At 44.7% G+C, this 126,391-nt stretch overlaps 5 protein-coding genes and 2 long non-coding RNA genes across 22 annotated transcripts in view; 2 read left to right on the forward strand and 5 right to left on the reverse strand.

Moving 5' to 3' along the window:
- The window catches only part of LOC118320586 (interleukin-1 receptor type 1), a 12,151-nt gene extending 5,237 nt beyond the window's left edge, over positions 1 to 6,914 (reverse strand). The window contains exons 1-7 of one of the 2 annotated variants that reach the window (XM_035651527.2): positions 6,665 to 6,914; positions 5,364 to 5,447; positions 3,321 to 3,531; positions 2,208 to 2,376; positions 699 to 861; positions 401 to 472; positions 146 to 272 (exon numbers count right to left, since the gene is read on the reverse strand). In XM_035651527.2, coding sequence (XP_035507420.1) covers positions 146 to 272; positions 401 to 472; positions 699 to 861; positions 2,208 to 2,376; positions 3,321 to 3,531; positions 5,364 to 5,439 — 818 coding nt within the window. In that variant the 5' untranslated portion in view covers positions 5,440 to 5,447; positions 6,665 to 6,914. Of the gene's footprint in view, positions 1 to 145; positions 273 to 400; positions 473 to 698; positions 862 to 2,207; positions 2,377 to 3,320; positions 3,532 to 5,363; positions 5,597 to 6,664 lie in introns of those variants that run through there. The other variant, XM_035651526.2, reaches the window with a different exon arrangement.
- LOC118320589 lies at positions 3,599 to 21,616 on the forward strand. 2 transcript variants are annotated; one of them, XR_004796359.1, is made up of 4 exons: positions 3,599 to 3,982; positions 4,085 to 4,146; positions 14,675 to 14,853; positions 21,483 to 21,616. It is a non-coding gene; the product is annotated as an uncharacterized LOC118320589 (long non-coding RNA). The 2 variants fall into 2 exon arrangements; XR_004796360.1 differs by having other exon boundaries at positions 14,675 to 14,793; positions 21,483 to 21,604.
- On the reverse strand, positions 7,731 to 21,614 carry LOC118320585 (interleukin-1 receptor type 1). Of its 2 annotated transcripts, none has more exons than XM_035651523.2 (12): positions 21,476 to 21,614; positions 14,343 to 14,420; positions 13,571 to 13,823; positions 12,978 to 13,164; positions 12,432 to 12,603; positions 11,872 to 11,934; positions 11,581 to 11,716; positions 11,254 to 11,408; positions 10,942 to 11,085; positions 9,627 to 9,794; positions 8,843 to 9,111; positions 7,731 to 8,423 (listed from the first exon to the last, which is right to left on the reverse strand). In XM_035651523.2, exons 2-12 carry the CDS (start codon positions 14,416 to 14,418, stop codon positions 8,121 to 8,123), a joined length of 1,926 nt encoding a protein of 641 aa, XP_035507416.1. In that variant the 5' UTR covers positions 14,419 to 14,420; positions 21,476 to 21,614; the 3' UTR covers positions 7,731 to 8,120. The 2 variants fall into 2 exon arrangements, with proteins under 2 accessions (XP_035507416.1, XP_035507417.1); XM_035651524.2 differs by lacking the exon at positions 21,476 to 21,614 and adding an exon at positions 14,611 to 14,765.
- A 2,532-nt stretch (positions 21,617 to 24,148) lies between the features above and the next one.
- On the reverse strand, positions 24,149 to 33,860 carry LOC118320587 (interleukin-1 receptor type 2). 5 transcript variants are annotated; one of them, XM_035651530.2, is made up of 11 exons: positions 32,485 to 33,860; positions 31,875 to 32,078; positions 29,783 to 29,889; positions 29,295 to 29,553; positions 28,671 to 28,845; positions 27,491 to 27,668; positions 26,741 to 26,836; positions 26,582 to 26,647; positions 26,354 to 26,489; positions 25,758 to 25,903; positions 24,149 to 25,173 (listed from the first exon to the last, which is right to left on the reverse strand). In XM_035651530.2, the coding sequence occupies exons 3-11, from the start codon at positions 29,865 to 29,867 to the stop codon at positions 25,028 to 25,030; spliced, it is 1,287 nt and encodes a 428-aa protein (XP_035507423.2). In that variant the 5' UTR covers positions 29,868 to 29,889; positions 31,875 to 32,078; positions 32,485 to 33,860; the 3' UTR covers positions 24,149 to 25,027. The 5 variants fall into 5 exon arrangements, with proteins under 5 accessions (XP_035507423.2, XP_035507422.2, XP_047193091.1 ...); XM_035651529.2 differs by having other exon boundaries at positions 31,875 to 32,082; XM_047337135.1 differs by lacking the exon at positions 32,485 to 33,860 and having other exon boundaries at positions 31,875 to 32,456.
- A 4,394-nt stretch (positions 33,861 to 38,254) lies between these two features.
- Positions 38,255 to 109,136, reverse strand: LOC118320415 (mitogen-activated protein kinase kinase kinase kinase 4-like). 9 transcript variants are annotated; one of them, XM_035651194.2, is made up of 32 exons: positions 108,870 to 109,134; positions 108,533 to 108,598; positions 74,549 to 74,605; positions 65,716 to 65,841; positions 64,409 to 64,519; positions 64,035 to 64,125; positions 62,348 to 62,478; positions 62,136 to 62,190; positions 61,965 to 62,043; positions 61,698 to 61,873; positions 61,524 to 61,596; positions 61,223 to 61,433; positions 58,623 to 58,784; positions 58,412 to 58,498; positions 56,289 to 56,633; positions 54,531 to 54,689; positions 51,556 to 51,867; positions 49,620 to 49,729; positions 48,215 to 48,378; positions 47,934 to 48,031; positions 47,090 to 47,268; positions 46,852 to 46,969; positions 45,992 to 46,357; positions 45,063 to 45,177; positions 44,169 to 44,336; positions 43,340 to 43,483; positions 41,796 to 41,930; positions 40,699 to 40,799; positions 40,380 to 40,529; positions 40,121 to 40,280; positions 39,408 to 39,547; positions 38,255 to 38,474 (listed from the first exon to the last, which is right to left on the reverse strand). In XM_035651194.2, the coding sequence occupies exons 1-32, from the start codon at positions 108,924 to 108,926 to the stop codon at positions 38,391 to 38,393; spliced, it is 4,530 nt and encodes a 1,509-aa protein (XP_035507087.2). In that variant the 5' UTR covers positions 108,927 to 109,134; the 3' UTR covers positions 38,255 to 38,390. The 9 variants fall into 9 exon arrangements, with proteins under 9 accessions (XP_035507087.2, XP_047193273.1, XP_035507088.2 ...); XM_047337317.1 differs by having other exon boundaries at positions 40,121 to 40,529; positions 108,870 to 109,136; XM_035651195.2 differs by lacking the exon at positions 51,556 to 51,867.
- Positions 109,137 to 109,242: 106 nt separating this feature from the next.
- On the forward strand, positions 109,243 to 111,659 carry LOC118320417. The gene is made up of 3 exons (XR_004796311.2): positions 109,243 to 109,610; positions 109,840 to 109,901; positions 110,157 to 111,659. It is a non-coding gene; the product is annotated as an uncharacterized LOC118320417 (long non-coding RNA).
- Position 111,660: 1 nt separating this feature from the next.
- On the reverse strand, positions 111,661 to 120,395 carry lonrf2 (LON peptidase N-terminal domain and ring finger 2). Its single transcript, XM_035651199.2, has 12 exons — positions 118,679 to 120,395; positions 117,202 to 117,320; positions 116,939 to 117,061; positions 116,668 to 116,826; positions 115,872 to 116,097; positions 115,648 to 115,747; positions 115,416 to 115,530; positions 114,891 to 115,012; positions 114,600 to 114,786; positions 114,348 to 114,482; positions 114,056 to 114,205; positions 111,661 to 113,906 (listed from the first exon to the last, which is right to left on the reverse strand). Exons 1-12 carry the CDS (start codon positions 119,397 to 119,399, stop codon positions 113,748 to 113,750), a joined length of 2,316 nt encoding a protein of 771 aa, XP_035507092.1. The 5' UTR covers positions 119,400 to 120,395; the 3' UTR covers positions 111,661 to 113,747.
- Between the last annotated feature and the right edge of the window lie 5,996 nt (positions 120,396 to 126,391).

The raw sequence follows: 126,391 nt of genomic DNA on the forward strand, positions 1-126,391 counted from the left end.
ATGTGCATAATAATTTTTAGTGCAGTAAAAAACTAAACAAAAAAAGCAGGACACAGACATGCAATGATGAACATAAACAACAACAATATCAAAATAAAAGAGCTGTACAGTTGCTTTGAAGGTTGTGCAGGGAGCGGGAACTCACTATTTCCAGGACTCCACAAGTCCCTCGTACTCCTCGACGAATTTCCCGTCAACGGTCCAGTACATGACAATGTCAGGGTCCTCGCCGAAGCCTATGTAGGCCAAACATTTGAGCTCTGCTGCCTTGCCTGGAAAGAAATAGTAGGCATTGCGGAAAAAACCAGCAGTCAAACTCAAAAACCTGAAAGACATAACACTGTGTGCACATCACTATCACAGGGATAGTGTGACAATCTATGACACGAGAGCTACTTACCCACTTCTACCACGACCACTTGCCGTCGAGGGAACATCACCTCCGGCTTTGCAAGGACTGCATCTGTGAGGTCTTAAGGTGCATGTCGGCGTAAGAGAAAATAATACAGTATAAAACACTCTACTGAAACTGAGCCAACAGGGAAAAAGCCAAATAAACTAAGAGGAACTCTGAGAGGAAGTTACTGTGGCCGTGACAAAAACAATGTCTGACTGGGCACAGCAGAGAAACTTTCACATGACACAGTCTATGTCATATGATATGAATAGTTTCCACAATAATACAGTACAGTGCGCACCTCTCTTAATGGTCAGCTGGATGCTACGCGCAGCCGTGTACTTCCTGCCATCCAGGCTAATGTCCACCAGGCAGGTGTATTTCCCACCATCCTCCTCTGAGGCCACCGGCAGCCTCAGGTAGCCGCTCTCATCCACAGAGATGGGCTCCACTGGGCGGCAGTCCTGCACACAAAAAACACACACTATACTGAACATTGCATTACGAAGCCTCATACAGGGCAACATTCAATTGAAATGGAAATCAAACGTGGTCAAACGAAGGCCAGTGAGAAATAAATGCATTTCAGAAATTTGGACTCAAGTAAAAAATAAATGAGAAACTGTTTTAAAATCAGGGTAAACAGGAAACACTTTTAAAGTCCACCTAGCGATGACGATGGTGATGAAGAATAGAGTTGTAACCAGCTATAATTGATCACCCCATAGGTAGATGTTCATGTATAAACAGATCACGAAACACTGAAACGCAGCTGCATGTCATAAAGTTGATAATGCGACTGCTAGCACATCCTGTAAATCTCATTTACAGGATGTCATGTATTACTCAGTCTAGTTAAGTTTCTTTTCCATGTGTATGTGTATTGTCTGTCTCTATGTATTTTGTTAAGTTTAAAAAAAACTGTTTTGTCATTAGCATTTTGTTTTTTTGCAAGATTCTGCTCTACAGATGAACTTGAGCTGAGAGTAAAATGAGTCGGAGGGACTTTCCTGAAGAATGTGGATGACTAATTATTGTAGGTGATCTAAGCTGTGTTGTTATTGCTTCATGGCAACAAGGTGTAAAAACACTTGGAAAAATAAATAAATAAATAAGTAAAAATATATATAAATATATATGTGTGTGTGAAATATATAATATAATACATTTGATGTCATATGTTCATAGTTTGCACTGTTTGCTATAACTATAGCAACAGTGCAAACCTCAAATGGGCCAGATGATTTGCTCCGACTGTTGATGTCAGATCATTTGCACATGTTCCGGAGTTGTAGGCAATAGTGTCACATTTATCAAACCAGAATGTAAACTGTACAGGACATAATGCAGAAATCAAATGATGATGTGGAATAGTAAGAATCCAGGGTTAATGCAATTTCTGTTCTTGCCTTTTGCTAAAAAAAAAATTGGCAATGATTTCTAAGATGTCGTTATCAAACCCTCATGACAAAGAACTGTAACTGAGGCTTCATATTTTTTACAGTTCTCAAATACAATCAAATAACTAGGACTTGAGTTAGGGAAATAAACAAATAATTTTGAATGTAAATTATAAACATAAATGCACATCTTTCCTGCATACAGTAGTTTACTCTGTATGTATTTCATTCTGGCGCATAAAGGAAAAAATACAACGCTGACACCTGTGCGAAGGGCTCATATCGGCTGATTTTCATCAGGCAAGCAATAAATCGGTAGGGCTCTAATTTCTTTTCCCCTCAGCTGGATTTATACACACCTGGTGCAGGAGCTACATAAAGCAAGAAAAACATACGTTTGATGTTCATACCTTCATCCATCGTATGCTCCTTGTTTTATTCAGTCTGAAGATCTCCTTCTGTTTGCAGGGGAGACCTCCCCTGACTCCCTGCGGGACGGATATGTTCTCAGGTGGATCTGGACACTGTCCAGTGGACACCGACACCCCAAAGTTCAACTTCAACGATCGAGTCTCGTCCCTGAAGAGAAGGACGAAGACGAAGACTGAGGAGGCAGCACCAACAAAAGGTCAACCCTGACCTGCACTGACATTTAATGTTTTCGTCTGGGAGAAATGATTGTTTAGCTTATACCTTTTTCTTCTCATATTAGAGCTCTTTGGAACGACACGGTTATCAATATCTTTAAGTAGCCAGTGTACACGCCAGGTTGATATGAAAAGGTTCCCTGCTGTTGTGACAGGCTTCGACATTATTGGCAAATCGTTCATCTAACAATTACTTCATTTCTTAATTACATTGTCAAGGGTTCAGAAAAAAGTTTCGCAGGAAATTCCATGGGCCTTACTGGGACTTATGTGGAACTACAATTACTAATATCAGACACCTGTTGCAACATTACGTACTCCTCAACTATGCGATGTAAACTTTAACCAATTGGAAATGTAATACCAGACTCAGTGTATCCTTGAACTCTCAGCTTTTCTGTGGTTGAAACTTTTTACTACATATTCATACCCATTTACATATCTTTACATTTACTCTCTATATTTTTGCAATTATTGTATATTTTTTTACATTTGTTTGTGTATATATTGTATATATTTTGTGTGCTGTGTGATACGTGCTGCTGTTACACCGGAATTTTCCAGCTTGGGATAAATAAAGTAACTATCTATCTATCTTTAAAAAAATGTGAATGCTTAACCTACTTGATGAATTTTATCAATGTCATAATTGTATATGGTAAATATTATTTTCATATTTGAATGTTGGCTAATAGATGTCGCTTTTTATTGGCTAGATGTGGACATTTGAGCTGGGCCCACAGTCACTCAAGATTTAAAATACTTCACACAGCTGCTATCTTTATTATTATTATTATTATTATTATTATTATTATTGTTGTTGTTGTTAGAGATGCATTCAAACCCACGAGGTTAAAACTGGTGTTGTCTCTATACCTTATCTCACACGTGTAGGTTCCGTTGTGAGAAGCCTGCACGGGGAGAAACCACAGCAGCCTGTCCCGGACCTCCGCTCCTCCGGGCAGCTCGAGCCTCCCCGCTCGACTCCAGGTCACATTGGCGCCGTGAGCGGCGACGAGCAAGTGGCACGTCAGCAGTAAGAGGTGTCCCGCGCTGACATGGTGGGTCTCTGTCTCCACACTGTGGTCTGGATGGGACGGTGCAAAGGGGGAGAGCAGTACAGTTGTCATTCAATTATGCCAGGGGGTGAAAGCCCTTGACAACAAGACACCGGTATAAACTCAGGTGGGCGCCGCCATCTTGTCTGGGCGACATCCGGTATCTTGGTTTTTTAATTAGTTAATCTACGCCACCACCTCGCGAGCACTCCCTAATACAACCCGGAAGTTGTGAGAGTGGACGTTCAGCGTATATACCAAAGCCTCAGTGTGTAATTGTTTGTAATTTCCTGGCCGCATCTGGTGGTAAAGTTGCAAACCGCATCCGACCGAGCAACCGACGGGGGACACTTTATGGTGGCGCGCCGCTGATTCCATTTCCGGTTTCCGGCAGGCAGCGCTGAAAACAAAAATTCAACGCGAACGCGAAGTAGCAAACATGGCGACCTACACGGAAGTGGAGTCCACCTCATGTACCAGGTGATTATACATATATGAACACATGGTTATGGACAACATATTCACTTTCTATGGATACGTTTGTCTAAATATTACACACTGTTGTTATTGCTTTATTAAAAGTTGTCTCTATGCAAACCTGTGGGGTTTTGCTCAGCGGTGCAGAAGAAAACAACACACACAAGGTAAGACCACCTCACTCCAAACTTGTTTGTCTGTTTGTTTGTTTGTTTGTCTGATTGTTTGTTTGTTTATCTGATTGTTTGTTTGTTTGTCTGCCTCAGTGTGTCACGTACTTCATGCAAGGCAGGTTGCAAGTCACGCAATTCACCTGTCATGCGTGTTGTGTAGTTGGCTTGTTATGTAATTTATCGCATGTGCACAGTTTTACTCCTTTGAAGAGTCGATTTCGAGCATGTGATTTCACACAGCCCGTATATGTAATGTTGCTTTTGTTGTGTTTTTCTCCAATATCCTGGCATTATAAATTATTATTGGTTATGCTTTTTTTTTTCTTTGAGGAGTAAAAGACTTGTAGTTGGTTTGATTCAGGTTTGGTGGAGGACGTGTCAGACTGCTGGATGTGGACAGTGGAGGCAGATGATCAGTGTGGTGATGTTTCCCTGCTGCATTCAATTAAATGTTCTTTTAATAGGAGTAAATCCTGTATTGACACACATACAGGTGCTTGTCAATGAAGCCTGATTGATGATTATGATTCATACAAGCAAACATGATTTTAACATCTGTCTTTCATCATACAGTCTTATGATGAAATTTTATGTACAGTAAATATATTTAAAAAAATGTATCCGAATTTGAGCATATTATAACGTTAACGTTCCTCGCTGCGCAAACCAGAGCTTTTATCATGAGCCTGTGTGTGTGCCTGTCAAATCACAGTTTGATTAGCTGCATGAGAGCGACAGAGACTTTGAGTTGGGTTTTCTTCAAAAAAGAAGCGATATCTGTGTATTTGTGTTGTTCATGGGCTACTCTGTGTTTTATGTCACAAACTGCTTATGTTATTGTCTTGTATGGAAGTCATATGCCAGGCGGTATTTGCTGCGTATCATTCTTACCCGAGCAGGTTTCTCAAGTGCCTGTCTAACAGGTTACAAACAGGAACTGTCAGAAAATACATTGCGACACAGGCCATATGTGGTTACTTTCAGTTCATAATTTAACCAACACGGCGTAGACAATGCCCCTGTCTTATCAACTCTGTGTCTCAAATTACATTTCAGTAGCTAAAAGCAGTTCATGGGTTGAAGCTTCATTTTCATATACTTCATACATTCTTTTAACCAACAGGGATTCATAAGTGTCCCAACCCATGTTGTAATTCTTTGACTGGAATGATTATGACATTTAAAAACAAAAACACTTGGTCGGTACTCACTGTGTGCCACCGCAAACGTTAGAGACGACAGTGCCGCCAACATGCAGACCCAGCCTGCCAGTGCCATGGTTCTCATCTGTGGGACTGGACAGGTTACATTTCGTCAAGTTCCTCTGTGATTTCTCGGACATGGCTCATGTCCTCAGGCGCCGTCCGGCTTTCTGCAATAACTTGGGTTTCTTGACACATTTAACTAACGAGTCTCTGACTCAAACTCCAGTAAAGGGAACTGGGAGATTCCCCTTCCTGCACTAAGAAGGCAGGGCTGAAACACTCCCAGGATATCCCAGGAAGTTCCAACGATTGGGTGTTTGTTTGGAAAAGGTCAAAACTTTTAAAGAGGATCTCTCTCTCTCTCTATTTTGACCTTTATTCATCTGTTTCACTATCTCCCTCTCGGGCGGCACGGTGCAGGCGTTGGCACCTCACAGCAAAAGGGTTTAGGGTTCAAACGTGGGTTTTCTCTGGGTTCTCCGACTTCCTCTCACTTGGGGTCGGTTAAATTTGGTGACCTCAAATTTGCCGGTGTGAACGGTGTTTTGTGTAGAATAGTCTGTTTTGCTTAGGGAGGTTTCTATTATCTGAGCCAAACGAGAGCTGGGGAAAGGACCTTCAGTGCTTCCTATATTGGCTCCTTCAGCGAAGGAAACACTGGACCATCCTTTACGAAAGGGTCCCACGTTTCCCTGCGTTTGCGACACAACATTGTAGTTGCATTTCTTCTTTTGTCATATTTGTCCAGTCAGGAGATTCACATTGAATTTCTAGTTGATAACTAATAATACATCAATCCTCCAAATCTGGCATCTTGCTCTATTCCTTTTTTAAATTTACATTTATTGACTTAACTTTCTCTACTTGTATATTCCTTTGTCATTGATCGTAGTGCTTTTGTTGTAAATTAAAGTATGGTATTACGAGTCACGACAATACCCCCCTCGAGTTTTACTCAGATATTAGTGTTATATCCTGGAGAAAATGACTATGCCCTATATATACAACAGGAGTGCATTGTCAGCAATGTCCTTACACAGATCTGTAGCCATAAGGGGTTAAATATATAAAAACTTTAACATTTTTAAATTAAAAAATACAATGCATTTTATAAATATACAACTCACACAAATTCAAATTACTATAAACATAATTACATAAAGCACTTGGGTCTGTGACCTGGATTAAAAATGATTGACTTATATGGTTTGTAAATTGGAAAATTAGTAAACCAATACTGAATTTCACTGACACTGAGTAGAAAAACTGCATCATACAGAATAATAACAGACGCAATGTAAACTCACCATGTGTTAAAAATACAGTAGTGAATTTCAGATACACGAGAGAAGACTCCAGGTGAAATGTCGATGATTAGGTCGAGACCTGGTGAGGCTTGAGGAAGGCTGCTTGTCACTTGCCTCAACATTTCTGCGAAGCGGCTGGGTTTCCCCTCCTCCTGTGTTCACAGAAGATGCTGTTCCACTAACCCCTGCGTGAAATTTCCAATCCAACAGAAGAAAAAAAGTACCACTTGCTTTGCAGCACAGTTGTGCACCCCCAGCTTTTTGGATTGTCATGCAGAATATAGGTCAACAGACCTCGATCGCTTCAGATATGACAGTGACTGCTGTCTATTGTCACGATGCAATAAAGACATATACCTATTTGAGAGAGAGAAAAACAAGCCCCCCCCCACACAACATTTAGCATTATTTGACTTTAAGACTCTTAAAGATGAGCTTCTTCCTGAAAACAAAATCTTTTTTTATACAACCTTGCTTAGTGCGACTTTACACACCATGACATTGGTTATCAGTCTCCTGATCTAACCAAACACTCTCGCTAATGAAATTCAACTTTCACTACTACTACAATTACTATTCTAAAAATTGACGGCGCATTCAAAGATGCTCTGATATCCAAGATTTCAGTAACAGCTGCCACGCTTAAATGGAAACTCTCTTTTTCTTTCTTCATCCATATTTGCTGTTTTATGAAAAACCTTTCAGCAGCCAACCAGATCACACCTCAGATTGATCTATAAAGGCACCTCTTTGCAACTATGACATGCTGGAACTACTGTTTACTGTACTCTAATACTGTATACTATAAAACTTCCCATGTAGTGATAAATTATCTTTCATACATATACCCTCATCGGGAAGTTAATCTTCTTCTCAAATCTGAATATACAGTATGTGGTTGTCGATAGGTTAAATGCGAATAATAATTACAATGACAATCGTCTGCATTATGTTTTGGTGTTTGTTTTTGGGGTTTTTCTCCACATTCTTACCAAGAACTTTGTGATGCATGAAAACAAATTGATGGCAGAGCATTTAATATAAAATTCACAGTTTGCCGCTTGACTCCTTGTGGTACTTTTTTAATTTTACATATGTACATTTCACTTATTATACACATCATTCTTCAGTCTCCACTTGCCAGGGAATGTGAGCAGTTCATAAACCGATGCAGGCAAATTCAAGTTAGTCCACACCGCGGGATCATCCGCACACCAAGTGTGAGCTGCCGTCATCGAGGCTTCGGGCAAAAAGCGTCTTCCACCTTTTTCTCGATCAGTATTTACATTATGCAACTTGAAAAGTTACACAAGCTACAGGAAAGTACCTCGTGTGTGTTTGCTCCTGTACTGTAGCCTCGACTCCACCTCGCAGCTTCTGCTGAGCACACCGTCTTTCTGAATTGTCTGTGACGATGTGATGTGGTTTCCTGGTTCAAATAGTTGACACGAGCACATCACAAGTTCAACAGGGCCGTTTTCTCGGGGTAGACCGCCATCTTGCCCCTCACCGGCATATAATACCTAATCTCCTTCCAAAATCTGGTGGAAGGTGAGAGGGACGGCGACAACTTTGTGTCCTCCCGTCCACCGTTCTCTTTGTCCTCCTCGCTCCTCGTCGTACACGTCCTCCTCCTTTGCCTCGTCCTCTGCTCCTTCCACCAACACACTGCACCCTGCTTCTTCCTCAGGTGTCGCACCGACTCCGGGAAGAGAGCAAGCTGAGCCGGGGTAATCTTTTCCAACTCCACCAGAACCACCTGTAAAGAAACGCTCAAATCTTTTCCTTTTGTATGTTACCACGAACTCGTACTACCTAAAATAGACCTTACAAAATTGATTAACAAGTTGATCAAAACCGTCACTCAATGATCCCGAATAGTTTTCTCGTCTTTGAAAAGTCACAATTCGATGCAACAAGTAAACAGGAAGCAGATTGTCTCCTCAGTAGCCGGACGATAACTGGGTCATCGGCGTTTCCAAAACTCCGTAGTGTGGACGGCAGGCGTCAACGTAGCAACAGTGATATAAAGTATGGAGCTATGATTAAGGTTAGGTTGGACGTGACCTGGTTTCGTTAAACCACTGAGTATTTGTACCTACTCAGCAGATCTTCCTCCATGAAAGTATTTTGTGGAGGTAATATTCCAATCTGCTGTCAACACGTGTGCTTTCTCACCTTGAGCGATCCCTCAATCAGCGCTCTGTGCATAGCTGCCAGACACTCCAGCTGCTGCCTCGCGTCTGGATAGACCTCGTCGAAACCCACGCCGCCGCCGCCGGTCGTGCTCTCGCTGTTGTTGTTCTTGGAGAGGTTGTTGTTGTTGCTACTGCTGCTCGTGCTGCTGGTGCTGCTGGTGTGTCTTTTGCTGGCGAAAGTGGAGGCGGTGTAGAGCAGAAGGAGGCGCCGGCTGGCTTGTATGTTCTCTACCACTGAATCCACTATGGCTGCAGGGGGGAAATGAGAGGATGAAGAGTGCACGGACAGTGCGCTAACATTGGAAAATAACAGGAGCTTCACTTGACTGGCGCACAGTAGAGCACATACCTACATGAAAGTATCGAACTGCACCAAATATCACACACTCATGAATAAATATCAGCTCCCAAAAGATTGGGGATTTTTCTTAAATCTGCCTATCTGGCAATGTTAAAGGAAGAGAAAATATATTCCGGGATCCACCCCTTTTTGTTCAGATCCTCTCCAAAATTTTTATTGATTCTATCTTGGCCCATGTCCCTTCCTTCCACCAGGAAAATGGAAAATTCTTAAAGTAAGTTTTTGCATAATCCTCCTCCTGACAAACTAACAAACCAACAGACAGGGGCGAAAAACACAACCTCCCTTATGCATAAAGGATCAGCCCCAACGGGGTTAAACACATATAGTAATTGAAACTAGTGGCTCTTAACCTCTGTGGCTCTGGGCCCCACATACTATCTCCACCAGGTAGATGACTTACCCTCCCCGGGCATGCAGTCACGACCTGCTATGAAGAGTTTGTAGCCACAGGCCTTTTCCAACACATGAGGCAGCGCGTGTAGGGCAAACGTCTCCACTTCCACGCTGAACCCGATGGCACAGGACTGCGGGTACGCCACGTAGGCATCATACAGCTTCCCATCCGAATCTTAACACAGGAGAAACCAAAAGCTTATTAAGAACATGTGGGATAGGTCCTTCAAGTGTGAAGTCACTCAAGAAAAGTCAAGCCCCAAGCCTGCACACTGCTTCATTGTTATAATCAAGTTGTAAATACTGGTGCGACAACAGTAATGAACTATCATAATTCTGAGGACCTTTGGTGAGAGAGTCGAACATTATTTGTAAAACGCACCGTCAGTACAAGAACTGAGTAGAGAACAACCATCCAGTTTGGACGGAGATGGAGCAGAAATGTCTACGTCTGTTCTGGGTTTGTTTTTTTCCCTACTATAACGTTACCCAGCAGGTTGAACAGACAGAACTAAAGAATTGACACACTATTCCAACAAATCCAGTTCATTTCTCCTCTCGGGAAACAAATAATGCATTGTCAAAAAAAAAAAAGATAAGAAAAAGCAAGCGAGAGTGCAGTGATGAGTGTGCAGATCCTTGTGCAGTCTGTCCGGCTCAGATTTAGCCAGAAGCAACCACCTTGAGGTGGGCAGAGTCACGGACAGTCCTGTAAACCTGCGTGATTAATCACTTCAAGGTTTATGTGGACTACTCTGACTCGAGGCAAATGTCGAAATACAGCCTTGAATGTTAAACGTTCAAGTGACATTTCCTCTGCTTTGTCGCACTGTTGACACATGCAGTCAGGAAAGAGGTAGAGCTTACGTTTGTGCGAGTTGCGATGTGGGGCGACTGTGTGAACTCTTGTTATTTTTGTGTTTTCGTTGCAACTAGGTCAAAGCATCATTGGGTGTTTCTTCCCCATCTTTGAGAATACTGAGTGTAGTGTAATAGTGAGTTCACAACAAACATGATAAAAACTTTTTCCGTGTCGTGAGATCACATACTGAGTCAATGCAAAGACGGAGATGGAAAATTCGTGCCATTCGCTTCACGTGCTGGAGTTGAAATATTTGTACTCGGGCGAAATATTTGCGCGACGCGATGTCGCAAATTTTGGCAAGCCAACTAGCGTTGGCATTCTCCAGACGTCACCGACGTCCGCGTCTGACAGAGAACAGATAGATATTTGAAATATAAATGTATGTCGGCCAAACTCATGCATCAGTGTATGCAATAAAGACTATGTGACTCATTGCACACTTTCTACGAAATCTTACCTTTACTTCTATAGAGGACTGGAAACATCTTCCTGAACCAGAGCACAATGTCGACTTTGAAAAGGTAGAAGACGATGACACTGGTGATGAAGAGAACCATCACACAGCCAAACACGGATCCGATGGGAAGCATGACGTTTGGATCTGTAGAGAGGAAAATCATGCGTTTTTTATCAGTCTTCTATGATGGTAAACTGATAAAAACAAGCTCTATGGTGAGTCAACTTCTGGTCTCTGGAAAACAGACCAGAAGAACTATCATCAGACAGAATGTAATATTTTTTCGTTTGAGGTACATTCTGTGTTTCCCACCTGCTGCTAGCAGAGTAAAATATGCTTGAGGATGGCCACGGCCACTCTGCGCTTGACACGTGTAGTTGACATCGAAATCTTCCTCCCTCAGCTGGGAGAACGCCAGCAGAAGCTCCATATATACGCCTTTTTTAGAACCATCTTGGAACCGGAACCTGTTGAGAACAGACAGATGGGGCTTAGGGTTAAGTGAGGTAATGCAACTGGATGTGATGCCTGGCTGTGCTTGATTAGTGCAGGAGTTTCAACGTGAACTCTGTTTATTTCACACTTGTTTTTGAGACCAAACGCAGCGGACAAATACAAGGAAAAGGCAGAAGAACTGACGGTTGTGCTATTGTGTAGACGCGCTCAGAGGGATGGGTGGCATCAATTATCTTGTTTCCCATGGACCAAATGACGTCAACGAAGGGCAACCCAACACCCGGCACAAAGACACTGCACAGTTGGCTGAAATTGGTCCCTGAAACGCATACAAAGACAAAAACAGATTAACTATTACATTTAACCATTAAATTTGAAGTTTATAAATGTTTTCGGACACTGTAAACATTTTTAGTCAATGTTTTGACGGTCCTGAGATTTAATAAGCTACTGTAGTTCGTGTTAAGGACTCACCTATCTCTGCTCTGATTGTTCTGTTGGTTGGTTCATGCACTTGTGGAACCATAGAGTACTCATCTGAAAAGACAAGAACAGGTTTCTGCTAACCATAGAAATATACAACATATGGAACGACAGGAAAGAGTTTCCGAGCTCTCTGACGGCATCTCCCACTGTGTTGTTTGTGATCAGTTTGGGGTCATGGGAATAGTTTCCACCACTTCTTTCGATCTTTGCTGTAATGTGGCTTTGCTGCTCACTAGTTGGGAGTGCTATTTGATTCCACACATTTATGTGTGTTGGATGGAAACGTCGTGGATGTTGATTGGCGTCTATAGTAGCCATTAGCTCTTAATGTGCATCATGCAGCTCATCATTGAAAGTCATGAGAGCTCAAATTTAGTAAGCTGTCCTGAGTGCAGGATGAGTCATCAAACAGTTGAAACCATTTTCCAGGGAGAGCAAAGACAATTAATGAACAATTGACACCAATTAGGCTGAGAACTGGTGAAACGTATTCTCCATTTCGTGGGACCTTATTTCTTGCACGCTCGAGCGCTCATCTCCGTTCTTACCTCTGACCCACGCATCGATTGTCTCCGACACGGATCCCGCGACGCCTCCGAGGGTGAAGTTCAGAGAACACGTGTAGTCGTAGTTGTTTTGAGCGCCCACCTCTTTAATCAGCAGCGTGGTCCTATCCCTGTAGACATACTGGCCTACCCTGTCCACTATGCGCTCGCAACCCTAGATGAAGAAATGTAAAAGTTAGGCCTTTTCTTATTAACAAAATGTTACTCTCCAAGAGTAGCCTGTAGAGCAGAGTCAGGGGGGTTATATAGCTCACTGGATCCCTCTACTACTACTACTACTAATAGTAATAATCCATAAATTCATGTAAATGAATGACGAAGGAAGAACTTGGTGTTACATGAGTGGTGATGGATAGATACCATGTTTAACAGACAACGGAAAGATCATCACCGACAGAAGGTTAAACGTAAAGGTCGCTTTGTGGCAGTAGATTGTGAAGTGACAGCTACTTTACAGCAACTTACAAAACCCTAATGCATTGATGAATCTTTCACGCGGGCACTCAACGAGACTTTCCCATAACTCACTCTGTACCACGTGAGGGTGGAGCTGATGTTGTAGCTGTCCAGTTTCCTGGTGTAGTCCTTCAGAGGGCAGGGCAGGGTGTCGGTGACGCCTTTTGTAAGTCTTTGATTGCACTTTCTTGGCCTGCCACACTTTTCAGGCTGATCAACCACCAGCTTGGTGACCTGCCTGTAGCACCGGAAAGGAGTTCTGTCGGGAAACGGAGGAGGAAATTAGCTTCTATTCTTTCTTTTTGTAACAGTAAATGAGCACTGAGCTAAGGACAACAAAGCCCCCGGTCAACCTTCGCTCAATATATTTAAAAACGGCGTAGACTTTCATGAAATCATAAATTGCACATAGCTCCTGCTCAGCTCTAGAGACCTTACATCCGTGAATCCATCTCTATCTGTATTGAGGCTCATTCAAGAAAGTTGATCACACTTCTTTTGCGTCTTCCACCGTTTTGCTTTATTAACTTTGCCAACTGATTGATCAGATGGGAAAAGCAGTAGGTCAAGCTGGCAGTGCCCTCTGCTGGAACATGAGGCAAACTACTACGCCAAATTTTCTGTTGCTTCTCTTGCCATTTCTGTTTCTGCCCAAGCTCTTGTACCTCAGTATGGTCACGTAGTCCCCACTGTCGTTCTCCGTTATCTTGAGAAACCACAGAGTCTCTCCCTGCACCACGATACGACCGGTCTGGTTGCTGATTTCATCGCCCGTCTCCGAGTCGTACCAGGTGATGTTGTACGGGACCGTCTGGAAGTCGAAGACATCCGGAGACACCAAGGTGCTGTTCAGCATGGCCATGTCTCCAGGGACGGAGAAAACTCTCTCGAACTGGAGACTGTAGTTGGTACAGTTCTCTGCAACAAACATCAGAGAAGAGGAGAATGGATTTGTCGTTCATTCAGTTATTCAATAGACAAAATTGTCAATGTTAAATCTGGTTGTCAAGAGTTGTCCAGCAAGAAATAATTGTTTGGCAGACAAGGCGAGTCAATTTTAATTATTATTACACAATTACACAAATATTGTTCTGCAAAAGCTTTCTGAGACAGCTTGCAGCATTCTGTAGTGTGACACGTTGTTGGCTGGTCCAACCCTATAGCTCATCTACAGTGGCATTCAACATGCTGCATCACGGCGTGCAGAGAGCAACGCCTGACATCAGTGTGAGACGTCTGAAGAGATCACGTGACATGTTACACAAGTCGCTGCGGTTGCAGCAGTTGCCACAAGATGGTGATAGAATGCTTTTGTACAGACCGAGGGGAGATGATAGAGTTAGTCCAATGCGGAAAAACATGAAATATAATCCTTACAAAAGTTAAAAATGTTTGTATATCCAGTGTGAATGTGCGAGAGGGAGAAACTCGGCTCACCTTGTAGAAATCCTGTACAGATCCCGTGTAACCCCAAGAAAAACAGAAGGCTTGCAAATGTTGGAGTCAGGCCCATGTCTGAAAAACACAAGTAACCATAAGACATGAACATGTGCTACAGTACACAACATGTTGAAAATGCTGTGGTAGGAAGAAAAAACCACAAACGCCTGGAAAAAACAGCTGACAACTTTCTGGAACACCTCTGTCACCGCCAGGTCATGAGAGGCTTTTTGAAAACAGCAGCAAGGCAGATTTAATATTTTACCTTTCTCTTTTCCCCTCTCTGCTTGTCCCGTTCCCTCTCTTCCCTCTATCTCTATAACCCTCAGATATAGACGGCAAACGCTCTGGTGTTTTAAGAAACCTCTTGACGGAGCGTGGTACGCAGCACGTCATGCTTCAGAACTGGAAAGAAGCCCAGCATTCCTGAACACTGCTCTTCTCCCAAGTAAACACTCCTACTGAGCCCTGCCTATAAATCTATGATGGAGCGTCATGTGTTTCCAAGGTATTGTCCTAGTGTGTGTGTGTGTGTGTGTGTGTGTGTGTGTGTGTGTGTGTGTGTGTGTGTGTGTGTGTGTGTGTGTGTGTGTGTGTGTGTGTGTGTGTGTGTGTGTGTGTGTGTGTGTGTGTGTGTGTGTGTGTGTGTGTGTGTGTGTGTGTGTGTGTGTGTGTGTGTGTGTGTGTGTGTGTGTGTGCGTGCGTGCGTGCGTGCGTGCGTGCGTGCGTGCGTGCGTGCGTGCGTGCGTGCGTGCGTGCGTGCGTGCGTGCGTGCGTGCGTGCGTGCGTGCGTGCGTGGGACACACAAGACAGGATGTGGGATAAGTCTGCAGAAAATAATTGTATTGCCCTGAAAACATTACCACAGGAGCTTAGAGCACTGTACCTCTTTGGAAACAAACAAAGTGTTGTGGTGAGCTTTCCAGAGAAAAGTACATCTAGACTGGGAATTGTTCATCACTAAGTGGTGGGTGACTATTGGTCATTTGAATGATAAACCAGCACCAGTCAGCTCAGTGCTGGGTGTCTACTGTAGTCATCTGGGTGGATTGTAATAAACATATGTGACTATGACGGCAGACAAGAGTGCAGTTGGTTGTGGGCTGACTCGGTTAAATAGAACTCTTGGGTTTTCAGGATGGATCTGAAACCCCAAAAGGGAAAGCTCCAAAAACATGTATGTAAATGTATAAAGGCATGTAGCTCCCCAGTAATAGTTTTTGGAACCAGATTTGATATTTTTTAAGAGACCTGATCCAAGAAGCTCAGGATCTGAATGAACCTGAGGATAACTGGACCTGATCCAAAATGGGGCTGACATGGTCAGACCTTGACAAGGAGGAAACGCAAACCTCTCCAGCTACCAGTTAATGTGCATCTGCACTTGAATAGAGTAACAAGCGCGTTTGCTTTTTCTACAACTCGGCAATTCACACTCTTTTGGCTCCGAGTCGAAGACAAGTCTTCGCCGATCCATTTGGGACTATAGTAGACTGCGACTATCATTATCTGATATGAGATATGTACATGAAGTCTACAAGATGGTGTCAGATGGAGCCTAAGATTCTGTTCCGCAGCGTCTCGGGGAATCTAAAAAGCAGCGTTCACAACATACAATTTAATGCACATGGTTGAATTGGTTGCGAAAGCAGAAGTGGCAGTTTTGGATATGAGCTTGGTGTCAGACCGAAATCAGATAAGAAAGCCTTCTGCAGATAGCAACTGATCTGATCTAACCACATCTTCCGCCACGTGCATTTCACAATTCTGAATAAAACAACCAATCATAATCATAGTTTTGCCACTTCTTAGCACAGGTCTGTATTTTGAAGAAAGCTCAAAACATTAAGTTGGAGGTCTTTTATGTTTGCGGATATTACATCATGCATAGTTCCGAGATATCTCCACAGCCTAAAGGACAAAAGACTTAAAGTTTACATGGATTAAAATATAATTTAGGATCATTTGATAGGAATGACGTTGTGACATCACTAGAGCCCGATATTACCGATATTATCCTAAACATATCGGTATCGGACGATAATAGCGGCCAACTGATATGAGCCTTTAAATGTGCATTTATGTTTAAATGTTTTCCATTAAATAAATGTTGATTTCATCAATTCAGTTTCTATTTATTAAGTTGTATTGTAATTTTTTTTTCAATTTGTAGTTATTTATTTAAACTAAAATATCAAGCCTCAGTTACATTTCTTTGTCATAAAAGTTTGATAACAACATCTTAGGAATCTAAGAAAAAACATATCAGACGATGTATTTGTATCGGGAATCTTGAACTCCTTAATATCGATATAAAATCCATATTGCTTCGGGCTCTAATTTTTACATTATAAAAATGTTAGCATTGCCTGATTAGTAACTGTACAGCGCTTGCAGGGTATGCAACTTGATTGATACAAACTAGATGTATGAAAAAAAAATCAGAATACATGTAGAATAATTACATTTCACACAATATCCTCATCTTCGCCTGAGCCTGCTCACTCAGGTCAAAATCTTTACTCTACTGTTTGATTGTTTGTTTGTTCGTTTTGAAGCAAACAGTAGCAACAAAATAAGGAAACAAAAAAAAAAAAGGTAATGAGAGGAAAGTTACGTTAACCTCAGAACTTGCACCTCTCACCACAGGAAGAGGTGCAAGGTGTCTAGATGAGAGCACCCTGATGGTTTAGCTACTGCGAGTGCGAGAGGTGTTGCAGCTTTCTTTGAACAGCATCTTCCGTTGGACCAAATTAATTTTTTCTCCAGACTGAGGGGGGAAAAATTAGACATTGTTGTTTCAGCTTCATTCACGACTAAACCAATAGGAGAACACATGGAGTCATCTGCAAACTCCAGTGACCTTGTTGCTTCGAAATCCCACTGGTGTCACAAGAGCTCACGAAGAAAACTCGATCAGCGATATTACACAATATCTTAAGAGGCCCAACGTGAGCCCCCCCCCCCCCAGGGAATCCAGAGTTTTAGGAGAGCTGCATCACAGGCCACAGAGTTTGACTCACAGTTGGACAAGCCCGGGCGGAGGCAAGAGCGTGGGAAGAGCGGAGCCAGTTCCGCGGGGTCACGGTACGGCGGAGACGTGGCGGTAACGCGTGGGAGGACGAGTTGAAGGGGATCGGTCTGCGTCAAAGAGAAGTCTCACCCACCGCTGCCAGAGGCCTTGAGGTGCTGGTGGTTGTCGGTGCTGAGCAATACGGTGTTCATTTGTTCACCATTTTGATTTGACAACGGATATAATGTGATTTAGTATATAACACTTGTGGTTACAATGTGTCATATTTATGATTTAGAGCGTCTTCTCTTTTACACCTTATCTTGACTTCACCACCACCACATGACCGTTAACCCGCTCTGCACTCGACTGCAGAAAACCGTTAAGGGGGGAACATGGCTTCCTTGCAGGAAACTGTTAAAAGAGGAAAAGTGGCTTCCCCTGCCGAGATCGTAGTGTTGATACACACCTGCCCTTTTCATATCCACGCTCCTCGCTGCAGCTCGATTGCTGCGAGTCACTTTTGCTGTTCACCGACTGTGAATCATGTTTATGTAGAGTGGTGTCTGCAGAGGATCCGGCCTCTGGGAAGTGACAAGGCTATTTTTGAGTCATTTGGGCCTCGATTTGGAGGAGACTCCTCTTTAAGGCACCAAACAATGAGAGGACGCCGCTGGAAGTCTCCGGTGACTGGCAGCGACAAGTGAAAGGCTTATGGAAATATCATGACCATGTGTTTGTCCTTTAGTCTACAGGGAGAGCAAGCAGGATTTGGGAGGTTGAGGCTGCTGGGAAACGTTGGGAAAATTTTTATTAGGGCTGCAGAAGCTGAAATCAGAGGATTGTGACATTTTTTCCCATAAAAAAAAAACTACTTGAACCCATTTACCGTTTCTCAAAATAGTTGTTGATTAATTCAGAAGTCGATTGCTAATTGATTAACTGTTTCAGCTCAAATTTTTATCAAGATTTCCAATAGAGCCTGCAATTAATGTCAATCAGGATCATTTCTGGTTATAAGATAATCATTTTTAATTAATCTTAATGAACACATTAATTTGGCAAAGTGATTAGTTGAGTTAAAGGAGTGAAAAAAACAAAAAAAACTGTTTGCTCAGCAGGAACCACTGTCGGGAAATGGGCTTCACTAACTGAACAATATTTGCGTAACATGTTTGATTTCACTGACGGAAATGAACACACGTCCATTTGTTTCTGTTTGCGTTTCAGTTCAGGGGCATCAGGGTGCGTCGGCCTACAAATCTGCTCAGTCGTGCAAACCTTGTCCATCTGTCGGTGGGACGGCGGTGGGTCGCAACGCAGACCGGAGCGTGACCGCGGGTCCAAGGTTGTGACAACATGAACAATCCCCTGACACCGGTTGATAAACAACAAGCAGTGAACGTTTGTTTTGACTGTTAAATTCCAGGTTGTGTGATGCAACTGAACTTCCCAGCTTGAAAACTTAAAAAGTGCAAGTATGAGTCGTCGTCAACATGCAGACTCCAGCCATGATTCACTGACAAAACAAGGGTGACGCAGCAGAATGTTCCTCACATGCTGTTCAGTCACGATGACACGGTGCGACTCGACAACAACTGCTGTAACAACCAGGCCAGAACACCGATATTCAGATTTACATGATATTGTTGCAGCAGAAGTTATTTTCATTACTGATTTAGCTCCTGTTTATTATCTTGAATAAGAAAAAAAAACCTTTTTCACAGCTTAAGTGTCATCCTCAGAATATTTTTTTTTTTTACCAAACATGCTCAGCTTAGTTTGTCGTACATTTTCCAAGTTCATATCAGAGAATGTTTGGTGTTTTTTTTTTGTTGATTGACTATTTAACTGATTAACCCAAAGATCAAAAACTCTCAAACAAAAAGCAGAGAATGGCAGCAAGTTCCTCACGATGGAGGAACTGAAAGAAGCAAATCCAAAATCATTTTGTCTCGACAAATTTACTCAAGATTTGAAATTGTTGTTGTCTATTAATTTGCTTCTGATCCACTAATTGATCAAGCGAAAACTGAGTGTGTAAGTTTTAAGACTGAAGTGAAATTGGGCTTGGAACTTTCTGATTTGAACCCAACGAAGTTCGGGGCCAATCTCTCTCTCGAGTGACCTTTAAAGAGTTACCTCCCTTCCAAAAAGCCCTAGCGAGGACTTACTCTTCAGCGCCGCCGCGCTCTCAGGAGGAGACGCGAGACGCAGATCATCCGCGCCCTTAAGATTGCCTTTTTTATTTGCGAAACGGGAGCGACGTCGGCGTAATATTCTGACCGTTCCTGGAGCGACGGCGACAAGTGCTAAGCGAAGCAGAAACGAGGGAAAGAGGATGTGATCGCGGAGTTATCTGGGAGAATTGAAACCCAGCTCCTCCGGTGCACGCCCTCGATACAACCCTGCAGTATGTGCAACATCTTGTTTGGACGACTGACACACTGTTTGAGAGTGTACCAGTCGCACTCGAGTCAGATCCAGGAAAGCTTTATTTATCTTGGAGCGTAATATTTGCATGGACTTGCTAGGAATAAACAATTCAACGTTCTGATGCTCGGCATGAATTGGTCCTTCTTTGCGTCTCAACGAATATGAAACAACTGGTCAGGACATTCCCAAAGGAAACTGGCCAGTAGAGCAACAATCTACATCCGATAACCATCTAGACCACTTTATTTTTGACCGTCTCTGGGAAAATATCTATGAAGTTAAAGATTGCAGTGCGATGCGGCAGTAAATCCTGTATTCTACTCAGCTGGACTGATGAGGGGGAGGACACACTGGAATGTTCTAATATGAATGACAAGTCTAGGCCCTTGAGTGAAGAGACAAGCCGCAGATGTTACGTTGGAGAAAATCCCTCCAACAGAGGGCAGTTTGTGTGATCGGTTCCATCGTTTGCATTGGGATTGATGGAGAAGATGCTGACGCCCGCAGAAGGGTTTAAAAACTTCAAGACTCATTTAGCGCAAAAAGGGAAAGCGACGGGAGGTTCCCCCGTCCCACGGCCGAGCACGAGAGTATGACTCACACGACAGAGCCACTACGTTTCACACACACACAGGACGTTATACTGTTATTGGTGTGAAGGGAAAAGAAAGTATGTTTCTCAGTAGTGAACATGTTTGTCTTTTTCGTGACGAGGTGACACCGCTGGTGGATTTACTCATTTTTTCTCAAAAACTTCCAGTTTTCAGTGCACCGACAACCCAACTATGCAAAACTTCGCCTCACAATGAGCCCTGTTTAACACAAATCCTGGCACCTTTATTCACTGCTGGTAACAAACTGCACGTCCTTGCACTAATATTAGGTGAATGATTCATATTTATATTTCTAACTTGTGTAGTTTTGCAGTTCTTATATTTTTATACATTCGTCAATGGACTGCATTTATATAGCAATCCATAAAGTACATCCGTCTATATAAGTTCATCTGTCTATTTGTACAAATGGGCTGCATGTCCATCTCAAAGAGTCTGGAAGTGATAATCAGCTTAACAAACTCAGCTCACAAACTGTTACGTATACTGTTATTATGAGTGATGCAAGAGAAGCCCAAAAGACTAGATGAATAAAAGATGATGTATGTGTAAAATGTGGTCACGTATTCTCGAGTGTCTTCCTGTTGTAGCTGCCTGTCGCCGTGTTGCAGGTACATGGCTCAACTGTGCAGGATGTGGAGAAAGTATATTAATAAAGTGGCAACACAATTAAATTTAGAACATGTAGAATTAAATGCACTTCTAGTGGATCGCCCGTTTAATTAACGTTGTCAAATGTTCTTTGATTTGTCTTTTGCCACTGCTTTTAGGTACATCTTCCCGATAGTTTGAGAAAATGAATCGATATTATAATCAATATACACCTCGCAAATAGCCCATCGTGTTTGGATGCAGAATGTGCCTCTAAGAAAGTGTCAAAGGAAGTGTTTCTCCTTTGTGGTTACAATTTCGACCAAGCTTCTCTAATAGAGTAAACAAGCTTCTCCTGTCGCCCTCGTATAGCTGCTCAGGGACAAATGCTTTTATTTCTCCTTCAGCGGCAGATTTCATGTCAAAGTAAGAAATCAAATCAAGAGATGCGTCTTAATTTGAAGCTATTGACTCACCTCACAGAGAGCCGAGGCGCCGGGCGGACGGAGGCGAAAGGATGAAGCAGTCGACGCGACAGCGGCTGAGCTGGCTGAGGAAACTTCACCGCCAACCCTCGGGTGCAGACTGGAGCCACGACCATTCAGCTCAGCCAGAGACTCGAGGGCTCTGCACGCACGCACGCACGCACGCACGCACGCACGCACGCACACACGCACACACACACACAGAAGGAACAGTGTGTTTTCATATCACCCCTCGACTCCTCTGTTTACCTTCCTTTGCATGTCAACACACAACCTTCGTCTAAACCCTGACCAGTCTTACAGTAACCTTGTTAAAAAAAATCAATAAATAATGATTAACCGTGAACTCAACATATATATATATATACACACACACACACACACACACATATATATATATATATATATATGATGAAATTAATGATGAAAATATTGTATCTTAACATAAAATTATTTTAACAATGTTGGACTAAGACATTTTGTCAGCCACAAGAATATATTTTTTTAGCAATGAACATCCGCGGAGTTGGGTCAAAAATCCTTATTTTCAAAACCTAATTTAAGCTAAAATAGAAAACCTTCTTTGGGCTTAAACTTCTCATTATGATAAAACTGATTGCACAGTTTAATGGCGATAGGAAAAACGACAACAAATACAAGTCTAGTTTTCACCATTTTATTCTCTTGGCCACCAGTTTTTTTCAGCTCCCATCTTGTAAAATCGTGAGCCATGACTCAAAAATCAATGCTGAAGCGCAGCGCTGCGGTCGTGCGGGGGCACAGCAGGGCTTCCCCGCTGCAGAAGAATTCCCCTAGGAGACGGGCAGCTCTGAGTGTGTCAACCACAATCCCAAACTGAATGTCACTGCAGAAAAACGTGAACGATACGTTCACAGCTGCGATGTGACGGTTGGAAAACACTCAACTCACGAGCACGTCTTTCGGTCTGCCCCCCCCCCCCGCCCCCCTCCCCTTACAGACCAGGGGAACTTCTTCGTGGTTAAAGTTTGGGGCGGCAGTGATTGTGCCAGTGATTGCAAGAAGGATTATTGATATGTTTCATGAGATGTTAGTTTCCCCATGCTGCGTCCTTGGACTGTTTATGAGTGGTAAAGTTGATATACCACCACGAGTTCAATTCTTTAAAACAATAGATTAGTTACTTATCAATCAAGTGTGGCCAATGAGATGTCTCGGAGCCTACGCTGACTTCACACACATCGCTTTCACTGCCATAAACAAAACCAGCAAATTGTGACATTTGCGAAGCGACGACCAAAGACGTTTTTGTATTCAATGTGTTTATGTTACGGATTACATAAACACATTGAATGTATTCTTGCCGTTCCTGTTGACCACCGCTAAAAAAGATTGTTTCAGCTATTCTATTTGTCCCATTACAGTGACCATACCTGTTGCTGAAGCTTTGTGCATGTCCATAAATGGATAAAGTGATGAATGATGACGAACCTTGAACGTATTACAGTAGCGCTCGTCCCAGTTAAAGTAACGACATGGAGGTTTAAGTGGAGGTTATGTGATGCAACATACAAACGCACAAGCTTGTGGGTGAAACATATATTGTTGCTGTAAATGTGTGTTATTCCCCCTTATTGATCCACCAGCGTCGCCTGTCTCCTAATCTGGAATCCAGATAGAAAAAGAAGTCAACCTGATTCCAGGGTCAAGATAAAATACAACAGAACAAAGTGGTAAATGCAGCTCTGGTGTTTGTTGACCGGTAAAAGTGACGGTAACGGCGATGTCAGGGATTTTTGAGCCTCTAAAAATGATCCCAGCTCTTTGTCATGTATTCAGAAAGGAGAACTCACCAGCCTGAAGTTACTCCAGTCCGTTTGCAAAGGCAGCAGCCTCCTCAGGTCACATTAAAATCCCGTAAAAACATCTTCTTCTTCTTTTTCTTCTTCTTCTTCTTCTTCTTCCCCCCTAGAACTTTAATCTCAGTACAGCCACGTCTTCCCCAGCTTTGACTTCCTCTTTTTTGTGAAAACGTCAGCACATGTTGCAATTTCCTTTCCTGGGACCTTTTGAAAGCCGGCCGGTGTCCCAATCTGTTGAGCAACAACTGGGAGGAGAGCAGCCGCAGCAGCAGGATCCAGTTGTTCACATTATTCACACCACACACACACCTCACACTTTTACAGAATGGGCTTTTTTAAATTTTATTTCTCATTATTATCTAGTGTAAACCAGTCGGTTTATATGACAACAGTGTTGTTTATCTCTGTCTGTGTGCTGTACCCTGTTCTGGCAGATGAATCCAGTTTTGTCCTGGTCTAGTTTATGCCCAGTGTGGCCCACTCTGTAACATGGAGACCCCTCGTGGCTGCACAGAGAAGCAACTGGAGATGATCTATATTTAATAAAGAGATGTGACGGCCTGCCCCCGAGCGAGGGAAGGGCCCAGAGCCACAAAAGAGCTGCTCCCCCAGGATGTGCATGTCTTGCTGGGCAGCCTCAGACCTGTCCTCGTGGTGCACACACCCGCAAAAAGAGGTTTTGCTTTCACCACGGCGTGTCAGATGCTTCTCTGAGAACATTTAAATTTGCATTCATGTTTCATTTTTTTTTAAACAGCCCAAAACATTTGTATAGTGTTTTAAAGTTTTTACTCCTGCGAAAAAAAAAGCAAAACAACATAAATAACATAAAATATTTTTATTTCATGTCTGAACTGTTGCATCAGATCGCATTCCACACATTGTGATTAAAGATGGTCGACATGTCAGCTGCCCAAAAGTGAAGCCAAATCATCTGGACCGCCCCCTGGTGGCAGGCTGCAGTACAGGTCATAAACCACCAACTCCTCCATGTTAGCAGATGGGACATGGGCCAAAACTAAAAAGTCATAGTACACCATAAATACAGTTTTTCCATAGATTTTAGGTAGTTCTTATCACCTGTAGGACCGTTCAAGTGTACATGTTGTTATTTGACGCTATAAAAATGGCATGAAACACGGTGGTTGACGGCTGAGCCTGACTCGTGATTGGTCGAGAGCAGGATTTGGCGGGACCTCGATACCGTGGCAGCCTCTGGCTCCACGTGACGTCACCAGCACAAAATGTCAGCACCCCATACTTTGGCTTTGTTTCTATCCACTGGGAAGAAGTGGAGATGCGTCGTCCGTCTTTATCTTACAGTCTATGGACGAGCCGAACAAAGTTGCCCCTGAGTGAATATTTCTTGACGGAGTGTTAGAATGACAAAATAAAACAGCCGTGTGTCGCGTGCACGTATATATGCAGATGAAGCCGCGATTGAAGCTTTCGATGAATACGACCATGTATTAGAACTCGCTGCTGGTTATTCTGTATTTTCATGTCCGCAGGGTATTTCCTGTAGGTCACAGCAATAATACGACGTGGATGCTCGGAAGAAGACTTCAAAAATATCCCTGTAAATGGAGCGTCGGTCAAAAACACCACCTGCACGCAATGCATGAAAAGACTAATTCTCTATGTAATGAAAAAAAACTCATGACAGAAGGTCTCTGTGGAGCGAAGGTTTTCAGCAGTAGAGCTAGAAGGTGCTGTTCTGTCGAGCAAGAATGTAATCCCTTTTCGTTTTCCTTTTGGGTCTGAGGAGGACGTAGAGGAACATTGAAACCACCGCCAGGAAGCAGGATACGGCCACTGCTCCCACCACCAGCCATGTGAACGTGGAGTCTGCGACGAGAGAGCGAGACAAAGGTAAATTCATGCTTTTGACACAAAGTAGAGCCCGTTCGATTCATCTTTCACAGACATATCGGCATCTGCGATCATGTTTGCCAATATGAAAAGATGTGCATTTATATTTATATTTAATACTTTATATTCTTGATTCAACTTCCACATATTTGGTTGCATTTGTCTTTTCTTCTTATTTATAGTTATAGGTTTATGGTTGAAGTGTAAAGTATCAAGCCTCAGTTACATTTCTTTGTCATAAGGTTGGCAACATCATAGGAATTTTCCATATGTATGTGTGTGTGTGTATATGTATGTATATGTGTAGTACACATTTACTGAGGTCTTAGAATATGGCGGCATTGCTAAAATAAATATTTCTTGCCCTGTCAGATACAGAACTTCAGTGAGTCCAGTGTTATCATGTTATCATAATCAACACCGACAAGGGCCAAGAGTACAAAAATATGAAATATTAGTAGTTATGTATCATCATATGTATTGTATTTTAACGGGAATCTGAGGATGAATTACATCAGTGACAGAACTGCGGTTCTATAATACAAAACACACAGACGTACCCTCTAGGCGAAGCTGTGCGACCACTTCCCGTCTTCCTCCTCGGTTCTGAGTGACGCACCTCAGCTCCGTGTTCACGTCTTCCTCCGTCATCGCCACGACGATGAGCCTCAACTCAATCTGACAGCCCTCTGACACCCTGGTTACACTGGGGACATTGAGACAGACACGTTTTTGTAGGGTTTGCTTGGTAACGTTAGAAAAAGCTGTGAACTGTTGGATCATGTACGGAGGAAAGATGTTTATCCAATAATACTCCCGTGATGGCAGCCCCCCATCACTTTGAAATCCACGATGGTACATTCCAGATTGTATCAGTTTTAATAGTGTTTTAATATATTTATGTTGTGTGTGTACTGTAGAATTTTTACAGCAGATATATTGAACTTACTTAGAAATTTTTCAGTTTGCATCTTGAAATGACATTTATGTTATTGTGTGATTGATGAACATGATTGTCTCGTAATGCAATGCACAACTTCTCCTCTCTTCTCATAAGTATAAAAACAGTGAAGTTTAAAAAAGAGTATTGTATATGATGGCTGCAGCAACTCCATATTTTTAATATCTATTATTTAAAAAAAATGTAAACAATTACCTTCTTCCCCCCAGCATAGCCCGACCATCGAGGTAGGACGACCGCACCGATTGGCCGTTGACGAGCCATGTGACCCTGGTGGACTCTGCCATTTCACATTCGGTGAGCACTTTGCAGGACATCTCCAGTCCTGAACCTAAACGGAGTCAGAGGTGAATTGACATTGGACCTTTCAGTTGAATTTGATATATTGGGACTAAAAATTTTTTTTTTTTAAAGTTTACTCACCATGTGGACTTTCAAAAATGGTCCTGTTCAACGGCGAAACAATCACAGGTGGTTGAATTATTGGAGCTGAGACATAAACACAGACAATATTTTAATCGATTGGTTAAAAACATGAGGAGTTTTATTGTCCCATCAAAATGAAAGCATCTACAAACTCACCATGAACGGTGCCAAAGCTGCTGCTGCTGCTGCTGAGCTGCGGGTCAGGGGTCATAGAGAGGTCAGGCACAGCGGAGGTGATCGCTGGGTCTTCACCTGGCAGACAAACGTTCACACATACGCTCAAATTTAGACGAGTGTAATCACATCTTGACAAAGTTTCTGTGGAGTTTGTGTCTTTTGTGTTTTGTGTGAGGTCCCTGTGGTTGAGCTGCATGAGTGTGTTTCACCTGTTCGGCCAGTAGAGGGCAGAGCATGCTAATAATTAATAAGATAAGATATTCCTTTGTTCGGCCCACAACGAGGAAATGTGGATGATACAGCGGCAAAGTGGATAGCAGAAATATATTCTTAAAAAAGCAATAAGATATGTAGAACATATAAAATATTAAGACTATATACAGAGCAGCAGTAACAATAATTGCACATAAAGTATTGCACGGTTGATAATGAATAGACGTTTGATAAAGTAAAGTGACGTCTCCTCGTGCGATAATGTATATTACATTAACAGTTGGTTGCAGCTATTGTGGTATTTTAAAGGTGAATCTGCATTAATTTTCTCCACACGAAAAAGTCCACAGTTGCTTTTATATTTCACACGACGGGGGAGGTAGTAACGCGAAAACAAGCCAAAACAAAGTAAGACCTCACCAACGTCAGCACTGCACAGCACAGTATATGCACTGTATAAACCTGACATTAATAATACATATCGTTGAGTGGTGTGAGTGTTGTGGCGTCGCCCACCTTCCACCCGGAGCAGGACGATCCTGCTGACTTTGTACGGCCGGTCTTCGATGAGCACTCTGAGCTGGCAGGTGTAGACGCCCGCGTGCCATCGCCGCACGGCGGGGATCATGAGTTTGCCGCTGTCCCGGGGGAAGGAGCCCACTCTGCTCGGCTGCAGGGCAGTGGAGCTGTAGTTCTGTTGGGGAAGCCACATACTGCGTCGTCACTCAGGAGCAAGGCACTGACACCGGAGCGGTCGAGGGTTCAACGCTCCCATGTTCCAAAATTCTCATGTAGTTTTATTTTGAAGTATTTGTTTATCAGTATCCATACAATGTGAAGATGTCTTAGTTTGCTACACAATGAGGGCCAGGTCATTGTCGGTAACTGTAACTCCGCTCCTCTCAGCTGTTTGCCATTCATTTCCCGTCTTAAAGGGGCAGTGAGCGATTTTAATCCAATGCGCTCTACGTGAAAAATTCAGCGACTATTTCCACACGGCGCGCAAGCGGTCGGTCTGTGCGTGTGTGTGCGCAACGGGAAAAAGTGTGTTGTCCCCGACACCTTAAGAGACGTGCTAGCAATAGATGCTGTGACGCAGGGGTTTTGGCCTCGTGGTCAGCGCGTCGGTCTCCCGTACCTGACGGGGCTGCGGGTTCGAGTCCCGACCAGCGCAGTAGAAAAAAAAATCAACAACAAACAATCTTTCTCCAAAATCGCATACTGCGCCTTTGAGCGTCCTGCTGAGATAAATATCAGTGTTCAGTAGATTTAAGTTTACTGAACACACTGTAACCCATCCATCATTCTGTGATGTATTGAAAAACTGTTAGTGTTGCCAACAGTCTAATAGACTGTTAGCTATTAGTTTTAGTCTTACTTCTTTGAAACACGCACAGAGACTTTGGTCAATTAATCCCTCAAACGAGCGTCAATGAGAGAATAAGAGGATCACACTGCTGAACTGAATCAAGAAAATCGACGTTGAACTGGAAACGTATTGAGTTTCCCGACTCGGTAAAAAGACGACAACAAAGGTTCCGGTTCAGGAAAGACCAAGATCCAGCAGCCTCATGTGGAAATCACTAGTTTAAAAATATTGAAAGGAGTGAAAACGGCAGGAGGAAGAGTCCCGTCAACCTGATCAGATAGTCATTGAACTGCTGGTGCTGATCAAGGAGCCTGTGTCCTCTCTCACCTTGTACCACTCGATCAGTCTGTCCGTCTGGTTGAAGTCGCCCAGAGACGGACAACTGAACGCCAGCCTCTCTCCCACGACGGCCGAGATCCGATAGGACAGTCTGGGCACGTCCGCGGCGCTGGACTCGAGCACACGCAGCGAGATTCTCCCGCTGATACAGTACGTTTCATTTCTGGCGAGAAGAGTGAGGACAAACATTTTTAAAAGATGCAGGTAGAAAGAAGGTCGAGCAAGGAAAGATTAATTAAAAAGAATTTACCTAGAAAGTTTAAAGCCGTGCTGAAGAAAATTATAAAATCTCTGCTATTGTAACTGTCCTTTTTTTCTTCTTTTTTGCCCAATAACTTTGAGTTAAATATTTGCATTTCCTACAATTTAATCTGTAATATAATAGCAAGCAGTTATAAAAAAAAGTACTGTACAAAAATTTCAAATACTAAACCAAATATAAATAGTTTGAAAATAGTTAATGTGTTTTGTTTTCTATTTTGTTTATTCATTTGGCTTATCTATCCATGTCCCTAGGTTGTTATTATTTTTGGAGATGAAATGATATTGCCGTGTAGTTTCCAGAGAAATCGCATATAGAGGAAATTGTCTCGGTGAGTCCTCAGGTTCTACCTGTACATGCAGACGTAGTCCCCCGAGTCGGAGGCCTGAGCTGGGAGGAGCCACAGCTGCTTGTCACGCTGCCGGACGCGCCCGTCGGCCTCGGAGGCCACGCCCTCCGTCCCGTTGTCCTTGGTGATGATGCAGCTCGCCGTCGGCGGGGCGATGTTGCGTGCCTCGAGCACGCTCTTGAACATGGGGTAGGAGAGGATCACAGCGTCGCCCTCCACCCTGAATATCTCCACCTCTTCAGTCACCTGGAAGCAGCCGTCTGCGGAGGACAACGACACTTTTACATTATTACAGTTGCAGTAACATACTGTTACACTTATACATTAAGACAATAACAGCAATATGCCACGGGACGTGTCCATGTGGCCTTTTGAGTCGAGCTTTGTCTGAATCGTCGTCCATTTGAAAACAAAAGGCTGTGACTTTTCTCTTCTACAATCATCACGATATACAATATGTGCGGCGACATAATAATACAGCTTTCTCACCTTCCATGGGCAGAGGAGGTAGCTCACGTCTCCCGTAGACGTGTTCGATTACGACCGCAGCAAACATCAGCGCCCAGCGGACCATGATGGCGGTTGACACCAGGAATCTGAAATAAAAGATCCACCGACAGAACGTCAAGCGACGTCTCACTAGCGTGGCGACGTCGGAGAGAACGAGGTCGGCTCAGTTGCCGCCAGCTTCCAGTGAAAATAAATATGAATGCTCATAAAGTAAAGGCTGAAGAGCAAGTGTGGCGATCACAAAAATGCAAAATATTTAAGCTCCAGAAGGTTCACGGAGCAAAAACTTTTGCCGAGGTTGTTTCCTCAAGCGTCCGTGAGTGTTATTGACGTTTAGCCTATTTATTAACTCTTTTGTAGAACGTCATAAAACATACGAAGACATCACAGGAGTCGTCATCAGACACGCCCACACTCTGCAAGCAGATTTAACCTCGGGGGTTTTACCAGCTGCAGCAAACATGAGTCACATTAGATGGGTGAGAGGCTACTTCCATCAAAGGTCAGCAGCATTTCATAGCCAACAGTAGTAAAATAGTAATCAAATAAAATGAATATCAACATATCAATTATGATATGTATCATATATTTTTCTCTCACTCTTAAAACAAAGCTTCAATGTTTCAGAAAGCATTTAATGGAATGCAATATATATTCGATTTGAAAATGATTTATCTTCTGTTTATTTGTTATGAGGATGATCTAATTTAATCTAAATCATTTCTAATCTAATGTTTAGGTTTGTTGTACAATGTTAAATTTACTATATAATCACTTGTAATATATTTGTATACATCAATCGGTAAAGATAAAGCATATTATTCGGGCATATAGCAGCTAATCGACCTTGATTTATCGTATTTGATATATTGGATATTTGGTCGTGCAAAGTTAATTTCCTTCTCTGTTCTCAGTTTTGGCCGGTCTTCTTTTTCCGAGGATGGCCACAGAGTTAAATAATTTCCATGGAAACATGGTCAATTTTCACTTCTGCTTCTGTTTCCTCGTTTGTCATTACAGGATCAGCTGACATCACACACTGCTAACACACACACACACACACACACACACACACACACACAGACACAGACACACACACACACACACACACACACACACACACACACACACAGACACACACACGCACACACACGCACGAGTGATCAATCGTTTTCCCCTGATAGGATCTTTGTTTCAGTGTGTCATCAGAGGGCGATTCCATTCATAAAAAAGTGTGGGAGTGCCCACTGCTGTAAATGAATGTCTACACTTGAGTCACACTGCATTAAATATGACATTATCTGGGATTAAAAGAAAAACGTTGGCTCATAATGTGTACAGAGTATCGGGTCAGAAGCAAACCCCCTCCCACTGTCAACCACGTGTCGTAATACACATCGACATCGAGAGGGATGATGAGCCAGTTTCAGTCGTCCTCATTATGACTGATTATTTACTGTAAATCTTATTGTTTGTGATTAAATATATATATACACACATTTAATAGCGTAATATATGATATATGTATTACTAATCATGTATGGATTGTCTTGCATTATTGATTAAATTTAGAGATAATATTTTCTATAATAATTTGGTCGAAAGCTTTTACATGGATCGTTTTAGGTTTAAAGAAAAAAATACAGATCTCTATTCTATAGTCTATTGTAAAGGAATTGAAGATAATCATTTGCAGTCTAGAAAATCTTAAAAAGTTAGTCACTGTTATGATGTGAATATATATATATATATATATATGTTACATTACATTCATTTAGCAGACGCTTTTGTCCAAGCAATAAGTGCAATCAACCATGAAGAAAAATATGTATACTGTGTAAATATACAATCACACATACTGTTTGTATATATAGACAATTGTATTTGTACGTACATCCATTAAATTGTTCCTCACAGCATGACATTGCGACTTTTGAATATGTTTTACATTGTGTACACTATGTGAGTGTCTTCAGTTAATTTACAGTAGATTGAGATTTATATGTAGAAAAAAATGGTGCAATAAATATGGTGATGGCAATTCATATGGAGTCTGTAAACATACACTTGCCTGTGGAGACGGGCTACAGCGTGAGCGGCGGCGAGGACGGGCAGATGTGAGCGTGTGGACTGCAGCAGCGTGTGGTCAGCTTCCTGCCTCCTCCTCCTCAGGGGGAACCTGCGCTGGCTTTTCTAGGTTCCCACCCCGCTCAGATGGAAATTTCACAGGTTTCCCAATGTAACGCAGTGTCCTGTACAGCTCACCGCCTGTCTGCTGACTCCTCAGCGGACACGCACACGCAAAACACACACACACACACATTCACACACACGCTTCAGTTGTTGCCATGCACAGGTATTTCCTTAAGTTCATTCTGGAAAAAAAGTTTTTTTATGTTTTCAACTGTAGCTGCTGTGACATCATCTGCCTCTTGCGTCACTGCAGGCCATCTCCGTGTTTGTTTTAGAACAAGAAAACACACACACACACACACACACACACACACACGTGCAAACACATACACACACACACACTCCACATCTATCTACATTATGAGGGAAAGATAATCTTCTATGCAGCGTTGTGAGATGTTCGCCTCTGACATTTCTGTTGACCCCCAAATACAACGGAGGTGTAAAGAATTCTGCTAGTGGTCCGTTCGATGGCACCACTTTCTTACCGTTTCGTCAATCTTTTCCATTGTGCGGCGGTGGCGGTGGCGGTGGGTGTACTCTGGAACTTTGGTCAGAGCAAGGCTTCTGTAGCCGTTGACCCCGGCCTACCATGAGGTTGAACGAATCACTTCCTGGCTGCAGTTCCATGCTTGACACTCGACCGATGCGAGAGAAAGCAAATAACCGCGCATGTCCCCCCCCGATGTGTCGCCAAACTATTAATTCAAATATTGGTTTGAAGGCAGTAGGGCTCGCTAAATGAACTGGATTCTCCCACATATGATCTGTATCATATATTACTGCCAGAGTTTCAGCAAATAGGACAAAAGTAATTCACCAATCCTTTAAACCTGGAAATTGAAGCTGCTGTGTCGACTCCGTCGCTTAGCAAATGATTATTTTTCATGTATTATTATAAGATTGTGTAGTTCGGATTGTTCAGGGCAATTTTCTGAGCAACAAAAACATTTCTCATGGACAAAATCCACCTCCTGCTTTCTCCTATTACTTAACATTGTCGTCGGATTCTTGTATTTCAAGCCGATCCCCTGATGCGACCTCTCGGTGTCGTGAGAATAAACAGTATTTGTTAAAACTGTACAATTTGCTGTGGTCCACAAGGAGTCGCTCAGCCGGCGGGATGATCACCTACACCCCGCGATTAGTAACAGCGAGCCACCACGGCGTCTGCTACACTCCCTAGTTTCCTTATCAGGCCTCGGCACGTGGGCGCTCGCACGTCCACCAGAGCAGGTGACGGAGTAGAAACCAGTCGGGTGAACTTTCAGGTGATGTAACCCGGTAGATGTCTGCTCCCTCAGATCCAACCATGATGCTGAGGAGAAGCTTATCGAGCCTCTGGCAGCCTGGTCCGCGTTTGGTTATTTACTAGTCCATCAGGAAATGTCTCTACTCTTTGTCTTGAACTTGTCACTATGACGTTAAAAACAGATTGACAGAAGACAGTGTATTGGCGGTAGAACGACACCATCCGCTCTCCTATTGGTCCTGTCGGTCGTTGTTTTCACCGTGTCATTTATCTTTGCGGTTGGGGCGCGTTTTTCGTACAAAAAATGGCCGCCGGATTCACGGCACAAAGGAACCGCGTCACTCCCGCCATCCATCCCCAGCGAGGGAGACGGTGGGACATCCGAATTGAGAAAAACAAGCCCGACCTCGCGACAGAAAACGAATCTTGTCGTCGACGGAGGGGGGAGAGAAAGCAGGCGAAGAAGGAGAGCGACGGAAAAAAGACGAGTGAACCTCGGACGGACATTCCTCCGTTAATCTGCAGGGCGGAGTGGACGGCTTCCCCCGGAGCTCTGAGGAAAAGCACCTGCGTCTTTAGCGGCGTCCCGCTGCTGCAGCGTCTTTACCACCTGGAACCACTAGGGGCCACTGTTGACTAATATCGTGTACAGCATCTTTATTCGGATAAAGAAAAAACGCCTACCCCAACTCTTGTACGGTGTACAGGGGGTCATAGAGGATTTTGGAGACTTTAGAAAAGTTCAGGCTCCGTGTGTGTTTGTGTGAACGAGCCTGTGACTTGAATAACTGACACTGAAACGAAGAAGAAGAAAACAACAACCACTCACTCGACATGCCCATCTGTGTGTAAACAGATGTTTAGGAACCTCTGCGTAGAGTGTCACTCACCGTTCATCATCACTCCGTCATCATATTACACATATTGATCATGACGGGACAATTTTTCCAATCCAAGTCACGCTCACGCAGACGACATGAGCGCTGTAGTGATGCAAGACGGAGGGAGGCAAGGTTGTCATGGAAACAATCCCATAACTGGGGGGGGGGGGGGGCCTTCTCTTTGGAGCAAATTTCCCGAGGAGATTTTTACTGTGCTTTTTATTGTACAATGTTTTTATCGTGGCTCTGATCTTACCGACTATTCAAATCCTTCAGAAGTTAATCATCCCTCACTTCCGCAGGAAAAAAAAAAAATTACATTCGTCAAAACTTCCCCTTCTCGTCTCTCTCTGAAATCAGACAGAAACACCACAGGATGGCCCCAACCAGAAGTCGAGCGTTGCGACACACCGATAGCGTTGTCTCCTCGGCGGCCCTTCATGTTAACGGACTCCAGTGTGAATGACCGAGCTTTCATGTGCAGATTCATGTTAAAAACACAATCGATGAAATGGCCTTTCTGAGGAAATGTTAAGTAACCGTCTGCAAGAAAAACAATAGATGATGAAATGGATCCAACAAAAACTGTGTTAGAAACATTGGAGTTGGCCAACGTGGTTGTTTCACCATGTCTCGTTGCAACACGTGAGCCGTGAAGACAAAATGGACAAGACAGCTCTTTTTAAAATGACTAAAGTTTATTTAAAGGAAAAAAAAAAAAAGCCTTTCAGGAAAATACACAACTTCCTGTCTCTCTCTCTCTCTCTCTCTCTCTCTCACACACACACACACACACACACACACACACACACACACACACACACACACACACACACACACACACACACACACACACACACACACACACACACACACACACACACACACACACACACACACACACACACACACACACACAGAGGACATAAGTTAGAGTAGCACGGCAGAAAACAGCAGAGGGATAAAAAAATAAACCAAAAATCCACGTGGCCTCACGTCCGAAGCCTGCGGGGAACATCACTGCGATGGTTCCACGTCGGAGCAGCGCTGTGTGAATACCTGAAACGAACAACACGCGTGTTCCTGGTGATTTCACCGTCGGGATGACGGGGGACAAGAAACAGAAACTATAGCTGAGCTCTAAAACTTAACTATTCACGATGTTTCATGTGACCTTTCTTCTTTTTTTTACATTTTTAGTTTTTAGAAATAAAAATATTTCCAAGTGGTGGTTTTGAATTGTTGAGTTTCCGTTGTCGGCACCTCTTCCCAGTGCGACTTGGCATTTTCCTCATCAGATATAGATGTCAAACTTTTCAATATATCATCAATAATAACCACTTTTGTCTTTCTTTTCTTTCTTTTGTTAAAACTTTAATGAAGTCAATACAGCCACTCATCAAGGCTCCTGATGCAATAAGAGACTACGCACTGGGGGAACTACTGCACACACAGACCTCAGACGACACAGGGGCCCCAGTGGGGGGGGGGGGGGGGGAGTGATCGTTGTTGTCAGGGGGGAAAAACACGCACAAGGTGAACTTGAACTTGTTTGTGACCCGACAGAGACGTGTTTGGACATGAAGTCCACTCGACCCCCCCCCCCCCCCTCCCTTCCCCCACAGTGTGCAATCCTTCAGAGACATGGAAACGGATGAAAAAAAAGGTCCAGCCCGGCGGGCTGACGCAGGTCGATGCTGCAGTTTGCTGCTCAAGTCTTTCACATATACAGACGACCCTGAACAACACCAGCAGCAGCAGCAGCAGCCGGAGCAGGAAGTTGGGGGGGGGGGGACAATAGGAGAAAAAAAAAAAGTGGTCATCCGGAAAAGTTCTGCTCCGTGTTGCCTGTTCTGTGACACTTCACCACAGTAACACTGAGATCCAGAGTCTGAGCCAAAGAGCTTCTGTCCTCGTCCGATGACAAAGACGACGGAAGACCCTCCTCGACTCGGGCGCGCTCAGAGCGTCGTCGCTTCCTCGCGGATTCTCACAGCTGTGGGGAAAGGTCGCACCAAAAACAAGAACAGAATCGCCCCCTCCCCTCCCCCCGGGTCAATATCTACACCTGACGTTGAGCGGCTCTGCCGCCGCCGCCGCCGGCGAACTCAAAGCCTGGAACATCTAAGGGGTCTGGGGCGCTGCTCACTTGTGACAAAGATACGAAGCGAAAACATCATCTCATGCCTTGGACCACCGCACAGTAAATATGTCTTTCTACATTCTTGACACTTAGTGCATTGCATTCATACGGAAACAAAAATGAAATGATTTGGTGGAAGAAGAAAAGAAATACCAATTCATTTGGAAGGTTGGAGAACCTCCGCCTGCCGACCACACGTTTTTGAAAGAAAAAAACCCTATTCGCGACGACACCGAACCCTCCGACCACTTGCTGAACTTCCCTCTTCTACTTTACTTTTTCCCTCTCCATATATTTTATATTTGATTATTCACAGCAGTTCAACGGGTGAGCGCTCGACCCGAGTTGCGTTCAGGTCCGCCATGTTTGCCTGGTAAAAGGGGAAAACATGACCACCGACACTATCTGGAAGATTAAATTAACTTTTTTATTGTACATAGACACCTTTGTATTCACTTTTATTAATTTTTTTGGGGGGGACCACACCCACCACGTCACTTTCCTCTGTGATAAAACGCACCGTCGCACTTTCGTGGGTTTCGGCGCCAGAGCAAAGGAGACGGGTGTGGACTGCGGGCGGATGTGCGTAAATCTTTTAAAAAAACAAAAACAAGGTAAAAGACATGTTTAACTCCACATAGTTACACTTATCTTCAAGGAATAATAATAGTTATAATTCAAAAAATACTATTCTGAAATCCATCTGCGTCGACATCTCTCTTCTCTCTCGCTCACCATCACAATACTTCACCGACACACACACTCACACACACACACGACCCCTCCGGCTGAATCCCGTCAATCAACACTTACGGTAAAACTTTAGATATCAGGCTCCTCCCATCTGTCACCCGTCAGCGGGGCGTCCCACCAGCTCCAGGGTCTCCACCACTAACCGGCGCCTCAGCAGTAATTGGACCAAACGGAAGTTACATTTACACAAACTACTGCAGCTTTAATACGACAGAGTCCTGCGCCACCAGCGCCACCGGCAGCCCCGCGAAATGCTCACGAGAAAAAGGCGGAGGGCGAGAACAAGAGGCGGAGCTGCACAAGGTAGTAGCAGTAGTAGTAGTAATAATAGTGGTAGCAGTTCTAGTCGTAGCAGGAGAAGAAGACCTCGAGCTTACAGAGCAGTGACGCAAAATGGATCCCGTTGCAACTTCAGGAGCACCAAGAAAACGAGAGCGGGGGGGGGGGGGGGGGGGACAAAAACAAAAAATCCTTTGCCCCCTTTTTCTTGAATTCACATTTCAGTAATTTCTACTTCCTATCATACATTATTTAGTCACTGATTTCTATTTTATACGCAAGCCGTCACCTCTAGCTTAGGAGACGGGACGCAGCGAGAGGAGCTCGACGGATCCACGGGGGGCCGGGTTGGTTGTTGTTCTTGTTCTCTTTTGTTTTGTCCGAGGGGCTGACGAGACATCGACGGCGGGTTCTGAGATCCAGTGTTAGCGAGAGGGTGGAGGGCGAGGAGGACGAGGAGGGCCAGGAGGACGAGGAGGGGCGAGGAGGACGAGGAGGACGAGGAGGGGCGAGGAGGGCCAGGAGGACGAGGAGGGGCGAGGAGGACGAGGAGGACGAGGAGGACGAGGAGGACGAGGAGGGCGAGGAGGACGAGGAGGGCCAGGAGGACGAGGAGGGCCAGGAGGACGAGGAGGGGCGAGGAGGACGAGGAGGACGAGGAGGGACGAGGAGGGCGAGGAGGACGAGGAGGGCGAGGAGGACGAGGAGGACGAGGAGGGGCGAGGAGGACGAGGAGGGCGAGGAGGGCGAGGAGGGACGAGGAGGGCGAGGAGGGCGAGGAGGACGAGGAGGACGAGGAGGACGAGGAGGGGCGAGGAGGGCGAGGAGGGCGAGGAGGACGAGGAGGGGCGAGGAGGACGAGGAGGGGCGAGGAGGGCGAGGAGGACGAGGAGGGCGAGGAGGACGAGGAGGGCGAGGAGGACGAGGAGGGCGAGGAGGGCGAGGAGGACGAGGAGGGCGAGGAGGACGAGGAGGACGAGGAGGACGAGGAGGACGAGGAGGGCGAGGAGGACGAGGAGGACGAGGAGGGCGAGGAGGGCGAGGAGGACGAGGAGGGCGAGGAGGGCGAGGAGGGCGTGTGGACCTCTACCAGCTGAGCAGGTTGGTTCGGCCCAGAGTCATGAAGTAGACCTGGCTGGAGCCTCCGGACCGAACGGAGGCGAAGAAGACCTAAGGAGGACAGGAGACGCACATGTTCAGGTGCAGTTTGGATTTGAAACACATGGAAAACATAACTACTTTTTTATAGCTAGTGATTTAAAAAATGTAAAATGCGTAAATATTTTTTTTTTCTAGATTTCAAAGTAACTCAGGACAAAACTTAAATTCTGGTTGAACTCATGGAAATTACAAACATTATTGTTTGGTTTTTGGTGATAGAGTCACAACTTCTGAGTTTGTTTTTTTACAACATAATAAATAAGAGAATATGAAATATTAATTTCATAATAATTACAATTACTTGTTCTCCATAGAACTTTTAAATGGATGTATTAGTATTCTTAGTAGAATATAGTGGATTGATTGATTAGAACATTTAATTAGGAAAATATGTTCATATTATTTCTGCAGAATTACTGGCCTAAACAAATAATAAAAAACTCATGTGGAGGGACTTTTTTCTCTTTCTCATCTTTTCCTTTTACATTTGTTGAACAAACCTCATGAATCGATTAGTCAACTATCTGAGTGGGAAGCGGCTTCATTGTTTTATGGCGTCTGGAAAGAAAACACTCATTCCCACGGCACTTTCTGTACGAGCACAGGAACCACAGAGGAGAGGAGGACACACATTCTATCCTCACTTCAGTTCAAACGGGCTGGCAAACTTCCGAGGAGAAGGGAAACTAGAGCAGTCTGAAGTTACTTCCCGCAGCGGAGGCTGAGCAAACTGAATGTGAGTGTGGGAAAAACCTCGGGGCGGCAAACGGCAGCGTCAGCTTCAAAATCTATAAACGAATTCAGTCTGAACGGCGAAGAGAACCGGCTCCCGCGTGAAAAACAGAAACTCTCTTCTTTGTGGTTTACACTCCTCTCAGAATCCTCTCAGAAACTCTTCCCATCAGCCGACTACAACGCGTTGTCCACATGCGGGGCTCTCACCTTGTCGTTCCTCTCGCAGAGGAACTTGAGTCTCTGGGCTCGCTTGTGCATGAAGACGCCGTCCAGGTGTCCGGTCTCCACCGAGCGGATCTCGATGGCCTTCTCCCCCCAACCCATGATCTGGTTGGAGCGGATGTAGGCTGCGGAGGGGGCGTTCAAGTTAGCAAAACACACAAAACACGGAACTGAGTGTGTGCGTGTGTGTGTGTGCTCTGACAAATTGTCAATGTTCCCTGTGTTGCAAAAAAAACAACTGTTGCCTTGACAAAAGAACTTAAGGAACATAAAAGTATTTAGAGCCCGCATGAGCCTTTCACATGAATATCCGTTTCTGCGTTTATGTTTGCAGATATGAAAAAAAAATATTTTAAGAATAAACAAAGCAGGGCGTCCATGTTTACAAGTCAAAAAAAAAATCTCCTTTACTTCAATTGAATGACATGAAATATTTCAATACATATTTCCTTTTTTTCTTTTCTTTTTCGCAGCGGAATCAGAAAAGAGAGTTGACAAAAAATGAAATAATACAGTTTCTATCTCTGACTTTACCTAACATTTCTTTTTCTTCTGAATTTTTTTGGGCAAATTCACGTGAGGAAAAATTCTGTCTCTCTTTCATACAGTGATGTTTAAGATGAGACGTACAGACAGTTGTTTTTGTAAAACGGGAGGAAGCCTCTGATCCACAGACACTTCTCGGTTGTGTGACTCACCCACTGAGGTCGGCATCTCCCCCCACTGCAGCACCACGTCCTTGGTGATGCGGCCGTAGGTGTTCACGTAAACGCCCTCGTCCTCGTAGCACACCAGCAGCTCGATGCCGTCAGTGTTGGGCAGGATGATGATGGCGTGAGACTGGATATGGGTCTGGATCTGCAGGGCGAGACGCAGCAGACGAAAAAGGAGGAAAGGAGTCAAATCGTGAATATCCTTCCACACCAGCAGAAGTGAAAGTGAGATATTATCTCTTACGTGTGTGGGCAGGTAGATGTCGTAGACGGCCCCGGAGTCGACGTCCACGGCGTGGAAGCCCGAGCTGGAGCCGTAGATGACCTTCAGCCTCTGACCTTCCTCCACGGTCAGGTCGACCAGCAGAGGTTTGTGCACCAAGTCGCCGAAGGACTGAAGGACAAAGGTCAGAAAAACAGTGGGATCAGTAAACACTTGCCAGGGCAGAGATTATTAATATAGACGGATTGTACAGACAAAGCTTTTTATGAATTTGTAGTTTGAACAAGTTCATCTGAGAGGTTTTACACCTGGTCATCTAGGTCAGTCTTCACGCTCTCACCTTGAAGGCCATGAACTTGTGGTAGGGCTTCGGTGCCCAGGCGTAGACCTCCACCGAGTTCTTCAGAGCCAGAACCAAAAATTTGATCCTCTCATATTTCACTGATGAACAAAAAAACCCCCCAAAACATTAGAACAACAAACGCACGTAATCAGCATCAGGGCGGAGAAACTAAAATGTGTTGCAGAATTCAGTGTAGGGCTGCAACTAACGATTAATCTGTTGATTCATTTCTCGATTCATTGATTAGTTGTTTGGAGCAAAGTTTAGAAGCAGCAAAGAAACCAGAATATATTCACATTTCAGAAGCTGAAATTAGTGAATTCTGACTTTTTTTTTCATGACAAACTACTGTTTAATTCGTAATCAAAATAGTTGGCGATTAAATTAGTAGTTGATTACTAATCGATTAACTGTTTCAGCTCTAATTCAGTTTATATCAGCCATATTTCTCATATAATCTTTTGTTAAAGTTCTGGCTTGTGCACTGCAAAAATGTTGTTCTCTGGAATTTATGTATTTATATAGAACTTGAAGCAAAAGAAAGGGTTTTGGGTTCAATTAACAGACATTTGGATTTTGACTAATGTTCTCTTCGTCTTGAAAAGTTCTCCACTTTGCACATCCTCCAACAAAACATCGACGGAGTTTTTACAAAAAATTTCAAAAACGGAAATAAATCTCCTGGACAGGAAACGGAGTCACGACTGACAGCTGTGATCGGCGGAGAGAGGGGTTTCCAAAAGGAAGTGCCCGACTCCGCTCAGTGGAACAAACCATCAGCGAGGACATTCTGACTTTCAGACAGGTCAGTGCAGTTACGCGTGCCGCTTGGACGTCCCTGCTGCGGTGTTACTCAACCGAGGGCTTTCCCTCCATCGTTTATCAGCCATGTGCTCTTGTACAAAGACACTTAAACCGTGTATGTAAAGTTTGCAAATGTAAACTCAGTCCAGATGTGGCTGTAGCTTAAAGAGGCAGTAAGGGTCTTCATCAACACAAGCATCATCTGCGGACCAGATGCAATACTGGACATGAATGTGGCGAAATCCCCGATATTGCAATTCAAAACTATAGGCTGCGGGAACGTGACCTACCAACGTTGTAGTGGACGCAGCCCTCCAGGTCTCCGACGGTGGTCCAGCCCTGCTTCTTCTCCACCTCGGGGTCGTTGTGCAGGATCTTGTTCCTCAGCCAGGACAGGTAGTAAACGCGCAGCTTGTTCTTTTTACCTGCCGACGGATGGAGAAACGTCAAGTCGGCAAACTTAACTCTCGACAATCAGTGAAGAGTGTGTTTTTCTCTAAAACTCATTCGTCCTCCTCCTCAAGCCTGTGTTTAGTGTCAGTCTGTGGCGACAGAAGAAGCTACGAGCAGAAATTTGTCTAACGGTAAATTTGTCCTTCATAATACAAAGTTACCCTGAAGGACCAATGTCCCTATTGGCTGCCGAGTGCTTGCTGAGGTTTCATTCCAGCCCACAATGATCCTCAGTTTTTTAATTTGCCGTGCGTCTGAGTGATTCTCATCTTTATTTCATGCTGCACTGACCAAACTGATAAATTTGTATCACAGAATATGCGAGTCCTTGTGGAGGAACCTTTCTGCTCCGTACTGCGTGTCTACAGTGTTTCGCAACATTTCAAGTGTCGGTCAAGTTGGGATAAAACCAACGACATGCAGAGGAAAATCTGTGACCTACAGCCCAATAATAATAACCATAAAAACACTGTAGGATGACATGTAAATAGTCTGATTACTAGATGGCTGATATTTTTAATTTATAGTATAGAAACAAAGACATTTGGAGAAAGCAGAGCAGCTGATTGCAGCAAAAAAACACTAAACTCGAGGCTTCAAAATGGCGGGTGCCTCCTTGAATTTGAACCTACGCCGGTCGAGACGGACAGTCACCCAACCCAAAGTCCGGTTCTGTCCGGAGGCTTCTTCCTTCTCCCCCATCGCCAAGTACTGTACTTGCTCATTGCAGGATAATAAACATATTATACAATAACTGTAAAGTGCCTTGAGACTTATATCTTATAATCTAATGTTGTTTTCCTTCTTCCCGTCAACAGCTGTCAAAATGTTCCCTGATTCCCAAAACGAACACATGCAGTAGATAAAGCCATTATCACAGAGCGTCTTATTTATGGATATATCCGCTGACTTTCATTCTGTGCACCCGCAACACTGCCGACCGTGTCAGTGTATGATCCGTCGGCCTCTCAGCAAGTGTGTGCGTGAGTGATCCAACTTTCCATGACGCATGATGGGCACGTTGTTAACGAAAACAAATCGACGCACGTTTCCCTGCGGTATTTCCTTCCATTGCGGAAAAAGCTCAGAGTGCGTGTGTGTGTCCGTGTTACATATTGTACACACACATGACGTGGTCTCGGCGAGCGGGAGATTTACTCAATATCCGTTCGGCTCAAAATATCAGGTTGTGACACTTTGTGACTGCGCTGCCGCTGTCCGCGCATGTGTGGGTGACATTGGGAAAGAGGAGAAGTAGGAACGAGGATGCACTTTCAATCTGAGAAGTGCTGGGCTGTGCGTGGGGTTGAAAACGATTTGTGCAACTTCAGACATAGATGCACAATCAGAACGTGTGGAAGGTTTTGGTGTGTGTGTGTACCTGATATAGTGACCAGAACGTTGAGTCCCTCCAGGACGTCCATCTGCTGGAAGCGCCGTCGGCTGATAAGAGGGTAAACTTTCCCCTGACCGCTGCGATCCAGCAGCATCAGACCGCTCTCCGTCCCGACCAGTAGGTTCACCCCTACACACACACACACACACACACAAAGACACACACACACACACACACACACACACACACACACACACACACACACACACACACACACACACACACACACACACACACACACACACACACACACACACACACACACACACACACACACACACACACACACACACACACACACACACACACACACACGGTTAAGGAAAACCGACAACAGCTGGAAACACGCTCAGCAGTGTGGTCAGACAGACTGAACACAGAATGTAGCTTCATCAGTGTTTTGCTGCCGCCCGGTGGTGAAAAATTGAATAGCTACAATTTTTCCAAAAATAATTTGATTATTTCAAATCACTTCAGCACCGTGTGACCAAAAAGGCTAATGTTTTAGTTGTGTTGAACCTCTCAAATCATGGTGAATGTGAAAGGTAATAGGGGGATTTATAGAAATGCAGATGTCTGCAAATTAAAACCATGATTTAATTGCGGCCTGTTCCTCCACACACGTGCAGTTCTGACCCAGCGGCTTACAACGCAGTGCACTGACTCACATTAAACCATGTGAAGTAGAATCATTTATTTATTCAATGTCTAAACTGTAACATGGCTGGTAACAGAACTACTCGCTGACTTATTAACCCCGGGAAACTGCCAAATTGAGAGTTTTTTCTCTTTAGAGTGTCTTTAGAGTTCTTACCCCAGAGGGCGGCGCACAGGATCTCCGAGTTGAACCTCTTCTTGTACTTGCGGATCTCCGGCGTGTCGCTCTGCGGGCGAGTGTTGACCGGGTTGACGTTGACCACGGAGCCCTTCCGCGACGGGTCGGCCCGCAGCGCCTCTGCCAGCCGCGCTTCGTTGCTGTAGCCTAAGAGGTCAAAGGGAATGGCTTAGGTAGGAGGACGGTGTAGGTAGGATGTAGAGTTCACCAGGCGGGGGGAGGCCAGTCAAACGGTCCAGCATTAGAGCGGTTAAGGCGTCTTTCTTCATTTTGCTTTTGTTAATCATGAGGATTGCTTGTCATGAAAAATTCTAAAATTGGAGGGCAAGGGAAAGTTTAGTTTGTGAGGAAACTTTATGTCGATAAAGTGGGACAAGCTGCAGTCTTATTTTAAAAGCTGCGTGTCAGACAGCAGGTCACTGCTCGTCTCTTCTCGACTTCAGACATCTGCAGGCAAATCTAATCAGTGATCAAACGCCGGCTGAACAATCTTCATATAGTCAAAGGGTCAGTGACGGGTCACCGGCTGCATCGGTTCTATGGTAATGACTCGGCACACCAGAGTCCTTAGGGCGGGAAAAAAGATCAGTCATAAGAATCAGTATCATAAATTTTATCAGCATCATAGCTGCTTATGCATCGGGCCCAGAATTTGGTGCTACATCAATCAACTTTTGTAAGCATGTGGGACTTTTTGTGATACAGAGCATTAACCATGTTCTAACAAGAAGTGTGTTTTTGACACATTTTTGACGTACTCCTCTTGGAACAATTCACTGGATTCATGTTTTAAATTTTGGGGTTCATTGGCGACCACTTTTTTTCTTGATGTCTTGTCGTCCCCCCCCCCGCCAACTTTGAGAAGGGACATACCGACGTTGTTGAGGGCGCTGCCGGTGGACGGAGAGACTTGGAGGAGGCGCGGGTCGATGAACGGCGTGAAGGAGGAAGAAGACTTGTGTTTCTGCATGTTGTTACTAGACTGGCTCTGCAGGAGCGACAGAACAAGAGTCAGTGGTGGTGACAGAACATCACAGGAGCCGTCATATTTGAAACATGAATGTAAAACGAATCAGCAAGGTAATGGAGTCAAACAAGTCTGCAAGCGGAGGTATTTCTAGATGTGATACATGCAAACACAATGGACATTCAGTCAAAAGGAAAAAAGGCAAAAACAATGGCGGAAGGTAAAAACATATTGAGTGCTGTTGACAAAAAGGACAGAAGGGGGAAAAATAAGTATTTCCATGGGAAATGTACTTGCCGTTACGCCTCCTAACTGCCCTGTTGGCCTATCAATTTTTTCCGGGGAATGTGACAATATGATTCGTTTGCTGGAAATAGGCAACATCAAGTAATAAAATGAGATTGCAACCACAACCAGCCTCAGAGGACACTTTAGCAAATAAGCTCCAAAGCCACAGCTAACAGGCCTGTTTGCGATCAGGAAACTCACGGAGGAGAAACGGGACTGCGGCTGCAAATCCTTCACCTGAAGTATTAAACCAAAGTACCTTACATGTGTTTTTCTCATGAACTTAAAAGGGCAAAAAAATAATTAAAGTGTGGTTTGTCTTCCAAAAGAGCCCTTTAATGCAGCCCTTCACCAACACCGTCATCTCCCTGCAGGAAGCTTGTGACGAGAGAAGAGGAGGAAAAAAAACATCAAGAAATAGTGAAGAGAAACATGTAGAGCTAGAGACAGATCAGAAGAGGGCGCCCTTCCAGATCTAGGACATAGAAATACAGCCGCTGTAGAAGAAGACGGGTGAGTCTCCGTGTCGGGGGTCTCGGCGACATACCTCTGCGAGGAGGATGCCGAGCTTGTCCAGGGGACTCTGGGGGGACATGGAGGAGGGGCTGGCGAAGCCGGAGGAGGAAGGGGAGGTGGATGCGGAGGAGGAGGGGCTGGAATGGTGGCTCTGCTGGATCAGGTCTGGGAGGTGGTGGATGCGGCCAGCGAAGCCGTTGCGGTCCGCGTGCTGTGTGGGGTGATGTTGGTGGTGGTGGTGGTGGTGGTGGTGGGGGCTGGGGGTGTGGTTGCCGAGACCCGGGCCGGAGCCCGAGCCGGGGCTCGGGGCGAAGCCCGCGAGCAGGCCGGCGGTCTGCGCTTGGCCCGGGCTGGGGCAAGAGCCGGGGCTCTGGCGCTTTCTGTTATCACCTGCACTCTGGAAGTAGAAAGAGGGGCAGACGACTTTGGGTCTAGATGTGCTCCTGAGGAGTTCAGGCGACGGGAAGCTGTGAGCTAGAGCCAAGGGCAAACTACAGTGGCTATTCTACAGGCGGAAAGAAAACCCTCGTTAGCAGACGAGTATCTGGTCAGACAATCTGATGAGTCATTTTTAAGGTGTTCGAAAAAATGACCTATTCTTGACTTCACGTGATAACTGATAAAATAACCAAATCCAAACTTATTAATTGGACTGACAACTATAACAATCCTGAAAACAAGTCTTGCGTACACAATCGGTGAGGTTCTGTGCTTCTACACTCTGGAGCTACTCGTCATCGGGGGGCGGAGACACGTGATCAACACGAGATGCAAACACGATGGGAAAAAACAATCGGGGCATGAATTAACAAAAAATACTCAAAAAAACAACCCAGGACAAACTAAAAGGGGTGTGTAACGTCGTCGGTGTGCGTTTGTCCCGACTTGTACCTGTCTGACGATCAGGGTGCTGTCTTTGCAGGGCGTCGACCCCGCGTCGCTCTCGCCCTCGTCGTGAACGATCATGGTTTTCACCGACTCCGTCTCGCCGTTGCTCAGCCTGGAGGAACTGCAGGGACAGGAGAGGAGACGGCGACTTAACACATGCAACATCCTTTTTTTTTTATCCGTTTCATTCCGGTGGCCGATGCTAAGTGAGCTCATGAGGTCGGAGGTTTCGAGTACATACACGGCTTTGGAGTCCTCCGGGCCAGAGGTCGACTCTTCGCCCGCCTCCTGGTCCACCTCCTCGTCGTCATCTTCGTCGGTGGTGTCCGAGTCGTCGCTGGAAGACGAGTAATCCGTCACTTTGTTCGGGGGGCGAACGTCGTCCACTGCACGCAGCTCCTTGGCCAGAGCCGTCAGGTCCTAAAGGTCAGGAGGAACCAGGGTCAACCAGGGCTCTCATCGATTTTCTACTTTTCTCCGTCTGTTGGAATTTTGTCCATTCACTCAGTCGACTGTTAGCAAAGAGGTCACATGAGAATTTCAGTTAATCACAGCGGGAGAAAAGAAAAAGAGAAAGTCTGCCGGAGAGGAAGAGTGGTTAGACGAGCCAGTGTGAGAGCAGGAGCAAAGGCGAGAGATGAAGTGAGGAGAAAGGAGATGATTGTCGTACGGGGGGAGGGGGGGGGGGGGGGGGGGGGGGGGGCAGCCGACGCTCCCCAAGCTACTGAAGGTAAGGTTAGTGGGTTAACGCTAATAATGAGACAATCGTTGGGGCTGCAAAGATGAAAAAATCATAACAGTATAGAAGAAAAAAAAAAAAAGTAAATTCTTTGATTTGGAGGTTAGAGAAAGCATGAGTTTAAAAATGTCTGCCGCCCAGCCAGAGGGACCAGAGACAAAGCCATTTCACCACGTCTCCCCTCAGGTCACCGCATTGGACGGTGAGCAGATCACATGACACGTGTCCATCACTCATACTTTCATGTAACTATCACAACACAAGCGGATCTACAGACGGATCTATATCCCTCCCAGCAAGCGGAGCTACATGTGCCGGCCGGTCGGCTTTTGCGTCAACTCCTCACCGCTGGTCTGCTCGGCCTGACCAGGTCCCTCCTCTCCTCTGGTTTTTTCCCAGCGTTCTCTGGCCGTTGGAGGGGTGAGCCCTCCGATTTGGAGGAGGCTAAAAGGAGGTGGAGGCGAAACGGTCAGTACGTGAAACTCAGTACGTGTACGTGTTTATTACAGCGGCACATCGGGGGTTGCTTTTTGAAGTTTGATCGTCCACCTCCTTGCATGTTTTTGTGTGTGTGTGTGTGTGTGTGTGTGTGTGTGTGTGTGTGTGTGTGTGTGTGTGCGGACTCACAGCGGGCCCTGAATCTCTCTCCAGAGCCGCAGTGAGAGCCGGGCTGAGAGCTGGAGTTACTGGAGCTGCTGGAGGAGGAACTGGAGCCTCCGCTGCCGCTGTTACTGGCCGCTTTGGGAACCAGCTTCTCCACCCGCTCCCACAGCAGCCGAGGCTCCGCTGCACTGTGGAGCCAACGGTGGTCAGAGGTGAGGCAACTTGTAAGCTGGTCGACGGTTTCACAGGAGCGACGTTGTGCCGACTGCACTTTGACAATTTTAAAATCAAGATGCTGATGGATCATATTTTTGGCGGATAATATATATTTGAAAAGCTGATGAGCAAAGCTGCCAATCAGGAAACAATATATGGTTAGAAAAATTGTTACTTTCACCAGAAGTTTGGCTTGGTTGAATTTTTTCCGAAGCATTTTTGGATTCCCCCCCCCGAAATTGTGGACATTTTTAAATGTTTATTTTTTGTTTTGAGAAAAATAAATGATAAAATTGAACATTAAAATTGTGAATGGGCACACACATATACAAAGCTACTCTGAACAAAGGAGGGAAAGACAGACAGACATATCCAATAAAAAGGTATAATTGTGTAATGTGATTTAGTATTAGAATTAAAAAATATATATTCTGTTTAACTTAATTATTTCTATTTCGTGGGCATTAGATTATATTTTCAGCGGCGGAAGAAGAGTACAAATATGCTGAATAAATAACCGTACAGTAAGAGCAGGCGATGCGTTCTTCGAGAGAAATTCTGCATCGCAGACTCAAAAGGAAAGAACGATATGAGAATCTCATGAGAAGGTTTTTGTGGTTTGGAAACAGGAAACGGTTCCTGTGTGAACACACACAAGTGAAGTATCACAAAGTTAGACAGCGAGCGCTGTTACATAAATCCTCCCACGCAACCAAGACAAGATCTATCTCCACACAAGACGAGTCATTAAGAAACTCATTCTTTTTTATTCTATCGCCATTCTAAAACCAGCCGCCAGGATACACACTGCTTCTACAGCACCTCGCCTCACTTATGTAAACTTACTTCACTAATACAGTATATTATCCTCTAAAGATACGGAGGCCGAATTCTATCTGTTTCGTCTTACATTTGTTTTTTCTCATCTGTAATTTGATGTCATTTCTGTTTTAGACCCTTGATGTTTTTAATGAACTATTATAGCATTTATTTAATGAGCTATGGCAAAATCTAGATTTTTGCCTTGTGTCCTATAGTTCTTTTTTATCCTATAGCCAATTGGTGCTTGTGTTAACAACAGAGAGGAGACTAATCAGAAATATGGAGCGAGAGAGAAGGAACAATAGTGACCTAAAGTGTGAGGACGAAAACAAAAAGCAGAGAGAGAGAGAAACACAGAATCATAGAACTCGGTGGGTCGGGCTCAGTTTACCTGGCAGCGCTGCGGTGAGCGGCATGGCTGCCGTGTGCGGCGTTGCCGTGGTGCTTAGGCGAGTCTCGCCTTGTCAGCACGGGGGACCTTGATGTAGTCCTGACAGGAACCTTATGTGATAAAGACAGTGACCAGCTCACACATACTGTACGCACTCGGGGAGCATGATTGTACGTGATGGGGCGGTGAGAAAAAGATACACAAAACATGCTTCAATCTGTCAGAATTCCTCTTTGTGTAGCAGCATCGCAACAACAACACACTCTCGTCTCGTCCACTAGAAAACTTCTGTCTAGTCGCAGCTATGTCAGGTTCCACCAGCTAAGAAGTCAAATAACCCGCATGAAAGGATAAGTTGTTCCAACTTTGGCTGTGATATCATGATAGTAAACTCTGTTTGTGTGTGTTCTATCTCCAGATGATTAAGAAGAGGAAAAATATGGCCCCAAATACACATTTTCCAGGATATCTCTGCAAAAAAATAGAGACACGATCTGATGCTTACATTGATCCCCAAAAAAAAATGATTCCCCTCATATGATGTCATGTGATAAGTGACGTCGTGCAGAGTTTCTCTAAAGGCAGGACCTAAAGTACGACCTGAAGACCGAAAAAACATGCTATGATCATAAGGTAGGAATGATGTCATTGTGACGCCACGTAATGACAGACGTCATAAGGTCTGTAATATGGCGAACGGTTTGCAGAATTTACCTGCAGACTGAGAGAATATGACACTAAGGGGGATTCCGCTCGTTCTAGACGCCCTAAATCGACTGAACCCTTCATCTCTCCCAAACACGTCCAGAGCAACACTGTACATCAATTGAGCGAATGCAAAAACCTTTGATAGCATCCAAAGCGCAGCACAGCGACATAAACAGACAGAGTTGTTTTGCTTTGTTTAGAAGTTTAGGTGAGGGGGGAAATCATGGACGAGATATGAACTGATGTTAATGAAAGGTCAGTCTTTCCTTAGTAACACGCTTCTGCTGTACTGCTCATGTATAGGGCCCAGAATTTGGTGCTACACCCCTGCTTGTGGATACATGTTGACGTATGTGCAGTTTGTACCAAACGGTTGAGTCTGGACCGGGCTGTGGTTCGACTTGGCAGCGGGTTCTTAACCAAGGCCTTTTCTCGTTTCTGGGAGAAAGATAACTTTGCCTCAGAGGGCTAAATTTAGATCTTTCTTTTTCTTTTTAAATTCTCACTGCCCACATTTATGTGGCAGCGCTCCTGTCTTTCCTATACTTAACCGTAGTCTTCAACGCCCTATACATTCAGATGGAAAAGTACTGTGTTCTCTGAGCGCAGAACTCGTGTCTCCCTTTTGCTTATTTTCTTTTTTCTCCCTCTGTAGTTATTTTTATGTGATTTTGTGGCCATACAGTGAGAGGCTAAATTCGTCTGGTAAAACAGAAACATTTTGGACAACATGCACTGGTGCTGAACATCGTCAAAGAACCTGCAGCTACATTACAAAGGCTCCTATGACTTTATAGAGCCGCCATATTTACAATGTCTACTCTCTTCTCATGATACTTCCTGTATCGGGGGAATAGTTTCAGAGCAATATCCAATATGTGTCCTCACGAAACCTAAGGTAGACACTGACTGAATCTAATATATGGCGGGAAAAAAGTGATTTAAAGCTGCTGAGCAACCTGCTTATTTAAAAACAAACGGATGTTTTCACGTAATGGCAATTTGATAAAATCATCTCTAATTCCCCGACAAGCTTTTGTAGAAGAAAATCCAATAAAACTGAGTAATGAATTACTGAGAGCAGAAGGAATGAGGCAGAGGCTGTGAAGCCATTAAAGTAATGAGGTGAACAGTTCAGGAGAACGACAGTTTGATCTCACAGGAAATGGGAGTATCTAAACTACTGCTGCTGCCAGACTTCACTGGGGGTCTTTCTCCCTGTCCTTACCCTGGGCGGGACCTCCTCTGAAGGGGCCAGTTCGCGGGGCGAGGCCCTGGCCTGGGGGCGGGGCTGTGGGTCAGTGCGTGCAGGCGTGGCTGTTGATGATGATGATGATGAGGAGGAGGAGGAGGAGGATGGTGATGAAGATGAAGGAGGGTGATGGTGGTGTTCCTGGCTGTTGCGGAGGTGCAGATTTTCAAAGCTAGGCGCGAGCGGCTCGCTGAAGGAGTGCGGCCGCGACGCAACGGGCGCGGCGGCGGTGCAGGGGTTCGACGCCACGCTGCCGCTGCTCTTTAAAGCGGCCACGTGGGAGCGGACCTTACAGACGACAAAAAAACAGAACACATTGGGGAGGGGAGGGGGGGGGCAGGTCAGTTTGCATGCAAAATGAAAAAGACTGGGGAAATTAAAAAAGACAGTTATAACGACAAAAGGAGGTAGAGCGAGAGATGAAGCTGAGTCGATCCTCGGTCACATGGATTCTCTTTCGTTATTCTTAATGACCTTTAGCGAATAAACTGGTTTGGTGATATTGTACAGTATGTACAATTTTGAATAATACAACACGTTGGACGTTGAGAATAATTAATTTCAAGAAGGGCACAGGTATGAATGTCATCCCAATGACAAACTAGTAAATGATTAATAACTAGGATTAAGTTTATCTCAGCAAAAGCTTTGAAACTATTGAACTTCAAGACGATCTAAGGCTTTGAGTTCTGATTAAGTGATTTATAAAAATAGAGATATCTCAGTGTCTCATGTCCGGCTTTAAATTTTTTAAACATTCTACAGTCCGAGTTTTATTCAGATCAACACTAATCGGGACTGGACCTTTAGGTGGTGAGACAACTCTGAGTTGACTCAGGACGACTGGGCGTCGTTATGAATTGTAATAAACAAGGGCCTCAATGAAGGCTGATATGCAAACATACAACATAATAATAATAATACAATTCATTTATAGAGCACTTTTCATTGCTAAAAGTAGGCAGGAACACGTGGTTCAGGTCATACAACATGCGATCAGGGCAACAAAGCTTGTAACTTTAAAACCGGATGTTTTCTTTCTTTCCCCTAAACCCTGAACTTCTCCTTCTCAATTCTCTGGCGCTGCAGCGTCTTGCTTTATTTAATACTTGGAAATGAAAGTAATTCAGACAATTTTCATTTTGATATAATTAGCTCCAACCAGAAGAACACAGTGCATGTGTGTGTGAGTGTGTGAGTGTGTGTGTGTGTGTGTGTGTGTGTGTGTGTGTGTGTGTGTGTGAGAAACAATGTTGGAACACAGCGTCACATCTGAACCCGATTACTCTAACAACTAATGAGCGAAAAACGCATTAATCCACGTTGTAACATTTCGGGGCAAACGTTTTAATACAGCACCCGCAAGTTACATCATTCCCCCCCGCCGCCATTTTAACAACGTTACAGGATCCGCTCTGTATAATTTAATCTGTGTGACATATTCAAAACAGATTTGACTCTGCTGAACCGTGATTATTCATGCTCAGTGGGTTGAGTCCTTTCGCTGGGAAGATGACTAATGCCGTCTGAGTCACTCTTGAGTGCCCGTGATTTATGGATGTTTGTAATCACCGGCACAATGAGGGAAGTAGAGCGAGGGGAGCCGAGACATACAAACTCCCAACGTACCACCTGACAAAAACAAGTCTCATGTTCACGGAAAACACACACATGACTCCGTAATAATTACACATTTGACAGGTGGGAGGACGACCTGTCAATCAAAGGGTTAGTCATGGGAGAAGAAGTTGTTTCTTTAGACGAAGAAGCACTTCTTCTTTACAAGGGCAACATTTGGCATCGTGTTCACACACACAAAAAAATCTTCTGTCTGGAAATGAAAACACGCACATGAGATTTGATGCAGTTTAACATCTTAGGTTGAGGCAACTCAAATGGAATCGATGACAACCCTAAGAGCCATGAGAGGGTTCGACAACAGCAGATAGTTTGGATCCATTATCCAGAGGAAACAACCTAAAGGAGCTAAATGCATAAATCAGGAAGGAGAAAAATCACAGCACAGCAGCGCAACTCAGTAAAAACATCCACTTAAAGGAAACTCTTTAAGAGCAACGACTCAAGTTTGTTCAAATCACCTTAAAAAGAGAGGTTATTTTCTGAAAAAAGGAAAACAGGCAACATCTGGAGTCGGTGAAGACGGGGGGAGGTTCAGCCACATGACGGTGAAGCTGCAAAACGAGGCTGATGTTCTCGTTTCCCAGTGAACTGGCTCTTTGGAGAGACACGTGGAACGCAATTCCCTCCACGACAAACACAGAATGACTTAATCTCCCAAAAAACAGGTAAAAAAAAAAAGACTAAATATACGAGATGTATTGTTTTATAGCTGCTAACGCTTAAAATCTTAATAGTCAATACGCTGGGTTGTGAGAATCTGTGAGTCTTGTAGCCTGCAATCACGCAACATCATCAACTTTTAATTTTAAGTAACAGCACGAAGTCTTCAGTTGAAAACAGAAAACACAAGCAATGTCATTGGCTTTTCCAGTGGGACGGTTAAAAATGAGCGAGCCCCACAATTTTCTTTTGGTCAGGACCAAGTTTGTCCAGGAAAGGAAGGCAGGCATCATATGACATACACGCGTCACATGACTCCGCTGTTTACTTTTTGGTTTGAGGAAACATATGAGTCAGTCTCTCCCACCGAGTCTCGGCCTATCCTCTCTGTTGTGGACATGATTACACAAACAGCACGAGAGACGAAGTCAGCAATGGGGGGGGGGGGGGGGGTTTAAATCAAGAACTCGCTAATTGTGTCTCCTTCTTCCCTTTAACCCACAACATAATTAAAAATTACCAGCGGACTCAAACGTGTGTCAAACTTCACACCAACTCCAAACGCTGCCTGTGTGGAACAGCCGTAGCAGTAAAGACGAAGTTATAACTTAGAAAGGGGGGGGGGGGGGGTTTGAGGTCACCGCGGTTACCTGTGGGTCCGCGGGGCGGTGCATGGCCGGCGCCGCCTCAGATGCCGGGTTCCCATTGGGGTAGGACGACTCGGAGCGCGGCGGCACCGGCGGCTGCGGTGGTTTAGTCTGGGCCGCTTGAGGTGAACCCTGGTTGTTCTTGCGGTACCGCTCATCCGCCTGTGGAGGACACACACACACACACACACACACACAAGTTGAAGGACGTGCACACAGTGGACAGCAGCATTAGCAGCGGTCTGGGAGGTAAAGGTCAAAGTGTGTCAGTGCATCAAGAGCAGGGTAAGTGGACAGAAGCCATCAGACGCTACGGGTTGTTAGGAGATGTTTAGACAATCATCTGCTGACACAGGAACAACAAAGCACTTGCTCAAAGGACAGCAGTGTTATCGTTGTTGCCACAATATTCCCACATCCGTCATGCGCTCATTTCATGAGGAGAGAAAAATATTCACGGTGAAAACAGGAAGGTTAGACAACACACCGAAGGTCCGGGACACGGATCCACACTGAAAACTGAGGGAATGTTTCTGTTTATGTATCTTGAGTCTTCTTCTTTTTTTTTTTTAACCCTACAACTTTATTAGTGGTTTTTCAAACCTTTATTTGAAAAAAGCTGCAAGAGCAAAAACTACTCTACGAATAAAAAAAAATCTCAGCAATTAACTTGAAATATTATTTTATTATTAGCACTAGGAATGATAGATTGAAAAAATATGAAAAATATGACATATGCTGCGTTCCATCACACTTCAGAACTACCAACTTTGAATTTCGACTCAGAAGGTCGGCGGGACCTCAGCAACCACGACTTTGAAATCCAAGATGGCTGCTCTGTGTATCAACAGTCTTTACTGTTTATAAGCACTTCTGTCTCATTTGTGTCTCATAAAAAGTTGTGGTACACATAGATCTGTCCAATTACTGTCTGTGGACGTGTCACTGCGGCGTTAGCACGAAATGCCGAGTAATGCGTTGTTGGTATGAACCGGTTTTGCTAACAACGGCTAGCAGCAGGCGTCCATCTTGTTCTTTGCCTTCCGACCATGTGCAACTGGAACGCAATAAACTTATTCTGGTGTGATGTCATTCCGAGCTCCGAGGTCAAATGGTCAAAAAAACAAACCACAAATAAATATGAACAGCATAGATCAGAGCCAAATTTAAACTAAACTATAATAATCCCAGGAAGCATGAGTTGTCTTTTTGAGAATAAAGTCAGTATACGGGTTAGGATTGTCATTAGGTCCCAAAACTCTCAAACTTGACTAAATGACATTTAACAAGCCAGATCACGACCAGTATAATACCTGTTCCTTTCGATCTATTGATCAGTGTTAAGATATTTCAAATTTTCCTGAATCAAGCATTTTCTGAGCATATGAATGCATATATTAATTGATTTTTTGGCGAGTTCTGGCCATGATATTGATGAAAGCAGTTTCACCATAAAGCGGTCAATCAATCAACGTCCTTCATCTAGAGGTAAACGTAGAGAAGCCAGCCAGTCTTTGCCCGACGTCACTAGAAGACACTTCACCGTGCCCCTGCTTTGATTATTAGACTTGGGAGTTTTTAGAAAGAGACACGAACACATTGTAGTCACAAAGCATCAGTACATCCCCACACCAGCAGCGAGCCATCGCCATGTCCACACAGCACGCCGCGAGCAGAGGGAGTGAGTACACACAAGCCAAAAAGGGAAGCGTTGCCGGGAGGTCAAGTGCGACGACGGCGTGTCGAGCTACGAGCGTTCACCTCTCTGACCGACTCGGAGTCAGGCACGGGGCCTTGGGGGTCGGCGACAGGTAGCCCGGCGTCTGTACTTTTCTCCAGACTGTGGCCTTGACCCGACCGCGGCTTATCAACGTCAGCGCCCTGCGGTTGCTTTGCTGTGTCCGGGCCTGGACTCTGCGGGGGCTCTGCCCCGTCGGGCTCAAGGTTCTGTGGGGGTTTGGTGCCCTGCTGCTGGGCCGCTTTGCTACTGTCCCGGTTCTGGTTCTGGTTCTGCTGGAGGGACAGCAGGTAGGCCTGCTCCTGCTGCAGCTGCCTCTGGAGCTTCTGTGCTTGGCGCTGCTCCTCGAGCTCCCGCCACTTATGCTCCTGAGTACAGGGAGGGTCACGTTGAGCTCAAATGTTTCCACAACATTGGTGTGTTTTTTCTTCTTCTCGGATGACCGGACATTCATACGTAAGGGCAGTTTAGAGTTTTTAAGAGCCGACCTGAGAGTAAAACCACATTCCTCAGGAGAGCTGCAAATAGGAATGTGCCTTTCGCTGTCGAGTATCCGGAGTAAAAAAGTTCAACAGAAAAAAAGGCAAACTCCAGAAAAATCTTCCTGATATTTTCAGTCCATGTCTGGAAACAGCACAGGCCTCAACTAGATGTTATTAATGGTGAGAAACCAGCGGTAAACTAAAGTTAAAGAACTATTTTGTTCACTGTAAGTGCGGATGTGGCCTCAGAGAAAGTATGTTTTGCTGACGGGAGTATGTCTGATTTTTGGGGGGGGGGGGGCAGGGAAGAACCTGTTCAAGTCGTTGAACAAAGTGCTGTACAATTAAAATTTGTAGACAAGAAGATTAAGAATAAAAACAATAGTTACATTAAATTTAAGGCTAATAAGTGATTAAAACTACTTTAAGGACTCTCAAAAGTCTGAGAAAACATCTGGTCTTCAGTTTAACCTTGTAAAATAAATAATTTATCAAAACCACGGATATTAAAGATGCATTTGGCCAAGTGCAGGGGACAATGATTACACTTCGACGTTAGGGCTTTATTTTCCTGCAGTTACTTGAGCTAAAGTATTTTAATATAATTCATATTCAAAACAAACCCGACCTCTTCTACTAACGGGTGACGCACAGACACCACGATGCTGAAACCGCTCACAGGCCACAGATTTTGCTGCAGTTTTTCTTTGCCTTTTTTTAAATCAAAGGGGGAAACTAAATATTTAATAACTTTGGCAAGGGTTGTGCTCAAACATGCCAACCACAGTCAATGAAACGAGTAGTCAACGACGGACGAACCATCGTCCATTGTGGCAAACTGCACGTCTGTTGAAACGCTTAACTTTGGTCAAAAGCGATCAAACCACAGATCTGTTAAGAGCTGTAATGATTTCTCTGAGTTTTGATACTCGTACCTAATAGCATCTATATATAGCAAAACACTGTTGAATCAAACGCATAAGATCTCTGTGCGACGGCGAGACGAAATGTAAGGGAAACATGTTCTTTTCATAACTAGGGTTTATGAATGTTGACAGAGTCGGAGCCGGACAGCGCAGCCGATGATAAAGTGATGGTGTGAAGTAGCGATACGAGCGGTCACATCCTTTCATTATCTGAATATCCTCTGTAAACCCCAGAGGAGGAGAATCCTATTTTAAAAAAAGAAAAGAAAAACATCAAGTGATACAAGCCCTCTCTTCCTGTTGGATGACATCACCATCGCTGAAGGGCCCAGTAAACATCCCGGCTTCCCTGAGAAGAATTATTATGTTCTGACCTCAGCTGTTAACGGCTCCCGTGGGATCCACAAAAGTCATGAGGTAGTTCCAAAGACTTGATTCAGGAAAACTGAATCGGGAAAGTTTGTGTAACGGAGGAATAATAAGTACCTGCATTATGAAATTTAACAACGTGGGAGTCGTTGGAAACATTAAAAATTACCGGTGGGACACAGAAACAGATGGAATAAGATTACGGAAAATGATTTAGAGAGACAGGAGGGGGGGACAAGGTAGAATCTATTTGAAGAAAGACAAGAGAGGAGAAGAGAGGAGGCCAACTCTCAGAGAAAATAAGATATTTCAATATTTTTATAAGGACAAAAAAGAACCCATGTGATTTTCCCAGATTCAAACGCTCACCAGCAGCATGGCCTGTTCGTGGAGCAGCTGCTGCTGCAGGATCTCCAGGTGCCTCTGCTCCTCCTCCAACTGCCGACGGATGTACTCCTGCCAGGCCGAGAGGTCAACGTCAGGAAAGTGGCACAGAACTCAGGAAGAACAGAATTCCCGAGTGGCTGAAATGAGGATGAGGAGAAACGAGGCGACTCTTCCGTTCTTCCGGTTGGCGTACCTGCTCGCGGTCGGCCCTCCTCTTCTCCTCCTCGGCCCTCCGGCGCTCCTCCTCCTCTTTCCGACGCCGCTCCATCTCCTCGACGCGCCGCTTCTCCTCCTGCTCGCGCCGACGCTGCTCGCGCTCCTGCTGCCGCCTCATCTCGCGCTCGCGCCGTTGTTGCTGCAGATGGACACAGGACGAGAGTTTAGTGCCTGTGTTCACTGTCCCAGTTCTACGGCTAGATTTTTGTCTAGTTATGTCAGACATGCGTTTTTTATGATTACTATGATTGGATTCCTGTGACCTACACACAATATTGTTGTAGGAACACAACTGTGATTTGCCGCTGCTGTGAGATATGTATGTTGCTCCAAGTGAAGTAACCTTGAAAGTTATTGATTATGGTTATGTTCAGTTATTTTAGATTCAGCAATATTTATGTCCATCAGCTTTTTCAGGCCCATATTTCAGTAAATGGCTGCCAGGCCCAGAACAAGCCCCAACACGTAATGAGATGATCTATGGTGAAAAAAGTGAAATAAAAATCTGTTACATCACACCATGGAGACAAATACCTGCTGTGAGTTATTCAATTTCGAAAAAAAGCCAAATATTCTCTGGTTCCAGCTTCTCAAAAGTGAAAATTTCTTGTGCTCCTTTTGTCAGATTTTACAGTAAAATAAAAAAATCTTTGGATTTTGAGCTTTTGTCTGCACAATCTGGTCGTAATCTGAAGATCCAAAAGAGCAGGCAGATATTCTCGGGTTGTGGTTACTTACGCGAGTCACACAGCGCTAAGATTCGCTTTCGTCTTTGGCGTGAACGCAACATAATATCTCCCTTTCTTTGTAGCCATTTTATTACAATTTATAGAAAAATAGTGTGGGGAAAGGTACTGTAGAAATAAATCTGGCAGATTAACAGGTAACGATTGATGGAAAAACTTTTTTTGGTTGCTATGCCTCGTTCAAGGCCTCGTGTTCAAGGGCACAGGCCATGCCTTTTAAAATTTGGATTTTAACAACGGCTCAAATGGTACAAACTATGTTGTCTGTTCTTTGGATGGATGTTATTTTTTACTCTGGGGCACATGTTAATGTGTTTATCTGTGTGAGAGGAGAAAGAACTAAAGTGACAGGAAAGATGTTAAAATGTCAAATGTTTCAAGCTCGGCATTAAGACTTAATCATTTAATCAAGAGTGGTAGTTTAAGCCTGACAAGCGGTTTAGCTCCATCTTTGGTTTTCTAAGCAGACGTGTGAAGGCATCACACTGATTCCCGTCCGTCGGTGAAAGCTGCAGGACGACGACGCGCTGTAGGTATCTAGTATCGCGACGCGTCGGGGGTTTGCGCCACTTTCACAGCCGGCTTTTCGTGAAATCCACGCGAGGTATAAATCCATCAACACAGGAGAGCACATGTGCGGCGTTATGACTCTGACACGGCCCCGGTCCAACTGTTGCTCCTGCAGTCTGACTCATGGAGCAACAACAAGCACCGTCATGAATCACAGAACAGCCCCGAGCTGCGACGGCTGTGGGAGAACGCGAGCTGAGTACAGAGACCTCGCACCTTTTGAGGTGTAACACAATTGAAATCGTCTGATTTCATATTTTCTTATTCCATTCATTTCCTCGTTTATCAGTCCCTCATAGTATTCTGCTCTCTCTCTCACTTCTTGTCCTTCTAGAGAATTTAGTTCAGTCTACTTCTGTCCAAATTTATAACCGTCTCTCCTCCTCTGTCCTCTCTTCTATCTCTATTCATTTTTCTCCACACACACACACACACACACACACACACACACACACACACACACACACACACACACACACACACACACACACACACACACACACACACACACACACACACACACACACACACACACACACACACACACACACACAGAGCTCAGAGAGATAAGGGAAACTCATCCTCCGGGGGGGAACCAATTAATTCATTTGTATTCACTGCGGCCCTAAAAAAAATTTGATTCTGGAATCTATTATGTGAAATTATCAAGGTTCTAATCCTATTACACCAGAGATAATGTTCAAATACATATAAAGTGCACCTGACTAATTGGCTTCTCACACTATCATCGAGCGGGACAAACAAACGGATACCGGAGGAGAGATGAGCTGTTAACATGAGTCTGCTATCAACGAATTATTCCAGTTATTTCCTACCGAAGAAATTGTTCCCGTTTGAAAACACAACGTGCCCCAGAAACGTCGGATGAATATCTCAAAACGCGGACGAATAAACCAATAAGATTGCGGCTATATATATATGTGTGTGTGTGTGTGATTTAGATGAACGTGACAGTGGTGTCCTCCTTTAATGACGCCATCCACGATTAAGATGGTTCCACACAACAAAACTGGTGGAATCAAAGTGGACGGCACAAAAGTTTGAATAATCCTGAACGGAACCGGTTTCGGGAGAAACCAGTTCCCGTTTGGTGGAGAGGGGCTAAAAGTGACGTCACCATATCCCCAGATCTCAGCAACGAGTCACTACGTTGACTCAATCTTTTCCAATACTCAAAAATCTTGTCAACTAATTCATCCTTTAAGCTATGAAAGGTAATGTATGCAGCCCGTGCGCGCACCTCCTCCAGCCGCCGCCTCTGCTCCTTCTGCTGCTCGATGCGTTTCTGCCTCTCCGCCAGCAGCTGCCGCTTGTACTCCTCCTGCTCGCGGAGCTGCTGCTCCTGCAGGAGCTGCTGGCGGCGCAGGGCCTCCGAGCGCTCCTTGTTCTCCTGCTGCAGCCGGATGAAGTCCCGGCGCAGGGTGGACTCGCCCGGCACGTTGACGATGGAGCTGTGTGCGGAGGATGCAACGGGCGGGAGTCAGCGACCAGTGGCTAGTTTTTAAGCATTCTTTATTTTAAATTTTTTTTGCTATAGTTACCTTGGCTCTCCCTCTTGCTCAGATGCCTCTTCCTCCTCTTCTTCACTGCCACTGTATTCATATTCAGTTTCATCTGTAGGGAGCAAGGAAGAATTAACTCAACGGCTACGTAAAAAGTCGTAGGAATTTCAGTTTCACAGCCCGACGGAGACCGGTCTTCCTCCCGGGACTCACCCTTCTCGCCCCTCTTCTTCTTGGTCCGGTCGATGTGGTCTTTGAGCTGGATGCGGACCTGCCTCTCGTTGGGCTGGTCCCGGATGAAGGGGTGTTTGAGCAGCTGCTCCGTGGGGGGACGCTGGGTGTAGTTCTTCACCAGGCAGCCCTCGATGAAGCTGAAGAACTTCTTCGACCTGTTCGGGGAAAGTTGAGATGTGTGTGTGTGTTACATACAGGCAGAAGTCTATCTGTTACGATTTGGATTAGATTAAAAATTTAGCCCACCATTTTTTGGACTTGAGTCGAGGAGGGGGGTTCCTGGGAATGAGGAAGAGGGCTCTCATTGGATGCATGTCACACAGGGCTGCAGGAAACACAGAAGAGACAAATGAGGGATCAGTTAAAGCCAAATGAATATTATACCATGCCGAGCGAGGTTTCTGTCACTGTACTTACGAGGAGCTCCCTCGGCCATCTCTATGGCTGTGATTCCACAGGACCACAGGTCACTCTGAAGGACAGAAGACGAGACCAGGCAGGTGAGTTTGTGAATTTTCTTAATAAATGAATCTCTTGATGAGACATCTTCTAATCTATTCCTTCTGTCCAGCCCGTTATACTGTAAAAGAGCAGATCCACTTTGTTTTCTTTCTTCTTCTTCTTCTTACCCTGTAGTCATACGTCGCATCTGGGTTTTCGTCACAAGCAATGACCTCTGGAGCCATCCAGTACGGAGTCCCGATGAAGGTGTTCCTCCGGCCCACCGTCCGGTCCAGCTGAGCGCTCACACCGAAGTCCACTGAGGGAAACAAGATCAGACTCGGTCACAAGTGGATCCAAATCGATGGTGCGTTTTTGTGTGTGTGTTTTATATTTGGGTTTATGTCTGTGATATGAGAGAAATTTAAATTATCCTGTAAGGATGGGAACACAGCTCAACTTGCGTATCAAAATTGATGTTCGGCTGCTGAAAACAGGAGCCTTGAAAATGTGATTAAAACAGTTCTCAAAGATTCAGTCTCTTTTCAGTCTCTCTGAGATTTTACAAATTTCCTTCTCACGCTCAAATCACCACACCCACACACACACCCCCACCCACCCCCACCCCCACCCCCACACACCCCCCCCCCACACACACACACACACACACACACACACACACACACACACACACCCCAACACACACACACACACACACACACACACACACACACACACACACACACACACACACACACACACACACACACACACACACACACACACACACACACACACACACACACACACACACACACACACACACACACACACACACACACACACACACACAAGGAGGTCAAGACGCTGCCTGCGTTCAAAGTCTTTCAGCTGAAACTCCTGAGAGTTTTATTGTGGCCACAGCAGAGACATGTGCTTTTTAAACAGCGCGTCACAGGACAGCCATTAAAATTTAAAAAAAGGTCACAAGGAGAAAACACGATTAAACAAATTGTTGTTACATGGTCTATATTAAAGAAAAAGCAGCGGAGCCAATTAGAACTCTGTTGGCGGGATTGTGAACGGCGGCAGCATCATCTCTGTCGCAACCAGGAAAACAGTTCATGATGGATGGATGGAGTCTTGTGTCAATTTACAGAATTTACAGAAAGAAAAAAACTTCAGTCAGAAGTTATAATAAGACCGAAGTCACGCGTAAAAAAACAAAATCACACTATCAGGTTGGATCAGAGGAGCCAGATTCTTGGAACCTGATGTTGTCTTGACAAATTATTTATGAGGGTCTTTATTGAATGATCACATTAAGATAAATGATTTAATTCAAATAAATATCTATAATAAACTACGTCAATAAGCTGGTTTATCAAAAAAAAAAGAGGCAAAAGTTATTAAAATTGAAAGGGTAACTATGACAACCGCAGCCGGCTGCTGAGTCCTGTTCTAATCCAAGTTAACATGTGACTGCTCACTGACACACAGCGAGAGGGAGAGGGGATTATCTCCAGCTGTTTAATCAGAACGATAACAGATGTGCTTTTTCTGTCTTTTTTAATACGGCACAAAGTATTTACAGGCTCATTTGTGTGTGTGTGTGTGTGTGTGTGTGTGTGTGTGTGTCAATACACTGAGTGCAGCTGAGCTCAGATAGAGGAATGTCCAGGCCAATTTAACCCGGATTCAGAAAATCCGGCTCTGGAACTCGGTCGCTATCGATGTTCGGCATCAGATAATCGAGTGAGGGGTTAAACGGAGCCCTTCTCAAACCTCCAGAACTTCTCGCAGTGTCATCGCGGCCGCCCCCACCGATAATGATCAAAACGTGACGTAATGTCTGATAATTAACCGAACACTTACCCAGTTTCACCTCGGCGTTTTCCGTCAGCAGCACGTTCTGTCCCTTGATGTCACGGTGGATGACGTGATGTGCGTGTAGGTGAGCTAATCCCTGCGGAGACACGCGTAGAGAAACATTAACACACGTCGCAGCGTCACAGAGCAGAAGAGGAAAGAAATAGAAATTCTAAATTTGGCAACAGGAAAACAACACCAAACGTTCTCTCGTATTCTTATTACATGTATAATTCAAATTCAAAATTAGGGGGGATATTGTAGGATTATATCAATCGACCAGATCACATCCTGAACTGATTGAGGACCTCGCGTCCCGCCACACTGACTGACTGCTCTGAGGGTTATAGCGGTTGGGGGGGGCGACGGAGGCGACCCACCCTGAGGATCTCTCGGGAGATGTAGGCGATCCAGTCCTCCTTCAGCGTGTTGCCTTTGGTGTTCTTCACCAGGTCCGTGATGGAACCGGCGCCGCAGAACTCCATCACCAGCTGGAGGAGAGAGAGGACAGAGGTTTACTAAATTAATCGCCAACTGTATTGATAATCGATTCAATCGGTTCAGGTAGTTTTTATGAAAACAAAAGTATAAAATCTCTGACTTCAGCTTCCTAAATGCTATATATTTTCTGGTTTCTTTGCTCCTCTGTGACAGTATTTGGTGTGTGGACAAAACAAAACATCATCTTGGGTGTTTGGGAAACACAATCCACATTTTATGGACCAAACAACTAATCGATTAATCGAGAAAATAACCGACAGCTTAATCGATTATGAAAATACTCGTTAGTTGCAGACCCTAGAAGTTTATATTTAAAGGGAATACAATACTCTTATCCTTTGTAAGTCGTCATGATTCGCTGTGATGATGTCACCGTGTCACAGCAAAGTTGGACAGTTGACCTCTAGGCTATAACACGTCTTTATCACTTCCAGGAGGCTTTTTGTGTGTGTTAAAGTTTTTGTCACAACAATTAGCTTGTAAATTAGTGAGCGATGGTCAGAAACGTGTTCGGAGAGTTTGACCTTTGACTTGTAAACCATTTAAATCTCCTCAGTTCTTCCTTGAGGAGGAACTCCCGCGCGGACGGTGCTGCGGAGACGTTATACAACACGGGCCAGAAAACCTGAAAAACACACTGCGACGCCTTTGGGCCACAGCTGTGGGTGAGGTAACAAACTCCACGGGGGTCAAACCCTTCACCCAATTTGCTTCTGCACTGTGCAGCGTTTTCTAAATGGTTTCACGGGCTAGTGACCCCACTGATGAATGTTTTTAAAACAGGAAATCTGCTCTTCTTCAGTTGTGTTAACTGGGGGTCGATGCAGACGATGAATATGAAGAAAATGACACTCGTACTCTCTCCCACACACACACACACACACACACACACGCGCAGCAGACAGCATGAAGCCATAACCGCGGGGCCTTACAGAGGTCATGGAAGCAGCTGTCAAAACAAACAAGGACCATGTTGTGGAGCGAGAGCGAGCTCCCTCCTCTCGAACATCAGGGTCGTAAAAACCAGGTACTCCCGCCTTTCACGCCTGTCCAGAGGCGATGGCGTTCCTGCTGCTCTCTCCTCGAATCCGCCTCATTCCACTATTGTTCTGCTTTGGTGTTCTCTGCACTCTTCTTCGTCTTCTCCTCCTCCTCCTCCTCAAAGGCGAGGAGGAAAGAAACTCACCCACAGCTGGTCGTCGTGGCCCGGCGGACTCTTTTTGATGAAGGCTCCGTAGTAGGTGGCGATGTTTCTGTGGTGCGAGTATTTCTTCAGCATGTTGATCTCCAGCTTAATTTCCTCCTCTTCATCCTGTGCGGCACAGAGAGGAGCAGGAGGAGGCAGAGGGAGAAACAGATCAGTGTGCAGATTATACATGTACACATATTCTTATTGCCAGTGAGGCAGCAGCGAAGCCGTTATATGAGCTAAATGAGCGCTCAAAACTAATTATATACGTATTATTCCTTTTTTTGGTCGGGTTCTTAAAGTGGGAGATGAAAAATGACCACCATTATTTTGACAGTGATTATAGAATAAGATAAGGTAACATTGGAAAGCTGGTGATTTTCCGAATCTATGTTTTGTTCTTTTATTTTCTTCATCGACCACATCCCTCAACCTAATGGAGTTTTTCCACGTGCTTCATCCTATTTGTGTGTTTTAAGTTTGAGCTTTATTAGTAAATCATTTGGCAAACATTCTTTTTTAGATTATGTATTCGTCTGCATTGTGATCAAAACGCCAAACATCTCTCGAGTTATGACTCGTCAAATGTCAGGGGTTTTTTTAAGTCTCTGTGAATTGCACATTTCTGTTGACTCAGAAATTATTATCAGCATTATTAATATTTTATGGCATAGATATAGAAATGTATATATTAGTAGAAACACAAAACATGGCACTTCAACCCAGTAAAGTATCAGCGAAAAAATTGGCTTATTACTTAAAAGCTTCCGCCTGATTTTCCACACTTCATCTGCAATTGAGAGAAAAAAAATATGAAACAGCAAAAGAAAACTATCATTAACTCAGCAACCAAAGTTATATGACTCCGGATTTTTTTGCTGCTTGTTGGCGTTTGGTCCGTCTCTGACAGACGAGCCGAGGAGGCCAATGGAGGAAACAAACCGCCGTCCAAGAACCAGGCTGATGAACGGATATTACTCCGAAACAAAAAAATGCAGATGCGGCGTGAACTGGAAATGACGATGAGGCCGAGGCGAAACTTATCATCTCTGCCTCGAACACTCACTCAGGATATTACAGGACAGGACTCAGACATAACTAACACGATCAGACGATTACTGTATTTCTCTGTATCGCTGCGGCGCCGCCACCGAGGCTGCGTGACATTTACAGTTTTTGCAAGAACTGGAATCAACTGGTGAACTGTAAAATACTCCTTCATACTAGTGAATTAATTCTTCTTGACGACTGTGGTGCCAAGACATTTTTCCAACCTTCATATTTATCACTGCAGGTGGATTCCTCACTCTGTTCTCTGTCAAGTTCAGTCTGATTTTTAAAAATAAACAGAGATGAGTTTCTTTTTTTTCTTCATAGCCTAAAGGAAATGATTGGCGTTACATGTTGATACTGGAAGACATTTAAACGCGCGGGCGTGTTATCGAGCGCTGCAGCTGCAGGAGAAAGAGACGGCGACTCTGCTGACATTTCTGAGTCGCGGTCCAGAGGTTAAAGAGGGAAACTTCAGCATTTAGAGACGAAAGACGCGTTCACTGACTGTCAACGTCTACAGGTCGGTACACCTGCAGCTCAGGAATCACTATCTCTTAAAGACAGAACTCACAACCAAACTGTATCTAGGATTATTTAAATTTAAAATTGTGGCCAAATGTGTTCATGTTTGGTTCTGCCACTAACTAGCTATTGGATAGGTTGTACAGAGTATATGTCCTGGAGCCCGAACAATATGGACTTTTGGGGGCCGATATCGATTGAGGGAGTACAAGGTTTCCCATACAGATAAATCGGCCGATATATATATATACATATCTGCACAATAAAAGATTTCATATCCGTAAACATAAGCACGGATACAGATGCGTCTGCACTCATACTGATATCGATAAATTGGTCTTCCGGGTTCTCCGGCTTCCTCCCACAGTCCAGAGACATGCAGAATGGGGTTAGGTTCATTGGAGACTCTGAATTGACCGTAGGTGTGAATGTGAGAGTGAATGGTTGTCCGTCTCTGTATGTGGCCCTGGGATAGGCTGGCAACCTGGCGAGGGCCAATGTCAGCTGGGATTGGCTCCAGCCCCCCTCCCCCGCGACGCTTAAGTGGATTAGGCGGTAGACGATGGATGGATGGACATCGCCGTGTGTTATTTGTTCAACACAAAAAAACAGTTTGCCTGTTGGTTATTTGGGCTTTTAATCTGCTGCTGTCTCAAGAGTTCAGCTGGAGTTTTCGACTGCCGGCAAAGGCGATGGGGTCAGTCGGCCGATAATTACAGATGCCGCGGCCCGACTGAAGGAGTAATACGGCTGAAACTTTATTAAGCATTATCCACTGCAGGGAGATGAGCAAAGGTTCAAAATAACAGCAGAGAGAAGAGTCACCCCCCGACTGAGAGACTGTAAGAACTGACTACTACGTGGGTCGTGATAACAACACTATGGGTCCGTCTTGTTCCACCTACTAGGCACTACCTTTCCATTTTCTGCATTCCCACGTATGGTAGGGTGTCCCATTTCTTTTGAAGATCAAGGGGTAGGGGTTTATCTACCCCCCTTCAAACCACTTCAAACGTAGGGTGGTCAGATGCTGTTCTTCAGGTGGAGTGGAAGAACGAGGGAGTAGGGCCAAGCGAGGGGAAATGGGAAACATCAAACCTACATCAAACTGGATCAGCCAGTGAAGAAATAATCCAAATCCTGGGCTGAGAAGTGACAGAGGGATAAATATCCCGATAAAGGATGCCAAGCAGAAAGAAAAGTCAACGTCTCGCCTCTCACGGCAAGATGGTGACGGTAAGTTTGGAATTTTTTTGAGACCACATTTAAATTTTTTGGTTTGTGTTTTTACTCTATTGTCATTTTACTCTTAACATAAGTAAAGTGAACTAAAGTAAACAAAGTATAATAAAGTTGTTTTCAGAAACCAGACAGTTTTCTACACTGAGTTCTACCAGTCACACAGCTCAGAGAATACAAATACATGCACAGACCAGTGTGTGTGTGTGTGTGAGAGAGACAATGACCTGAAGATAAAGCTGCTTCGACAAGGAGACAGTGACATCATCATCCTCCCTCTCTCTCTCTCTTTCATATGTTCACTGTGGCTCTTTCCCTCCATCTTGTTTTGTCCATCTATGTTGGACACTCACTGTCTCCGTCCCTCTCGTCCTCTGCGGCATCACGTTCCATTTCTGTCTCCTATAATGACTTCAGTCCCAATGTTCTCGTACAGTATCCCATCATTACGACACCTCACCTCCCTTTCTCTTGCTCCTTCACTCCCCCCCCCGAACTGCATATTCACAGTCAGTCATTCAAAACAAGGCGTCCTGAAGCTACTCATTATCATTCCTGGGCATGAAGTGGTGGGGAGACACAGTGGCGGCCATATTGCCGCTGAAGTATTACAGCGCACAATGTGAGGGGGAGCGACAGGACGGCCGCAAAATGGAAGCACGAAGGAAAAATGGGAGAAGAGTCGGCGGGAGACTTTGGCTTCGACGGAGGTCAAGAGAGGTCAGACAGGAACCTGTAGTTTATCAATCCTGTCATATCTATTACAAAACGACCCATAACCCAAATGCATCACATGTAATATTCAGTACTCTCGCCAAGTTGATCGTATAATTGTGGATGGAATCTCTTGACACAACTTCTCACTGCACATTTCTGGTTTGTTTGTCATAAATGGAAACGGTCAAACTCTGAACGGACAGAGAGGGTGGGAGGGAGGTGATACAGACGGACGGACAGACGGAGGGACAGACGGAGGGGGGCAGACGGACAGACAGACGGACAGGCAGACGGAGGGGCAGACAGACAGACAGGCAGACAGGCAGACGGAGGGGCAGACAGACAGACAGGCAGACAGGCAGACGGACGGCTGGCAGGCAGGCAGGCAGGCAGGCAGGCAGGCAGGCAGACAGACAGACAGACAGACAGACAGACAGACAGACAGACAGACAGACAGGCAGGCAGGCAGGCAGGCAGGCAGACATACAGACAGGCAGACAAGCTAGAGATTATAGCGACAAAGGCAAATTAATTCAGAGAGAAATGACACTGCAGAGATAAAGGCGCTTGCTCTTGGGATTTTCTACTAATCAAGATCGATGTTTTTTTCTTCCCCTGCCTGAATCCCACTGGATTACATCGAGGGAACAGCAGCAGCAGCGAGAGACGCAGAATGCAGAGCTGCTGCTTCTGCAGCTACATTTCTCTTCTCTGCCCGTCCTTCTGTTTCTGTCTAGTTCCCCCTCAAAAAAGGATAAAGATGACTTCACCATTTATTTTTCTAGTCCCAGACACGCTCTCTCTCTCTCTCGTTTTTCAAAGAAAACAGAGGTGGTGGCTGAAGGAGAGATGGCTGGAGAAGATAAAAGGAAGAATAAGATCAAGATCTGGGGGAGAAAAAAAGGGGAGAGAAGGAGTAAAACACGGGGGGGGGGGGGTTGTGGAGGATGTAATGGAGGAAGAGGACGGACCGGAGAGAAGAGAGATGACAAATGGATGTAGGTGAAGAGAGAAGTGTGCGAGTGGCGATAGGCCCTCCCCCATAATCCCACTGCACTTCAGCTGAACCTGCTCTGAGGAGTAAAGAAAGAAATGTAATAAATAAAACTCCCTCTCTTCTTCTCCTTATCTACGTCCTCTCTCCCTCGGTCTTCTCTCTGTATCACCGTGCGATTGCTGGCTGCCCTTCCTCTCGCTGCTCTTACAGAACATTAGCGCTGGGCGAAAGAGGAAAAAAATATTCATACAGAAGTTAAAAGGTTTTTCGCTGAAGGAAAACGAGAAACGTCGATATGCTAATCAACAAGCGACACTGTTAGATAAAGTACCGATGAAGCCAATCGCACAAACGATAACTTTACTACACAACATATATATATATACAGTATATATACAGTGTATATATACATTTACTGTATGTATATATATACAGTATATAAATATATACATATACACACATATATGTGTATGTATATATATATATATATATATATTATCTAATGCTGACTGAAATGAGGATTAAATCCTCTACATCAAAAGCCCTGCCCCTGTACTTCTCTCTCTGTCCACTTGCTCTTTTCTTTTTCTTTTCTTTCTCCGTCCTCTCTCCTCACTCAGAATGTGGAACAGGAAGTGGTATGTGGGTCAGAGCGCATATGCACAAGGAGCCGAGAGTGGACATGCACACGCACACACACACATATGCACACACACGCGCACGCACACACACACACACACACACACACACACACACACACACACACACACACACACACACACACACACACACACACACACACACACACACACACACACACACACACACACACACACACACACACACACGCACACGCACACACACACACATATGCAAACACGCGCGCGCACACACACACACACGCACGCACACACACACACGCGCGCACACACAAGCGCACACGCACACACACACACACACACACAAAACCACACACAGGAAAAGAGATGTATAGCTGAGTTTTATTGCATCTGCGGCAGGCGGGTGTGTGAAAGCTATTGTGTTTCCCTTCAGAGGTCTCACACACACACACACACACACACACACGCATAAATGTTGCATGAGATTAGTGCGTGTGTGTAAATGTCAAGCTTTTCCATTGCGGACAACTTCCTCTGCTCAACCGTCACTGTTGGCAAACATCCAGACAAACCGATTCGTGTTTGTTTTAAGAAAACGGGGCCGAACTGAAAATACAATGTAACCGTCATGTCTTGAACATTCCCCCACATGTGCATTTCTCATCAGTGATTCAGCTCGTATTGAATACATAAACACGTTCCCATCGAATGTTCCCGATCCTTCTTCACGTCCTCTGTCTTTTAATGTCCACAGCTGGGAACGGAGATTTGTGCCTGCGGGTCAGTCAGACGTAAAAACTGGATTTTTCATCAGGACACAATGGGCCTGGTTATCTGCCAAAGTGCTGCTAAAGTAAACTAACTAATCGTCATCGCGGGCTCGGCAGTGACCACTATTATTGAATTTCCTTCAATTTAGCAGCTCAGCTTTTTCTGTATTATACTCGGTAAAGGGTGGGAAAGCCTTTAAATAGTATTTAAACCACTTTAAGACACTAAACCCCACTTTAAGTACATTTTCTCAGCATTAGAAGGTCGAGAAAACGGACATCATGACTAATCAATACACAGACCTTAATAAAAGAGGCCACAATCTGCCCAGTATTCAACAACATGATTCATAACACCCACAGGCTTTTTTTTCCAGCAGTCATTTGTTTTTGGCCTTCCTCCCTTTGTCCGACTTGATAAGCTCACAGACGTTGTACAAATAGGAATGAGAACGGATTTATCATATTTACTCATGAGGTTTGGCTTGACCACTTCACAGCAGATTTTGATTCAACTTCCACTCCTCAAATTTTGATATAATCTAATAAGATTAGTCAGTCCAGATCAATTGGATTAGTCAGTGTCGGAGAAATCAAGTGTACGATACTTTTCATTAACAGACAAAATACCTGGATCATTTGATAAAGTGCGCAGGCGCCGACCGTGAACGCAGCCTGTCACAGTCACTGCTGCTCGCTTGTCTATACTCTAACTTTTTTGTTATTTTCCCCTTTCCAGCACTTACTCTCTTTTTTTTTTCTTTCAATAAAGTATTTCTGATTCTGATGATGATTGTTTATTCTTCCGCCTGTATGTTCCTCTAGCTGGGATACAAAGGGTTAATGGTTTCATATCGCACCTCTTTGGGTCCATATGAATAACGAGGGGCACAAGATGAATTCAAGATCAAGATTTCCACTTGTGAAATATTGGATTCTTTGGATTTCATTATCATTATTTCAATAATATTGGATTAATCTGATGTTGAACTGCTCATAATATATATCCTCACTAAAATGATTGGTGCGGTCACAAGTCAAAACTAACAAGGCAGGAAACGGCTGCCCACATCTTTGAAAGATCTTAAACTACAGTCGATTTTTAAATATCAAATAGTCTTGACATGAATTTTCAATGCAAAAGGATTTGGAAAAAAAACATCTGACTTGCACACATCTGCCGCAGGCTTTGCTGCAAACAAAAGACAAAGACCAGACCCTTGATGTCGAGATTCAAGGAAAAGACCAAAAGTTTCAACTGTTCCAGAGACATCAGGGCCAATTCCAGAACTTAATCCTGGAACGTCTGAGTGTTTCTCATGACTGATTACGACGCTATCTCTTGTTGTACTAACTGCCCGTTAATATCACAGATTTACTATCTGACCAATCTTTTTACATCTCCGTCCTGACAAAAAAAGGACCTAAGGTTAATCATTATGGGGTTTTTTATAGACAGATAAAACCAGTGGGGTAAAAGATTATATCTGACAGCCTTGATGATACACTCATTCCTCTTAAAGCGTCTGGACAGGAAACGGTCAAACGACCTCAAATATGTGTTTGCGAATTCTTTTCCCATCCTCTCAGTTAAGTTGTTCATTCAATGATGAGTAACACAAAAGAGACGGGGGGTGGAAAGCACCAAATACTGTTGATGCAGTTATACTGTATTAGGAATACCAGGAAATGTCTGCATGTATACACACCGAGAAAGAAATACAAGCTCTGATTACACGGGCAGAAACAGCCCTCTGGGTCCTTACTCAACTCTGTGGAAGCTGGCAGGCACGCACTCATGTCCTCGGATAACACACACACGTACACACACACGTACACACACACGTACACACACACACACACACACACACACACACACACACACACGTGTTCAATCTTCAAGACTGTGTCCTAAACTGCTCTTGGGAAATTGAAAAATCTGTCAAGCTTTAACACAAAGCTCATATTTACCCAATAAGGGGAAAATGTATTCTATGAGGTTTGGAAACTGTGATTCAATGCATGAAATTAGGATTATTTTTGAAGACAAAAGTCACTGACATGTGGTTGTGGAGTGGAAAGGGGAAGAGGAGTCAGAGAGACAGACAGTGTTCACTCTGGTGTTAACTGTTACACTGACAGTAGGTAGAGAACTAGTTCGGACCCAGTCCGTCAGATGCAATGAAACTAAATTTGGGATCGATTCCAAAAGCTGCAGAAGCAGAATTATGCTGATGCTGTGGTGAGTGAAACCGCTGCAGCTGCTGCATTGATCTCCCCTCATGCATCTGTTTAATGCATCTAGTCCATGTTTCTACGGATTCAAATGCACTCTACTTACGACAGAAAAGAAAGAAGAAAAAAAAAAAAGCTTTCTCATTTTTAAAAAGAATTCATCAATGCTGCCACAGGGCAGCAGCAGGTTCAGCCAGCATGCAGTTAGAAATGACTGCAGGCTGTAAATCTGTGACTTTTTGCAGTGACAGCAAAAACGGCATATTTCAGCACACGCACACACATATATATATATATATATATATATATATAGATATATACAAAAGTTGTAAAGCTCTGCTGAGGTGGAAAAGTTGTATTATTAATAAAAGCAAAAATCATGAAAAATAGCGGCAGAAGAAAACATCTCATCTATCTGCAGAGGTTGAGGTTTGACCACTGACTGTATATAAAGATGGGATGACATGTGAGCTCACAACAGGTGAAGCCAAAACATCCCTATCGCCCCCTGGTGGCTTGTATAGGCCATAAACCCCGCCCCCCTCCATGTTATGTTGATGATGTATGTTGTAAATGTTCATTATCCCTCATTTCTCATGATTGACAGAAAGCATGGACTTAATTGAGATCTATCTGGTAACAATATCGAAAGAATACATCGATCTGTGTTTACTGACCTCCGTGACATCCATGACCTTGATGGCCGCCAGCTGTCCCGTCTTGACATGTCGACCCTGGAGAAAAACAGAAGAGGAGAGACGCACATGAGGAAAAGCCCCTTTATTTTCTTGCCCTGTGGTCTCTGCACGTTCATTTTGGGTTTGGGTATACAGTAGGACAACTAAGAGCACAACATGACAATAATTATAAAGATAACCAGCACCGTTGTCATGTGAGGCTGCATTTGATGAAGCCATGAAACCCCCGCAGCCATGTTGGAGTCCTTACAGCGTTAGTTATTGTAAACACCAGACGAACAAAAACAACGTGAAGAAACAACGCACTGCATCTGTCTGCAACGTGTTCGTGTAGCCTGTGTGTGCGTCAGTGTGTGTGTGTGTGTGTGTGTGTGTGTGTGTTTGTGTGTGTGCGCGCCATGTGTGTCTGAACCGCCACACGATCACGTTTCCTTTGTGTGAACCGGGACTGCGACACCCGAGCCACCGGCCCCTGGTTCCTGAATGAGCCGGCAAAGTTGGGAGTGATGACGGATTTAGCCCATTTTAGGTTTAGCTGCCGCGGGGGACAAGTGTGTGTGTGTGTGTGTGTGTGTGTGTGTGTGTGTTGAGTCAGAGGTCAAGGCTGATGGAGAGAGCAAACTGCAAAGATGACAATGAAGCAAATCTCTGCCGGTGCCAAACTCTGGGAACGACAGTGTGGGAATGTAAAGGTGAAGGAGGAGTAAATCTTTAAAAAAAGAAGAAGAAAAAAACATGAGAAACTGAAATAAACATGAGACAAAACTCATGACATAACAAGCCGACAGAGCATCAGAGGAATAGTACAGTAAGTGTGGGGGGGGGGGGGGGGGGGGGGGTGATTTTTGTATGTTGTTTTGTTGAAATATGAAACAGTCGTGTGCGAGGAGAGAGGAGTGTAGACACTGAGGGGATGTGGGGGATATCAGTTAGAAAATTAAAGTGGAGGCGTGTTGATGTTGAACCTTATCAGCTGTAAAACAGGGAAGGGGAAAACAGCGACGGTTGAAGGAGAGGACGAACTGGAGCAAAGGGAGGAGGGACAGGAAAGACAAACAGAGACTTTTCGATGCGGACGCTGGAAATAACGAGTGAGGTTATTTGAAAAGCAAGACGAGACAAAGGGGTTAAAGTGTACGTCTGCGAGGTTGTTTTAGAAAACGTCCGAGGCCGATTAAGAATTTAAATGAAATTAAGTTTTGTTCATTTGCTGCAACAGATTTGCCTCAGATCAAATCCTACAAATAGCCAAAGTCATCCTCGTGCTATGGACTGTTAGACTAGTGTGTGTGTGTGTGTGTGTGTGTGTGTGTGTGTGTGTGTATGAGTGTGTGTCTCAATGCAATTCAGCCACAGCACGCCAACATCCATCAGCCTCCATTAAACTCTCGCATCCATCTTACTGTAGCGCTGCTGAGTCATCAGTTTCTTACTTAGCACACACACGCGCGCGCGCACACGCACACACACGCACACGCACACACAATGCACTTATGGTGTATATCAATTGTCCAACCTGTAGTGTTAATGTCTGCACACACACACCAAACATGAGAGCTGAACACTTTCAAACAGTGACAGTCAACTGACACTGTGCGTGCAAACACACACACACACACACACACACACACACACACACACACACACACACACACACACACACACACACACACACACACACACACACACACACACACACACACACACACACACACAGCGTTGACAGTTTGACTATGGGAAAACTTCCTTATTATAAGTTTTTACCAGTAAAGTAAATAATAACCGAGACGCTGTCTAAATGATGAAGCGTTCGAGTGATTGTGTGTGTGTGTGTGTGTGCGTATCCGCTGTGTGTGTGTGTGTGTGTGTGTGTGTGCGTATCCGCTGTGTGTGTGTGTGTGTGTGTGTGTGTGTGTGTGTGTGAGTAAGAAAGGTGACCTCAAAACCCAGACTGTAATAATTACAGAATCCCCCCAGAAGCCGCCGCAGACGCACACACACACACACACACACACACACACACACACACACACACACACACACACACACACACACACACACACACACACACACACACACACACACACACACACACACACACACACACACACACACACACACACACACACACACACACACACACACACAATGGCGAAGAGATGACATCATCTTCTCTGGTTCCTTTGTTCAGGAACGAGACGGAGACACAGACACACACCTGGGCGATATGGACCCATGGAGGAAGACAGAGGATCGGTCAGTCTGACAAAGGTCACGACTGAAACAAACGTCTCTCCTTCTAGCTTGTGATTTACACATGTGATGACGTGATATGATTCACGTTCAAGTTAATAACTGAGATCTGGGGGAAAACATCGGCTTTACTCTGTGTCAGACAAGACAGGAAGACAGGAACGTTTAGAGTCACACAGGATGGAAAAAAACTTCAGTCCAGCCACATTGTGTAAACCAGTAGTTCCCAACCTGGGGGTCGGGGACCTGTGATGGGCCACAAGATAAATCTGAGGGGTCTGAAGATGATTAACGGAACCGGAAGGGAAAAAAGAGAAACAATTTTTTCAGACTGTCCAATTTGTTTATTTGTATCTTCTCTGAGTCTATCTAGATATGAAAATGTCAGTCTGGTACAACAAGTTAGAACCTGTAGATAATGGAAATCAGTGGCATTGACATAATCTGTTTTTTTTTTTAAAACAGAAATGGACGCCAAGTGCATCTGAAATATTGGTAAATTGCTAACTTACTAATTACATTGTAAAAAAAAAAGCTTTACATTTCCAAATATGGTGATTTAAGGAACTTTAAGAAGTCAGCCTACAAAATTATGGATTTATGGATGTTTGAATCGATGTTTTCTCCCATAACATTCTGGTTTCATTCGCTCAGATCTTCACACAAGACGCAACAAATCCAGACTTCAGGAGACTCAGAAACAAGTCATTTCAGACAGAACTAGAATCAGCGGTGATGACTGGACATCTTCAGCTATTCCACCTTAACCAGATGTTATAAAAAAAAAACATTCAGAAATGGAAATAAAATCAGCTGTACATCCACATGACTGCTTTTTCCTTCTGGGAAAAAAAACCGAAGAAACTTCAATAAATTCTTCCTTTAACTTTTTGTTCGGACAAAAACCTTTTACCACCGTGGAAGTGGATAAAGTATCTACTGAGCCTCTCAGCTGACGTCACGCTCCATCCAAACATGACATCACCCTTCTGTCACCCGACTCTCCCATGACCAGCGCCGCGCTCCGTCTCCCATGTGCTCCAGTCAAGTCTGCCCGGGGGGATGTTCGGAGCAGAGATTCCCCTTATCGTGGTAAAAAAAAACCCGGAGGGCGCCGGAGGTGAGAGTCACAATCCGTGTCGGTTTTCACTCGACTCACATGGTCTTTTTTTTTTTCCCCAGACGCCCTCAAGGAAAGGTTTTATTTGTGGGGATGAAGTGACTGTGTCTGTATCACATAACAATCCGCTCACATGGACCAAAAGATGTGGTTCTTTCCCCCAGCGTGGATGAACTGTGTATTATCTTTTTAATTCAACAAACATTCAATAATGCTCTGAGTAAAAAACATTTAGATTTTCCAATCAAACCTAAAACTCTCTCATATTCAGTATTAAGAAACCTCCTGATTCTTATTTCTGTTAATCCACCGTTCGGCCTATAAAATGTTGAATAAAAGTAGTTACATATACCCATCACGGACCCCTACAGCCCGAGGTAACATCTTAAAATAGAGTCCTGTGTCCAGCTAACAGATAGAAACACAAATATATTCAATTTATAGTCACATGAGACAAAGAAAATCACATTTGAGAGGCTGGAACCAATGAGCAGTTGGCGTTTTCGCTTGAAAATGATCTAACGATGAATCCGTGTTCCGTCAATCCAGTCGCTTGTCTTGTCGGACAAAAAGAGCAGCTAATCCTCATGTTTAAGAAGTTGGAACCAGAGAATGTTCAACCTCATATTAATCCATCCATCGTCTACCGCTTAATCCACTTAGGGGTCGCGGGGGGGGGGCTGGAGCCAATCCCAGCTGACATTGGGCGAGAGGCGGGGTTCACCCTGGACAGGTCGCCAGCCTATCGCAGGGCCACCTCATATTAATGTTCAGGGGTTTTTCTTATAACTTATTGTGCCTTCATCCTCTCAGAGCTAATGGGTTTAAATATATATCAACATGGATGTATGAGTGTTCACTGTGTTTTTGGAGCCAGTAGGGGCCACAGGACGAACGCCCGGTCAGCAGACCGATGAGTTGCGGATCTGCGCTCGAGAAGTTCACACGTGAAGGTGCTGATGTCTGGACCCACTGTGGGAACATTTTTACTCCAGCGAGTCCCACTTTGGTTTCAGAGCATCAGTGACTCACCAGCTTCCTCCCCTGGCAGCCGGCACTCACTTTAATCAGCCGCTGTTTGCCAACACCGCCTGCCTGCCCGGCCCGCCGCTCCTCCCCACAGACCACCAGCTCCACTGACGTCTTTTCTTTTTTAAACATTTGCTGACTGCACATTTTTATTTTGCTGAGCTGGCCTGACAATTTTAATGAATTAGTCGAATACAGAGTTTAAGGTACAATGTATGAATAATTAGAGTTTGACCGATTTGGATTTTTGGGGGCTGATGCCAATATCGATATTGGGGAGTACGAGATTTCCTATACATCGGCCAATATATATATATATTTCTAAATTTTATTTTATCAATCATTCTTAAGATGTCGTTATCAAACCTTTGTGACAAAGAATGTAATTGATGCTTGATATTTTAGTTTTACTATAAACTTTATCGTAAATAACAAAAAATAATTAGAAAACACAAATACAACCAAATATATAGAACTTGAATTAAGAAAATAAACAATGTATTTTATGTAAAATGTGAACATAAATGCATTTAATAGATTTTTTTTTCTTAAAGCTCCTCGTTCAATAGCCCCGTGGGTTCATAGAATCAAATCTGTAAACAAAATTATGCCATTTTCTGCGAAAACGCCGTGTGCAGCGTTACATGACCGGGGTGACATCTGTCGTCTCTGACTGCGTGGTTTGTTCATCATAATGCTCTGCAACCGTCTCAAGATGGATCATTTATCTAATATTTGTTTGCAAATGGCTCCATATTGTATCTTTAACATACATAATACCCTACTTCCATTTGACATTTGGAACCGTTTGTTTTTTTCCGCGCCGACAGTTTCACAGACTGCTAAGTGCATTTGCAGCAATTTCAAGAAAACAAAATAAAAGCGAGTATTTAAAAAACGACAATCAGCGAGCCGAGCACAAAGCGGACATTTAGAGAGAGGCCCGGTCATGTTCCGATGACCTTTAAAGCTTCCTCCACTCTGATCGCTCCTCTCTCCAATCAGGGCCCAGCGAGGGGAGCGGGCATCAGCTTTAATGACGTCCCTCGCTCAGACGGGCGGGACCTGACCCCAGAGTTCATAAGTGACCCCCTGCTATGATCCTTCAGCTGATGCGACCTTTGACCCTGGAAGCTTCGACTCTTAAGGGGGGAAGGGAGAAGGAGAGCGGTCTGGGTTTCTCATTAAAGTGGAAGAAACGCAAGCCGAACCCAGATACTGATCGATGGTCAGTTTCCTAGTTACGTCTCACCAGTGTTTTGCAACATCAGGCGAAACCTGAGAGTAGAAAATGAGTTCTAATAAAGTGGAACTTTGAACTGCAGATGATGATTACTCTATAGATTTTATTGTGTTTGTGTTGGGAGGCTTTTTTCTGCCTGTTTCTTTTTGAAGTGGAGACGAGCTAGAGAGAGAGAGATGAGGCCAAAGACATGCAACAGGGTTCAACAGCCATAATCAAATCAGGGATATCGCATTCACGCCCCATAAAGCTACTGGTTTTATATATTTGTCATATTCCTATTCCCAGAGAATCATTACATTCAAAGGAATTTTGGCCGGCGGCGACATCTCACAGCAACATTTCTCCCTCTGTTGGTGCTGTGCTTTTCCTTTAAAAGACCTGGAAATGTATTTTCCGCACTTTCTCAGGCCGCTGCCAGAAAACACTGGACGTCCGGAGAAACAAATAAAAGGTGCAGTGAGAGGAGATGAGCAAGAAGAAGGGTTTGACTTTTTTAAGGGTTACGGTTAAAATGATGTTTGGGTATTTAGTTGTGATGGTTAAGGTTAAGGGCTTGGCAATGAAATACAGTCGGACACGGACGTGTGCGCGTGCGTGTGTGCGTGTGTGTGAGATGGTCAGATAACCAGTCGAGGGAAGAGGGGAGCTGCGCGACTTCCCCCGAAGGAAATGCCTGGGGAGTGCAGTCATCATGGATCACCACACGCACGCACGCACGCACGCACGCACACACACACACACACACACACACACACACACACACACACACACACACACACACACAGACACACACACACACACACACACACACACACACACACACACACACACACATTTATGTTCCATCTTAAACAGGTAATATGTACTTCCACATAATAATCTGTTATCAACATATCCACATAGTTTGTGTTAAACCTAAATTTGGACATATGCCCGGCTCTTTTAGAGATTTACACGTGCGTGCGTGCATGCATGCCATGGTTTTTAGGACAAGGCATTCTTTATTGCACCTCTTTGGGCTTTGGGGCAGAGACAAGAAGCCAGGTGCAAGCTTTGGCGCGCGCGCGCACGCACACACACACACACACACACACACACACACACACACACACACACACACACACACACACACACACACACACACACACACACACACACACACACACACACACACACACACACACACACACACACACACCATTTTTTCACAAACACACACAGTCACATGCACAGATGACACACACACACAAACACTAACCCTTCCTATTGCTGCAGCTTAGGAAGTGTGAACACCTGACCACCACTAACAAGTCTTCATTGATCAAACCAGCGATGCGTGACGTTACGAAAACACATCATCATCGTTTAACGAAGGGTTTCCACACACGAAGAACAGCAGCAGCACACTACAAACTGGATGCACAACATGAACACACACACACACACACACACTCACAATACAGGGAAAAAAGTGGTGAGGTCAAGAAGAGGAATTTTGAATTTTTCTGGATGGTTCCAGGCGAACGAACAAACAGCAGCTGCTGAATTCTGTACATCCTGTCGCACGTTATCAGCTACAACGTCAAGGACTGTTTCATTGAGCTACAGCCAGTTCTGCAGCTTTCATTTGGAAAAACACTTGGATTTATTTTACGTACCCTGATCTTTGCCATTTTAAAGTGGCCTGATTCAAAATGTCCTTGCGTGTTTCGTAAAGAACATCACACGGCATATCGTGCTCACAAACTCCAGGCACAACAGGCTGTGACGCCTGAGCAATTACCAAAATACTTTTTTTTCCTACTTTTCTGCTGATCAACTAAGTGATTAATCAACTTAATTGTCTCAGCTGCCGTCTGGAGTCATTTTCCCTTCCTACCCTCCCAGAAAGACTTTAGCCTAGTTTGCTTCGGAAGGCCAAGACACTCAGCCCGTTTAAATCTATAAATCAATATTTAAATTTACAGAAAACATCCTTTTATTGTTGAGGTTTAAATCCCCTGAGGATTAACATAACTAATCATAGTAAAACTCGAGATGCACATTTTATCTAGTCTACTTTACAATGTTTGTGGAAAAACAGTAGGACACGTTTCCCCTCTGGCTTTTGATTGGCTGACAGAGCTGTTCATTTGTTGAGAATGTGGCAACGTTCATGGACATGGACAGAACGGGATTCTCCAGCAACACAACTACTATAGGATCTTTAACTATCACACACTCAGTCAACAATTTAGATTGTAATTTGGTCCCCCTGCGATAATTCTTGTTTACTTTTAATAATTCAAATAAACTTTAAGGAAAACCTAAAGGGTAGAAAAGTGGTTGAGTTCAAGGCTCAAGGTGTTTTGCCATCGAGCTCAGCTTCTGCTGCTTCGCTCTGACTGAGTGTGCAAACAGGGAGCTCAGTGTAAGTAGGCCAAGAAAACAGCCTCACTCCGGGGAGAGAGACAGAGAGACGGAGGGAGGCTGGTGAATTTTAAATCTCTATTGATCACTAGGGTCCAGCTGAAAAAACTCTGGGAGCAGCTGCTCCTTTTGCTACGGCGATAAGAACCATATGCAAATAAGGACATGTCAATATATAATTATTGATTTGGATATGAGTAATTATTGTTTCAAATTTTGCATTTCTGATAGCAAATAGAGTAAATGCATTGGGAAAGAAAGAAAGAAAGAAAGAAAGAAAGAGAGAGAGCATTGCGTAGCTGCTGTAATTTGATCTAGTAGTAGTAAGGAGGGTTTAATTCTGGGCACTGGTACAACTTTCCATAACGTAACCGGCTATAGCGCCATTTTTAGACACACGGTCACTCAGTGATATGGATATCGTTTTATGAAGGGGGCCGACAAACCACTACGTCAGGGCATTTCCATAGCAATGGAGAGGCGGCCGGGAAAATGCAGAGTCCCTTGACGGAGCAACACAAAGTACGCCTGAAGATGCTTTCCATGATAAAGCGGGGTATGGATTGGAGCATGGATACAGCGTGATTGACAGCTGGTACAGTCCAATCGGTGCATGGTTGCAGGTGTAGGTGGGAGCGCAGTGGACAAGCTTTCAGATGCCCCAATTCTACTGGTTCCAAAAAAAAACAAGATGGCGCTGGTCTATATGCTAAAGTCAAGGCTTCAGAACGGCAATTGCCACTTGGCTACAGCAGACATATTTAATTGAAAATGCATATCGTCATGTTAAAGTGCTCAATAATCCTAAGAGGCGTGAGATTCACTCGAGTCTTGAATTGATCCTGTGCTTCGAGGTGAAGTTTCCAAAGTGGCAAAGCCTCGAGGAGGTGCTGATGCATTCCCCGATTGTAAAGTCTGAGGACATCCACACACGAGACGACAAAAAAGTCCTCTCGCTGTTCCTTTCATCGTGACATTCCTCCATCGGATCCTCTGAGCCTGGAGGATCAGCAGGGAAAACAAACCCAACACAGTGGAGACAAAGGCAGAGCGACAGAAGCATAAAAGGAGAGTAGAGGGATGGATTAGCGTATAAAAACGAGAGATAGACAAAGAGACGGACCAAATTGAGTCAGTTCTCTGGTCTACTCGGCCCAGATCTGGGACAAATTCCTGATTTGTTTGTATCTGATCTGCTTAACAAGGCATATTTAATTTTTCCAAAGGAGTAGTCAATCTTTTCAGTGGTCAGTAATTTAGTATGGAAAACTTTGTGTGCCCTTGTTTCCTGTCTGGATCATTTAAAAAGAATCAGCATCAAGATTCAACCGAGCCAGTTAGTTGGGTTGAATCCCTGACATCATGCCATCTTTAAAACAAAAAAAAGAAAAGCACAAAAAGAAGGGACAGCATGCTCCGAGAGAAAATTCAAAGACAGTTAGTCTGTGAACCTACATTAAAATAACAAGCCCTAGTGTACATCTGAGAGTTCATAGTTGAGTTCTTTGGACAAGTATCCAAAAAAGGTCACCTTCTCCAAAGAGTCTTCAGGTTGTGAAAATTTTTGACCAAAATCTATGTCACTGCCCACCTTCTGAAGACAAACTACAACAAAAGTTATGTTTGTACATTTGATAAAATGCCAAAGAGACACAGGCGGTCAACACCTCCTTGCTTCATCAAACTCCGTCTCCAGGTCTGAAGTCTCTGGACGGAGCCCAGGTGAAGAGGGCCTGAGTACACCGGAGGAATTAGCTCGCTGTCGGACGCCATTACCCCTGTTGTTAGGGAGATTTGGCGCTGACTCTGCCTCCGCACGCCGTCCTCCCACAACCAGGAGGAGACGGTAGTCGAGCGACTGCTAGAGGCTCGTTATTCTCTGTCGAAGCCTCATTAGCGCTGATCTTGTCTGACTTGGGCTGCAGAAGATATGAATCAGGGAGTAGCACACTATTAAAACAAAATCCTGTTAGAGAGGCCCGCCCGGAGGGTTGGGATGGAGCTGGATAGAGGGGCAGAACAGTGTTTCGTAGGAAAGAAGCTACTGCTACTCACTAGAAGGTAATTCAATTCATACAGAGTGTGGCATGGTTTAGCAAGGCACCAAGTTTGGAGTTGAATTCGCCCTAAAATTCATGCTCGAAAAGGTTCAACCTAACACGTGACTACTGACAACGGATTCAGTTGTCCAAAGTAGCTCAACAACTATTGGATTGATTGGCAAAAAAATCTGGTAGAGACATTCATGGTCTCCAGAGGACGCATCTTCACGACTTTGGTGTGATCCTCTGACGTCAGTGTTTTCATTTATGTCCAAATACCTAAAAACAATAACGACACTCGGCTAATAAGCAAATGTTAGCATGTCAGCACACAAAACTAAGATGGTAAACCTGCCCTATAACTCTCATGTTAGCATTGTCACTGCACGCATGTAGACGTTAGCATGTAGCTCAAATCCAAGCTGTGCCAAAGTAAAAGCCTCACAAAGCTAATATAAGCATGGCTGCTCACTTTAATCGGCCATGTTGTCTGAGTATTTTGGATGTAAAACATAAAAAGGAAAAAGTTCTCAAAGGTTGCATTATAACTACCTGTCAATGATCGGCTCTGATCGGCAACTGTACAAGTGTTTCCCGATATCTAGCTTGTATATTGTGAGCCAAATATTAGTTATTAGCCATTTACCCACAGACTGGAACATGACTTGAAATAACCACTAACTTATAGTCAGATGTCTGTAAATGCCCTTTTGAGCTTATCTCTCTGTTTCTTCAAGTATTATTTGGAAGCTGCATAATAACAGTAAAAGCAGCAACAACATGACTTGATGGAAGAAGAAGAGGGGAACAACGGCGTCTGCAGGCCGAGCACTCAGGAACACGGGTAATGTCAACTACAGAGCGTCTGTTTTTATCCCTTGATTGGCTCACGGCCTTCCTCGGCTCCCTCGCTGACCCAAAACTCCCACACACTGCCTCTTATCTCCTGGTCCGGCTTTAGGGGAACCTCCACCCACCAGCTCAACATCAGACGAGAGCCTGGGACTGTTTACGTCCCCACTATAAACAGTAGTGTGGGGGGGGGTCAACGAAGGGACGCTCACAAATACTACAGATTCTTAAAATCAACTTCGCACTGCTTTTGTCATCAGAGAGATTCCCATTTGTCCGTCATCGCAGTCAGTTGGTGAAATGAAGTGAGGAAAGGCAGATGACATATCTGATCAATGACTCTTGAATAACAAAAATCTCCACAGATTCTCACACGTTCTATTCCAGGGACTTTAGTGTGGGCACCGGCTGCTTAAACTATTATTTTCATTAGCGTAGTTTGGGGATTTTAAATCCTCTCGCGGCCGACTGCACTTTGCTCCATTGAAACACTCCAAAACAGTGTTAAGGCGAGGCTGACTAATCCACGGGGGCCTGGAAGCTGCTTACGTCCAACCTGGAAACCAATGCGGAGCTTAATCGGAGCGGGGCCGCGGCGGGCTAAAGTGCTAACTCAATTAGCACGTTAGCCGGGGTTGACTGTGTTTTTAGCCCCTCTGTCCTCTGAGCACTAAACGCTAAGCAGGAATATTCTTCATTTTAGGGATGAACATATGTAGTGATAAAGTCTAATAGTGAGGAGATACATTTTATTAAGATGGAACAACCTTCCAAAAGCAGTCGATTTGGTTTGTACGCACCATTAGAGCACATAAAAGTAAACCATTAAAAAAGATGGAATAAAGGAGATTTATTTGTAAAAGACAACCAAGGTAATTTGAATGACTATCCTGGTTCACTGTTTAAAAATAATGCAGCCATCTTTGAAAGGCATCAATCACATGATGACCTCTGAATATCAAACAGGGGCCGTGCCACACATCATCGCACGCCGTCGGCCTGCTCGCTCAGACACACAGCTTCATGAAGTGAAGCATGTGTGTGGCTGTGCGGTTGGCCGTGTCAGACGTAGCTCGTTTTGATGACACAAGTATGCCGTGCAGATCAGCTGAGCGGCCCCCCCCCGTTTGCCTGCGTTGTGTGAAACAGGCCGCTGGCCTACTTTCCCCCAGTCAATGATGTAAGACGAACACTTCCACAGCAGACGATTCAGCCTCGGCCCTGCTCTGGAGCGACACGGACCCGCTATAAATACTAGACTTGATCCCAAGGCAAAAGGAATGACAAAGATAATAAATTAAGAATTGAAGTGATTTATTAGTTAAAGTTAGTTATTATTGTAAATCGAACAAAAAGATGTGTATTGTGTATTCACATGCCCCTCGGAAGGAGTTGTGAAGTCGCAGTTCCGACTTTGGTGTGTTCGTGTGCTTTCAAGTCGGAATGTGGGAAAAAACATGGACGGCGTCAACAAAATGAGTTGTATTTATGTGTTAAGTTCACGTAAAAAGTTTCTATTTATAGCTGATAGTATTTACAGCGGCTGTGACATTAGGGGGGCAACAATGTGATTTAAATAAGTGTCAAAGGTCACGGTCGAAGCCCTGAACAGGTAGAAACCGCTACACACCCAGAATATCTGAATTAGATCTCTCGAATCTCTCGAACAATAAATAATGTTTCACACATTAGTTTGCTGAACTTTTTACATCATTTATGTCAAACTGCAAACTATTACCCCCAAAGCTACAAGCCTAGTCTCTATTTGGCCACATGGTGACGAGATTAAAGTGTGTGCGCGGCGCAGGGTGTGAGCAGGACTGCATGTAGAGCTCTGCCAGGGGCCAAGGGGGAATTGGACCCTGCTGCTGCTGCTGCTGCTGCTGCTGCCCATTCAAAGTGCAGAACAACCGCGTCACGGCGCAGCAGATGCAGTGGTCACTGTTTGCTGTCCAGACGTGCTCTCTCTTTGTCCTGCAAGTCACGGTTGCATGAATTTGGACCTGAAAGTTTCCCACAAACATACGCGTTGATATTTAAGTATATGTTCTGTTCCAAACAGCCCATCAGGATGAAAAGTAATGCTCCACAACAAGACGTCCATAGAAGGCAGACAGGACGGGGACGATTTCCCTGCAGTGGGTTGTGTTTTGATGTATCTGACTTAGCGAAAAACAGCTGGGCCCGGCTCCAAACCAAACCTCAGCTCTCTTGATGATTTGGCCCCTTTGATAGATGGCGCACAGCGTGCTGCAGTGTTTTGCGTGCTGGACGAGCTGGCACAGGAACGACGTCCTTTAGAACGTGCAAGTGGAAGGAAGACGGGGAGGAAGACAGAAAGGAAGAGGAGGAGAGCTTCAAAGAGTGACGACCTTCTTTTCTTTAAGAGAAGGTCCAAGGGAAAAAAACGTGGACTCTTCCCGTCGTCCTGCTCTGTCATTTAAAGCAAAACGTCTGCACCGCATTCACCTCCGCAGCTTCCCCGCTGGCTGATTTCTAGTCATGCTCGGCTTCATCCCTCTATCCCACCAGACAGGAAGCTCCTGCTCGACAAACGGACAGAGTCGCAGGAAGTCTGTGGGTTTTGGGGGGTTCGCCGCTGCTTTTGTGCGATCGGACGATGTTCCCGTCAGTGACATCTCCTTGTGATGATCCCGTTGCAGCCGGCGATGCCAACTACGCCCTCCACTTTCGGACACAAGGGCAGGGCGATATCCAAACCACTGGAACTTTCTACACTGGCATTTTTATCACCTCTTCAAAAGGCCTGCGGGACTAATGAGGGGGTTTTGCAGGGGGGGTGGCCGGGTGGTGGCTCTGGTAAATATAGGGCCCCGTGATGGTGAGGAGGAGCGAGGTCTGGAGGAGGCTTCGCATTCACAGCGAGCCGTAATAAAAGAGAGCGGCTCTTTCTTTTTTTTCGGCGCGGGGAAGGGTGAGGCACACTTAATTAAGACGGAGATGCTGCAACCGCCGGTGAAAACACACGGCTGAGAACAGAAAGAGTGGGGCGACAGGCGGAGAAGCGGAGGAGGTGGAATTTTTAGACTGTGCATTGAATAACACTGCAGCTCTGTTGTGTGAGAAGTCGTCCTTTTCTGTTAAGCACCTCTCAGTTCTGTTCTGTTTAGACAAGACTGACGAGAGGAGCTAGAAAAGTAGACAGAGACGAGTGTAAAAGGTACTGAAATCCTCCGGAGGGATCAAAACATCTCACTTAGAATAGTGAAGGGAGGAATTGTATTTTTCTACCAGATATCATGACATTAAAACCTCAGCAATGAATAAAACAAGATTAATCCCTGTAGATATCCAGCTGACACTGAAGCACTTGGAGATGATCTTCTATCCAACATGTGATAAAAAAGAAAAGGAGCCACAGCGACAGATGAATTTTAGTTTGGCCAAACAGCCAGTATGGCACCTTTCATCTTATAAACAACAGCTTCAAAATCATCACGATCTCCTGCAAGAGGTGGCCTTAACTGCAGAAATCTGGCAAAGACAGACAGACAAGAGTAATGCAGAACTGTTGATCACTTCAAAATACTTCAAAATCACAAAAAAAAAAAACAGCGTTCTTCAGGGATATCCATCCAGGCACCTTTTAGAAAGTCGAGAATTCCAAACGTCCTAAGCCGTTGTTCTCTCTTGGATCGTTCTCTACGGGTTGCGGGTACGTTGTTGAGTTCAAGTATCCCGGGGTCTTGTTCACGAGTGAGGGGATCGGCAGGCGGATAAGCGGAAGACGATTGATGGATGGAAGAATTCCAAATGGAGTTGGGAGTGTTTGTAACAACAACAGCACCTTTAGTCCGGAGAGCAGTGAGAAGGACTCTGAGTCAGTGAGTGGACTCTGGACATGCAATTAATAGGCTTTGTTTTCCTGAACATGAAAACTGCTCAACCACTCAAACATAATTAAATCCCACTTTTGGCCACAGAGGCCGCTCAGACTTTCGCCGTTACTCAGGTTTCAGCACAGGTAAGTAAAAATATTAAAGAATTAGCTCAGCCCCACGATAAGGTCAATTAAATTGAGCGGCCTGTCCAGCTGTGTCTACTCTGCAGAACAACGATGCCTCCGTTCCCGGTCACATCGCATTCAAGACAACGTCACCACGTCGACTAGGACCACATGTCTAAGAGCCACAGTGAACACTAGTTGAGAGCGGTATGACCTACGAAGAGCGGAGTTCAGTTGTGTGGGCGGCAGAAAAAAAAGCTCCTTTAAAGCGCCGCGGAGCTGCTGTGCACAAAGCCGCGGGATTACGAGGACTCAAGAGTAATTTAGTCAAAGCCTAAAGTCAACAGTAACCGCACAAATGCTGGCTCACTCCTGGGTGAGCTTCGCTGCGGGAGGACGGAAGCTGATTTGGCTCAGATTAGCCGAGCTTGCATCGCATTGCTGCTGGGACCACGTGACCAAAACGCCCGACTGCGCTGCAGACAACTGAGGCCGCATCAACACCACTGCGTTTTCGTTTTAAAAAAGGTTGAAGCGTTTTCAAACTTAAAACCATCTCCGCACACTCAAGTGTTTTAGCTCCGTGTCGGTAATAATCCCCAGACCTGAAGTGTATATCACATAGACTGAGCACGTGCGTTCCGGCGTGAAGAGGAAGCACATTGTCTACTCGGCAGTTTGCAGGAAATACTACGAAACAGAAACGACGACGGTCAAGCGTAAGAGCAGGGATTTCTTTTTCCTGGACCACTGACGAGGTGCAACTAGTACTTTAAGCACATACAACTCTTTGCCTTCATTGCTGGTAGTGGAGTTCGTGACTGATGAGAACCAATCTGGAAGTAAATGCGGGTGGCCCCGTCATCGTTTTTGCAGATTTGCGTCCTCTCACAGCCCCTCCGGAGAAGTTCAGGACAATGCATGTATGAAAACAGCTTTAAATACTCCACAAGGGGGTCGGTAAAGAAGTCCGGCCCTCAGTTTCTTTATTATTTGTACTCCTGTTGCTTTGTTTGTTCTCGTGTGGGTATGTGCCGTGCGTCTGTCTATTTTGCGCACTGGGCTCGGTGTGTTTTTGTCGGAGCCGCGATGTTAATTGTCATTTGTTCAATGTTGTGACGACTAGATTCACACGTTGGACAAGTTGAACCAAAAATAGTACCGTCGCCTGCTGACCTGAGATTCAGCTCCACCCGACCTTTTTTCCTTCTGTCAACATGAACACTCCACACAACAGGCCCTTTTGTCGGGTATAGTCGGCACCAGCATGACTACACCTAAGAAAATAAAGATTTAATACATGTGGAATATTGTTTGTTACTCGCCTATTTTACAAAAAAAAAAAAAAAGACTTTTCCTCTCTTCTTAGAGCAAAAATGTATTCTTTTTTTCCCCTTCAGCACACTTAAGCCAAGCTTCTTGCGATACGCCACGCAGCAGCGGCAGCGCCTCCTCCCCCTCAACATACTGACCCACAATTCATCTGTGCTGCTGCACTCTTAAAATAGAGCTCAGGAGCACAGAGATGTAACGTACAGCGAGGGAGAGAGGGACGGACGGACGGACGGACGGAGAGAATGAAAGGGCAGAGACAAAACCCCAGCACAGGGGTCTTCAAGCTCCACTCGGACAATGCTGATGCTCTTATAGTCGACAATGTGAAGCGCCGGCGCTAAAAGACGTGCGAGGAGCGAGTGATCGACGGCCACAGGAAGTCACGTCCATGTGTCCTCCAGACAGACGAGTTACAGAGCAGCTTCTCTTGTGTGGCCTTTCTGCTTCATTAGTCGACTGCAGACAGGAAAGAATTATGGGGGGGGGGGGGGGGGGGGGTCAGGACGTGTCCTCTCTCTTATGAAAGAAAAGAAATCGGAGACATTTCATCAAGGTTAAATGATGCCCAACACAAAGAGGGGATCTGACAAGGCTGTCTGCAACTAATTCAATAGTTTTCATTATTCATTGATCTATCCAATAATTCTTTTTTTGTCAACCAAGAAAAACACATGCCAGACCCAAGATGAGAAGAAAACCCCCCAGAGAATAATACGTTTCACTGTCTCTATGGTCCCAGATGAAAACTTGTTTTGACTGTTTGTCTGTACTTGATCATATGAGAGTCTGCCACCCGCAACTCGCATATCTATAGACACATGTTGTTTTGAAATTTAATACTTGTGACTAGTGCTAGTCCAGACATTTTCCTGAACTTCTCCGTAGGGGCTGTATTTGAAAACGCAAATGTTGTTACGGTTACATTTTCCAGAACTTTTCCTTCGACCCCCCCCCCCCCGAGTGAAATTTCCTGAAAATGTCAGAATGAGCGCATGTGAGAAAACAGCAGGGAAATGTGCGGCGAATTCTCGGCGAGCGAGCGTTTCATGTCCTGCCTCAGCCGCAGAATGCTGCGGAACAGTTTCCTGTTGGCGTGAACCCATGTGACCTCGGACGTAATCCCCAGAGCGTCCGTCATACGTGAAACTCCAGACAATATATAGACTCAATTTTCCGGATTTCATTACGGTATTATTCTTTCAAAACCTTACACCCCCGTTCAACAAAACCCTTTTTAACCATTTAACAAAAGGGATTTTTGTCTGACTTTATGGGTGGCGGCTCGGTGGTGCAGCGGTCAAGCACCATCGCCTCACAACCAGCAGGTTTTTGGGATTGAACCAGCTGTCTGGCCCCGGGGCGTTTCTGCGCGGACGTTGCAGAAATCAAATGTAAGGGTTTTGGAGCTGCAGTGTGAACACAGCCAGAGAAAAAGAAGTCCTCCGTCCTGCACTGCCAGATAATCCCCGCAGCTCCTCTCATCTGACCACACAAACCCTCCGCCGGAGAGCCTGGTGCGATCCATTCAGCCGGTGAGGGGAGAGTTGGGATTAGAAGATGAGAGAGGAGGAGAGGAGGACAGACGGAGACTGAGATCCTCAATCGTCTGCCCGGCGAGGCGACAGGGAGCATTCGAGGTTTCCACTCAGGTGGGCTTTCACCGGGCTTGCGTCATCCCCCCTTCGCTCTGGTTCACTGTTCAGCCTCCGGAATGACGTCAGCCACATGTCCTGCTGCTCGTGCTCCCGCCTCGAACCCACATGGCGTGACAGCGGGACGGAGAGGCGGGGCCCCACTGCAGCCATCATGTCGGCAGCAGACACCCTCCCCTGCCGAAGGGAGCGTCGCACAGACAGCCAGAGCCCCAGACCGGCTGAGTCACTGGGAGTCTAAACACAGGGACGCCAATCCAAAAATGGTGCTTTTGAAGCGACTGGCGAATATTTAGTGCCAAGGTTCATTATCCTCAAGCCCGACCGAGTAACACCGAGTCCAAGAGAAATACAACATGATTTTAAATCCCCCACAGAAATGCGTTTGGGCTTGTGCAAAAAAAAAAAAAAAAAATCCCTTAAAGCAGCTTTTGCCCCATAAAACAGGATTCATTCAAAGTCCTTCATTGGAAAATCCCTTTGGCCATTAATAAATATACGGCTTCGTTCATTCAACATGTAGCGAATGAAGTGGAAGCCTTCACTAAGCCGTCCACGTGCACCCTCAAGAGCGCAGATGGTTGGACAGATACAAAGTAAACTTCTGCGAGCTCAACTCACTTAGGTCGTATGCTTTTTTGTGACATGAACTCCGGAAAATTGGGTCCCGACGTTTTTTTCCCGGCGTTTGCCGCTCGCACGATGAGGAACGCAGCGGGAGAATCGCCCGAGTCCGACGCGTTCACAGCGAGAGCAAGTACATTTCTACAGAACATTCAGTTGAGGGGTGGAGCCTGGGAATTCTGCGGAGATTTTCCTGCTGTATTCTCACACGGGCTCGCTCGGACATTTGTTAACGGACATTCTACAAGGGGGCTGGCGTTCAGAGGAACCTTTAGGCTGGAACACCAAAAACACAACAGGTTTACGACCAGACAACACACACACACACACACACTTTCTTTAGGTCGTCCCATTAAAACCCGATGACCCGGACGAGGCAGAAAGGGGGACGAAAATACGAGCTCACTTGTTGTTAACCCCTTCCTGTCCGCGGCCTGCAGAGCTCATCAGCTGAGTTGCAAAAAATAAACAAGCACTCCCAGCATGCCTCGCTGGTTACCATGGTATCAAACAACAGGGAGGGGGAGGGTGGGTTTAAAATCACATGGTGGAGAAGGAGGGGAGGGTGGGGGATGAGAGATATGAGAGATATTTTCTTTCTGTGTGTGTGATGACTGGGCAGATCTTCCATTCATCCAGGCCTATTAATTTGTCCTTTCCCCCGTCGACAAAGTGCCAGACTTCCACGCACGCTTTTGCCTTCTCGTAAATATACACACACACACACACACACACACACGCACAAATGCATATTAAACACACAGGCGCTCTCTTTCACACAGACACACACACACACACAATCTTCCCCTTGTAGTCGTGTCAAGTCAAGTCAAATTTATTTGCAGAGGCAGAAATCACAAGTTTTTTTGCAAACACACAACAACAACAACAACAACAGGCTCATCGTCAGACGCTCCGTCTGGACAATAAATCTCCAGAAAGAAAAAACTTTGACATTGGTTCAAATCTGCTTTTGTTCTACCCCAAACCATAGATAAAATGGAGAGCATCAAATTATTTAAAAAATCATTTTATTTTGCACAAACTCATTGACACTAGAACCAACCACCCACCCACCCACCCACACCCACACACACACACACACACACACACACACACACACACACACAGAGCGCAGACCACCGCCAAGCCTGAGGAATCTCGCACCTCTATACCTGGATTCTCGTCTCCATCAGACATTATGTATTTTTAAAATGTTGTGCGTTTGTGTTATCCTCCCAAATTGCAATCACTCTTTGCCATCGGTCGAGACCTGTCTTTGATCAAAAACTTCCGCCCAAATCCATCTGTAGCTTTGTGGAGTAATCCTGTGGACAAGCAACGAGACAAACCGAACCACTCGCACACAGTAAACCTGCTTGGAGGAGGTCATAATGAAACCAGTAAGCCGCTGACTGGCTTGACAACATGTGTAATAAAATGTGCAACACATAGTTGATATTTGTGCCGCGTGTTGTCGGTGCACAGCATCTTATCCACATTCGCAGGTGCAGTCGGTCCGTGTTATCCACTCAGACGTGTCCAGGCGTGTCCTTGTGTCAGTTTTGAAGAGACAGGCGAGAGTAGGCCACGGGTCAAGTGTTTCCAAGTGGCTGAAAACGGATTTTTTCCGCAGTTCACTGAACACAGACACACGCGTGCAGCCTTTCCCTTTACCGCCACTTCACCTGCGGCCACTCAGGTGATGCACTGATCCAAAGAACAAAAAACAAAGTCCGGGTTCCATGAGAAGTTTCCTGCCGTCTCACACTCTCACGTTATGTTATAACTAACCACATGTATACATATATACACGTCTTTTTACCGTTTTCACTTTCATGACAGCGCTCACATCCCCAGGTGCAAATGTTCCACCAAAATAAAGTCCCCCCCCCCCCCCCAAATCTATTTTGCGGGGGCAAAAGACGATTGTGATTGGTTTAAAAAAATACAAACAAGTCAGATCATTTTGTGATGTACATCGCAGAATGATACGGGTGCTCCACCACTGACACAGCATGTCTCTGGCTATGTGAGTCTATAAAAAGTACACACACTTCTACATTGTTTGTTTCAGAAAGTTCTACAGGTTTTGCACACGCTAGATGCGGTGGGACATTTCAATCTGCACTGTGAGGAACGCAGCCTTCATGGCTCAATAGCATTGACCTCACTATGTAAAGCGCTTTGAGACAATGTATGTTGTGATATGGCGCAATACAAATAAAATTGAATTGAATTTAATCGAAATGGCATCACAAAGCTTTGTGCTTAGTCGGGAGCAGGATCAGGATTAAGTCTGATGTGGTTATTTTTTCGATAATAACCAGGTACTTGAGATCCAATGTCAGTCCTTTATTACGTTTGCTCTGGGTACCGCACAATGTTTGTAGTATGTCAACCACAGACTACACACTATAGATGAGGGGTAGATGCAGCTGGTGGTTCCAAAAGATACAACAAAAAAATGCAAATTGCACTTTCCCGGAAATAAACCCTGTCGGGCATCTATTTCTGCTTTTCAAATGTATTGAACTATTTGAATGTGAGTCTACCGTAGCCTGAATGTCTACTTTGTAACTGTACAATTAAGTAAATGCATAACAATAGTAACAAAAATGTGTTAACAAAGATGTCGTGTTAGATTGGCTGTGGTGAACTCAATTCATAAGGGACACGGGTCAAAGTCACCGCCTCGTCTGATCGGTTGATGTACACACCACATTTCTGCAGCCCCAGACTTGGCAGCTTATTTAGGCAGGACCCCCCCCCCCCCCCCCTCTCTCTCTCTCAGCACGACTTCCCACAACCAGTCTCCAAGGCAACCTGGTTAACAGAAGAAGAGCGGGTACCGGCTGCAAGGGGATAACCGCCAGGGCTGACCCTGTCACGACCCGTGAAGCAGCTGCTGTCGACGTGCTGCTCGCGGGGCAGAACGGCAAGCGTGCGACGGCGAAATGCCCACAACAACCACAACAACAACAACAACAACAACAACAACAACGGTAAAAAATGAGGCTTCTTCTTCACAGATACACCTTAGAAGGGTGTGTGTTTGAGTCCAATGAGAGAGAGAGAGAGACACAAAAGCAGATACAGAAGAAGAAGGGGGCGACTGAGGAGCGTGTACGAATCACAGGATGTTTCTGTTTTGACACGTTCTCGGGACGCGCGCAGCCGTTAGAGAGCGCTCTGACGGGAAGTCAAACGAGAGACGGACCAAAACATCTAAAAGGTTCACACCTATACTCTCACCACGACACTGAGATGCATGGTGCATTCTTTCACTTGTTGGTAGCGTTGGGTTCGCGTCCCCCCCCCCCCCCTCCGCTTCCAGTCTTTCATCTTTGGACAGGATGCACCGATAAATAAAACTGATTTTGATCTTCGAAGGACAAATGAGGCCACCACCAAACCCCCCCCCCCCCACAAGAAAAAATGTCAAGCCCGTTTCCTTCACAGCACCGACTCTGTTCCCGACAGTCTCTCCCTCTCCCAGCACGGACGGGCGAACTTCAAAAGTGCGTTTGATTTTTCCGTATCTGCCTGGTAACACGAGCAGCCTCGGCATCAACCGGCGCTCGCTGTGAGCAGCGTGAGGGGAAAACCTCGCAGCTCCGGATTAGATTAGTTTCAGCTTTTCACTTCAGGTGAAGGACTGTGCGTCTCTCTGCAGCTCTGAAAACCTCCTCTGCTCATCGAAGCACTTATGATTGACATCTGGCAACAGTGTCATCAACATAAATCCAATACATACGAACATGAAATGATAAAATGTGATGACAGTAATCATCCGTCTTTCTCTCGACTGCAGGCCCACGTGTGTGTTTTCAAGCCTTTCAGCGCTCATGGGAGTTTTGCCACAGAGAGTCTGCCCGGCTACAGGAGGAAGTGCTTTTAGAAAACTCTGGCCCAATCACAGGCCTGGATCCTAGTCAGCTGGCTGAGGCTCATCGCTGGGATCCAATCGCGCGGCAGGATTCGTGGTCAGGTGACTCGGCTCAGACCGGCTCACACGGTGTTTTGAAGCGGATGAAAAAAAAAAAATTGAAAAAAGCAAATGAGGCTGTCAAGTCGTCCGCGGCCAGCTGCCCTTCGCTGTTTGCACGGCTGAGTTCATCGTCACCACGGCAACAAGTGTGTGTGTGTGTGTGTGTGTGTGTGTGTTGTGAAGAGAGAGGGGTAGACACTGAATGAAAGGTGGGATAAAAAAAAAAAAAAAAAAAAGAACAGACCGGATGAAAAGAAAGCTCAGATTCATACTTTGAATTGTTTCTGAGAGGAAAAGTAATTTCATAACCTCAATGTGGAGGACGAGCATTGTGTTCAATACGTAAATAAATGTTTCAGGGCACAGTGACCACACACACACACACACACACACACACACACACACACACACACACACACACAGAAACACAGAGAAACACACACACTTCTTTCCTCTTGACAAGAAAAGTTATCCAACAATACAGTTATCCAACACGCTCTCCAAGACTGTACCCGGGACAAATACCCCCCCCCAACCCATTAGAAGCTTTGTTTTCCTTGTCCAGATGGCCACCATACAGTAACTGCCCCCCCCCCCCCCACACACACACACACAGTCCACCATGTCCAACTGTTTAAACCACAGAAGCTCAGACAGACCAACAACTGTCATTAAGAGCACGGGCCAGACGCTGGGAGTTAGTTGGCCCGTGTGTGTGTGTGTGTGTGTGTGTGTGTGTGTGTGTGTGTGTGTGTGTGTGTGTGTGTGTGTGTGTGTGTGTGTGTGAGTGTAGAGGGAGGGGCTCTAATAAGCCAACACGAGGAACCCTCGGTTGTGCCTTTATCTGGCAGGTAAGTTGGTCCACTTCTCATTCAGGCCAAAGGCTCGTCAGAAGATTTGTATCCACCCTGAAGAGGAAATAAATTCTTCTCCAGACCCGATCTCAATCTCCAAAACAATTCTCCAACCCGAAGCTCATTACTCAGATATATAAACACTGTAGATAAATAGATTTATAGTCGGTATATGCAAAACACCACATCTTCTGACTGATCCCGCTTTTCTCTTGACAACTTAATTGGAGGACAACATCTTATAAATATATTCATAAGACAATGTGATGATATAATCATTGTTCTCCTCCTCGTGAAAAAAAAAATGAGTGGGTTTTCTGCAATAAACACAGATGTGAAACCACCACAGTGGAGCTTCTTTTAGCTGCATGTCTGGGTTTTAAGCCAAACAGGCCTGGTTATATAAAAAAAAGGAGAATATACTGTGAAATCATAAAAAAAACTTGTTCTTGTTCTCTACTTTACTCTTTAGGGAGATAGTTTTCATCATTTGGACATCGCTTTCCACGGGAACGGGCTGGGAGGGAACATGAACAAACATGAGTGAAAAGGATTTTTGTCGCACTGGACGTCCCCCACAAAAAGATTCACAACACCTCTTTTTTGTGAGGATTGTGCAAAAACGCTACAGACGGAGTCTGTGGGTGAGAGACGCAAAATTATAGGCGAGTGCTCAAAAGAAAAAGAAAAGAGGCGCCGTTTGCTCACGACGCACCGCATGGCAACGAATCTTGAAGATATGGAAGAAGAATGACAACACGCCAATTTACACGGTCAAGAAAATGGGTGAGTGACAGGTAACGTGTACCGACAAGTATCGCTATCTGGAAATGATGTTAAGTATCGGGATATGAGATTTTGGTCAAAACACATAAGTTAGTGAAGGTGATTCTACGTCCTGAATATGACTGTATGACAATAGTCAGAGTTGAAACATGTTATGCTTCTTACACAAAATAAGAGATGGACTACGCCATTGTGATATCATCAATGAAGATGTATATTATTATGACTAACAACCATTTGTTACATTTTTTAAAAGATGAAACGGTTGCTTTAAAACATCAACCCTGGCCATTGCATTGTTTCTTGAGTTAACACAAGAAACCCACCCCCCAACTCACAACTCAGAGCACGAGGCGCCCAGGTGGCGGCCATTTTGGTTCTAAACAGAGAGGCATTCAGTGGGTTTTTATCAGGCAGGGGGCAGGTCACAGATAACACAATGAAGGGGCTGTACAAGATGCAATCTACTGCTGTGGAAAATCAATAAGGGTGGAGTCCTGGGAAGAGAGGGAGAGAGAGAGGGAGGGAGGGGGGGAGAGAGAGAGAGAGAGAGAGAGAGAGAGAGAGAGAGAGGCATGAAACCCATCTAGAGACACTGGAAATGCGTGACTGACGCTCCGACCTTAGAAAATGTGTGTGTGTGTGTGTGTGTGTGTGTGTGTGTGTGTGTGTGTGTGTGTGTGTGTGTGGTCATGACTCGCGATCATTTAGCCTTGCTCAAATCCAAGGATAAGCAAAAAAAATACGGAATACAAAATACAGAAAATTATGTTCTTTTAATTCCTAGAAAAAAAATACACTTCAGCTTGTGTCGATATGATATTATTGTTGATATCAGTTGGTGGTGTCAGGCAGACCGCGATGGTTTTAAATTTGATGGACTGGTGTGGACTGCGCTGCCGCTCGGGAAAAAATGTGAGCTTTTCTCAACTCGTGCCGCACAAAACATCAAGCGGCGCCAAGCAACGGAACCACAAGGAAGTTCTGCCTCTACCCCCTGAGCCACCGCCTCAAAATCCTGATCTTGTGCATCAAATGGATTTGTTCTTTTTTTCCTCCTTTTTTGCTTAGTAATCCGTTTCCCTGAAACAAACTGAAGTTTTCCTGCTGCTTCTCCATCTGGACCGAGTATCTAGACGTTGTAGCTCGTCGGCAGTCGAAGTGGCATGACTGACGCAACACACGGGAAATATCAAGCGAGCTGAAAACCAAAACAATCTCCCTGGAATATTAATAATTATAGAAACTGCAGACTCTCAGCACTTAACATTGCCCGTATGTGAATAGATAACAAGCTGGATTCGTAGGAGCGTCTGTCAGCCGGACATTTCATACGACAAACTTCTTCACCCAGAGAAACAAACCCCCCACGACCTCAACTTCCAAAAAACAAAAACAAACAAAAAAAAGCAATTCAATTCATAGATGAGGAACAAAAAGAGGACATGAAACCCGACGTGTAAGAGGAAGATGATAAGGAAGAGGAAGGAGAAGGAGAAAAAAGAGGAAGCAGAAATGAGGCCAGGCAGTCTGGGATGCTCAACTGAAATTTAAAGACTTGACGTCACTCATCGGGGGAAAAAGAAGTTCCATTTTTAACTGTAATAAGTTAATTTTATTGAGTTATTTTAATAACTGTCTGTCTGTCCGTCTGGAATCCTCCTCCTCATCCTTCCTCCTCCTCCTCCTCCTCGTCGCAGCAGATGCGAAGATGATTAGTGTGACTAATCTTGAATATGATGGTCCGATTAGTCGGTTTGGGCCAGTTGGATAACTAATTAAAAGCTTATTAGATGAAATAAAATATACGTCTCTTACTATATATATATATATAGATATATATATATATGTATACTGTATACTCAAAAAAGATTTGAGAGACACACATTTCAGTCCTCAGAAGTATAGAGGTTTGACAGACGGCTCTACCAGACGGTTTGTTAGAAGATACTGTAAAAATTGTCTCCTTTTGTTTCTTGTTATTCCAAGAAAAGGTCTTGCGCGACAGACAGCGAGCTGCTGCTGCTGCTGCTGCTTGTTAATACCGAGTCTCTTCAGCATCAGCGCCTCTGAGCTGCGACAACAACAAACCATCTGTCTGCACCGTCTGCATCGTGTCCGTCGCTCCGCCCAACAACACCACGTCAACAACACTCACTGTACACGAGCGCGTCGTCTCTTACAGGACGATGCTTCACTGAGGTTCGGCAGCAGACACCAAACCATGAATAATAAAAAAGGGTCATTTTTCATTCATGCATTTCAGTTCTGAAGTTACAATAGAAGTTTTGTCTTTTCCACATTAGCTCAAGGTTTTTGGAATGTTTGCTTCTCTGAAGTCTCCAGAATCTCAGGCGTGTAAAATCATTTTCAAAAATCCCACTGAATAAATTTTAAAAATGAATTATTTAATTTTCTAGTAATGATATACAGTGGAAAAGGAAAGGGCCGTAACTGAAAGTAATTCTGGTTATCAATTCATTTTTTTTATCAATTATGTTTGTTATATTGGCGACATCTTCAAATAGCTTGTTTTTGTCCGAGCAACAGTCCAAAACCCAACGATGTTCAACTGACAATGAGAGAAGCTGTAAACAATTCAAGTTTTTGGTACTTGGGATTAATAATTAGTCAGTGATTAAGTTATTAGAGACTTCAAGAAGCAATCAATAATCAAAATTGTTTTCTACTGCTTCCTGTCGTTTGTTTCAACAATATACTGTTTCACGAAATTAAGAATTGGTGCTATTAACTACCCACTTGCACGTGTACTTTTGTTTTCTCATCGAACAATATATGATAAAAAAATATTTAATTTTGAACATTACATGATGACATAGTAGTGAGGGTGAATCACCTCACGTCATTACTATGATAAGTTTATGAAGTGTAGAAAAAAAGTGTTAAAATATAATTTCACATTAAAATATGGATGTATTTTAATGAAACGTATTCAGATCCACGTTGATTAGTTTAATGGCAGGGGGGAGAGTGGTTCAGCTGGCCAATCAGAGCAGACTGGGAGAGGCCTTAAAGAGACAGGCGCTAAAACAGAGCGTTTCAGACAGAGGTTGAGAAGACGAGCTGCATGAATGGACACTATGAGGAAACCGATGCGTTTACTGAACATTAGAGCGTGTAAACCTTTTGAAAGTAATGCCACAAGTTGAAATTATGAACCTGAACATGAGCATGATATGTCTCCTTTAAGAGCTAAATGGTGTCTGTCTTGATCTTTTTTTCGCAAGTTGTGCAAACTATAAATAAAACAAATTGCATCCGTGACAGAAAAATGTCCCGAAAAAAAGGCGATGAATATGAAAACAAAAACACACGAACCGTGCCGCTGGTGTTCGCATGAATCCACGGAGGAGGATCACCAGCAGCAGCAGCAGCAGCAGCGGCACAGTCCCTTGCATCAGTCCACACACAGTGAGCATCAAAAGAACATGACCCAGATACCGTCGGAGGCTGTGTCTAATTTTAACTGAACTGTAGCTAGCAGGCAGAGCTGGTCACCGCTAACCCGACTCATTAGCGACGGAACGAAGAACGTGGCGTGGAATTTGCGCGAGTAAAAGAGATCCGAGTTGTGATGACTTCTATATTCTTGTGTTTGTATGCAATATTTCTTTTAAAAACAAAGCAGGATCTCTGCTGCTTCCCCTTCACGTCTTTTCCAGACGGCGTAAAACTTCATTTTTAGTCACTTAAAACTTCCCATGTAACGTCTATAATTGTGCAATTGGTATTTCTAGCGATTGAAAACAAACGCAGTTCTTCGTGCTCTCAGCGACATTAAGGCTGTAAACTGGTTTTCAGACACAAACCAGTTTACGGCTCGGCAACGATCAAAATTTGAAATGTTTTCAACTTCGAGCACTCTGAGCTCTTAAAGCTCGGTTCAGAAACTCGATGCAGTATTTGTTCATCATCCACTAAAAAACAAGAGGGCAGACTTCACCGCCACAAGTCGTGACAAAGTCAAGTTCCTGTTGCTGCTTATCGCCGGCCGAGCTTCGGCTTCTTCTGTGTGGAATAAGGTCACAGTAGCTTTTGAAAGAGAAGTTACCGGTGGCGACGTGGCTTGCTTTACTACCGCCACCGAGGCGGCGGCTGCTGCCGCTGTTGTTCGGTCGTGGCCATGCTTCGTTTCCTGCGCCGTGAAAAGGTCACCGCAGACACGACGAACATTCCAGTTTGAATAGCCGGAAGCTCGGTGAGCACAGCTTCGCATGAGTCTATTCCCTCTGACAGCTTTGTAGTTCCTCCGCTCGGCACTATAAATACCTCCCATAGAACTGGAATCAGTAGAAAACAATAGAGATGAAAGCGGTGTGTTTGTACTACTACGCTTTCTGATATATTATTCGGTTAAAGCAGCTGATAGCCAAAGATATGGGTTGATTTTCTTTCTTTTTTTTAAAAATATATCTATTTTATTATACATAGATCTGGTGCAATTTTCTTGTGAAGATGCTTAAGCTGAAACAGTTACGTGAACAACTGAAGAACTAGAACAACTCGTCTTCAATCAACAAGTTTTAATAGTCGATTAATGGTTTACGTCATTCATCAGGCAAAAAAAGCCAATAATTCATTGGTTTCCACTTCTCCTTTTTTTTCTTAAATTGTATATTTGGGGGTTTTGGATTGTTGGTTAGACGTTGTTATGGGATTTCTCCCTCTTGTTTTGGTGACTTAGTCTATAGAACTTCAAATAATTATTAAGAGAGTATTCAATTCACGTAATCATAATTTGAAGCCCTAATCTAGACCATCATGGGAAACAAAAACTGGAGACTAATCTCATTTTTTTCCAGTGTTTGCCAGCGAACCACAACAAGAGGACCACAACGATGGACACGTTACTTATATACTTTCTCATATACTTTTAATCAAGCAAATCCATAATTTGTCCAAAAAATAAATCAAATGTCTTTTTTGCAGGATTGACTGTGGCCACCAGGGATTGTGCGATCAGGTCAATATCCAGGATTTAATTCAAGGGCCAGTGTCCTGATGAAACCAGGTTTGTTTAACGTGCATAAGAACAAGTCAATGAGATACTAATAGAAATCTCGTCTTGTGAAACTTTAAGACCAGCATGCAATGGGACAGATCTGCCGTGCGTTCAGCAAAGTGCTGCATCTCCGGAGGGACGTGCAGTGATGTTGCTCTGCTGACGGAGAGCCACACCCAGATTCACTTTGTGAGCAAGAGGAAGAAATAGAAACAAGCATCTTTCCTGTTGTAAAGCCAGGGTGATGTGAAGCAGAGGAAATGAAACTGCTTCGATGTGGCTCTGTTTTATCTGCACGTCGCTTCCAGCTTCGCAAATATGAGGCGTTTTTTTCCCCGATAAATCAAATAATCTCTGCTGCATCTGGCGGTTAATCAAATCTATACGTTACTGTTATCACATCACATCTTCACACCCCCACTCTTACTTCTCTTCGCTGGTTTCCTGTGAGGTCAACAACAACAACAAAAATAAAGATCTGTGAGGCAGATCAGAAAAATGGATATATTGGTGGTAAATGGAGAATAACCTGTAATTACTCTAATAACTTTCAGATAAATGTTCTCGTACCGACGAATGGATTGGATATTGGAAGATATGTAATAAACTATATGTTCATTATTCATCATTGAGTTGAAGATTTTGTTGTTGAATTATTGGCTGGGCGACTCAAGCAATATGAAGCTGAACCCTTGGATTCTGGGAAAAAGTGTTTGTTTTCTCTCTCGAAGATTAAACCTTGAATCAGCTGATCCAGACAATATCTTCATCAGATTCATTGCTAATAAATACATAATACATATAGTGGAGCTGCAACAGTTAATCGATGAGTAATCGACTACTAAATCCATCACCAACTATTTTAACAATCGATTAATCGGTTCAAGTAGTTTCTATGTGGGAAAAAAAATGTTTCCAGTATTTTCTGGTTTCTTTGCTCCTCTATGATAGTAAACTAAAAATCTTTGGTGAGTGAACAAAACAAAATCATCATCTCGGAGTTTGCGGAAACACGATCGACATTTTTATGACATTTTATGGACCAAACAACTAATCGATTAATCGAGTAAATAATCGAAAATGAAAATAATCGTTAGTTGCAGCCCGACAAATATTGTATAGTTTATATTCTAGCGATAATAGCAATGTTCACGCAACGTATCCTCGTCTTAACGATACCGTTATCGACATTGCACTGCTTGAAATCCCATCACACGCAGTCAGCAGGATTTACACAGCGCGCCCGTCGGCGTCCGTCAGTTTCCACAGAACAACAGGAACAGGGGGCTGTGGTTCTTCTAATCTGCCCATCACAGAAAAGCCACCAACTTCTCCTCCTCGCCGCGCTGATGACTTCCGCCGTTTCACTACTTCCTCACAAAACATACACTCGCCCGTCTGCCGCCGACCTCAACGAGAGGCAGCGGCGACAAACAAAACTTTCAAACTCCTCTTTTTTCCTCCATCCGGGGAAATGAAAATAAAAAGATTACAGTTTGATTTTGCCCGTCATGTATGTCGTCCCCCCCTCTCGGGTGAGGGGGGAAACTTTCTACAGCTGCGGTTCGAAGCTCAAGTGAGTCTTAAAAAACTCAGCTGGTCATAAACGGGTTGAACCATTTCCTCGGAGAGGGGGATTCCCAGCCCCACGGGCGGAGTGTGGTCTCACCCCAGAGTATTCAAAATTCCATGCACCACTTTCCACAGCTCTCGTTCAATTTTTTCCTTTCCTCTTTCACCTGCCGCCGATCGACGGGAACAGAAACACCGTGACCCCTCGACCTCGTCACTCCCGGTTGCTGCTAATGAAGCTTAGATTATTAGATTCCTCTACGCGGTCTGTTTATTTGAATTCATGTTTTTTCCAGCCGCAGTGACTGGTGATGGGGTTTCCTGTGTTGTTTTGTTTATGCTTTGCTGTAAACCCACCGACCGTTTTAAACATTATAGATGTATGTATACACTAAGTTCTCACCTACTTATTATATAAGTTTTTGATGGGGGATAATTCAGCCTATGCATTTTCTAGCGTCACAATAGTTCAGCGAGTATCAGGAAAATGAGAATGCATTGAAAAGGGTTGAAATTAAAAACATGCTGGCAGATGTTTTCACTTAAAAAGTCACAATTTCAGAACTTGATCAAAGACAAACTGATCTTTTTTTTCGCAGGGTGTGAAAAACAGTTTGAAATGTTCAATATGCACTTTTCAAAAACAAAGCATCGATGTCCTTCATCCACTATTGTTCAGTTTTTTGGGGGGCAACTAAACAAAAACACATTGGTGATTAAAGGGTGAGTGCTTCTCTCTCTCTCTTGTGGTTCCTCTTTTTTTATGTCTCTCTCTCTCTTTACCCTCTCCCCATCCTCCCTTCTCCTTTTCTTTTTTCCATCCCAACAGCTGCTGTCTGTGCACACAGCTGCAACGAGCCTCAGTCAGTCCACGCTGCGCCGCGATTGGCCAGCCGGGGAAAGGCCGAACCAATCGCCAAGTGTTGAGGATCAAGTGCACATGTGGAGACCCAAACACACGCACATTTTTTTTGAGTCAGATGTTTGCGAATAAAAAAACCCAGGAGATCTTGTTTCCTCCTCACGCGAACTCGCCCGGCACACGTGGTCGTGATTCACTGAATCTCAAGCTCAAAACGTCACGGTTGATTTATGTTCCGGTGCATCTGAGCATTTCACACGACCACTTTTGTCCGCTCGCTTTGAACGTTTACGGCCGAGCTGGTCCTCGTCCTCCCACCGACCCACAACGAGAAACACGAGTAGGACAGAAGAAAGAAAACCTCAAAGCCAATCGAGACGGGACCTCAGTGGAACCGTCTTCTCAACCAAAGTGAACGCACGCACACAATCTTGACTGCGGCTCATTAGACGAAGAGATAGCGTCAGAGCAGACGCTCACATGAGGCCCTCGCCCTCGGGGTCCACGACTAGAAAATCTGATTCAATGTGACACTCGTCCCGGCGGTGGAATCGCTCCGTTCCCGCTCGTCACTTGCGAAATCCTCAGAGACTGTGTGCGCACACGCACACACACACGCACACGCACAGTGACTCCATCAAATGTCTGCGGTCACATCCATACTAATACGTTATTTTTTCTTTGTTTTAAAGCGGCATTTGAAGCGAGACAATATCCGTCCACCGTCCACTGTATCAGTAATAATCCCTGTCTATACTAACAAACTTGAAAATGTATATATATATATACACGTGACCATCAATGCACAATGGGCATCATAAACAGGAAGCTGATTGTCACTTCTTGGTTACAGAAGATACCACGAACGAGAAATAGAAATGGCAAAAAGTAAAGCAGGGTTTTCTTTTCCTGGGACTGACGACGAGGTGGAACTTGTACTTAAAGCTACAGTGTGTAATATTTAGAAGAACTTATTCACAGCAATTAAACACATTGTCCATAACTATGTGTTCACATATGTATATATCACCTGCGACAAAGAACCAATGTTTTCTCGTCAACTCTGAATGAGTTAAATATGGTTACATGAGGTGGACCCGACCTCCGTGTGAGTCGCCATGTTTGCTACGTCGTGTCGAATACGGTTGTTGCACAAAACGGTTCCAGAATACGTCGCGTTCACTTTGAATTTTCGGCTGCTGTCGGAAACCGGGGAATGGAATCAGCGGTGCGCCACCATAAAGTGTCCCGTCGGGCGCTCGGTTAGTTTCGGTCTGCAACTTTAGATTCACCAGAAGCCGCCGGAAAATTATACACTGTAGCTCTAACGTAGGTATTTAAAACATTTTGCGTTTGAACACGTAAAGGTAGTGATGTGGATGTGGCCTTGCGAGTAAATGGCTGTCCAGTGGTGTGAAAGCTTCCGGGTCGTTACCATGGAGATATTTCCCACCGCTGCATTTTCTGTGACATTTAAAATGACATAATTCCAAACAGACACACTTTACTGCGGCGGACACACAGTGAAACACGCTCTCCAGTCAACCACACACCCACAACGGATCACACACCCACAACGGATCGCACACATAAGCGCTGCATAAGATTGATTTTTTTTATTTTTATAATTAAAAAAGCTCAGTCCCTGGAGAGATCCATGAGCATCAGCTCTCATTTTCAACCAGGCAACAGCCGGATGATGTCGCTGCTCATCTCTGACGGAGGCGGAAAGCAGCACCCGGTCTACATCACATCGCCTTTTTTCCACTGTGTGTGTGTGTGTGTGTGTTTGTGTGTGATGGGATGGGATGAACTGGGGCCTATCCCTCTAAATGCAGCAGAGAGCTTCTCCAGCAGAAAAAAAAAGGCCTGCTGGGCAATGGCTGTGCACATTTGCGCAATGAAACACCGCCCACCCAACGGCGCACAAGTCGGTCGGCGTGGTCGAGGCTGCTGTCATGCGGACTGATCGGTGCGGGATGCAAAGGAATATTTAACTGGGGTGTGGATGAGAGGAGGAGGAGATGGGGAGAAGGAGGAGGAGGGATGGAGGGAGAAGGAGGAGGAGGGATGGCTTGGGACCAGAATAGGTGCACTGGGATGATGTTAGCATCTGGAAAAGAAAAAAAATTAAATAATAGTAATGGATGTTGAGCAGTGATGGGGATATCAGAGAGATAATCTGGTCCCGGGTGAAGGATGGGGAGGGGGACGTGGTGTAATAAACGTGCTGCTGGAAAAAAAAATACATCAGTGCATGTTTGTGCTCCAGTGTCCGCCTGTAGCCACACACACACACACACACACACACACACACGAAAGACAGATGCAGGCTCACACACCAACCTTGTACACTTGTCCATAGGTGCCGTTTCCAACCACTTCCACCAACTCGAAGATCCCGGCAGGATCCTGTATTCCCAAAAAAAAGAAGAAAAAAAAGGGATTAATTGATTATTTTTTTTTCCCCTTTAGGAGGCTAATTGCGATCGGGTTGGTTCGATGTGTGCACCGGCGGCGCCCGCCTCGCTCGCCGGCCTCTGCTCCGTGCCAGCGGGACAAAGAGGAGCTAACCGCGGGGCTGAGTCAACAACAACAACACGTCCTGCGATGCGAGTGTGTGTTTATTCCTTCGAGTGTCCGTGTGTGTGTGTGCGTGCGTGTGTGCGTGACACACACTCACCCGCAGAGACGCCAGGTCGATGTCCACCAGACTCTTGGCCGGTGACTCGTTCGCCATTTTTTCGGCGAGAAGAACGGTGATAAAACGAGCGGGATAACGGCGCGTTCGTTGTGGTTCTCCTTCAAGCGCACGGTGCGCGGCTCATCCTCGGGGGTGTGGGCTTGTTGTTGTTGTTTTAATCCCGCCGGTGATATATTTTTCCGTCCGAGGCGCGTTTTTCTCCCCTCTTTGTAAATCCCTGGCTCCGCCGCCCGCCGCTACATACCGACTGACTGACCGAGCCCTGCCTGCGCTCTCCCCTCTCTCTCTCTCTCGGTCAGTGTGTATGTCTCTCTACCACTGTTCTCCTCTCTCTCTCTCTCTCTCTCTCTCTCTCTCTCGTTAGACTCCGCCCCCTTTCTGCCTCTCCCCTGAACAGGGGCGGCCCGAGATTTTTTGGGGGGCCCCGAACAGAATTTGTTGTCAAACAAGCCTTTCGGTTCAGTCAAGGGATCTTCATCATCAGCTAATGTCCCATTCCATTGAATCACAGCGGCGCGACCGGGCTGACCTATTTCGTAGGCTCCTTCAAAGGCGGCCGACAAATATGCGTCCTTCCATTCCCGAGCAACGAAAGATCAATCGAGTGGATCCTTCCCGCGTCAACCTATCCCAGGATACCTTGCTGATTCCTCAGAGACACACCGGGACCACTGATTTATTTTGGAAGATGACCTGAGCTCTTGGGGCTAGATGTGAACCGTAAGAATGCACTAACCCAGTTCCATTACACTGAAACATGTCCGAGACCAGGGAGGGAGAACTGAGGCATCAGATGTGTGTGTGTGTGTGTGTGTGTGTGTGTGTCTTCATACCCTTCTTCTCTCAGGCTGGTGTTTTATATAATCTGCACAGTGGGGACTGTTGTTGCCGGGCAAAGTGAAATGTGGTTGTTTCTGCCTTTTTAAAATGTCTCCCTTGTTTCCCTCAGCTGAAGGACAACGGCGGTGCCCATGGGCCACAGGGGGGCGGTGTTTGCCGGTGAAACAGCAGGTGAGATGAATTGTGGGCATTGAGTTCATTCGGGGTTCACACTGAGAGGACAGACAAATCAGAGAGAGGCAGACGTCCCGCAGAGCAATGTTCTGCTCGCAAATCAGCCTCATGAGGACGGCAGGGCTTTTTTAGTTTTTACATATTCATATATACGATATCCAATATGTTTTGACGTCCTGCCAAATTCACAGAGATGAAATGGCTAGTCTCTCCATACCTCTGTTTGCGTCTCCTCCTCTGTCTCTCCATCAGAGGGATGCACGGCAATTAGAGCACGGCGAGATGGAAACTGATGAATATTTCAGCACCGCTGTCACCGCCGTGCCGTTCTGTTGGAGGGCATCTGGATTGTATCCTGCTGCCACCACCCCCACCTGTCGGCCGCCCTGCCTGGCTTCGGCTTGACACATGCTTGACACATGCTTGGCAGATATCGTATCATGTGCCGGTGACATCCGCGTTCTCCTGTCCAAGTAGCTGCACTGTAGATGAGTATGTCGTTTGTTCCACAATTTATATCATCTAACTGTACAAATGTGATGTCAGGCCTTTATAGCTGATGTTTGAGGCTAATGTCTGAACTAAAGTTCACTTGGTCGCAACAGAGATCTGAAACTATTACTCACTACACATAGTATAATCAGAGACTATGCAACAACATGCAAATGCAATTGCTTAAAATGTTTTTTTAAGTCATAAAGGCTATTTGTTTATCTTTAATTTCCATGACATATTCTACAGAAATAGACATTTGCACTTCCCAGTTAATATTCAAAAAGAAACATCAAGATGAACCCGCTCTACCTTTTAAAAAGAAAGCCTCTGCCCTGATGCCCCTGAGCAAGACACACAATTGTTTGACTCTCCTCTACAGTTTGCCAGGACTGAAGGTGTGACACTGTATGAATATAAAACAGGATAGTGCATTAAAAACTGTGCTCAAGTTTTCCAGGACAAACAGAAGAAGAGGCGCAGACAAGCAAATGAACGTGGTGATATATCGGTGGCACCGACACTAAAGAAATGTAACCTCGCTGCTCTTACCACTTATGTCCGTTATTTAAATTCAAGTCCCGATGATATATTTCGACACAGAAGCCCATGAGAATCTTAAGAGATAAAACACAATCACATTGGGTGTTGCCGCTTCCATCCTCATAATCTAATTTGGAAGCAGACATTGCTCTGTGGGAAGTCTGCCTCTCTGTCTGTCTTCTGAGTATGAACCCTGAGTGAACTTCATCTCACCTGCTGTTTCACTAGCAAGCCCTGCCCCCGTGTGGCCCATGGGCAGCGTTGCATCCTACGGCTGAAGGCAAAAAGGGAGACTTTTTTTTTTTATAAACAGTAAGAACCACATTTGACAATATGAGGACACTTGTTTTCATGTAATGCCAGGTTTTGTATGTGTCATTTGTATTTTCCTTCATGGCATTTAAATTAATAGAAGCATTTATAGACCTTACTTGATTTTTTCCTCCTAGTTCCTTAAGGATTCCCCTTCACATCTTTCCGTTACGTCATGGAGTTTCCCATCAGGGTCAAGGAATAGTGGTTAGAAAGCTTTTCGACTGCAGACCAGCACGATTTCCATGCTGGCGTCCGTATAATAATACATACGATCGTCAGCACAAGAGTCAGATGGGAGTCGATGAGGACGCTGCTGCTGTACTTCACCTTAAAAAGGACAAAAAATATATATATATCGAATATAATATGAAACAGTCGGCATAACAATAACAGCCAGAGACGGAGCTAAATACGTGATTTTCTTTATTTCAAATAAAAAAAGGTATAAGAGCTCCCTTTACAAATATACCAGGGAAATGCAGCACATTTGTGTGGAGAGCCAGCGACTGCAGTGGAGTCACAAACGTTTTGGAAGGACAGAATTATACAGAGAAACTGTGCATTTTTCCTGCTCGCTGTTAATGCGATCACAACCAGAACTGTCCCATGATAACGGCTTAAAGTTTTAAACACAATGTGGTGAATATTGGGAGTTTCTGCAGCTGGTATTCCATTTTTAATAATTCTAGGACTTGCAGAGTTAAATTTAAACCATTGACAGACATTAAAAGGTACACTGGAGAAGAATGTGACCAAGGTCAGATGTTGTTCAGAGGAATAACTCGGCAGGAACTTTGGGTCAATGTGTTTGTGTGAATGAGAGTGAGTGAGTCCGTCTGGCAGAGTGCGCTGCACACAGCTATACGATGAATAAACGGAGAAAAAAAAAAAACCTTTCATAACATAATTAACATGTGTCTAGGCAATTGATGGGAAACACAACAGTGATGTATATACAACGTGTGCAGGGTATGCATCACCCCTCCAATGTTTTTCAATCATTATTGTGTAACCTTTCATCAATTTTCCTCAAAGTATCCAGTTGATGTCTTGACCACTCGCAGCACTTCAGATATAAAACATTCACGCCCGTGTAAAAGAATCAACAATGCAAGATCAAAAATATTCCTTAAAAAAAAAAAAAAAAATTGCTTGGCTTTATGAGAATGAAAAGAAATGTTCAATATGTTTTGATGGGAAACACTGATCATTATAAACGCAATGTTTATAATTTGTTTTTGGGAGAAAAACTCCACAGGACAATTTCCAGCACGGGAAAACTGCATTACAGTGAGCATTCAAATGCACCGAGAGAGAGACGAGAGGAGAGAGAGAGAGACACGTTCCTTAAATAAAACATTAAAAAAAGGCCTCCGAGTTACATTGATAAACATACAAATCACCCAACTTTGAATTTCACCATGAGAGAGAAAGAGAAACTAAAAGAAAATAGACTACCTATAACTAAGTCTGTATTTGAAGTCCGGAGATATGCTACGAGAGGACATTACTGTTCCACATCAACTGTATCTGGGAGTTGGAGTCTCAATTTTCTGACTTATCTTCTTTCATGACGGGTGGAGCACGTTGTTGTAGAGTTGTTCTCTAGTTGTCAGGTTTTTCTTGTTAGTGTGTGAGCATCATGGACATGATCACAATCCTCAATACTTTTCCGTAGTCAGACAACACGTGGGTGCCCACCGCTGAGATATGAAAGTTCCAGGTTTTAAGCACATGAACTCTTTGGCTCAGTCAGGAAGATTTTCACGTGAGGCAGCTGTTGCAGTGAGACCTCATGTTTATCTCGGACCAAATGTAGGAGGGAAAAAAAGAAAAGAAGAGGAAAAAAAAAGAGGAAAAAGAAAAAAAGACATCCACATTCTACAGCCAGACCAGTACATTCACATGTAGTGTTTTGCTTCAGGTTTCAGTTTTTTGATTCCACACTTGTACAAGCCATCAGAGTCGTGGACGTGGGAGGCTACACGGCTCCGTGACGGCCCACTTCTGTTTCAGCTTGTGTGGAATACTGTTTTTCTTCTTTTCCTGTCGGAAAATCCATTCTTTCCTGCTCACACAGCCTTTTGTAATGGCAAAGTGGTAAATGAACTGCATTTATGTAGAGCTTTTCTGGTCTCTCTGCCACTCACACATGCTTAAGACTGTATTTCGCAATCACCCATTCACACACACACTCACTCGTTCGTTCGCACACTGATGTTGCAGCATCAGGAGCCGTCAGGGGGTTTGGTGTCTTTCTCAACGACCGAAACCGCTCTGTCTGTTTTTTGTTCCTTCAGGAAAGAGTCAAGATGATCGTCCAGAAGAGACCTAAATGGAAGTGACAGGGCTCCGCTGGACTGCGTCTTTACCCCGAACTTAACAAAGTATAAATGAGTAAATGAGCTAATGACCAAATGAATGAATGACTGAATGAATGAATCGTTGAACTGCATAGAAGCCCAAACATTTCCGGTCCGTGTGCTCTTGCGATCACCGCGGCCTCTTGCGCGTGACGAAGATGAGAACCCGGCGGATGGCGATGAGGCGGTCCTTGAGGGAGGTCATGGCCAGGATGGTGAGCTGGGCTCGGTTCTCCAGCGGAAGGACGGCGAGCAGCCACCAGCACCAGGCCGGGCCACTGGGACTCGCCTGCAGCCGGAGACAAAGAGATACAGACAGTGAGACGGGCGAAGCAGGGGTTTGAATTTCACATGTCGTGTGCCTTTTTACAGTAAATCGGCATCTTGTTTCTTCACACGTCTGATCTTAAACCAGTGAAACTATGGGAATATTCATACCTGTGGGTCGGGGTCTTTGCCAGGGAGGTTTCCAAAGTGGCTGAGTATCTGGCTCTTCATGTTGTCTCTCAGTGAGGTGAACCAGCCGTTGGCCTGCTCGTACACAGAGTCGTGTAGCTTCAGAAGATCCACCAGCTCGTCGCCCTCCACCTGGTAGGAAAGACAGATTTTAATGTTAAGTTCTTTTATAAAAAAAACAGCGGTCAGAGTAAAAGATGGCATCAAAGATTTCCAATGACAGAAACAAGTGACAGTGTCTGAAATGACATCCACACGCAGATATCACACCCACCTTTTTGTCTTCCAGGTAGTCGATCTTAGCGGTGTGGTAACCGTCCCTTTGGCCGTGGCTGACGACCTTGAACCGCGAAACGCCGATGGTGTCGACCACCGAACGGCCGTCGGGAAAGAACTTCACATCACGCACCTGAAACACAAATTCATCTTTGTATTAACACTCTTGTCATTTGACCCCATTCAGTTAAAGTAACATGAAAATAAGCAAATGAATGTCATGCTACATCAGCTCTGAAAAGACGCTCACCTGCAGCATGCAGCCGTAGTCGGCGAATCCCTTCAGCTCGTCAGCGATGCACATGCCAAACTGCTTGGTGCCGGTCTCCATGGAGCGGCGGATCATGAGGCGGTAGCGCGGCTCGAACACGTGCAGCGGGCAGGGGATTGTGGGAAAGGCCATGGTGCACACGAAGATGGGCACTTCCTGGTTCAAGCTACAAGAGACAACGTGAAGATGTTGTTAGTGTTTTGTATAAAAGGGAAAAATACTTCTAATGTTTCCAAAGTTATTTCATTTGTGCCTGTGTGTAAAACTTACTTGGACAATTCCGTCATTTCCTCTTCGTGGATTTTCTTCCTCTCGGCCAGCTCGTCTCCCAGGTAACGCTGCAGCACTTCCTCCATTAGCAGGGTCTTTTGGTAACCCCTGGTGGCTAGATACTGCAATGACAACACAGACAGTCCATAAATATGATATTTATTACAACCAGAGGATACAAATAAATGTTTTATTGATCCGTCACATTTTCATGTTGTCATTTATAAATCCTTTGGCCAATGGAAAATAGAGGAAACATACCCACGGAAATTTCCAAATCAAATCAACTCTACAATCCAAAATATAAAATATATTCATAATGATATACACAAGAACAAATTACAGCAAACCAGATAGAAATAACAATAAAAAATATTTTAAAAAAATGATGTTTTCTGTCAATACAATTGTTTTAGCACTACTACAAACTACAGAAAACAACTTTATTAACTTTTTATAAGATTGTGAAACCAGATTTTGAACCGAGCATTTTCATATTTAACTATTTAAAATATGTGTGTGTACCTCGGACAGATTCTCCTTGCACAGAGGACAGTTGGGGTTGTGGTCCAAGCAGCGCTCCAGACATTTGAGGCAGAAGGTGTGACCGCAGGGGGTGGCAACGGGCTCGTAGAACAATCTGTAGGACAAAAAGAAAGCCAACACTCAACACACAGTCAACAAACTAAATGCTAACATGCCGCAGTGTGTGTGTGTGTGTGTGTGTGTGTGTGTGTGTGGGACTGTGTGCCGTCACCTCATGCAGAGCGAGCACTCCATGTCTCCACTGTCCAACAGCTCAACAGGAACCACTCGTCCTCTGCACACTGAGACCGTCTGAAAGCTGCTCGCCTCATCTGCGCACGAAAAACATCACGACATCAGGATTCACATTCGTGTTCTCTACATAGGGAGGGTTTCTACATCTACCTTTGTGTTTCATCTATAATTCAGAAATCAGTGTGTGTTTTTTTTTAATACCAGGTTTGAGCACTTTGGAGGGGGGGTTGAAGGTCGCAGAGGGTCCGTCGCTGCTGAGCTTCCTCTTAAGGCCACCGGGGGGCGCCCGCAGCGCGGCCAGTACGCCGCCCAGGCTCTTGGTAGTGCCCTCCTCCGCAGCGGGGTCTGATTTTCCGGGCGTCGGGGCGAACAGTCTGGAGGGCGAGTTGTCAACCGCGCCGCTTTTCGTCAGACTGAACTCCGAGTCCTGGGACAAATAGAAGGATTTGTTTTTACAGATTTGCACGTTCGAACAGCAGCAGTTACCGCTGTTTTTTATTTTGTCGAGATACATTCTAAATAAAACTGCGTGTGTGGAGACCGAGCGTGTGTTCGTGTCTCAAGATGTAATCAATTAGCCTCGTATGAACCGAGGGGAAGCTGCTGACACAAACACACCCACATCTCAAATGAGATCACATGTTTTGCCCGAGGCTACTTTCACACTAATTGTCCAAATTACACAAGTAAAAAAAACACCCGTCACTGCTTGCCACCACACAAGCGTTTTCAGATTCTCTGGGATTTAATAATAAATAATAACTATAATTATACTAGCAGGTAAAGCACAGTCTTGTCAGCAGCAGTAAGATATGCGCTCAAACTTGAGAGTTGACTTTTTTAACCGACTTCAAAGAGAAGCCAATTTTTTTTTCTAAATGAAAGGAAACACACAGGGTTGTAGATACGTTGGAGGAAAGGGTACAGTAATGTACATTTGTTTAAGGCTTGGCATTATTCAAAAGTCATATGAATGTGTCCGTAGTTTCTTTGTCACCTGTGAGGAGGATGAGCCCGGCCTCTGTGTGAGCGGCCTCAGGGACCTGAGCAGGGCAGGGGGTTTGATGAGGCGAGTGTCCAACCCCCCCTGCAGAGGATGCAGTGGCGTCGGCAGGTCCTCGTTCTCAAACACGGAGGAGAACAGCTCGCTGAGCACCTGCGCGCGGAAAACAGTCGAAGGCACTTGATTAATTTTTTTATAAACCAACATCGACGGATGAGCAGAAGTAAACAAGGGGGAAAGGGGAATTTCGATGAGCTCCTCGTACCTTCTGAGCCTCCAGTTTGACTTTGGTCCAGTCAGGCTTCAGCGCCACACACACCAAGTATTCCTGCAGGGCCTCATCATTGCGGCCTGCTTTACTCAGCGCCGTGGCTTTCAGATAGTGAGCCTGAAAACCGACAACAAGTTAAGTGTGATTAGGGGAAAACCAGTATTTTAACCATTTCACTTCGTGGTTGTGGGAGCACTCACTGAGCGGTGCATAAGAGTCTGTTAATATATAATACTATTTAAAACCCAGCGTCTCACCTTTGTCCAGAGAGGTTTTGTTCGACAGAGGCTGCTGGCGTCCTGCACCGCCTCGCTGAAGTTCCTCATCTCCATGTGCAGCTCGGCACGTTGACAAAGCAGTCGGCCTGCAGAGGGCACTGTGCACCAAAGGAAACAAGACAGGGATCGTTAGAGGACATCACTTGAACCCATTTCCTGGAGGCTTACTCTTTAAGTTTTAACATAACTACTACTTGCCTAACTCTAAAACCCTTCACTCCAATCCCTTAAAAACATGTCTTTCTAATTTTTTAATGTAACTATTTCTCTTAAAGGCCCAACAACATCTTATATCTAATATCTAGATCATGCACACACTTTGATTGTGCAAGTGGTGCCGCCGTGCATAAGACACACGTAGCAGTGGCACACATAACCATGGAAGTGTGTGTGTGTATGTTTGGGGGTGGGTATCAAAAAGGCACAGGTTGGATAACAGCTCAGTTTCTGCTGACAACATGGTCTCACTACACTCATCCTGCAGCAGACACCAGAGGGCCTCCTGCTGCCTCTATTGGGAAAACACCAGCTGACGGCACCCAAGCTGTGAAGTAATTCTGTTCTCCGGTTGCCCAGAGTCCTTCGCCAGACAGAAGGCATGAATCAATATTGATCCCGACGAGGGAAATACCTCAAAAGATGCCATTGGAGAGTGGGGACCAATCATAGTGCTCGACATTGTCATCTCCAATTTCTTAAAAAAGGCCCACAGGAATGTCAACACCTGAAGTAGTCCGTCGTGCCGTAGCCTTGTTAATAGACTCATTTAGCTATTCAAGGCGCACGGGAGATTAATTTTTTAATGCAATCTTCATATGAAGGCCAGAGATGGGAAGGAGGGTAACGGAGCTCGGCTTCAACTTTCTCCGAGGGTTCAGCTGTGCCACGTGAGACTTGCCCTGGCACACCGCTGCTTCTTTTCGGTGATGAGCCAAGAGAACAAAACATTCTGGGGTTGTTGTTGTTTTGCTCAGATGCATAACGTGTGTGATGAATAAGTTGAAGTTTTACAAAAAAATAAGTAGAGCAACTACAGTTGATGACGATCACTCCACCCTGGGTGTTATACAACACCAGCGAGGGGGGGGGATTAAGTCAAATCCACAGCTACGCAGTATTTTTGTGAAATTATAATAATAGGGACCAAGTAGAAAAGTGGAATAGAAATGGAAATACACATTCGTCATAGCAACTGTGTGAAAACTGCATGAACGTGGCTCTGGAAGAGCAGCAGATCAGATGTGTGCTGCTTAGGTAACGCTGGGCCAGTGCGTCACGTAACGCCTGACCTCGGCCTGCATGGGTGCGGGGGGGCGCCCCCTGCCGGCGACGGCGGGGAGCCGCGCCGAGAAAAGTAGGTCACCTGCGCCTAACAGCAGTTTTCTTTTCAACACGACCCCCCGAATAGTTTCCATTAAAGACGTTTAGGGAACATCTACACGAAGGCCCCTGTTACCTAGCTCCAGCGCGGCGCTGTACTTCTCCAGGGCGCCGGCGAGGCTCCGCTTCTTCCACAGCAGCTCCCCGTCGACCCACAGCCCCCTCGCTTTGCTCTCGGCGGCGAACAGCTTGTCCAGGAGGCCGCCGAGCACCACGTTGAGTCGGAACACGTTCGGCGGCCCGTCCCTCGTGGCCAGCGTCTGGCCGCAGTGCACGCAGTCCCGGACGCCCTCGTCCTCCGCGCAGCGTTTGCAGAACGTGTGGCCGCACTCCACGGTGGCGGGCTCGTGCAGCAGGCACCTGCACAGGCGACACGAGAACAGGTCCAGCGCCGCTGCGTCCCCGTCGTCCCCGTCGTCCCCCGCCGCGTCCCCGCCCCCGTCGCCGGGGATGCCCGGCTCCCTCTCGCGGAGCGTCCGCGCGATGGACTCCACCAGCACGGGCAGCTCCTCCGGGTGCAGTTTGGCGAGCCCGGCGGCGGCGCAGTACGAGTCCAGCGCCTCGGATATGCGCCCCGCGCGGGCCAGGGAGTCCGCCTTCCGCAGGCACAGGCCCCGGTCCGGCTGCGGCAGCTCCGCGAGCTGGGAGCTGTAGATCTCCGCGGCCAGGCCGAAGTCGCCGGCCCGGTTCGCCTCCTCCGCCACCTCCAGCATCTCGGGGCAGATGCCCGCGGCCCCGGAGCTGGAGAGCGGGTGGACGAGCAGCTCGCCCTGGTGGGACCGTACTCCCGTCTCCATCTTCTTCTTCTTCTTCTACTTCTTCTCCTCCCCGCAGACACTAAACCGTTTCCCTGACAGTCGGTCTGGCACAATCATACCCGCCACAGTAGTCGCGCAGTCCTGTGACGTCTCGTTGTTGTCGGAGCGACTTCGCCCGACTCCCGCAGCGGGTCACCGGAACTAGGTTACGACTTAATTCCGCAACCGCGCGACCTCAACCCCGACGGAACAGCACGTCTATGTAACACTGCTGATCCATGGTGGAAGTACGAGAAGACTGCGTCCGCCCCGGCTGCGAAGTGGGTCCGCAGCCTGTCAACACCGGGAGGCGGGAGGTCGCTGTTATTTACAAACGAGCCCTTGTCGTTATCAAACCGCCGTCGCTGCCCTGACAAGCGAGGGGCGGTCCGATCAACTCAGCCCCGGTACAAATAGAACGCCCCCCCCCTCCTCCTCCCCATCCGCTTATGTTCGACAGAGAAAAAACAACAACGATTCTATAACACGTGTTTTTAATGTGTAGTATAGAAACATCAGAGTAAAAAAATCCTCCGAGCTTTTTTCACGTTAGCATGTAAGATGCTTAGTTTCCTATTTGGTCTATTTCGCCCAACTCGGCGTTCGGGTGCATTAAACACACGAGACGGACATTTAGAATTATATACAGTTGATACTAGATTAGACATTAATACGTTTTAATCTACAGACCCCAGACAAAACACACGTTATCGCTCAAGTCGTTGTTGTTCATGTGAGAGACTCCGGAAGCATCCGATAGCGCTAGCTAAACCGTTAGCGTCGAGCTCCACAAACTAACTCTTTTCCACCCCGAAAGAAATCATACGACTTAGCGCTTCCGTGTGCCACGTCCTCGTCTTTAAGAGGAAGAAAGAAAATCGTTTGTTTAAAGAAATCCCCGGTGAGGACACGCGCACACCCCGTCTCGGTCGCTGCTAGCCTCGCTAGCTTAGCCCTCGGCAGCTAACGGCTGTGTCGCGTTTCCTCTCTGACGTCACGCAATTTGCCGAAGCCAAACGGGCGAGGGGCGTCACGTGACGGGCGACGCGGGGCTCCCATTGGTCCCGCTATGTGGCTCGCTTATATAACGCAATGCGATATAATTGTATAACCTCGACAGTGAGTGATTGAGTCGAATCGCGGTGCACTTTCGACAAAAACAAGCTCGTTCACTTGCGTTTTAACGAGGTTTCTCATTGTGAGATAGGGAGAAGAAGAAATGAACAGAGAAGTTCGTGTAGTTGAGTTGAAGTATCTACTTTTTTTTTTTTAGGATTGTGTCTGTGGGATTTATTCATTGTTTACATAATACTTTTACATAAGCAGAGGTCGGAGTTTAAAAAAAATGTGGAAAGCAAATCATGGCGTGTACTTTTGTGTTCTGCCAAAAGGGTAGGGGAAAAAACAGATTTAACTCCAATTCAATTCAATTTTATTTATATAGTGCCAAATCACAATATACATTGAGGTCAATATTACCATATTACACAAGAAACCCAACAAATCCCACAATGAGGAAGTACTTGGCGACTGTGGAGAGTAAAAAAACCTGCCTTTAACTGTAAGAAAATCTCTGACAGAACCGTACTGTGGGCGGAGCATCTGCCTCGACCGGTTGGGGTGAGGAGAGGGGGGGGCAGCAGTAGAGAAGAGAGGGAAACGACAATAGTACAACTGCCGCTTTAATCTCTACCAGACTGATACCTAAAATTACAATAATGTTGTTGTTATTATTAGTAATAATAATAATAAAAATAATGATGGGTTTGGATCCTGCAGCTCTGGGTTCAGAGATACACTAATAGAGAGAGAAGACATGGTTAGAGTTAGTAATATAAACATATTGGGGGAAAGAGGAGTTGTATAACAGTTGCTTTAACCTCCACCAGACTGATACTTATAAATATTGAAAACCTGACACTTATGAATGTAATGATGTTATTAATAATGATAGTAATAATAATGATAATAATGACGGTTTGGATCCTGCTTAATGATTCTGATCAGTGCTTCCTCAGGAGAGAATATGAATAAGGTGGTGAACCTGGTGTTTGCCTTGGTGCCTCCAAACTGATAAATTCACACCGCCTACTCCACCTTCCATGGTGAGACCTGCATAAACCGTGTCATAATCATAACAAATTATGTTATATATGCTGTATTTTTTTCACAGGTTTTTTGGCGGATACTGTAATTTGCAGCACAATATAAATGAAACATGCATAAGGCGTGTCATAAGCATCATAAATGTGTGTCATGTATGATAGATTTTTTTTTCAAGGGTTTTTGGCACTACAATTTGCAGCACAATTTGAATGTGGTCAGTGTTGAGATCTCAGAATTGATGTACATGTCATTCCACATAAGCTGTTATTTAAATCTATTAATTCAATTTCTTTTGGGATATATGATAAATCTTCAGTGATGGTATGTGTATCAAACATATATTGCTCTGCCTCATCGTGTAGCATCTCACAAAAAACGATTTTTTTTCCATTTGAATAAATGGAACATTTTGTAAGGATGGCACGAACCACAGATTCATCTCCCTGAAGTATCATGTAACCACTTTTTCCTATTTGTTCCACATGCCCTGCAAGATGCAGACTGTGCGCGCGTGTGTGTGTGTGCGTGTGTGTGTATAGTGTAACAAAGCGGAGAGGCAGCTCTTACAAGATGAATCCCTTGATAAGGCGTCATGGGGTGATGTAAACTGCGCACTAACACAGATTCAGACATGTACAGACACACGCACACACACACACACACACCTGCGTTGATATGCAAATACACACCTCATGCGACCTCTGTGAGTGAGCATCACGACATGGTCAGTTTTAGTTTATCACGTTATGAAAACCGGCTCGAGTGACCCACATTTTGAGAACTTATTCCTGACGTTTTGTAATTTCTCGATACAGAGCTCATATTTGAAACAGAAGCGCCGTATCGTTTGGTGCCAAAGTCTGTTAAGCGAAGTATGTTGTCAGCACATGAGGCGTCAACAATTTTCCTTTCCAGTGCACAGACAGGCTTATAATACATTCTATTCCCACACATTCTATCTCTATTTTTAGACATTAGCTTGTTTTAGTTATAAAAATGACGGATGTGCCAAACTTTAACACCTTGGATTTACTAAGAGCAGAAGGAGGTAAAACAGCTTGCTTGATTTCCTCATCCAGAATTATAGATTTTGATAGTTGTTAAGTTAAACACAAAAGTAACCGGAAAATACTTCTTGTTGATTAGTTACTATACAAAAGGAATGGAATAGTAATTTGTTCCATTCATAACTGTTGAAATACCTTGATAGAAAACAATGGGGGAAAAAAATATTCATAGAATATTTCCAAACCACTCCTGCAGAACCCTCAGTTTCTCTGCTGCCCCATGCAAATGTGTAGTTGCTATTTGTAACCGACCGAACCATCTGTCGGGCCCATGAGACTGGATGCAACAGTTTAAAAAGGTCAGCGATAGCTCTGCTATTATTATATCCTAAGAGCACCACAGTCAGTTTCCTCTTTTATTTTGAGTGTAGGCCTGAATTCTGACGGCCGCACAGAAGCTGCAAGAATCTGAAGTCACTGCGGACAACACGTCATGTCTTAATCCCTGAGATAATCTCGTCACACACCTGAGGTTCCTCTGCTGGACTGTAACCCCCCCCCCCCCCCCCCCCCCCCCGATATGATTCAAATAAGGACTGGGTCAGTCAGGTGTTTTGAGAGAGTGCAAAAAAAAGAATTCAAACTATTTTATAGTGTCTCTAGAAGCTAGAGATGCATTTCAACATATTTACATACGTGAACAGAGTCTAGATGAAGATTAAATGACTATTAAAAGAGCATACATTATATTAAGTGCTGTGAAATGTGAAGTAAAACTTTTTTTATAGTAAAAACAGTAATCTCTGCTCAAAAGTCATGAGAAAGAAAAATAATATACAAAATACATCAAGTCTTGCTGAGTTTTTGGGGTTTTGTAGAGTGTAGATTAATGAATGAGAATAAATCATTGGAGCTACATCAAATTTAACTGAATACATTTTGAGTGTATACATATGCACATGGCATGAAACAGTTAAACAAATAAGATCTCCCCCTTATCAGTATACGGCCTGTACTGTGGCTTCATTTGTTTTCAAAAAAATGAATCAGACAAGTTTTATTTTGACACCCACTCAGACAATAATGTCTTTTCAGGTCCGTTGAAGGAAGGATGACATTGTGATTAAGTGCGGCTTCAGTGATTCTGATGGTTGGTTCCAAAGGAAAAGGAGAGGGGAGGGAGGAAGTGCAGCATTTGATCAAAGCTGGTAGGGTTGTCTGTCTTTATCTGATTAGCCTGGCAGCAGCAACACGTGAGAGCTCTGCTCCGCTGTCCTGGCTGACCTCCAGTTATTCCGCAGTCACTTCCTGGAATGATGGAGGTCTCAGCCGTTTTTCTTTAAGTCACTATTGTCCAGGGATTTTCAATTGCTTCATTGTCATCTATGCTGTCGCCAGTGACACATAATAGAGGCAGCACACGGAGAGACATAACACTGAAGAACAGGACAGTAACTGAAGCAATGCCGTTTTATCCATAAAGCAAATTTCATGCACAATTACAATTTAAATTGCGCTGAAAAGATATAAAACAGAATTAAGATTAGATTAGAGAGCGAGAGAGCTAATAGAAAAAAAAAAACAAATGAGAAAATAAAATGTTCAAGATAAGATAAGATATTCCTCTACTGGTCCCCTATAGGGATATTATGGTATTACATCAACACAAAGACAGACCAGAGATAACGTGAATATTGAATAAGAATAAAATGCAATAATAATAATAATATTAATAATGGAATAAAATATAAATAAACTTGAACTATGAAGAACGATTAGACACAGAATATAATTTACAGGACCGATAGTGCAAATACCATCTCAAGTGACATGTCATAAGTCATAAATCAGAGTTAAGATCAGAGTACTACTTCTACTACTACTACTACTACTACTTCCACTACTACTACTACTACTACTTCCACTACTACTACTAATTAATGTGAAGACTGCTACACGATTATGATGAATGATAAACAGGTATGGATGACAGCAAACTTTTCAAAACTTAATAAGAGTTTAAAAAAGAGCTTTACAGAGTTACACATCAAAACAGAATAAAAACACTGGTGAAACTGCGAGTAAGCCAAAATAAGAAGAAAAAGATTTTTACAATTTCCCCTTTGATCACATCTATCCAGTGAATTCTCCTCTTCTGTGCTGCCGTTGATATCACATAGCACAGGAAAGGTTGTATAACTGCAAACTCTGCCAAGTGCACAGTGTCTCTCATCACCAGCACGTGGCTCCAATACCACTCAGTGAAAACACATGGGCCCAGACTGCCTGGCCATTCACAGCGCGCACACACACACTTACACACACCTACACACACCTACACACACCTACAGCGCCACCTGTCCTCCAGCACCAGTGTGTAATATTCAGCAAATATATTATAAGAGCGGTCAGCTGCAACACGTGAACGTGTCACCTGCTGCCCTTCACACAGCAAGAGAGAGGGGGGGTTACCATGGTGCATGTGCCAGTTGCACATGCCCCCCGTCCAGTGTGTATACACACACATACACACACACACACACACACACACACACATCTGCTCAAGAACACACTTCCTCATTCAGTCGTCTCCTCGTCAACGTCCTGATTGGATCCTAAAATGCAACGTTCTGCGCTGAAGATGTTCCCATTTCCTTTTTTGCCTGCATTGGAAAGGTGATTCCATTCGCTCCAGTAGCACAACTCTGGTGTCAGTCTGACAATACTGTACCTGGGAGGTTGTTGCTTTTTTCAGATGATAAACACAATAAATAAAGCAATACATATCTACGTACTGTAGATATCATGCATAAAGATCTCATGTGAGAGCAGGTGCACTTACAGAAGACAAGCACTGAATATATTAGATATATTATAGATATATTAATATACATATTCTAAATAATCTGATAACCACACGTCTTTAGCTTCTTGTTTCTTCCGACCCCTTGACCCTGCGAAAAGGTGACGCAACAAAGAACATAGAAAGTACAAATGACAACATTTACCGATGACAAAGCAGTCGAGGAACAAAAGAGTTTGACTTTGATGTAAAGGTAGATCACGGTTCAGGTGCTGTAGATCTTATCTCGTCTCTTCCAGCTCTGTGGTGTCATACAAGAGTATCTCTCGAATCGCTGATCTTGATTTCAGTGAGACTGTCTGCAATAGCTGAAGAACAATGCTGCGATAACAAGACATTGTTACACAAATGCATCATGTAAGAAGTCGAGTGCACCACTAGAGGGCAGTGTGATTTTCAGATTAGACACAGCTTGTAGAAATCACGTTATATCAGCTCCATGTGGTGGATCAGTTACAAAAATGAATAATAATCCTCCTCATATCCCAGCTCTAATGTCATGTATCATCTGATCTACGTTAGAAGAATATATGGTTAAATAGGGGGGGGGGGGGTCAGACATAAAGTTATAAACAATTTAATAAAGTTTAAACTGAGGAGCGTAGGAAACAGATACATTATTGAGACAATCAGGAGCTTCGTTTGGATACCTTGTCTAGAATTCATCTATCGTTCTGGTAAAATGGCAACAACATTACAAAAGCACCTTTGAAACTAATGGATTTATTACCGTGTGAAATATAACACATTTAAAAGTTAATCTATTTTTTGTCATCTATAGCTTTACCATTTTTAAAGAAAATATAGGACCGATGAATCGCAAAATGTTTGAATGATATAAGAAAAACAGCAGGGGCCATTTTCTGTAGCAATGATGAGATTTGTATGATTTATTCTTAATGTGAAGTTTAAATTTGCCTCATCCCAGTTCATTTATCGTTCAAACTCCCTGTGTGGGTTTGCTGCATTTGATCTCGTCTTCTATTTGTAATGTGAATGAGTAAAGACTTGCAGGT

The sequence above is a fragment of the Scophthalmus maximus genome, chromosome 14 (assembly GCF_022379125.1).
Source record: "Scophthalmus maximus strain ysfricsl-2021 chromosome 14, ASM2237912v1, whole genome shotgun sequence".
Classification (NCBI taxonomy): Eukaryota; Metazoa; Chordata; class Actinopteri; order Pleuronectiformes; family Scophthalmidae; genus Scophthalmus; species Scophthalmus maximus.

What these genes read in the sequence shown, in the direction of transcription:
- lonrf2 (XM_035651199.2), bottom strand. Translation starts at nt 119,399, where the DNA reads ATGGAGACGGGAGTACGGTCCCACCAGGGCGAGCTGCTCGTCCACCCG. An exon ending in ACTACGGCTGCATGCTGCAG is followed by an intron (nt 114,483 to 114,599) that starts GTGAGCGTCTTT and finishes TTTGTGTTTCAG; the next exon opens with GTGCGTGATGTGAAGTTCTT. An exon ending in GCAAAGACCCCGACCCACAG is followed by an intron (nt 113,907 to 114,055) that starts GTATGAATATTC and finishes CTCCGGCTGCAG; the next exon opens with GCGAGTCCCAGTGGCCCGGC.
- LOC118320587 (XM_035651530.2), bottom strand. Translation starts at nt 29,867, where the DNA reads ATGGTCCGCTGGGCGCTGATGTTTGCTGCGGTCGTAATCGAACACGTC. An exon ending in GACTGATCGAGTGGTACAAG is followed by an intron (nt 27,669 to 28,670) that starts GTGAGAGAGGAC and finishes CTTCCCCAACAG; the next exon opens with AACTACAGCTCCACTGCCCT. An exon ending in CATTTTTGAAAGTCCACATG is followed by an intron (nt 26,490 to 26,581) that starts GTGAGTAAACTT and finishes GACTCCGTTTAG; the next exon opens with GTTCAGGACTGGAGATGTCC.
- LOC118320415 (XM_047337317.1), bottom strand. Translation starts at nt 108,926, where the DNA reads ATGGCGAACGAGTCACCGGCCAAGAGTCTGGTGGACATCGACCTGGCG. An exon ending in ACCGCCCCGCGGACCCACAG is followed by an intron (nt 51,868 to 54,530) that starts GTAACCGCGGTG and finishes GTCGTCTGTAAG; the next exon opens with GTCCGCTCCCACGTGGCCGC. An exon ending in CCTGTGCGCCGCCCTCTGGG is followed by an intron (nt 43,484 to 44,168) that starts GTAAGAACTCTA and finishes GTGTGTGTGTAG; the next exon opens with GGGTGAACCTACTGGTCGGG.
- LOC118320585 (XM_035651523.2), bottom strand. Translation starts at nt 14,418, where the DNA reads ATGGGCCTGACTCCAACATTTGCAAGCCTTCTGTTTTTCTTGGGGTTA. An exon ending in GACTACGTGACCATACTGAG is followed by an intron (nt 13,165 to 13,570) that starts GTACAAGAGCTT and finishes GTTTCCCGACAG; the next exon opens with AACTCCTTTCCGGTGCTACA. An exon ending in GTCTACACAATAGCACAACC is followed by an intron (nt 11,409 to 11,580) that starts GTCAGTTCTTCT and finishes TGTTCTCAACAG; the next exon opens with GTTCCGGTTCCAAGATGGTT.